Here is a 122,578-nt window from a genome sequence, read left to right as displayed (position 1 = left end):
TTGTTGAGCCTTCTGATGTTCTGGGTTATTATTATGATGTGAGCCATACTGGAAATAAATTTGATTCAGTAATCAGATACTGATTTAAGGGCACTCGTAAGGTGGAATGTGAACAACAAGTTTGTAAGTCAGGATTTGTAACTTAGCAGGGAACAGCATCCTATAGGTAATGACTTAGTTCTAGAGAGTAACCTTAATGTCATCGGAGGCCTTGCACCTCTATAATATTTCCGGGGAAGAGGCCGGTGAACACTGAAGTGTACCGATCATATAGGCAGTCAGTCATATATTAATTTCTTTCTTGGCTCTGGCTCCGGTTATGATGATTTCCTTGGATTGGAAGCTGCGTATTCACATTGCAAATATTCTGGGGTGTTCTGGATCAGAATGAATCTGCTAAGTCTCCTCCATGTGCTCTGTTAGGTCAGTTTTATTGATGAGGTCCTGCAGAGAATGTAGGATGTTCTGGATTAATGCAACAAGTCAACTTTTTTTCCAGGCCTTTGGGGATGCTAAAAATATGAATATTGTTGACATGACCTTGCTTTTCATGGCTGTCTCCCTCTTTGTTGCTAATTCCTGGTCTCTGACCTTGCGGTAGAACACTTTGGCTCTTAGCTCTACTAGAACATAAGAACATAAGAAATTGGAGCAGGAGTAGGCCAATCGGCCCCTCGAGCCTGCTCCGCCATTCAATAAGATCATGGCTGATCTGATCCCAACCACAAATCTAAAGAACACAAGAAGTCGGAGCAGGACCCGGCCACATAGCCCCTGGGCCCTCTCCGCCACCCACAGGGCATTGACCGATCCGAACTCAGCTTCATGTCCAATTTCCTGCCCGCTCCCCATAACCCCTAATTCCCTTTACTTCTAGGAAACTGTCTATTTCTGTTTTAAATTTATCTAATGATGTAGCTTCCACAGCTTCCTGGGGCAGCAAATTCCACAGACCTACCACCCTCTGAGTGAAGAAGTTTCTCCTCATCTCAGTTTTGAAAGAGCAGCCCCTTATTCTAAGATTATGCCCCCTAGTTCTAGTTTCACCCATCTTTGGGAACATCCTTACTGCATCCACCCGATCAAGACCCTTCACAATCTTATATGTTTCAATAAGATCGCCTCTCATTCTTCTGAACTCCAATGAGTAGAGTCCCAATCTACTCAACCTCTCCTCATATGTCTGCCCCCTCATCCCCGGGATTAACCGAGTGAACCTTCTTTGTACTGCCTCGAGAGCAAGTATGTCTTTTCTTAAGTATGGAGACCAAAACTGTATGCAGTATTCCAGGTGCGGTCTCACCAATACCTTATATAACTGCAGCAATACCTCCTTGTTTTTATATTCTATCCCCCTAGCAATAAAAGCCAACATTCCGTTGGCTTTCTTGATCACCTGCTGCACCTGCATACCAACTTTTTGATTTTCTTGCACTAGGACCCCCAGATCCCTTTGTACTGCAGTACTTTCCAGTCTCTCGCCATTAAGAAAATAACTTGCTCTCTGATTTTTCCTGCCAAAGTGCATAACCTCACATTTTCCAATATTATATTGCATCTGCCAAATCTCCGCCCACTCACCCAGCCTGTCTATATCCCCTTGCAGGTTTTTTATGTCCTCCTCACTCTCTACTTTCCCTCCCATCTTTGTATCATCTGCAAATTTTGATATGTTGCACTCGGTCCCCTCCTCCAAATCGTTAATATAGATTGTAAAGAGTTGGGGACCCAGCACCGACCCCTGTGGAACACCACTGGTTACTGGTTGCCAGTCCGAAAATGAACCATTTATCCCAACTCTCTGCTTCCTGTTCGATAACCAATCCTCCACCCATGCCAGAATATTACCCCCAATCCCGTGATTTTTTATCTTAAGTAATAATCTTTTATGTGGCACCTTGTCGAATGCCTTCTGGAAGTCTAAATACACTACGTCCACTGGTTCCCCTTTATCCACCCTATACGTTATATCCTCGAAGAACTCAAGCAAATTTGTCAGACATGACTTCCCCTTCATAAAGCCATGCTGACTTTGTCCTATTAAATTATGCTTATCTAAATGTTCCGTTACTGTCTCCTTAATAATAGACTCCAAAATTTTACCCACCACAGATGTTAAGCTAACTGGCCTATAATTTCCAGCCTTCTGCCTACTACCCTTTTTAAATAACGGTGTTACATTAGCAGTTTTCCAATCTGCCGGGACCTCTCCTGAGTCCAGGGAATTTTGGAAAACTATCACCAAAGCATCCACAATCCCTACTGCCACTTCCCTCAAGACCCTAGAATGGAAGCCATCAGGTCCAGGGGATTTATCCGCCTTGAGTCCCATTATTTTACTGAGTACCATCTCCTGAGTGATTTTAATCGTATTTAGCTCCTCCCCCCCGAGAGTCCCCTGTTTGTCCAGTGTTGGGATATTCTTAGTGTCCTCTACTGTAAAGACTGAAACAAAATATTTGTTCAGCATTTTTGCCATCTCCATGTTTCCCACCATTAATTTCCCGGTCTCATCCTCTAAGGGACCTATGTTTGCCTTAGCCACCCTTTTTCTTTTTATATAACTATAGAAACTCTTGCTATCTGTTTTTATATTTTTTGCTAATTTCTTTTCATAATCTAACTTCCCTTTCTTAATCAATCCTTTAGTTACTTTTTGCTGTCTTTTGAAGAATTCCCAATCTTCTATCCTCCCACTAAGTTTGGCTACCTTATATGTCCTTGTTTTTAGTCGGATACTATCCTTGATTTCTTTACTTAGCCACGGATGGCTGTCATTTCTTTTACACCCTTTTTTCCTCAGTGGAATATATTTATTTTGAAAGTTGTAAAATAACTCCCTAAATGAACACCACTGCTCATGTACCGTCTTACCCTTTAATCTATTTTCCCAGTCCACTTTAATCAATTCCGCTCTCATACCATCATAGTCTCCTTTATTCAAGCTCAGTACGCTTGTTTGAGAATCAAACTTCTCACCCTCTAATTGGATATGGAATTCAACCATGTTGTGGTCGCTCGTTCCAAGGGGATCCTTAACTAGGACATTATTAATTAATCCTGACTCATTACACAGGACCAGGTCCAAGGTTGCCTGCCCCCTTGTAGGATCAGTTACATACTGCTCAAGAAATCCATCCCTGATGCACTCAATGAACTCGTCCTCAAGGCTGCTCTGCCCAATTTGATTTGTCCAGTTAATATGATAATTAAAATCCCCCATAATTATGGCTGTTCCCTTATTACATGCCCCGACTATCTCCTGATTAATACTTCTTCCAGCAGAGTTGCAACTATTAGGAGGCCTATATACTACGCCCACTAATGTTTTTTTTCCCTTATTATTCCTTATCTCCACCCAAACTGTTTCATTATCTTGATGCTTTGTCCCAATATCATTTCTCTGTATTACAGTGATTCCTTCCTTTATTAACATAGCCACCCCACCTCCCCTTCCTTCCTGCCTGTCCTTCCTGATTGTTAAATACCCTGGCATATTTAATTCCCAGTCGTTGTCACCCTGCAGCCATGTTTCTGTAATGGCCACAAGATCATACCCATACGTAGTTATTTGTGCCGTTAACTCGTCCATTTTATTACGAATGCTACGTGCATTCAGATAAAGAACTTTCAAATCTGTTTTGTGACGCTTAGTTCCTGCTTTTTCCTTTTTTAACACTTTACCTATTACTCCATACCTTCTGTCCCTTCCTGTTACGCTTTCCTCTCTCTCCCTGCTCAGGTTCCCAACCCCCTGCCACTTTAGTTTAAACCCTCCCCAACAGCACTAGCAAACACTCCTCCTAGGACAGCGGTCCCGGCCCTGCCCAGGTGCAGACCGTCCGGTTTGTACTGGTCCCACCTCCCCCAGAACCGTTTCCAGTGTCCCAGGAATTTGAATCCCTCCCCCTTGCACCATTCCTCTAGCCACGTATTCATTTGAAATATCCTCCTATTTCTACTCTGACTAGCACGTGGCACTGGCAGCAATCCTGAGATTACTACCTTTGAGGTCCTATTTTTTAATTTACCTCCTAACTCCCTATATTCTGCTTTTAGGACCTCATCCCCTTTTTTACCTATATCGTTGGTGCCTATGTGCACCACGACAGCTGGCTGTTCGCCCTCCCCCTCCAAAATGTTCTGTAGCCGCTCCGAGACATCCTTGATCCTTGCATCAGGGAGGCAACACACCATCCTGGAGTCTCGGTTGCGGCCGCAGAAACGCCTGTCTATTCCCCTTACAATTGAGTCCCCTATCACTATAGCTCTGCCACTCTTTTTCCTCCCAGCCTGTGCAGCAGAGCTACCCGTGGTGCCAGGAAGTTGGCTGCTGCTGCCTTCCCCTGATAAGTCATCCCCCCCAACAGCATCCAAAGTGGCATATCTGTTTGAGAGGGGGATGGACACAGGGGACCCCTGCACTACCTGCCTGCATCTCTTACTCTTCCTGGTGGTCACCCATTCACTTCCTGCCTGTATACCCTTTACCTGCGGTGTGACCAACTCGCTAAACGTGCTATCCACGAGTTTCTCTGCATCGCGGATGCTCCACAGTGAGTCCACCCGCAGCTCCAGCTCCGAGATACGATCGGTCAGTAGCTGCAGGTGGACACACTTCCCGCACACATGGTCGGCAGGGACACTGGTAGTGTCCATGACTTCCCACATCTTGCAGGAGGAGCATATCACGGGTGCGAGGTCTGCTGCCATGACTTGCCTTAGCTGAGTTACCCCTTTTAAATTACGTTGAAATTAGAAAATGTTAACTATACTAGGGACCTAGGTTCACTAAAAAAAAACACTATCTGCTCTAAAACCTGCAGATCTTCCCTTTCTTATTACTTTACTTACAGTAAAATGGTAGAAATACTCACCTGAACCTACTCACCAATCAGCTGCCTCCCCTGTGCCGCGTCACTTTCTGACTGGTGACGTCACCCCGAACTGCCGCTGGTCTCAGAGTCTCGCTCTCAGAGTAAGCTCTGGTCTCGCTCTCTCCGCGCTGTTTATATCTCCGCTCTGGTCTCGCTCTCTCCCGCCGCTCACCGACTGAACTCTCGCTCTCTCCGCGCTGTTTTTATCCCCGCTCTGGTCTCGCTCTCTCCCGCCGCTCACCGCTCTCAGGTCCACTACCGCTCTGCAGGAAAAGCAAGGCAAAGCAGCACCTCCTTCCCCAACTTCACCAAACTCCCACACGTACCGAACTCTCAGCACACTGTGTTGTCCTCACACCGTGATCTGAAGCAAAGTGAGTCTCTAGCTCGTTCAGCAGTGCTCAGTCAAGTATTTGTGACAGAGTTCTGCATCTGTCATTTTGATGGCATTTCAAAAGATGTCATGGAGTCTGTTGATTTTGGCTTTTGGATGACCATGGGTTGCTGGATGCTGCTTTGGGTCCATCCTGAGTCGTTATCATTTTGGGGATGTGATTTGTGTTGGGCTTAGCCTCTGTTGGCGCGTGCTCTTGGGCACTCTCGTCTTCACTGCTTTTGGTCCTTGAGTTTCAAGTGTTAACACCAAGTCTTTCCACGTACTGCTCTGGCACCACCTTCTCCTTTGGGCACCTCACCCTGTTCCACACTCTTAACTCTTTTGAAGTCCTCATTGTCTATTGCATCCTCCTAAGTACCATTTTGAGTTTCTCTCTGAGATACCCTCTCTCAGTCCTGCACTGAGCATCTCCTTATCCTTACTGATTTCAATCAACTTCCCTGCTCTCCTTGCCTCCGCTCCCCCCCTGCCCCGCTAAATTTGCTAGCCTTCTATTCTCCCTTAAACTTTCCTACCCATATTTATGGCCATCCTCTCAACCTTTCCATCACCCCATAGTCTTGGTCACTGATGAGACCATCTCCAACCACTTCCTTGTATCTTCACCACCCACATTTCCCTACCCCTTCCAGCCCCTCTTCCTTCTGCATCTACCCTTGGAAAAAAACCTCTTCCCCAAAATCACTTCCAGCTGCATTATCAAACTTTCAACTGCCCTCATTCGTCATAATACCTCTACAGCTGTTGATTTGCTCAAACTCTCCCTCGTCTCCACCTTCAACGCCCCTTTCCACAGGAAAACTTTCATTGTCACCTATCCTAGTAATTACCAATGGGATGGCTGCCATCTTCACTCCAAGTCCAAAGGGTGCAGATTTGAGTATTTCTGGTGCAAAATTGTTTTAGCCATCCGTCGCCAGATCTGGCTAGACCACATCAAAGTCTGATATCTTCACTCTCTGTCAATACTCTCGGATCATCCTGGATGGCAAAGATAGTCCCCAGCCTCTTTTCTGCACTGCTAACTGTCTCCTTAAATGCCTCTTCCCTTCCCTGCTCCCACCACCCTCGCCTCTAACAACAAATGTGAAGAGCTCATGTACTTCTTTGTCACCATAATAGAGACCATCCCTTCAGTTGCCTCTGCTGATTCTCCCAAACCTTCTCCCCTACCCCGACCCTGTTCCCCTCACCCACCAAGCCAAGCCTTACCCAGGACCAGGACCCCCTCACCCTAGCCCTGAAATCCTGTCCCTAATTTCTTAATTATCTCTTCCCATGCCCTCTCCATCCCTTCCAGTGCTAATCAAATGTATCTTTGACAAAGCCAATGAGTGATGATGGATGATCTTGCCACACTTTTCTTGCCAGAGACTTGGGTTTACTAAGTCTCCCATCTACCCTGACATGAATGTTGGAGCTGGATAAAATTCAAGCTTCAGGCATGATTAGTTTCAGCTTTTTCATGAAGAACACATAAGGAACCAGCTCAAAAACCTTACATCATTTCGTGAAAACATTGTAAATGGTTTCATGTGAGTGTTGCAATATCCCACAATGTTGCTTAAAGCCACAAGCTATTCCGTCCATTCCTTACAAAAGCAAGATTTAGCCTGTTTTCTAATTCACAAGATCACAAAATACTTAGGGAGGAGGAAGATCATTCGCCCAGAGAGATGGTAACAATTCCCGCCTTCGCTTCATCCAATTATTTCTTAAATGCTTTCAGGATTTTTGCCTCCATCTGGAAATTTATTCTACATGTTGATCACTCTGTGTGATGAAGAATTTCCTGATATGTCCTAAAAATCTTCATTTCTAATTTTAAACCTGTGTCCCCTAATTCTACTCTAGTTTAATTTAAAGTAATATTCTAGGTTAACTTTTTCTATACCTTTTTGAATCTTATACACTTCTACAAGATCAGATGCCTCCTTTCCAGGCCAAGAAAACAAAATTTCTCCAGTTTTTTTTCCTCATAACCCAGACCCCTGACACTGGGGATGAGCCTTGTAGGTCTGCTCTGCATTGATGCAACAATTGACTGTCTGTCTTATTCTTTGATGACTAAAACTGGATGCAATTTTTAAATTGAGGTCTGATCATTACCTCCTTATTTTTCATCCTTAGCCATTCTAAAACTATTTATGGAGTATATGCATTGCCTATTTGTTGTTCCTATGAGTAGTGTAGGTTTTAGGGGGTAATAGTATTATAAAATGGCTAACATAGTATTGTAAGGCATAAGAATTATGTATTACGGTTAAGTGAAATTAGGTTGAGCTAGCAAATCTAAATAATGACGCACCACAGCAGACAGTGGTTATCCCTGGAGAGATAACAAACATGCCTTCAAGTAAGCCACCTAGAGAGGAGAGATTAAATGGATAGCAGTTAGTTAGGCAACCATGTCAATTTACAGCTAAGGGTTAAAGTCAGACAATTGAAGTGTTGTCCTAGACAGACAGTCTCCAGCTGGGGCCTAATAAAAGTAATAAGAAACCTTGAAGAGATAAGGGCTGAGGCTGTATTAGCAGAACTATATAAAACTAGTTTTTAGCATTTTTCATAGAAAGAGAATAGAAATGCTGCTGTGATTACACCATATCTGCTGACAACAGTAGGTGTGTTGGTGGGGATGGGGGGCACAAGTATAAAGGGTTGTGTACTCTAATGGCTGTGGATGCAGTTTGGACTGAAAACACTGGAGATCAACCGTGGGGCGTCCAAGGTTCTATCCAGCGAGCTGGTCTCATGAAATTAAATGGACATGTGGAACTTGTAAGCATATTATGATTGATATTAGACAGAAGCTAAATCTTGTATTTCTTAAAGTATTAATGTTGCTGACACTAAACGCCTGAACCTATTAATTAACAAGATACAACAGATGCCAAAATTCTTACATGTATCACTTTATATTTGTCGGCATTAAATTTCATCTGTCATGTTTTTGTCCACTTACATCTTTTGTTCATGATGTGGAGATGCCGGTGATGGACTGGGGTGGACAAATGTAAGGAATCTTACAACACCAGGTTATAGTCCAACAATTTTATTTTAAAATCACAAGCTTTCGGAGATTATCCCCTTCGTCAGGTGAATGAGTGAAAGATTCTCAAATCGCATATCTTATATTAGGCTGGGACAGCATCACACCAATCAAAAGGTGTCGTCGTTGTTCAAACAGGCCAGTCACGGAGAACAGCACGTCCCAGTACACTGGATATACATTGTGTCAATTACACAGACAGAAAGAAAGAGACCCAAATGGCAGAGAGAGAATATTAAAACACATAACTTTTTTTTTCCCTTTTTGCTGGTGGGGTTACATGTAGCGTGACATGAACCCAAGATCCCGGTTGAGGCCGTCCTCATGGGTGCGGAACTTGGCTATCGACTTCTGCTCGACGATTTTGCGTTGTCGTGTGTCTCGAAGGCCGCCTTGGAGAACGCTGACCCGAAGATCGGTGGCTGAATGTCCTTGACTGCTGAAGTGTTCCCCGACTGGGAGGGAACCCTCCTGTCTGGCGATTGTTGCGCGGTGTCCGTTCATCCGTTGTCGCAGTGTCTGCATGGTCTCGCCAATGTACCATGCTCCGGAGCATCCTTTCCTGCAACGTATGAGGTAGACAACGTTGGCCGAGTCACAGGAGTATGAACCATGTACCTGGTGGGTGGTGTCCTCTCGTGTGATGGTGGTATCCGTGTCGATGATCTGGCATGTCTTGCAGAGGTTGCCGTGGCAGGGTTGTGTGGTGTCGTGGACGCTGTTCTCCTGAAAGCTGGGTAATTTGCTGTGAACGATGGTCTGTTTGAGGTTGGGTGGCTGTTTGAAGAGTCAAACTGGACTCCTCCGGAGGGTCGCTGCCCTCAGCTTGACATGTATGCTCAAGCTGTCAGGAAATGCGTCAATGCCAGATTCATCAGCCGCACTCACAAGACAGTCCAGAATGTCACCCGAGCAAAACGCAATGCCATCAACGCTCTCAAGACCAACCGCAACATCGTCATCAAACCAGTGCAAAGAAGCATACCGACAACTGGACAACCAGGAACACTACAAACAGTTACCCGCAGATCCGACCAAAGAACACACCCACCAGCTCAACAAACTGATCAAGACCTTCGATCCAGACCTTCAAAGCATCCTACGTGCTCTCGTCCCACGTACTCCCCGCGTGGGAGACTTCTACTGCCTCCCAAAGATACACAAAGCCAAAACACCCGGACGTCCTATTGTATCAGGCAACGGAACCCTGTGTGAGAACCTCTCTGGATACGTCGAGGGCATCCTGAAACCCATCGTACAGGGAACCCCCAGCTTCTGTCGCGACACTACAGACTTCCTACAAAAACTCAGCACCCACGGACCAGTTGAACCAGGAACACTTCTCACCACGATGGACGTCTCGGCACTCTACACCAGTATCCCCCACGATGACGGCATCGCCGCAACAGCCTCAGTACTCAACACCAACAACAGCCAATCTCCAGACGCCATCCTACAACTCATCCGCTTCATCCTGGATCACAATGTCTTCACCTTCGATAACCAGTTCTTTACCCAAACACGGAACAGCCATGGGGACCAAATTCGCACCCCAATACGCCAACGTTTTCATGCACAAGTTCGAGCACGACTTCTTCACTGCACAGGATCTCCAACCAACGCTATACACCAGATACATCGACGACATTTTCTTCCTATGGACCCACGGCGAAGAATCACTGAAGAGACTACATGATAACATCAACAAGTTCCATCCCACCATCAAACTCACCATGGACTACTCCTCAGAATCAGTTTCTTTCTTGGACACACAAATCTCCATCAAAGACGGGCACCTCACTCTACCGCAAGCCCACGGACAACCTCACGATGCTCCACTTTTCCAGCTTCCACCCCAACCACGTCAAAGAGGCCATCCCCTATGGACAGGCCCTACGAATACACAGGATCTGCTCAGACAAGGAGGAACGCGATGGACACCTACAGATGCTGAAAGACGCCCTCGTAAGAACGGGATATGAAGCTCGACTTGTCGATCGACAGTTCTGATGGGCCACAGCGAAGAATCGCATAGACCTCCTCAGAAGACAAACACGGGACGCAACCAACAGAGTACCCTTCGTCGTCCAGTACTTCCCCGGAGCAGAGAAACTACACCATGTTCTCCGCAGCCTTCAACATGTCATCGATGACGACGAACACCTCGCTAAGGCCATCCCTACGCCTCCACTACTCGCCTTCAAACAGCCACCCAACCTCAAACAGACCATCGTTCGCAGCAAATTACCCAGCTTTCAGGAGAACAGCGTCCACGACACCACACAACCCTGCCACGGCAACCTCTGCAAGACATGCCAGATCATCGACACGGATACCACCATCACACGAGAGGACCCCACCCACCAGGTACATGGTTCATACTCCTGTGACTCGGCCAACGTTGTCTACCTCATACGTTGCAGGAAAGGATGCCCCGGAGCATGGTACATTGGCGAGACCATGCAGACACTGCGACAACGGATGAACGGACACCGCGCAACAATCGCCAGACAGGAGAGTTCCCTCCCAGTCGGGGAACACTTTAGCAGTCAAGGACATTCAGCCACCGATCTTCGGGTCAGCGTTCTCCAAGGCGGCCTTCGAGACACACGACAACACAAAATCGTTGAGCAGAAGTTGATAGCCAAGTTCCGCACCCATGAGGACGGCCTCAACCGGGATCTTGGGTTCATGTCACGCTACACGTAACCCCACCAGCAAAAAGGGGAAAAAAAAGTTGTGTTTTAATATTCTCTCTCTCTCTCTCTCTCTCTCTGCCATTTGGGTCTCTTTCTTTCTGTCTGTGTAATTGACACAATGTATATTGTCTCAAACTTAATTACCTATTATACACTATGCATTAACTCCAAACACTTATTTCAGACAAGAATTTATTACCAAGAAGCTTGTATATAAGGGAAGCGCACCTCAATCAAAGATTGAGGCTACGACTTCGAAAGACAAAGGATTTAGCTTTCTTTTTTATACACTTAATTCAGTAATGTCTGTCTATCATTGAATATAGGTGTACATGTACAATCTCATTGGTTCAAGTGTTTAGTCAATCAAAAACAGGGAACCCACCACCCCCCCCCCCCAGACCCCCATCCCCCTCGGTGGCCTCTCTCAGAATCTGGGAAAGGTACGTTGCTCTAGCAACACAGCTCCCTTATCAGTAGAGACTGTCCTAGTCTCAAGGTTATGTGGTCATTAATTTCTGTTAGTTAGACAGTTATCTCATAAGCAAAGACAATAGCCCTTCTGTGTGTCTTTGCTGGGAATGTGAACACTCCAAGCTTCTCATTATTTTCAGCTGGTTAGCTAACATGGTCAACTTATTCCATCATGCTTTGCTTCTTTTATGGTTCAATATTTCTACATTAATATGGTCAGCTTTATGGTTTAAGTGTATTAGAAAGTCAATTTAGTAAGGCAAAGCTTATAGTTTTCCACATCATCCAGTGTACTGGGACATGCTGTTCTCCGTGACTGGCCTGTTTGAACAACAACGACACCTTTTGATTGGTGTGATGCTGTCCCAGCCTAATATAAGATATGCGATTTGAGAATCTTTCACTCATTCACCTGACGAAGGGGATAATCTCCGAAAGCTTGTGATTTTAAAATAAAATTGTTGGACTATAACCTGGTGTTGTAAGATTCCTTATCTTTTGTTCAATTCGTTCAATTTCTGAACTGTCTCTTCCAATTCCACTGCCTCTATCATCTGCAAATTTGACCACTTTGTATTGAGTTTTTGAATCCAAGTTATTTATGTAAATTAGAAACAATAGTGGCCCTAGTACTGAGTGAGCCCTGAAGCTCTCACTCAGTACACCACTACTCTCCCAACCCCACATACACACAAATATTCTGCCATAACTCCTTCAACGCGTACTGGCTGTTTCCTACTCTTCACCAGTTTCTTATCCATTCCCAGTGTTTACCCATGATCTACACATCTTTGAGTTTAATAGCTTTTCATGGGGAACTTTGTCAAAAGCCTTTTGGAAGTCAAGCCCTATTATGTGGTGTACCTTAATGGATTCCATTGGGTTACCACTTCCACAAAGAAATCGAGCTCTGCGCAGGTTTCTAATACATCAGATGTACAAGCTTCAGTGACCTGAAGAACTATCATAAGAGCTACTGATATCATTAAGGTGGTTTTGACCTCACTAGGATCCTCCTTCTTGTAGATACCACATCTACAGTTTGAAACATTAAGAATGTGTGTGCCTCGAGACAGAATTCTGTTCCCCAGTTGCAGGATGGCAGCTTGAAAATGAATGGGCAGTTCTGGGAATTAATCTTTAAGATTATAAGTCCTGCAATCATTCCTGCTCTCTCATTATCCTTTTGAAGCAGAGGTGCCAGTAATTGCACAAAATATACCAAATGTGATCACCGAAGAAGCTTGAGGGGATGGGAAGATCCAGAACATTTTGCCATATTTTTGCCATAAATAATAATGCGTTTACGTGTAATTTGTGAACAAGACATTTTTCCTTAAGTTGGTGTCATTCTCTGCAATTGTAAACAATTTTACAACACCAAGTTATAGTCCAGCAATTTTATTTTAAATTCACAAGCTTTCGGAGGCTACCTCCTTCCTCAGGTGAACGATGTGAAAGGAGGTAGCCTCCGAAAGCTTGTGAATTTAAAATAAAATTGCTGGACTATAACTTGGTGTTGTAAAATTGTTTACAATTGTCAACCCCAGTCCATCACCGGCATCTCCACATCATTCTCTGCAGAACGATGCTCCATCCACCCTCCAAAAATCCTGGTTCTTTGCAGCTTAAGTAACCAATACGTGCGAGGACTATTTGCCTGGAATCTTGAACAAAACCTATCTCATAAGGGCTGTAGCTGAATGCGTGATCGTTCTGAATGTGGGGGAGGGCGATGTCAACACAAGCGCAACTCAATTCGCTGGTGGAGTGATTGAGGCGGAACCCCAGAGTGTGTGCAGGCCGGGGTTGCAGACACCGCCCCCTCCCCTCCCCCCCGATACCTGAGGCTGGAGAAGCTCGGGCCGACCCTAGGATGCTGCACGCGCCAAAGCTGCGGCTGTGCCTCCCCAGAGCGCGCGCCTGGGCTGCCCCCCGGCCCCGCGGCTATCACGGCGACAAAGTGGTGACTGTCGGCGCGGAGCCCGATACCAACTCGGCACTCTTCCAGGTAGGCCACGCCGGAAGCCCCGGACTCGCCTGGAGACGTCAATCCATGCAAAGGCACAGTACGGCAGCGGCTGGGTCAGTCGCTGCGAACAGGTTCCACCCGAAGAGCGGAGCGTTCTCCTGTTACTGAATTTTGCAAGAAAGGAACTGCACAGGTCGCAGTGACACCACTAATATGAGCACAAGCTGCATGATTGTTGTTTAAGAGTTTCAGAAGTGGGTGCATTGGTAAAACGCTTGACGTTTTGGAGAACTCTAGGTCATGTGTTTCTGTGACCCGTTCTAAAGTCCTTGAACATGTAGTTGCCACCTAGCTCCATGCTTACCTGTGCTAGAAGTACCAGTTCGAATCCTTCCCACCACAGTCATCACACATCCTTGGTGGCTGCCACTGTGCTGCCCCATCCCTCCTTAATCTCTCAGTGGTGTTTGACCCTGCCAATCAGTCCATGCTGCTCCACTGTATCTCCTCTATGGTCCAGCTCCCACTTGGTTTCATTCCAACTTGCTCCAACGTAGATACCACATCTCCAGCAACAGCTTCTGAGCCCAGTCCCACACAGTTGCCTCTCGAATACCCCAAGGCTTTATCCTGTTTCTCATGTACGAGTAGTCCCTTGGTGACGTCCTTGGGCGAGGGTTTGATTTCCTATGCAGAAGGTGCCCAGTTTTACCTATCTACCATCACCCGTTACATCACGACTACTTCTATGCTGTCAGAGTGACAACCTGATGTCCAGTCATGAATTAACCATAACTTCCTTAAGTTGAACGTTGGGTAGATCAAAACCATCTAATGTCTCCCTTGACTTCTTCAGATTCCAGGCCAGGTTTCATGGACCTGCCTTGTAAGGCTCCATTTTTTATGGTTGCCCAGCTCTAAAGTATTTGGTACAAGGCCTGTACATACCTCCACAAAATGGCTTTGATTTTTGTTAAAAGATTTCAAAAATTTTCACTACACTCTCGATTAGCAACCTTGATAAGTCAGGAATATTTGTTTCATCTTTTAGCTTGTTTGTGTATATATATGCCAGAAGGTAGAATGCTGAGGCTGCCTTCCTTGAAAATTAATGTGTTCTAAGAGCTCCCTGCCCTGATATCAGTCCTGCTTGGTTCATACACCCAGCAGCAGAGTATTTAATTACATACAATCATATAAAAGAAAAAGATATACATGCAGATGCCATTATAGCTATTTCACTTGCCCATTGTACTATGAGCAAGGGTACAATCTTACAGCATTCTACCGTACACAATCACCAACTTCTCAAACTCTGCAGCCCATCTTCTAACCCACACAAAGTCCCACTGTCTTATCTCTCCCATCCTTACTGACCTCCATTGGTTCCATTTCTCCCCAATTCATCAAATTCAAAATCTTTTTTACCAATCCTTTGTGACCTTGCCCTGTATCTCTGCAACCTCCCCCAGCCCTATACCCTCACCCACGCCCTTCAGCCACCCGACTCTGGCCATGTGTGTATTCCTCATACTGCTCTACCATTGGTGGCAGAGCTTTTAGCAGTCTTAGTCCCCTTCTCTGAAACTGTGTCCCACAATCCCTTCCTCTTGCTACTTCTCTTAAAAGTCTTCGTGAAGCTTATTTCAGTCATGCTTTTGGTTATCTCCTCTAACTCTTTCAATACTGCTTAGTATCCATTTCTTCTTTATGAAACACCTTGGGTCGTTCTATGTTAAAAGCACTACATAAATGCATGTTGTTGCTCTGCAGAGAGTAGGTGTGAATCGGTGTTCTGCACTTTGGGTATTTCATCCATGCTACAAAGTCAAGGGAAGTCTACCTGGTGTAATTAGCTGTTCTGCAAAGTGCTTTAGACATGAGTTTTCATGGATTTTGTTCCCAACTTTTGTGTCCTGATGAAAATGTTGCAATAAAAACATGTTCAATATTTCAAAGTGGCTTGGTTGGATGGAGAAGTGCCTTGTAAGACCCTTCACTGGGATTGAAGAAAAAAAAGTGTTCAATGATAATGTTGCTAATCAAGATTGTAGTGAAAATTTTTGAAATCTTTTAACAAAAATCAAAGCCATTTTATGGAGGTATGTACACGCCTTGTACCAAATACTTTGAACACTTCCCACTGTTCATCAGTATTGTTATCCATTTCTTTCTTATGTTCTTATCCGTTAACAATTCCACCCAGTTTACTGTGGTCAATTTCTGCCTCATCCCTTCAAAGCCAGCCATACCTAAATTTAAAGCCTTGGTTCGTGACTCACCTTCTCAAACCTAATATCAAATTCAGTAATGTTATGGTCACTGTTGGCTGGGTGTTCCTTTTCTGTTAGATTGTTGACTAATTCTGGCTCATTACTCATCACTAAATCTAGTATGGCCTGTCCTCTTGTTGGTTCAAGAACATTTGTTCCAGAAAATTGTCTCTGATACACTCAAGAAATTCGCTGCCTTTGGGACTCGAGCTGTTCTGCTTCTCCCAGTCTGTGTGAAAATTAAAGTCTCCCGTTATAACCACTCTGCTTTTGCAACAAGCTTCTCTGATCTCTGTATGTATGCATCCTGATACTTCATCACTGCTATCAGGAGGTCTGTAGACAACTCCCACCAAATTCTTGCATCTTTTTCTATTCCACAATTCTACCCAGAGAGCTCCGAATGCCTGCTTACTCTTACTGAAAGCCCCCTTTTTCAGTAATAGTGTCTTTTATCAATATTGCTACTCCTCCTCCTTTGTCAATTTTCCTATCCTTTCTAAAGACCTTATAATCTGTGTACACTCTGACCAGTTCCATGGGCGATGGAACCGAAGAGGCCCGCCAAAGGTAAATGTTGAATTATTCCGCCGCCCCCCCCGGACTTACCTTGCTGGCAGCTGCCCTGGCCCAATCTTGGGGCCTCAATCTGTGCTGTGCCAGTTGGTTGACCAACAGTCAAAATCGACCCCATGGCATCAAATCCATTTTACAGAATCTTTTCCCCCTTGATCGGTTTTGGCTATGTAGTTCAACATTCTATTGGCTTTTCTGATTGCTGCTGTGTGTTGGATGGACATGTTGATCATCAAATCAACTAAGGCTCCTAAATCACATTCAACGTCACCTGTAGCTAATTCAACACCATTCCTGGAGTGTTTGGCTTATTTTTCTTCCTATGTGCAGTGCTTTACATTTTTATGCATAAAATTTCATCTACCATGGCTGTGCACACTTATATTTAGTTTAGCTAAAAGGCTTTTGTGTGGAACTTTTGTCAAGTGCCTTTTAGAAGTCTAGACATACTATATCTTAGGGCTTTCTTTAGTCCATTTGGGATGTCACGTCATCAAAAATTGAAGAGGCTGGTCAGGAAGGACTTTCTTCTGATCCATGTTGACTGCTGTTTACTAAGTTATTATTGTGCTGATGATCCTCGAGTTTACTCCTGTTTAATTTCACTCTTTTACATGGAATGGAAGTAAGACTAATAGGCCTGTAGTTGACTGTGCCTATTTTGCCCCTTTGGCAAAAAAAGCAGAATCCTGTAGATGCTGGAAATCTGAAACAAAAACCGAAAAAAAATCTGGAAACACACAGCAGGTCAATCAGCAACTGTGGGGAGAAGTCTACCTCTTGGGTCGCATAGCTTTCTTCAGAACTGAAATGTCGACCATCTGTTCTCTCCACAGATGCTGAAAGACCTGCTGTGTTTCCAGCGCTCTGTGTTTTTGTTTCGTAAATCCATTTGTTTTGGCCTCGGATACTGTGGAATAATCTTTTGCCTGTTTACCTTATCCTGTGACTAAAGATGGATGTTGCAGATGTGAATGATTGAAAGGAGTAGAGGAAAAATAACAAATCCTAATCTCACAAAATTTTTGTTTATCTTAAAGGAAAATCATGAACGAATGAAGATACTAGTAACAGAATTGAACGAACGAGCAGAGAAAATTAGATTGGGTAAGTGCTGAGAAAAACATTAATGGTAAACCCACACTCATTATGCATTGTTTTCCCACTTTTTTTGTCAAAATCAACAATTTTCACCAAAATAAGTAATGCAATCACAGAGCATTATTTTTTTAATATCCAAATTATTTTTGGCTCAGTCATTAGCAACTTGTCTCCGAGTTAGAAGGTTGTGAGTCCAAGCTACACTCCACCACATTATGTGGGTTGACACTTCAGTGCAGTCCTGAGGGAGTACTGCATTGTCAGAGGTCCTGTCTTTCAGATGAGGCATTAAGCTGAGGTCCTGTCTGCCAGTTTAGGCACATGTAAAATATCCTATGGCACTCTTAGAAGATCCCTGGCCAATGCTTCTCCCTTGAGCAATACCACCAAGAACATATTAATTGGTTAGTCATCTCATTTGCTGTTTGTGGGACCTTTCATGTATTCAAATTGGTTACCCCAATCACCTACGTAACAACAGCGACTGGACTTGAAAACTAATTAATTGTGAATCATGTTGACGTGTCCTGAAGGTGTGAAAGGCACATTATAATTGTCAATTCATTCTTTTTGAATTGCTGAATTTCTCTTTTTAATCACCAACCAGTCAACTATGACGCCCTGACGGCAACCGAAGTACTAGTAACGAGTTGCATTGAATTGCAGTAATGGGACTAATATACCAGGTAAACTGCAGATTGCTCCAAATTAGAACTGTTCTAGTTCAGTTAAAATTCCATCTTCAACTGACCAAGACTGTTACAAACAAAATCAGCACAACTTTCTGGCTTTGAGGACATCTAGCTGGAATATAACAAAGCTAGTTTGGGTTCTAGATATCATATATATATGCATCATGTGGTGATAGAGATTATGTTCAGTTTGGCTCAGTTGGCAGCACGCTCACCTCTGAGTCAGAAGATTTAGGCCCCACTCCAGGACTTGAGCATATTATCTAGGCTGAGACTCAAGTGTAGGACTGTGGGAGTGCTGTATTGTCAGAGGTGCCATTCTTTGGTTGATATTTTTTATTACTGATTCAAAAAATTCTTCCATGCATTTTGTGACGTTACTGCACAGTTTTGTTACAGGATACATTCAGTCAATGACACAATTGAGCTTGTTGGTACAATTCAGAGTAAGCTGAGAACTGCCTCCTTTGCAGGGTGGGGTGTTCAGGGTAACTTAATGGCATCCCTAAGATTCAACTGAGTCAGGATGACTTCCAGAGTCCTGCCTGCACTAGGGATGTCGCAAGACTGGGTCAGCGCATTTAGTTTTTGCAACCTAATTGATAGAGAATCCTTGGCAGCTTGGGACTGCATTCCCAGTTAATCCATTCTTACTCTCTTGTGGGGCAAGATCCACCTTATGGATAGGTGGCTGGGTGGAGTAGGTGTTAATAATTTAATTTCTGCCTTAGATATACTCTTGGATACAGCGGTGATGGTGATTCCCGTGAGCAGTTAGAGCATCTTTTATTTAGGGGGTGTGTCTGTACTGCCCAATATCTAACCATTCGATCGCGTGACTAATAGGATCTGAACTGGATATCGTGTCTTTTGAATGTGTTGTCAGGTGCACTTCGTCAATCTTTTTGAAGGCGGCTAAGAAACACTGGGTAAGATGAGGGCAGATACGAATCATTTAAGCTGCTTTATTTCACAGACAGCAACCGAACAAACACAGCAACAGTCAAAAAAAATTCAACTTAGGTCAACCTTGCTTCTCTTCTCGAAAACATGGGACAGAATAATAAACTACACACCCTGTCCCATTTATGGATAGGCTGATTTGTTTTTGGCATTATCTTTCTTTCATTGAAATGCAGGCTCTTTTTCAGACTAACGGCATTGTTAACTCTGGGTTTCTGTTGGCCTTCTCAGGGATCTATAAGGGGTAGTGTGTGTAATGGGGCTCTTCTAGGGGCTCTGGTCTCCATGTCCAGATTGAGTGAATTGGTTAGATTCAGGCTATAATTTGCTGGAATTGGCCTGCCCAGTAATGATACTCGAGATTGGTAAAGCTGAGCCTGCCGCCATGCTTGGGGAATTGGTGGCATTTGAGGCACATTCGCAGTTTCTTTCCTGCCCAGAGGAACCTGGAAAAGCGCTTGTCAAACACTTGGAATTGTTGGACTGGCCCCCTTACCGGCAGCCTCTGAAAAAGGCAGATGAAGTGCGGAGTACATTAATTTTCATTATGCTTGCTGTCCCCAGAAGGAGATGGGCAAGTTAATTCTGTCCAGGTTGGTATATATGCTGGCCAGGGTAGGGGCGGTTTTATTTGTATAGTCTAGTGAGTTTGGACTTTACTGTTAGCTCTAGATATTTGAGGCCAGATCCTGACCATTCAAAGGAGTATGGTTCTTGAATAGGCTGGGGGGGGTTCCCTGGGTGAAGAACATGCCCTTGATTTTGGAATAGTTGACCTTGTATCTTGATAGTTGATTTTTGGAAATGTTGGGGAGTGAAGTAGAGGGGTTAGTTATGTAAATTAGCATGACAGCAGCCTACAATGATATTTTATGTTTAGCCCCTCTAGCCTCTACTCCATGAATGTCTACGCTGTCCCTGATGTATGCCGCCAGGGCAAAGAGAAGAGGGGATAAGGGACATCCTTGTCTGGTGCCTCACTCAAGGGGTTGAGGCCATTGGCCCACATGATGGAGTGTAGGATTAAAATCCACTTCCTTGAATGTGTTGCCAAAGTCCATCAGTCCAAGTACAGCGAGGAGGAATTCCCACGCCACAGAGTGAAAAATCTTCACCGTGTCCAGGGAGGACCAGGGCAGGGGAGTTGTTGCAGGAAAAAAACACATTGAGCAGGCGTTTCCTGGAATGATGGCCCATGTGGATTAAGCCGGTCATGACTGTCCCGTTTAGTGGCTAGGATCTTGGCTAGTAAGTTGTAGTTGGTGTTAAGTGGAAATATGGATCTATAGGATGAACACAGGATGGGGTCTTTATTCTTTTTATAAATTAGTGTAATTGTAGCTGCCTTGAAAGTGTCTGGAAGGGGTCCTGCCTCTGCAGTTGGGCAGGAAGGGTGTCAGTTTGGGAAGTAGGACTTTTTAGAACTCTGCTGCCTAGCTGTCAGTTCCGGAGTCCCTGACTCTAGATCTTGTATTGCTGTGTGGATTTTCTTGCCTGATTTTGGGGAGTCTAGTGATAATGTCTAATGGGAAGGGGAGGTTGACAAGATGGTGGGATGTTGCCTGAGGAGTGACCTTGGACTCTGAAGTGTATGGTGAGATATAGAAGTCTGCAAACTCCTTTTTGTTCTCAATTGGGTATGAAGTTCTCTCTCTGCATTCTTAATTGAGGTTTGTTGTCACAAACTGTATGCTAGGAGCTTGTTTATAATATTTTGTATCAAAAGAGCTTTTCTGCACCCACTGATAGGCTGTTTAGTTCACCTCTGGTCTGAACTAGGGCTCACTCATTGCTCTCCAGCTTTTTGTGTCGGGCTTGTAACTCCACTATTCTTTGCTCCAGCTCTTTCTAGTGCCCAGTGTTTCTTGGTGGAGACGAGTGTGATAATATATCACCTAGGGACAGATTTGATGGTTTCTCAGAAGATCTGTTTGGAGGAGGGTGGGGGGTGGTGGAGTTTCAGGTTCCCTATTTTTGCCTTTACAGTGAGCAAGTTGGGTCCACAGGGAAGCCGTAAATTCAGGGCTTCCAAAAAGTGCAGGATTTAAGTGCCAGGGTTGGGGGTGTGGTGGTGGTTTATTGATCAAGGTGAGCCAGAGATAAATGGGGTGTGGTCGGAGATGGCTCAGGGCCTGATAGGATAGTTCTTGACTAGGGACAGGTGCAATTCCTTCGGGAAAAAATGGTTGATTCTAGGATTGATTTTGTGCGGGTTTGAATAGCAGGTGTATTCCTTACATCGACTAATCCACGGTCGTTGCATTGATTTCTGGTTGTCTGGCTGCCGGCCCCGGGTCCCCGGCTGTCTGTCTAGCTGGGTTGGATGATACAGTTTAGATCTCCTCCTACAATCACTGAGCCTTACATTGGGATCCATATGAGTGTGATTTTCATACTTGAACTTCAGAAAATACTCAGCAGTATGATTATGGATTTAGTCCTCCCAAACTTGGAGTGAGCATTTTATTTTATTTGTGGGCCTTGCTGGCAAGGCCAGCATTTATTGCCCATCCCTAATTGCCCTTGAGAAGGTGGTGGTGAGCCGCCTTCTTGAACCGCTGCAGTCTGTGTGGTGAAGGTTCTCCCACAGTGCTGTTAGGAAGGGAGTTCCAGGATTTTGACCCAGCGACGATGAAGGAACGGCGATATATTTCCAAGTCGGGATGGTGTGTGACTTGGAGGGGAACGTGCAGGTGGTGTTGTTCCCATGTACCTGCTGCTCTTGTCCTTCTAGGTGGTAGAGGTTGCGGGTTTGGGAGGTGCTAACGGAGAAGCCTTGGTGAGTTGCTGCAGTGCATCCTGTGGATGGTACACACTGCAGCCGGTGGTGAAGGGAGTGAATGTTTAGGGTGGTGGATGGGGTGCCAATCAAGCGGGCTGCTTTGTCCTGGATGGTGTCGAGCTTCTTGAGTGTTGTTGGAGCTGCACTCATCCAGGCAAGTGGAGAGTATTCCATCACACTCCTGACTTGTGCCTTGTAGATGGTGGAAAGGCTTTGGGGAGTCAGGAGGTGAGTCACTCGCCGCAGAATACCCAGCCTCTGACCTGCTCTTGTAGCCACAGTATTTATGTGGCTGGTCCAGTTAAGTTTCTGGTCAATGGTGACACCCAGGATGTTGATGATGGGGGATTCGGTGATGGTAATGCCGTTGAATGTCAAGGGGAGGTGATTGGACTCTTGTTGGAGATGGTCATTGCCTGGCACTTGTCTGGTGTGAATGTTACTTGCCACTTATGAGCCCAAGCCTGGATGTTGTCCAGGTCTTGCTGCATGCGGGCTCGGACTGCTTCATTATCTGAGGGGTTGCGATGCAACTGAACACTGTGCAGTCATCAGCGAACATCCCCCTTTCTGACCTTATGATGGACGGAAGGTCTTTGATGAAGCAGCTGAAGATGGTTGGGCCTAGGACACTGCCCTGAGGAACTCCTGCAGCAATGTCCTGGGGCTGAGATGATTGGCCTCCAACAACCGCTACCATCTTCCTTTGTGCTAGGTATGACTCCAGCCACTGGAGAGTTTTCCCCCTGATTCCCATTGACTTCAATTTCACTAGGGCTCCTTGGTGCCACACTCGGTCAAATGCTGCCTTGATGTCAAGGGCAGTCACTCTCACCTCACCTCTGGAATTCAGCTCTTTTGTCCATGTTTGGACCAAGCCTGCAATGAGGTCTGGAGCCGAGTGGTCCTGGCGGAACCCAAAATGAGCATCGGTGAGCATGTTATTGGTGAGTAAGTGCCGCTTGATAGCACTGTCGACGACACCTTCCCTCACTTTGCTGATGATTGAGAGTAGACTGATGGGGCGGTAATTGGCCGGATTGGATTTGTCCTGCTTTTTGTGGACAGGACATACCTGGGCAATTTTCCACATTGTCGGGTAGATGCCAGTGTTGTAGCTGTACTGGAACAGCTTGGCTAGAGGCGCGACTAGTTCTGGAGCATAAGACTTCAGCACTACAGCCGGGATGTTGTCAGGGCCCATAGCCTTTGCTGTATCCAGTGCACTCAGCCGTTTCTTGATTTGAGATATTTAACACTGGAGTGAGCTACTGCTGTCACTGGTTATATTGGTGGTGGTGAGCACAACTTGATGAATTAATATCTCACAGCAATGAAAGTGTCTTGGCTTTACATAATGTGCTAAATTTGCCTAGCGGCATGACCGACTGATTTATATAGCATCTTTTAGTTTTTATTTCATGAGGGCTTGGGGCTTTAGAGTTGAATAGAAGCTTCCATTCTTAATCTGCCAGGTCCTGTATTTTTAAGTATAAAAGATATTTGTGGTCAGCAGCAAGATGAGAATAACTGAATAAGTCATGAGATGCAAGTTCACAACTACATCATTTCAGGCCTTGCATATGGAAATGTTTATGATAATCTTGTTACTGGCCGTGACTTTTTAAAAATATAACTTTAATACATTGGTAGCCAAGTGTTTACAACCTTTTGTTTTTAATTTAGGGGGAGGAGAAAAGGCTCGGCAGCGGCACACATCCAGAGGAAAGTTGCTCCCTAGAGAACGTATCGACCGACTGCTGGATCCGGGGTAAGTAAACTAGCACTGCTCGGCTAGGTATGTGGAAACTTAAAAATTAAAAATGGCTAACCAAGGGACCCTAGATTTTCTTTGGATCTGTCAGCAATTTAAGAGTTAATGGAATTAACAACATTAACTACTTCATAGTTCAAGGCTGATGTATTGAGATCTGTAAGAAAACAACCTCCATAGAGAAAACAACCTGTAGGAATAACAGTCCTTTTGTGCCCTTTACAAAAAAAACCTCAAAAGTACCTTGTTTATTTACAGATTCTGACAACACCCAAGTCAGTAATCTGACTGTCTCTCTTATTGATTTAGGCAAACTAAGTAGGAGCAGCCTTCTTACAAGTTTCCATTGACTGAATTGAATTGCATTGTAGTGTTCTAGAATTAATTTAACATTGGCCGTAAAGCACTTTGGGACGTTCTGAGGTCAAGAAAGACACTACGTAAATGCAAATCTTTTTCTTCTAAAGCCAGCTCTAATTTTCTAGAGGTTAATAAATATCTCACTGATGATGCGGCGAGGATTTTCTGCTCCCTTTCCACATGTTTTGGTGGACTTTAAAGTACGGCTGCCCAGATACAGATAGGTGTATTCAAAGTGGGGGGTTACTGCCTTACGAATTCTGGATGCATGGAATGTCAGCATGTGACCAGCATTCAGGTTACTATGGTGGGTGGGAGTGCATTTATAACTTAAAAGGCCCCCTAGAGGAGTGCAGTTGTTCTCAGGGTGTGGAGATGCCGGTGATGGACTGGGGTTGACAATTGTAAACAATTTTACAACACCAAGTTATAGTCCAACAAATTTATTTTAAATTTCACAAGCTTTCGGAGGCTTCCTCCTTCCTCAGGTGAATGTTGTGGAGCCACAACATTCACCTGAGGAAGGAGGAAGCCTCCGAAAGCTTGTGAAATTTAAAATAAATTTGTTGGACTATAACTTGGTGTTGTAAAATTGTTTACAGTTCTCAGGGTGATCAGTTGCATTCCTGCATTGCGCAATTGTTAAATTCTTTTTACAAGTTGGTCCTTCTCTTCAGATAGCCAACCCTGCTCTACAGCTACAGCACATCCCCCCCCCCCCTCACCTGGCCTGTAGCAGCCACTTTCCTGGTCCCCCTATCCAGGCAGGGTTCCCGATACAGGCAGGAATCCTACCATGAACCTGCCATAAGTATGGATATGAGGTTAACCCCAAAAACTGGGGTCAGCCACGGGAGAGGTGGGTGGGCACAAAGCCTGTCTTGATATTGGACTAGCGACCCAGAAGTTGTGAGTTCAAATTCCACCATGACAAGTTGTCAAATTGAATTCAATAAATCAGGTGATCGTGGGTTAGCGCCATAAAAATAACTATGAAAGCTTCCGGATTATCATAAAAACCCAACTGGTTCAGTAATGTCCTTCAGGTCAGGCCTACAACAACAGCAACAACTACTTGCATTTGTATAGAGCCTTTAATGTGGTAAAACGTCTCAAGACGCTTCACAGGAGCGTTATCAAACAGAATTTGACACTGAGCCACATAAGGAGGTATTAGGACTGGTGACCAAAAGCTTTGTCAAAGAGGTAGATTTTAAGGAGCGTCTTAAAGGAGGAGAGAGAGTTAGAGAGGTATAGGGAGGGAATTCCAGAGCTTAGGGCCTAGGCAGCTGAAGGCACGGCCGCCAATGGTGGAGTGATTAAAATCGGGGATGCACAAGAGGCAAGAATTGGAGGAGCGCAGAGATCTCAGAGGGTAGTAGGGCTGGAGGAGGTTAGAGAGATAGGGAGGGGTGAGGCCATGGAGGGATTTGAAAACAAGGATGAGAATTTTAAAATCGAGGCGTACCTGGACCGGGAGCCAATGTAGGTCAGCCAGCACAAGGGTGATGGGAGAACGGGATGGTGTGAGTTGGGATACGGACAGCAGAGTTTTGGATGAGCTCAAGTTTTTGGAGGGTGGAAGATGGGAGGCCAGCCAGGAGAGCATTGGAATAGTCGAGTCTCGAGGTAACGTAGGCATGGATGAGGGTTTCAGCAGCAGATGAGCTGAGGCGGGGCGGAGACGGGCAATGTTATGGAGGTGAAAGTCGGCGATCTTGGTGATAGAGCGGATATGTGGTTGGAAGCTCATCTTGGGGTCACATAGGACGCCACGGTTACGAACAGCCAAGGAGACAATGGCCAAGGAGAGGGATGGAGTCGGTGGCTAGGGAACGGAGTTTGTGTTGTGATGTGATGTGATTCCAGTCCTACACTATGTAATAGATTAATATCCTAGTGTTAGCATTGGCCTAGCAAACTACCCAATTGTAAACAATTGCTACAATAAGAAGAAAATTGGATGAATCTATTGACAACAATCCAACAATCATATCAAGATATTATCGCTGGATCACTATTCTGGAATTCCCTATTATGGTAGGAGCACCTTCACCACAAAGACTGCAGGAGTTCAAAGAGAAGGCCCATCATCACCTCCTCAGGGATGTGCAATAAATGCGGCCTTACCAGTGTCACCCACATCCCGAGAAATTTAACATTTCTGCCAAGTTACTCCAAAGTAGTATTTAACATAATTTCATCTGGTTTTCTGGAACGTTTTATTTGGATTTATGTTCACTATTAATTACTATATGCTAGACACTGAGCCACCCTTTCATGACAATGATTCAAATAAGAGGAGTGGTGTACAGGTAATAATTTTTGTGGTACACTTCAGCCAGGGCAAGAGTTAGCAGTTTGTTTTCATCTTTAAAATTTCAAGGACTTGACTCAACACACATGTTGTACTACTAAACTAAGCTAAACTAATTTTTAAAAATCTTAACATTTGTAGTCAAAACATACAACTGTTAGTCTTTAGGAGGTAAAAGATGTAAAGAAATAGCTCAAGTAAAGTTCTGGCTGCTTCTGATAATTCAATAATAACATCAAAATAATACGGCTGCCCAGGTGTAGACAGGTGTGTTCAAAGTGGGGATTAACGACAGAGTCATGTGATATGTTTAATTTTCCATCATTACTACCATAACAGTTTGAATAATACTTGTATTTATGTAATGCCTTCGCACTGAAACATTTTTAAAGTGTTTTACACAATGAATTACTCGTTGAAGTGTAGTGACGGTTATTCAGGCAAACACAGCAAGCATTCTGTGACAGCAGTGCCCACAAACAACCACTATATGGGTGACCCGTTAATCTGTTTTTAAGTGGTCTTGAGCGAGGGAGGAATATTGCTCCTTGCTCTTCTTCGAATAGCGTTATGGGATCTGTAACATCCACCCAAACCACTGGATCAGGCATATGGGACCTTGGTTTCATATCCCAAGTACAGCATCTCCAACAATGTAGCGATTCTTCAGCACTGCACTAGAATGTTAGCTGACATTATGCACTCCAGTTCTAGCGTAGGGCTTGAAGCCACATCCTTCTGACCTGAGAAGTGAGGGTGCGACCAGTAATGTAACAATACAAGTGTCTTTTGGGAATAAAGAATAGTATTTTTGCCTATCTGATGAGTAGTTCTTTTGTAGCTGACAATCCTGATTGAAGAGTTAAACTCTTCTTTTGGAGTATATTGTCTTCGCTGCTTGTGAGGGAGAGGTAGAATCTTGTTGAAAAATGCGGTATTAGATTTTGTCTTAAAAGAACCTCTTCTTTTGAAAAAAAAACCTTTTTCTTGTAATTTATCTTATTGAAATCTATCCCCCAATTTTGATCTGCCTGGGCCATGACTTGTCTACTGCTTATATGCACCCTGCATTCAGAGCACTGCTGAGTCCTATAAGAAAAGAATTACCCTCTTAAATGTGTTTTTTTTAACCCTTATGCTGGCAATATAGATTATTTAAAATTTCCAAATGTTGTAATTCAGCATTAATATGGAAATAACTTCCACCATAATTTAAGTATTTCTCCTGTTAAGTTTTTTGTGTCATGGGTTTTTCCACCTTCATAAAGAACATCAGTATTTTGAATATGTTGAGTGAAGATAAGAATTTGGTGTATACCAGGCTTTGCACAGAAGCCAACCTGTGTAAATTCCAGTTGGATATTAACTATCACTCTTATTTTCAATTTATTGAGCTTTTATAATTTTTAAGAAAGTAGACAATGAGCTGTAATTTAACCTTTGGTTCTGATGATATCTGTAAGCTCTGATATTAACTCCTTAATTAGATTGCAGGTTCTAAATCTAAACCTAGCAATTATATGCCAGTCAGTTTAACCTCGGTGGTGGGGAAACTTTTGGAAACGATAATCCGGGACAGAATTAACAGTCACTTGGACGAGTGTGGATTGATTAGGGAAAGCCAGCACGGATTTGTTAAAGGCAAATCGTATTTAACCAGCTTGATAGAGTTTTTTGACTGGGTAACAGAGAGGGTAGATGAGGGCAATGCAGTTGATGTGGTGTATATGGATTTTCAAAAAGCGTTTGATAAAGTGCCACATAGTAGGCTTGCTATTAAGATTGCGGCCCATGGAATAAAGGAGGCAATAGCAACATGGATACAGAATTGTCTAAATGACAGGAAACAGAGTAGTGGTGAACGGTTGTTTTTCGGACTGGAGGGAGGTGTGCAGTGGTGTTCCCCAGGGGTTGGTGCTGGGACCACTGCTTTTCTTGATAAATAGTAATGACTTGGATTTGGGAGTAAAGGGTGCAATTTCAAAATTTGCAAATGACACAAAACTTGGAAGGGTAGTGAACAGTGAGGAGGATAGTGATAGACTTCAAGAGGATATAGACAGGCTGGTGGCAAGGGCGGACACATGGCAGATGAAGTTTAACACGGAAAAATGCGAGGTGATGCATTTCGGTAGGAAAAATGAGGAGAGGCAATATAAACCAGAGGGCACAATTCTAAAAGGGGTGGAGGAACAGAGGGATCTGGGGTGTATGTGCACAAATCGTTGAAGGTGGCAGGGCAGGTTGAGAAAGCTGTTGAAAAAGCATACGGGGTCCTGGGCTTTATAAATAGAGGCATAGAGTACAAAAGCAAGGAAGTCATGATGAACCTTTATGAAACACTGGTTCAGTCAGGTAATGAGGGAAGAAAATTAAATGAACAATTGTGAACGCTTGTCATCATGCAAGCTCCTCACTGTCACAGAAACAGTTCAGGTTGTATTCTGTTGAAAGTTACTTTCAGGTTGCTCTTTGCAGTGATTCACCACATGACAATATTGATAAGTATAAACCAGATATAAACAACTGGAGTATTGTGTCCAGTTCTGGGCATCGCCCTTTAGGAAGGATGTGAAGGCCTTAGAGAGGGTGCAGTGGAGATTTGCTAGAATGATTCCAGGAATGAGTGACTTAAATTACGTGGATAGATTGGAGAATCTGGGATTGTTCTCCTTGGAACAGAGAAGGTTGAGAGGAGATTTGATAGAGGTGTTTAAAATCATGAAGGGTCTAGACAGAGTAGATGGAGAGAAACTGTTCCCATTGGCGGAAGAACCAGAGGGCATAGATTTAAAGTGATTGGCAAAAGAACCAAAGGTGATATGAGGAAAAACTTTTTTACACAGTGAGTGGTTAGGATCTGGAATGCACTGCCCGAGGGAGTGATGGAGGTAGATTCAATCATGGCTTTCAAAAGGGAACTGGATAAGTACTTGAAACGAAAAAATGTGCAGGGCTACGGGGATAGGGCGAGGCAGTGGGACTATCTGGATTGCTAGTGCATAGAGCCTGCGCGGACTTGATGGGCTAAATGGCCTCCTTCCGTGCTGTGACCTTTCTATGATTCTATGATTTACACTGTGAATGAATTAAAAGCTGCTTAAGAATGAATACAGTGTTGTTTTGATCGACTCTTTGAGGTAATTGTTTCTGTATAGATTTCTGCTTTTGCTGCTGCTTGTGAAAATAAGTCACACTGTACAATTGTTGCTTTTTTTGCTGCTACGGAAAGTTTCAATTTCCACCGCTGGTAGTCTTTGAAAACCCAATGGTTGGTTACAAGCATCTGTCTTTAACAACAGTGTCCATTGCAGAGCATGTTTTAATCTCTGGGGGAAACTGATTACAGACTCTTTCCTGTAATACCACAGCAATGTCGGAAATGACAAAGGGAAAAGGCATTTGGTATACTTATCAATATTGTCATGTGGTGAATCACTGCAAAGAGCAACCTGAAAGTAACTTTCAACAGAATACAACCTGAACTGTTTCTGTGACAGTGAGGAGCTTGCATGATGACAAGCGTTCACAATTGTTCATTTAATTTTCTTCCCTCATTACCTGATTTTCTGTGGGTTTGCTTGTTGGTATTCTGGGGTCTGGAACATATTTGTGATGTTTAGCATGGGTCCTATTTCAAGCTGGGGAGTGGAGTACAGATTGACCTCTGGAGAAGTAGGCACTTACCCGTTTAGTAGCTATGGAGACTCAGTGAATTGTGATGGGAGTGAAGTGAGGGCATTCTTCTTTAAATCTTCTCTTATCAGTATCTTTTTGAAGTTGAGGTGTCCAATATTCTGCACAGGCATATAATTGTGGTGTTTTCAGTGAAATTTACAGGGCTTTACATATTTAAAAAAATAAGTTCTGAATTAGGTTCATGTGCTGTTACATTGATTGCAGTACATTTTCACCTTATTGATAATAGCCTCACACTAACTGGATCATTTAGTCAATAGTTAATTTCTAAAACAGCATCCAGTCACTGCATATTTTTCATGTACCAGTGTCAATTACTTTATATTTACCATACTAAATTTCATCTGGCTTTTCCTTAGTATATCCACTTAAGTTGTCTAGATCTCAATCTCCTTTTACTGTTTCCTGGCCCTATGGCTTGTTGTCATCAGGAAATTTCATAAGACTCAATGTCATATTCCCCATATCATTTCAGTAGGATAAATAAGAGTGGTCCCAGATCAAACCTCAATGGAATTTCAGTAGATACAGCCCCCTTTCTCGATTCCATCCCTTACAGAACCATGTCCATTTATGATTACTTTATTATTAATGCAATTTCAAATCCAGCATCTTGTGTTTTAAATTCAGATTTCCAGTGTGCCTGATTTTTCTTACTTTTTGCATGGTCACATTGCTTCAGTGTGGTGGACTACTTTGGCATTTCAAAAAAATGGGTTTGCCCTCTTTGCGATTCTTGTATATCCTACAGAGAACTAGTATGTATTGGGAAAAACTGGTTTATATGTATTTTACTTTTCCTCTTTAAGCAGTGGTTCTCTTTATATTTAATCTTGCAGTGGGTAATTTATCAGCGTGTTTTATTGTGTGTGAATTATTGTGGCGTTATGCCGTGAAATTTTGTTCTCAAAGTATCACTGTCAGTACAATTTTAACCAATCAATTAAGACTTACGATTAACATTCTTTGTACATATGTTTATATTTTAAAAAATATTTCTGTTTAAGTGACAAATATTGTTAGGATCATCAGGGAAACTAGCTTGGGGCGGAGGTGTGGGGTACCAGCTGGCAAAGTGAGCAAGTTAATGAGCTGAGCAAAGTGAGTGAGTTGAATTAACATTAATTATAGTCCGAGTGTTTCGACAATTATGTTGTTTTGACTGTTAATTCAGCTGGCTCTCACATTGTCAGGCTGTTCTTGGAGCCAGTCTATATTTATAGTTCGTTTTGTTGGTAACTTGTTCTTGGTATATTAGTAATTCCTATTCAGTACTGAAGGGCTCATATGCCTACTGCAATGGATGTTTACTCCTGGAACTCTGTTAATTCCCCTTTTGATCAGCCACTAGATGGTATAAATTACTGCTTAGTATCTACTACCTGGTCTGATTTTTTTCCTTACTTCTGGCAGAAACCACTGGTCTCTGCTTAATATTCTCCCATTGTTGGGCCTTGGATCAGGAATGGAGCAGACTGAAAGGAATGTAGCCAGTACTCCCTGACTCTAGTACTGAGTGTTAGTGTCCTAACACTTACTTGCATTATTTAGTGTGTTTAAAGAAAGAAAGACTTGCATTTATATAGCGATTTCATAACCTCAGGACATCCCAAGGTGCTTTACAACCAATGAAGGATTTTTGAAGTGTAGTCACTAATGTAGGAAACGCAGCAGCCAATTTGCACACAGCAAGGTCCCACAAACAGCAGTGATGATGACCAGATAATCTGCATTTTTTTTAGTGATGTTGGTTGATGGATAAATATTGGCCAAGACACCGGGGAGAAATCCCCTGCTCTTCTTCAAATAGTGCCATGGGATCATTTACGTCCATCTGGGAGGGCAGAAGGGACCTCGGATTAACCTCTAATCCGAAAGATGGCACCCCCGACAGTGCAACACTCCCTCAGTAGTGCACTGGAGTGTCAACTTGGATTATGTGCTCAAGTCTCTGGAGTGGGACTAGAACCTAAAACCTTCTGACTCGGAGGCGAGGATGCTACCAGCTGAGCCACAGCTGATACTAACAAAAATATTCCAACCCCCTTTCACAAAAACATAAATTAGATGAAAGAATATTAAAGTAGATTGTAATTTTTAAAAACTCCTGAATACTAATGATTTCCCATTTCATGGTAAAGCCTGGTAGGAAAAGAAAAAAAGAACTTGGATTGATAGAGCACCTTTCATGTTCTCAGGAAGCTCAAAAGAGCTTCACAGCTGATGAATTACTTTGACGTGTAGTCACTGTTATTCTGTAGACACACACAGCAGCCAATTTGTGCACAGTAAGGCCCTACAAACAGCAAATGATCAATTACCAGTTAATGTATTATCAGTAGCTAGAAGGGTGTTTTAAGCATGTTGAACATGTTTTTAATTTAAAGAAAAAAATTAATTTTATTTTGCAGATCTCCATTCTTGGAGTTTTCACAGTTTGCGGGTTATCAGCTGTATGGCAAGGAGGAGGTACCAGCAGGGGGCATCATCACCGGCATTGGCAGAGTATCAGGGTAAGTGTTATATTTCAATTAGCCATTTTCCCATTTTCCTCTTTAAAGAGGAGTTGTCAAAAGACGTTCAAGATATCCTACGTAAGAAAAGGGGGGTTTGATGTGACAATGAGCCACTATCCTTGTTGTTATTCATGACGACAGCGGATATTAAGCAATTCATTATCTCAAACAGCAGCAGGAGTGCTGTGATGTATGGAGCGCCAAAAGAGAAGGAGCTGGGACCTCAAAGAGGATAAGCAGGTTGTCAAGGAGACCAGGGAGCTTTTACACCCAGTGATGGAGTGAGAAAAAGAGCAGACTTTCATTCCATTATTCTGGGCTAGATTGAAATGCTCAATTCCTAGCCACTGATCTCTTTTTTAGGAAGTGAAAAAGACTAACATAATTCTGCGATAAGTAAAATCATTATTAATTGAAAAAGTAGAAATAAAGACCTGTTTTGACAATACCAGCCTGACCCTTTAAGATAGATAGCACCTAAACACAGCAGCTCTGGAAGCAGTAGCACCAGCTTGCTGCTGAATTGTAGCCGGTACTGTTACAGGATATCTGTCTTCAGGGACATTTGTATGTGATTTACGTTGCTGCGCCTTCTTCTGGTGTTGTCAGATGCAGCTCCCTGAAAAGTCATACAAGAAATTTGGGGCCCATGGTATTCAGATGCAGAATAGGCGAAAGTAATTAGCACCCAATTTTCCTCTGCACAGACTATAATTTTAGGGATCATTTCTATCATTAATAACTTGAGAAATGAGTTCAAAAGTCTCATTTTTCAGGCCCTATGCAGGTGCTAAACTCAACAAAATTGGCCCTCTATTCAAAAGCAAAATACTGCGGATGCTGGAAATCTAAAATAAAAACACAAAATGTTGGAAAAGCTCAGCAAGTGAGGCGGCATCTGTGGAGGAAGAAACAGAGTTAACGTTTCAGGTCGAAGACCTTTCGTCAGAATTGGAAGATGTTAAATAGTTCAAGTTTTTAAGCAAGTACAGAGCCAGGGAAAGGGGGCGGAGAGGGGCCCTCGTTAAAAGCCTTGTGAGCATGTGCTTAATTGAAATAAAAACAGAAAATGCTGGAAACACTTAGGTCAGGCAACATCTGTGGAGAGAGAAACAGAGTTAATGTTTCACATCGATGACCTTTCATCAGAACATGTGCTTAATTGAACCTGGCTGTCTTCAGTTAAGGTTCTGTATGCTTAATCCGTCAATTGAATTAAGCAGACGTCATTCCTATACAGTAATTGCAGCTTTTACGTTTCTGTTTGTCATAAACCAAGACTTGGTCTGTTCAGCAAGCTCTTAGCAAGCAACTGAGAACTGTTAAACTGGAATCCAAAGCTTATTATACAGCTTCAAACCTTTAATATATCCATTTGCTGCTGGTTTTGTACATCAGTCATGCTGTTTCTTGTACAAACAGAACCTTGATGTGGAGATGCCGGTGATGGACTGGGGTTGACAATTGTAAACAATTTTACAACACCTAGTTATAGTCCAACAATTTTATTTGAAAATCACAAGCTTTCGGTGGCTTCCTCCTTCCTCAGGTGAATGTCCTGAGGAAGGAGGAAGCCTCCGAAAGCTTGTGATTTTCAAATAAAGTTGTTGGACTATAACTTGGTGTTGTAAAATTGTTTAAAACAGAACCTTGACATTTAGGTTCCACCAGAGGGTGCCAGTGCAATACTCAACTGTAAGCAATACACTATGGAGATAAAATGAGAAAACGCTGGAAATGCTCAGACCTGCTGAGTACTTCCAGCATTTTTTCTTTATATTTCAATATTCAACTGTAATGTTAGTATATTTATGAATGAAGATAACAGAAACCCAGCATACACACCAGACCGCCTCGCAAGGTTAGAATGGGACTGAAAGCTTACCACCCCTCCCAACATTCCACACACACACAATCCTGAATGTTGCTTTTTAAAATATGGCCATTTGGTATGGTTATGCACATGTTGGGAACTACATGTTATTTGGGGATCTCGATACTTTGATGCGTCCATGGAGTTAGGTTGAATCATGAGGATATTCAGGGCACTGCCTACTTGTAAAATTGGGCATTGGGTGGAGGTTATATGTTTGTGGCACATTCTGAATTTGGGAGATGGTCTGCATGTTGCCTTTTGAGTTCCAGGCAGAATTCATACCTGCTCCGATTGGCAAATGTTTCACCCACATGTTTGTTGTGGGAGGTTTTGTGTTTTGTTACAGTGGGGAGTATATCTTGTAATGAGCAGTCACCGTTGCATTAGCCTGTGTGTTCCAGGAGGGGCTCAATCCTCAGTAGGCAGGCCCAGCAGACATAGGCCTTGGTCTGCAGACTGTGTGATGTCTTGTCATGCTCTCTGTGGCTTCTCGGAATGGCTGAAAGTGGGAGCGCGACCAGAATGGTTAGAGTCCCTCCAGCAGTCATGCCCCAGAGAGGGGTGGAATCTGCGAAGCAGTAGTGGGGTGCGGTGTGTTCGGTGTATTACCTTGAGCTGACCCTCGAGTATCTAGAATGTTAATCTCAGTAAAAATTGTTTTATTTTCTGTGCACTGCTTTCACTTAATTCTAAATATGTATTTGCCAGCAATTCAGTGTTTTTTTGATTCTGTTGCATTCATGGGTACGTTTTCAGTGCAATTCCTTATTGCTTGTGTTGAGTGGTGCTGTTTGGTGGAAATAATGGGAAGGAAAGCTTAAGATCTTCATTGGAATTTTGACAATGTCCAAATATTTTACGTTTACTCCCAATATTGGATGACCTTCCATGTTGGTAATGTTCTACGATGTCGAGCACGCTCTCAGCTGAGCTCTGCAAGTTTCCACTTTGCACTTTATCTAGTGCCACTCTTCAATCATTTACACAACATGGTTTAGCATTTTCAGTAGTTTGATTATTTCTGTTCTTCAAACTCCTTCACTGAATCTGTATAATTATATATTAGGCACTGCAGCACTAAAAGCGAGCAGCCACACAACCTGTTCTATTTAGCTTTAGCCTTTTAAGTAGTTAGCTATAATGACAATATACTATATATTTTTTCTCTCTTCTCATTTAAGTCCCTCGTGGATGATTTCTATTGTCAATCATTCCTCTCAGCTGGGCAGTGGGCTTCGCACTTCCCCATAGCGGTCTTTGGTCTGTGATCAGAAGATGCTCTTCTGTGGCAGATTGTTAAATTATGCCCGAGAGGAAGAGCATGTGTGAGGGCACGCTAACTTCAGTAACAGCTTATCCTGTCAGCAGGTGTATATAAGTCTGCAAATCTGACCTATCCAGCCAGACAACCACGATCGATCAGCCAGTCAGAACTAAAAATCTAGTTGTCTCGTTGGGCATTCTAATCCAAAAGGGCAGCCCTCCACTGCCGGGTTGCAGTTCTGACTGTTTTTAAATCCCTAAATTGAAGTGCACCTCTGCTGCACAGTACTCTGTCATCCTCTCTGACGACTGGCTAAACATGTGCCAGCAGGTGGATTTGAATGCTGGTCAAGACTAGAATTCAGACTGTTGTATTCTGAGTTGAGAGCCCACTACTATATGGGCCATCACTAGTTGTATTTTATCACTTGAAAAGAGTAGTACCATTCCTTTTTCTTTAATCCTGTGAAGGTTTTGTTATTTGTGATTTGGATTCTTGTTTTGTTAAATTTGTTCTTTTTTTATTCGTTCATGGGATGTGGGCGTCGCTGGTAAGGCCAGCATTTATTACCCATCCCTAATTGCCCTTGAGAAGGTGGTGGTGAGCTGCCTTCTTGAACCACTGCAGTCTGTGTGGTGAAGGTTCTCCCACAGTGCTGTTAGGTAGGGAGTTCCAGGATTTTGACCCAGTGACGATGAAGGAACGGCGATATATTTCCAAGTCGGGATGGTGTGTGACTTGGAGGGGAACGTGCAGGTGGCGGTGTTCCCATGTGCCTCCTGCCCTTGTCCTTCTAGGTGGTAGAGGTCGCGGGTTTGGGAGCTGCTGTCGAAGAAGCCTTGGCGAGTTGCTGCAGTGCATCCTGTGGATGGTACACACTGCGGCCACGGTGCGTCGGTGGTGAAGGGAGTGGATGTTTAGGGTGGTGGATGGGTGCCAATCAAGCGGGCTGCTTTGTCCTGGATGGTGTTGAGCTTCTTGAGTGTTGTTGGAGCTGCACTCATCCAGGCAAGTGGAGCGTATTCCATCATATTCCTGACTTGTGCCTTGTAGATGGTGGAAAGGCTTTGGGGAGTCAGGAGGTGAGTCACTTGCCGCAGAATACCCAGCCTCTGACCTGCTCTTGTAGCCACAGTATTTATGTGGCTGGTCCAGTTAAGTTTCTGATCAATGGTGACCCCCAGGATGTTGATGGTGGGGGATTTGGCGATGGTACTGCCGTTGAATGTCAAGGGGAGGTGGTTGGACCCTCCCTTGTTGGAGATGGTCATTGCCTGGCACTTGTCTGGCACAAATGTTACTTGCCACTTATCAGCCCAAGCCTGGATGTTGTCCAGGTCTTGCTGCTTGCAGGCACGGACTGCTTCATTATCTGAGGGGTTGCGAATGGAACTAAACACTGTGCAATCATCAGCGAACATCCCCATTTCTGACCTTATGATGGAGGGAAGGCCATTGATGAAGCAGCTGAAGATGGTTGGGCCTAGGACACTGCCCTGAGGAACTCCTGCAGCAATGTCCTGGAGCTGAGATGATTGGCCTCCAACAACCACTACCATCTTCCTTTGTGCTAGGTATGACTGCAACCACTGGAGAGTTTTCCCCCTACTTCCCATATGACTTCAATTTTACTAGGGCTCCTTGGTGCCACACTCGGTCAAATGCTGCCTTGATGTCAAGGGCGGTCACTCTCACCTCACCTCTGGAATTCAGCTCTTTTGTCCATGTTTGGACCAAGGCTGTAATGAGGTCTGAACCCAAACTGAGCATCGGTGAGCAGGTTATTGGTGACCTTGTTTTGGTATAAAATATAAATGTGTGCCCAGTTACTAAATCAGAGAAGGCTGAAAACAAGGAAATGGCAGAGGAATTGAACAGATATTTTGTATCTGTCTTCACAGTAGAAGACACTAATAACATACCAATAACAGCAGAAAATTAAGGGGCAAAGGGGAGGGAGGAACTAAAAACAATGACTATCACTAGAGAAAAAGTACTAGGTAGACTAAAGGGTCTAAAGGCTGACAAGTCCCCTGGACCTGATGGCTTGCATCCGAGGGTCTTAAAGGATGTGGCTACAGAGATAGTGGATGCATTGGTTGTAATCTTCCAGAATTCACTAGATTCTGGAAAGGTGCCAGCAGATTGGAAAACTGCAAATGTAACACCCCTATTCAAGAAGGGAGTGAGACAGAAAGCAGGTAACTATAGACCAGTTAGCCTAACATCTGTCATTGGGAAAATGCTAGAATCCATTATTAAGGAAGTAGTAGCAAGACATTTGGAGACTCATAATATAATCAAGGAGAGTCAACATGGTTTTATGAAGGGGAAATCATGTCTGACAAATTTATTAGAGTTCTTTGAGGAATTAACAGTCAGGGTGGATAAAGGGGAACCAATGAATGCAGTATATTTGGATTTCCAAAAGGCATTCGATAAGGTGCCACATAAAAGATTACTGCACAAGATAAGAGCTCATGGTGTTGGGGGTAATATACTGGCATGGATAGAGGATTGGCTAACTAACAGAAAACAAAGCGTCGGGATAAAAGGGTCATTTTCAAAACGGCAATCTGTAACTAGTGGGGTGCCGCAGGGATCAGTGCTGGGGCCTCAACTATTTACAATATATATTAATGACTTGGATGAAGGAACAGAGTGTCTTGTGGCCAAATTTGCTGATGATACAAAGATAGGTGGAAAAGCAAGTTGCGCTGAGGACACAAAGTGTCTGCAAGGGGATATTGACAGGTTAAGCGAAAGGGGAAAAATTTGGCAGATGGAATATAATGTGGGAAAATGTGAAGTCATCCACTTTGGGAGGAAAAATAAAAAAGCAAAATATTATTTCTATGGAGAAATAATACAAAATGCTGCGGTACAGAGGGATCTGAGATTGTAACAGTCTGGTTCAACCCGAGACATTGGCCAGGGAGTGGGTTAGAATCATTCATGGGGGTACGGAGTTTGTGGTGGCTAAAGACAATGGGGGTAATTTTGACTTTGAATGATGGTGTAAAACAGGTGCTATCGATTCAGCCGCCCGTTATACATCTCTCCCAATTTTCATTTCCACAGTGGATTGTGGGAGAATGGGGTGGTTGACCATGTCAAAGGCTGCAGAGAAGCTGAGAAGGACAAGGAGGGATAGTGCACCACAGTCATATTCACAGAGGATTTTATTTGTGACTTTGATTCGTCTCACTTCAGTGCTGTGGCAGGGGCAGAAAGCTGATTGGAGAGATTCAAACATGGAGCTATGGGAAAGCTGGGCACGGATTTCGGAGGTGACAGTGCGTTCAAGAATTTTAGAGGGGAAGGGAGGTTGGAGATGAGATGGTAGTTTTCAGGGGCAGAGGGATTGAGAGTGATTTTTTTTGTGAGTAGAGGGGTTATGCCAGTGGTTCTGAAAGGGAGGGGGACAGTACCTGAGGAGAGAGAACCTTTTACAATGTCAACTAGCATGGTAGCCCAGGAAGGGAAATTGGGGCCGAGCAGTTTAGTGGGAATGGGATCAAGGGAGTATGATGTGGGTCTCATGGACAAGATGAGCTTGGAGCGGGTATGGGGGAGATAGGAGAGAAACTAGAGACAAATGCAGGTTCAGGGCTAGTGTAGGTGGGGCCTGTAGGGAAGTTTGTCTTGGTGGGCAAGGGGAAAGGAGGATTGCGGCAGAAGCAACTGAACTAATGGCCACAATCCCAGGGACAAAGATGTCCATGAGCTCTTGGCATTTGTGGGAGTTGAGGGTGGAGGGAGTAGGGGAGAGGGGTTTACAGAGTCGGTTGGCAGTGGAGAAAAGAACCCTTTTGCTTTGCATTCTACAATGATCCTAGAGTAGTGAACGGTTTTGGCAGAGGAGAGCAAGGCCCAATGGTGCTTGATGTGGTCCAGCCAGATCTGGTGACGGATGGCTAATCCAGTTATAAGCCATATATGCTCCAGTCTGTGATCCTTGGGCTCGAGGGAGCACAGATGGGGGCCATACTGGGGGAGACGGGCATTTAAGGCAGAGGTGAGGTAGTGGTTGAGCAGTTCGACAGCTGCAGAAGTATCATGGCGAATGGAGGGCCAAAGTATACAGAGTTGGGAATTTGAAAGTGCAGTTGTAAGTGACATGAGGAGAGTTTATTCCAGGGGCTGACACAGAAGGAAGTGGGGTTGGAAGAGGGTAAGGGGATGTGGTGGTGAAGGATTCAAGGAAATGGTTGGAGATGACCTGAAGCAAATAGGAGTAGAGAGGTCGCTTGAGCTGGCAAGGTCGAGGGGGTTTCCATGAATGTGGGTCAGTGAGTTTATATAGAGGGAAAGATTTAGGAAGGACAGGAGGGCAGTGAAATCAGGGAAGAGAGGGCAAAGGGAGTCAAGATGAAGATTGAAATCATCGAGGATGAGGAGTCACTCAGTGCAGAGGCTGAGAGAGGATATTTCAGCGAGAAACTCGGGGTGTGGCTTGCAGGGGCAGTAGAGAACAAAGATTTTAAAGAAGATGCAAGGGAGATGGAACAAGATGAAGTGCTTGAAGGAGGAGAAGGTGCCAGAGAAGTCGGGGTGATTTGGAGAGAAGGGCCACATCACCAGCACCATGGCGGTTTGGGCGGGGCAAATGGTGGAAAGTATAACCAGGTGGGAAGGCTTCATTAAGGAGCAAAGTGTCACCACCCATGAGTCAAGTCCCTGTCAAAGCCACAATGTCAGTGCAATCATCCATAACAAGGTTGTGGGTGGATGACAGACAGCCCTTTACCCAGCAGACCATGGGGGAGCTCATAGTCAAATTTTCATGGAAATACAAAAATTGGAAGATACTTAAGTTTTTTAGCATTTAAGTACTGGAAGAAAACTAGATTTTTCGACAAAACAGACCTTTTATCTCAGTGTTGCTTTTTTAACTCATCCTTGCTCAGTTTCTCCAAAGAAAAAATACAGTCTGTTTTGCTTGCCGAATGAATGGAGTCGACTTGTCTAATTTGTGTGTTTGTTTCATTGTTAAATCTGAGCCATATTCATATTGTTTTCAGGGTTGAATGTTTGATTGTTGCCAACGACGCAACAGTGAAAGGGGGATCGTACTACCCAGTCACAGTGAAGAAACACGTACGAGCGCAGGAGATTGCATATCAGAACCACCTGCCCTGTGTTTACTTGGGTAAGACTTTAATTTTTTGTTGCATTTATTTAGTCTTTCTTTTGAACTACATTTTACAAAGTTGATGTACGTTTTGAATACATTGCATTTTCCAATGAGCTAATGATGCACATCTAAAGTTTGTACATTTGCTGTTACTTATTTTTCCCAGATTATGGCCCAATTTATGGATTGTTGCTTCTGCCAAATGACAATAGCAGTGCCTTTCCTTAAGCAGCTAAGATGTTGAGAATTGTCAGAATGATCCTTTCAGTACAACTTATCAATTGATGCACTTGCTATAAAATGAGTCCATAGCCAGTGAGCAGACCTGTGCCCCACCCCACCCTAATAGTGCAAGATCACAGATTAAAGGAGAGACCCAATTCTTGTCTGAATACTACATAAAAAATAGTGGCGACTACATCCCAGGAAGAGAGAAAAGGCAATCAACAACGATTCGTCCATAGAGAGACAACCCTTAAATATGCATTGCTCCCAGCTCAAACACAACTATGTCAAGATACTTTAATGTATCAATTTACTTCTCCCACAGCTCTGAATCATCAAAAAGTACAATGGCTTCATAAAATATATATTGAAAATATTATAAGAAATTTTAGGTCATTTTTATAGGACCAATTAAACATTCTGTGTTTTTGAATACTAAAACTCTTACATGTTTCAGTAAATGGTCATATGGTTTTTCAATGCCTGTGGTCACTGATGAATTAATTATGTGTATAATTATACACAGAACATTAAACCTGATAATGCTCCTCCCCATAACAAACATTATTACTGTTGGGTGGGTTGATTTGTAAAACCAATACTTATTTTAGCACTTTTGAATTTCCTTATGAAAATTCTAAATGGCCCTTTCTACATATCAGTACTTAATACAATGGAAACCTTGTCTTTCCCCTTCCCCCCACTCCCCCAAACCCCCAGGTCGGAATGGTGGTAGGAGTATGGTACATCTGGTCAGCTGTAGTTCTCACTGCTGTTATGAGTGAACAGGGGCTCTGCACAGTTATTTCAGAGCCAGCTGTTACATGAAACTGGGACAGAAGGGTAGGAAACAATCATATCGCAAAAAATTCCCAGTATTGCCATTTCCCAAATAGAAGAGATAAAGTTGTAAGTCTGCAGTAGAGAACAGAATACTACTAATGCTAGGCTAACTACACTAGATTGTATACTAGATCGTATTGTGTTTGATGAGGATTTACTAGCGTTCAGTCATACGAGCATCATAAGCACACTCATAGCCACATGGAATAATAAAATCGTGGACCAGCCTTACGTTATATAATTTATGCCTCATTTATTTTGCTGAAAGAGAATTTCTATAGAACATCCTACCAAATTTAGGGATATAGTTAATTAAAATGTCCAATACCTGCAGTGAATGAGTTTGTAATAGAACAGTTAGTAAGTACAAAATTTATACATTAATGCATATAAAAAAAGTAGAAAAATATCACATTCATTAGCTTTTTGTTGACATTTTGGCTAGTAAGATCACAAGATTGATACAATTGAAGCTCATCCATCCAGAACAAGCTTACAAGCTCTTTCCATCACACCATCTAACTATTTCTTAAATTATTCCAGGACTTTCCCTTCTACTACCCTACCCGAGAGCCCAGCCCATGTGTTGAGGACTCTTTTGTGTGAAGAAAAGCTCCTTGACATCAGTCCTAAATTTATATTTCACTAGTTTGAATTTGTGCCCCTTTGTCAACTGTCATGGTTTAACTTGTAGTGTTCCGGATTTATATTTTTATACCATTTACATTCATATATCTCTTCTGTTACCTCATTTCAAAGCTGAAAATATTACAAAGGTGTAAAATTCTTCAGAATGAAATCTATAAAATGTTAGTCATAATTAAGTTGATTGTCACAATGCTTGTTTCTTTTACATCTAAATGCTCATATTCCTAATTTGCACAGCAATAAAAATTGTGTTCACACTAGAATACTGTAGGACGGGAAATGAGTGGACGTTGGGATTGTTTTAAAACTTGTATCTATTTATATGGCTTCATTTCAGTTGACTCTGGTGGTGCAAACCTACCTCGGCAAGCAGACGTGTTTCCAGATCGAGACCATTTTGGGCGCATCTTTTATAACCAGGCCAATATGTCTGCAATGGGAATTGCGCAGGTGAATGAATAATTTAAAATGTATATGCAGTTGTTGTTCCCTTTTAGTTAGTAGTTTAAACTACATGAACATTAGCATTTTGAAATAAGATAAGTTCAGCCTGACAGCTGGATCTACCAGTTAGATCCTCTATTTGAGACTAGCAATGCTCCTGGGATCAATTATCCTTTGTCTGTGCCCGTTGGTTTATAGGCCCCTAATTAAAACTTGACAGTATAACAATAAATAGATTTTAAAGTATAGCCAACTATTGTATAAGAAACTAAAAGTTGGAATCTTGTTAGCCATCTTGAATCTAATCTTTTTTTAAAAAAAGATGGGAATATGACAGGCTTTCACTCTAAGGAGAAACAGTGCTCAGCTCCCTACAGGATGGTTGTGAGTTTGAATCCCTGGGTTATCTGTCACTTTAGCTGGTATTCTTGCATTGAGCAAGAAGTGGAGATAATGCACTTTCTCTTGGATGAGGAAAATCGGAAATAGAAGAATGCATTGTTTGGCCAACTGAAAACACTATAGTCATACGGTTTTGGGGGAGGAGCCAAAAGAGAATGCAAAAGTGGTGGTAAGTGGTACTGTATGAATGAAAATAATTGCATTTACAATTGTTTTCATATCATAAAACAGTTCTCGTATATAAAGTCATAAATTCTGTGATTGTCTCTCTTGGTTCTAGGTAGCTGTGGTCATGGGCTCATGTACGGCAGGAGGAGCATATGTACCTGCCATGGCTGACGAAAGTATTATTGTGAAGAATCAAGGGACAATTTTCTTAGGAGGCCCACCCCTGGTACGTATAACATATACATACAATTACATCAATATTTTTTAGGGTGGGGGGGAAATATATGGGTAAGCTCCCGCACTCCACTAAAAATCAGTTGGGTCTTTCTGTGTCCTTGTCAGCCACCAGGTTCAGTCTTGTGCAATGTCTACTCCTGTTTATAGCTGTTTCTGGCAGGACTTTGTTGTTACTGCCACAAAATGCACAAAACAGAAGCCGTGCAGAGATTATATTTACCAACACACTGACATTGCTGTTGAAGTATTTACCTTTGTATTGCATTTAACTTCACTTTGGAAAATAACAAAGATACTAATTCTGAGCCCTCTAACTGTAAACTTTAGAGATTAATTGTCTTAAGTAGCTCCATTTAATCATAATTCCTGATTGTAAATACTTTTACTGCATTATGCTTCAAAGTTTATTCATCACTGAAGCACAGTACGGCACATACAGTTGTCAGTCTTGTCTCTGATTTGTGGAATTTGTATTTGAGACATGACTTGAGGAACTGGTTAGAAAGGCAGTCTTTTAAACACCTAGGAACATAAGTAGGCCATTCAGCTCCTCAAGCCTGTTCCGCCATTCAATTAGATCATGGATGAAATGTATCTGAACTCCATCTACCCACCTTGGTTCCGTAACCCTTAATACCCTTGCCTGACAAAAATCTTATCAATCTTGGTTTTGAAGTTTTTAATTGACCTAGCCTCAACAGCTTTTTGGAGGAAGTGTGTTCCAGACTTCCACTGCCCTTTGTGTGAAGAAGTGCTTCCTGACATCAGCCCTGATCAGCCTAGTGCTAATTTTAAGGTTATGCCCCCTTGATTTGGACTCCCCCACCTGAGGGAATAGTGTCTCTCTATCTACCCTATCAACTTCTTTAATCATCTTAAACACCTCAATTAGATCTCCCCTTAATCTTTTATACTCAAGGGAATACAAACCTGTTGTCATATTGCAGTTGTGAAGCATGCTAAAACACAGGACGAATGCAGCTGTGCTTTTTTTTAAGCAGCTGTACAATATAATAAGGTTTACATAATTACTTTGTGAAGTAGGAGATCAGCTATTGCCACCTCATATCTTACAGTTGAAATAGACAGATGGATCTCTGATTTATTGCCAAGGCATTCCCTCATAGGAATTTGCCATTTTATCAAGTCACAAAACTTTGAGAGAGAAATTGATGAGTTCTGGGCTGCCTCAAAGAATGAAACTAATCAGTAAACATAAGGGCCCAGCGTGCTGCAGCAGAGGATTGTCAATCAATACTGGTGCCTGACAGGTAAAATTGTGTTGTTTAGACGCTATTGATTGGTTGCTGCTCACAGTCATTGATATTTGCTATGTACTAATTGAGTCTTTCAGCGGTTGTTATTTTGTCCCGTTCTTTACTGTTGGCCCTCAGTGGGGGGGAGATGGACAATGACAACTGCAAGTAGATTGACTGTATAATGAGGCTGTATGTGTCTTATTTGCAAAAACATTTTACTTGTGTATAGGGCAGATTTTAACCCAGCCTGCTCGACAGGAACAGGGTGGGCGGGGAGGGTGAAGGTAGTTTCTGGGCCTCCCCGCACCCTTCCCATCCCACCCCCCCACCATTTGAACTGATCTGTTTGTGGCTGCGTGTCAGGCGCCTGCCTCAGGCAAGCGGGGGTCCTAATTGAAAGGTCAAAGTCGCGTTCCGATGACATCATACCCGCCCCACTGCATTTTATCGCCAAATTGCAGATGCCCTGCCCAGTCTCGGACGCACCTGCACAACTTAGTGGGATTGGTGTCGGAGAGTTCCTGATGCTGTACAAAAAGGGGCTCTTGGCTGCAGCTCACAAGATCACAGGATCTTTCGCTGTCTGGATTGTCAGGAGTGTTTCCAGCTTCCAGATCGCAACCTCTACATTTCAGTTGCCGCACAAACCTTTAGTCAGGTGTCTTTTGTTATGGGTGCCGGTCTTGCTTCTTTATTCTGAATTTGGAGGAGGTGGAGCAGCAGTAGCCTCAGCAACCCCCACCGCAACCAGCACCTGTGTCTCTCAGAAGACAACAGGTGGAGGGGGGCTGCCGACAGGAGGCCATACCCAGCATGCAGGGCTACAGGCCAAGGCTCACCACCTTGGGACATATCTGAGGAGCAGTGCAGGAGGAGGCTGCGCTTCTCGAGGTAGGCCGTCGCAGACCTCTGTAACCTCCTTCAACAGGACCAGCTGGACCAGAGGAGCGTGCTGTGTCACTGGCCCTCAAAGTCACCATCCCCCTGAATTTTTATGCCATTGTCTCCTTTCAGGCTGCAACAGGAACATCAGCCGCATCTCCCATGCTGCAGTTCAAAGCTGCATTAAGCATTTGTACAGTTTTCTTGATGTAATTTTGAGTGGGTAGTCATTTCTGTAGAGATGAAACAGTACCTAGCATAACCCCATGATTCATTCCCATGGATTATGTTGCTATGTTACATTGTTTAGTTTCTTTGTGGCCCCGTGAGGCATGGTAAGGACATTTTCATTTATAGCAAGACTGAAAATAGTTATTGCAGTTATCTTATAAAGATCGAGATCTCAAAAATTAACCTGTCTCATCTCTTCACAGATGCTGTGTATTTGCAGCATTTTCTGTTTTAACTACTGTAACATTATCTTTACCATGGAGGTTTCTCTCCCATATGTTCAAAAAACACCAGTAACTGTGATGTGTAATCTTACCTACTGTTCTAGGTATGATCAGTTTGAATGAAGTCTAATAGTGATTAATTGATTAATTGTACCTGCAAGTTATCCCATCAATACAAAATAGCTAAAAATTTAAGGCAACATAACCAAACTTATAGTTGTAGAGGTAGAAAGAAAATACAGAATACTGGAAATCTGGAATAAAAATGCTGGAAATGCACTGTAGGCTGATCAGCATTTGAAAGAGAAAAGTCGGTTAAGGTTTAAGGGAATAACCCTTCATCGGAACCCTATTGAAACTTCTAATTCTGTTGTCTTCCATGGTGGCAACATTGTTGACTGTTGTGTTTGTACAGGTGAAGGCTGCTACTGGTGAGGAGGTTTCGGCTGAAGACCTTGGAGGTGCTGATCTCCACTGCAGGTAAACCATTTGATGTAGTATCTGTTGGAGATTTTATTGTCCATACATTTAGTGCAAACAAATGTGCCTGTCATTCTAACAGGCTTCGAACTGTACTTTTGCAAGGTCTGTCAATAAAAAGCATAATCTGTCCTGTTCCTTAAGGCAGTTGTTACAGTTATGGATTTAAGATCCACAGTACATTTTCTCACATAGTGTCATGTGCTATCTAGATGTTACCACTAGGATTAGAGTGTGGTGCCACATTTATGTAATGAATGAACCTGACTCTGTAACACATGAGCAACGCAGATTGCTGAATAATGTCAGAGGTTTTATTGTCTCAATTTCTTTGTAACTTTACTGCAGATACATGTTTCCATGGAGATGGATCTAATTTGGGGGGAGGGAGGGGAGGAGAGGAGACAGGGGGTCTGGATGTAAACTATTGCTGATTGATTGCACTGTTGTGTGATTTGGTGATGTGCTACTCACAGGGCTACTTTCCTTGTATAGAAAAGATAGCTCTCTTGGTCATGGATTTTATGTGAGTATGATATAGAGTACAATGACCTGGAATAGTAATATGAGGAGAAAATATGGCAAGTATAAATACAGGAGCATTGAGCTCATCACATTGGCCTGTGTTCAAATCACAGCTGCTGTGAAATCAACTCTGATGTTGGTTAGTTTCACAATGGTCCTTTTTTCATCCACAACTTTGTAGTGTTTTGTTGAAGATCAGATAGTGACCAATTTGATAACTGATGCAACCACCACACACCAATAACACCAAAGTGAAATGTAGTGAGAAAGTTCCAGCTACGCAGCAGGAATCTCGTTTAATCCATGTTTGTCAATTGTTCGAGGGGGGGAAGTGCTAATTTCTAGGGAAAGAATTAGATTGTGATATGTGCCAAAGAAACCGAAGCAAATAGGTTTTTTTTGACATTATCAACAACTAATAGCACAGAGATGAATTTGCAAAAACATTTTTTAAATATATTGTAATCTGGTTTTACTGCAAGGTGAATTTTAGCAATAATTTACCTGTGAACTCTGCAGGAAGTCTGGTGTAACCGATCACTATGCTTTGGATGACACTCACGCACTTCATTTGGCACGAAAGGTTGTACGAAATCTCAACTATCAAAAGAAAGTGGATGTAAGTACATAGCCACTGAATAACAAACCTGCAGAATTTGTAGCCTGGGCTCATGCCCTTATTATGCCATATTTTGTACACAAAATTTATACTTGCAGAGGTGTGAATTCATTGTAAAAATATTAATACAGAGCAGCTGAATCTCTAATTTGACTCCATTGGCCCCACTTAGACCTGCTAGAAAGGTTGCTAAATTCTAACAACAGCTAATAAAATGGCCCAGAATCTAATGCGTGTCACAATATCATAACATGACACACATTGAAGTTTCCCTGTGACCTGCTCATCAGCATGACTGTGACTTCTTGACTCTTGCTGGTAGATTTAATTAGTTTGCATTCAAATGACCTTTGGATTTATTCTAAAGCTTAGAATACCATATTGCGTGGTAAGGTTCTCTGGATAAGGTATGTGCATGTGCTGTAATTTTTGAGAGGAAATGGTCCATTGTGTGCTGTAGGAGTAGCCTGGCTAGCATATAATGAGGTGGTATCTTTTAATCTACATTTTCTCACTAACTTGCTGGATATAACGTGGGTGTCGCCATCCAATTTGGGCAAGAAGCCTTATCAATAAACGAACCCAAAACAATTATAACCCCCATCTCTCACCAGATTCACGTCTTCCATGCCCCCATCCGAACTCAGCTTTTCATCACTCATCTATTCGCGCTCAGCCCAATGCTTATCAACATCATCAATTGTTCGCTCTGCTAGGCATTGTTTTCCCACTTTTGGAAACAAAAATGCAAAATGCTGCCGATGCTGGAAATCTGAAATTAAAACACATAATTGAAACTGTTTTCCATCGCCCCACCATTGGCGGCCATGCTTTCAGCTGTCTGGGTCCTAAGTTCTGGAATTCCCTCCTGAACATTTCTGCCTCTCTACCTCTCCCCCTTTAAGACACTCCTTAGAACCTACCTCTTTGACCAAGCCTTTGATCACCTGTCCTAATATCTCTTTATGTGGCTTGGTGTCCAATTTTGATTGATATTGCTGCTGTGAAAGGCCTTGGGATGTTTTGCTACGTTAAAGACGCTGTATAAATGCAAGTTGTTGTTATTCGTCAGGCAGCATCGGTGGAGAAAGTAAAAAGGTTAGGTTAACATTTCACGTCAGGGAAGGTTCATATCCGCAGGTTCCTTTACTCACAGATGTTGCTTGACCTGCTGAGTGTTTCCACAATTTTCTGTTTTTAGTTCCCACATGTTGAAAAGTTCTTTGAACTCTCTGTCTTCTCTGAGCTCTTGAATGCATTGTTATCAGTAAGCTCCATGCCCACTCTCTGTTCAAATCTCTTCAATCTGGCTTTCACCTGACCCATACTCTGAAACCACATGGTCACCTTCACTGTGTTGTCTCCTATTCCCAGGATTCTTAAGTGTGGGGTCAGCTTTCATATTTAAGGCAGTGATACTGAGCCTTTTTTATTTTTATGGGTGACACTGGCAAGGCAATATTTATTGCCTGTGCCCTGTTAGGATGAGGGCATTAAGAGTCAGCTGCATAGGAACTGGAATCATATTTACTCTTTGTCAGATATGTGTCTGTGCCGCAAGTTGGCATTCTGATTTTGGGAGGAAATGGTCCGTTGTGTGTGGCAGGGGCAGGAGTGGCAGAATGCTTCCTTGAAGGACATTAATGAACCAGTTGGGTTTTTATGACGGCTTTCTTGTTGATTCTTTTCTGATGCCAGCTATAAATTGCCATATTTATTGAATTCAGTTTCACGACTTGCTATGGCAGGATTTGAACTCAACCTCTGGGTTGCTCGTCCAGTACCTTAACCATTAGGTCACTGTACCCATGTACTTTTATAATACTGCATTTAATATTACTATTATAATACTGCATTCAGTATTATGATAACCCTGTGTGTCAAGGAATAGGAGTATACATTTAATGGAATGACACTGAAGATTGTGAATGAACAACAACACCTAGGGGTTCAAATACATACTTCTGTGAAAATGCAAGTGTTGGTAGATAAAGCCGTAAAAAGGTGCATAGATTTTGGATTTTATAAATAGGGGCATAGAGTACAAGAGTGAAGAAGTAATGAAAAATTTATACAACACCTGGTTTATGCCATAGTTAAAGTACTGTGTGCTGTTTTAATAGCCCCAATATAGAAAGGATATTAAAGCTGTAGGGAGCATACAGTGTAGATGATTCCAAGGATGGGGATCTGTAGTTATAAGGAGAGATTTGAGATTTCTAATGAAGCAGAGAAGGCTAAGAGGAGATTTAATGGAAGTTTTTAAAGTTATGAAGAGTTTAAATAGAGTGAATAGGGAGAGCCTATTTAATAGTGGTTGGGGAGTCAGTGACGAAGTCATCGATTTAAAACAATCACAAAGAGAGTAAGAAGAGAAGTTAGGAGAAATCTCTTACACAGAAGGCTGTTGGAGCATGGAATTCTTTGCTTCAGGGAATGGCTGAGGCATTGTTTCTTTTAAGGGTAAATTGGACAAATATTTGAAATACAGAAAGTAAGGGCAGAGAGTGGGGCGATTGATATTAGTTTTGGACTGCTCTAATGAAGGGCAGGCACAGATATAATTGTCTGAATGACCTTCTCCTTTGCTGCAAACTTCTATGGTTCTAATATTTAAAATCTCACTAATTTGAGTAATAGGTATTTGAATCTATAAACTCATAATTCAAGTTTTATATCCTGCTGCCTGAAACCTGTTTGTTTCCAGTATTATATAATTATAATACTGGTTGAATTTGATACTGCTCTTGGCCCTGTTGGTTGGTCCCATATGCAGTTTGTTACTTCATTGATCAACAGGCTTGTCACTGTAATATATCGGACTATTTGAGAAAGCTCAGATATTAGTTGGGGTTCTGCTCGTTTTCCACCTCATTGATTGATACCCCTGTAAATGAAGAACTGTGAACCAATGAGAAAGGTGAACCAATCAATCAGAAAGCTGAGACATGATACTGAAGATAGATAGACAAATATAAAAATTGTTATTATATAGGTAGACGTATGGAACTTCCATTCATATATCTACTTTACTGAAATGGTTTGGAAATTGCGAACAGCAGTCTTACTGATGGTGGACCCTGCCTCATTGTTTTCCATATAGTGTCCATTAGGTCCTCAATAATAATCTAGCCATGTTTTACTCATGAACAGGGCATGTTTCTATAGAAAGTGAAAATATGTTTTCTAAATCAGTTGAAATTATTTTTAATCATATAATTAGCAGCCTGGATCCAAGGAGATTATTTACAATTCACACGGCTGCAGTTTGATCTCTCTTGCATGGGTTTGTCCACTGTAATTTGTTGCATTAAGGACTCTTCATCATGCTTTACCCACACCACCTAAGTATCTTTCCCTTCGCAGACCCTGTGGTAATAAAGCATGTTCAGAATTGTTGGTTTACCAGTGAATCAAACTTTATGAGTATCTTCCTTGCAATAAACATTGGGCCATAATTTGCTGTGGCAGGGCATCTAACGGCATCTGCCGTTAGTTAGACTTGCCCTTGCATGTTTAAGTTTTAAATTTTTTTTGCGTGGCAAGTAGCTGAAAGTGCGAGCTGATAATGTCGCAGTGAGGGAAACGGGGCATCTGGGACCTGAGTGAACAGGGCAAGCAACTGTTCATCTCCTTAACCAATCAAATTGAAGGATTGTGAAATTAACAGCACAAGGACTGAGAATTAAGTGTAACTTAGAGTGGGTGAATTCTATGTCAAATCAGGTACAGAAAAAGAAATAGGGAAAGAAAGATTGGATTAAGAGAGAGAGGAAAAAAAGAAAGAAAGGAAAAGTAAAAAAAATTAAATTTAAAAAGATTCATTTTTTAAATCTCCAAACAACAGTTAATAGCTGAAGGAATGAGATTCCACGTTTGTTATAGTTAATTTTAAGTGCCAGAGAGGTTGACTGCCAGTAATTAACATACCACATTGGTAAAAGTGTACTTAGGCCGAAATGGACAAGACTTAACTTTCTGTGGCGAGTTTAGCTCATATCTGCTGCTCAAATATAGCAACTTCACGCTGTTCAATGCATTTCAATGGTGAGGCAGACAGTGAGATGCCGTTTTCGGAAAGTTAACGGCGGAGCGGCACACCTCGGACAGCAACTTTTGGTTATCCATGTTTAACCGATGATCTGCCCCTCACCTGAAGTTGCTGTTCTACTTGCACATAAATAACGGTGAGCGCTATTAGCCTCACCGTTATTTTGACAGTAAATTCTGGCCCACTATTTTGCTTCAGAAGTGGCCAAAATTGTTCACATACCCAATTTGCACATCTGTAAGTAGTAATGATTGACTGTTATATTTCCATTTGAGATTTTATCCAAACCTGACCAGCATTGTAACTTGTTAAAGATGAATAATGCAGATTATAATGTTAAATTCATATCTCGGAGGTTTTGATTTTCTTATAGACTATCTTATTTATTAACTTTAGCAGATTAAGTGAATTTAGAGAGTTTATGCTAGTACAGTACATGACTTGATGGAAGGAATGGTCTTAATGGACTAAGTAGTTTTCTTTCATTCCATATTAAAGCTCTTTCCACAATTCTTTGAACTGTCATTGGGCACGTTGTGTGCCAGATTGTATTTAAACAAGAACTTGTCACTTCAATCAATAATTTTCATTATTAAAAACAATTGTAACCAAATTTAATAAGTTTAGCTTTTTAGATATCCTGGAGTTGCAAGATGTATTTTCATGTGTTCATGGTTAATAATTTACTCCTGTTAAATAAAATGCACATTTAAAAATAGTTCTAAATTTTACTTTGTCTTTGTAGGCAGTTAATAATACTACACTTTGTCTTCCTAGGTGACGGTTGAAGTCCCAGAAGAACCACTGTTCCCTGCTGAAGAGTTATATGGAGTGGTTGGTGATAATCTGAAAAAAAGTGTAGACGTCAAAGAGGTATAGGTTTTCCAGTTAGCACGAAACCATGGTTCGCTCATCTGGGTTTGAAGTGACATGCCTAACCTGTTAATAATGTATCTTATAGGATTGCTGCTTTTTGGGTAGTTATTGGTATCTGGCAGGTATTTTTTAAAAAAAACCAAAAGGTTAAAACACAGTTTCTGGTCAATAGATGCTGGTCCCACATATGTGTCTGTGGCCAGGCTGCATTGTAATGGAAGAGCTCTGCTTGCAAGTTCTATTCACCCATCACCCCTGTGCTCACTGACCTATATTGGCTCCCGGTCCAGCAATGCTGCAAATTTAAAATTCTTATCCTCGTGTTCAAATCTCTCCATGGCCTCATGCCTCCCTATCTCTGTAACCTCGTCCAGCCCTACAACCTTCTGAGAACTCTGCATTCCTCCAGCTCTGGCCACTCCCTTCGTCCCACCATTTGCATCTGTGCCTTCAGGCATCTAGGTCCTAAGCTCTGAAATTTCCTCCCCAAACCTCTCCACTTCTCTCTCTCTCTCCCTTTTAATAGGCTGCTTAAAACCTACCTCTTTAACCAAATGTTTGGTCACTTGCAGCAGTTTAAGAAGAAGGCTCACCACCACCTTCTCAAGGGCAACTCGGAATGGGCAATAAATTCTGGCCTTGCCAGCGATGCCCACATCCTGAAAATTTAAAAAAAAAATCCTGTCCTAATGTCATCTCCTTTGGCTTGATGTCAATTTTTGTCTGATTACGCACCTGTGAAGCACCTTAGGACATTTTACTATGTTAAAGGCGCTTTATAAATGCAAGTTGTTGTTGTTGCTGATTTGAGTGTGTTTGCTGAACGAAAGTATTTCCAGAGAGCATTATTGAACATCTTGACTGTTGAAAAGTTATCATTGAACAATGACTTCAACAACTTTAGACCTTAGCTGTCTTGCCTGTTTTCGGGTTGAATTCTCCTACTAGATATCACTCATGGTTTCCTTTCATATTGGAACCATGTCTTCCCCTTTTTGTATTTCAAATGCCTTTGCCATTCAAATTCCTGAATATCTAACCATTGTGTAATAGGACCTTAGTAAAATGTACAGCACTTTACATCTCTTTCCACTACTTCAGAATTTGTTCATTGGCTACCTCTTTGTGAAAGTAGTTAGCATTCTTGAAGTCTTCACCTCTACCTATTGTTTCCCTTCCCCACTGTTATAAATCTTTGGCCTACTCTAGATACTCACTTAGGTTCAGCGTCAACCATCTTTCCCGTATGTGGACCTTGTGTTCCCTACAGTCAGGAGTTTACTTTTACCTCCCAAGACCTAGTCATATAATAGTGTGACCCTGGAGTTGTAACAATGAATACTGGATATTGTAATCTCGTATTGGCACTCACATACATTTCTCCTATCTTTTAGAAAGCATACTGATAAACACTAATCAAATGAGGCCAATGATAAAACAACAGGCTGGTTTATTTTACATATATATGAACGAACAGAACACTGTTTTCAGTGAAATTTAATCTAATCTCTATCGCTCTTTGTAACACCAAAAATAACAAACTACACAAACTTAACTCCTGATGCAGACCTAGCTTCAGTTATACAAATCAATATTCATGGAACTGTCTTTAAAGTTAGGAAGGGAGATCTCTCCCTCTGTGACCGTTTGAATTCCAAGTTTCTGCAAACTATCTTTGTATTCTAGCTTGACGGGAAGCTAAAGCCATGACTTTTGACCTTCCCCCACCTCACCTTGTCAGGGATTGATCAGTTGAGCTGCCAATCAATCCTGCTACTGCCCTCCTTGGTGCGGGTCCCCTGGTAACCTACTAACCTACTTCCCCCCCCCCCCAATTGGGCTCAAACGAATGAAGTAATTCCAACGTATTTGGTGTGAATATCACTAGAATATCTTAGCGAACCTCATTGTCTCGAACAATGTGGTATGCAAGAAACACTACTTTGGATAGACACTTTGGAGTAAATTTTAACCCCCAAAAACATGTGGGTTGGGGAAGGGTACGGAGTAAAAGTACTCCGTTTTCACAGTGGGACCGCATCCTGGCTCCCAACACACCTACTTCTAGGTTTAACCCAGGCAGATTTGTCTGCGTGTGGAGAGCAGAAACCAGGAAGTCCTGCCCCCAATTAAATCCGCCGGGCCAGTACTTAAAAGGGTAATGTACCTCATTGAGTTGCTTGAGGTTCTTAATATTTTGTCTATTGGAATAATAAAACAAATTTAACTGTACCTGTTTGGGTTTTCTATCGCTTCCGAATCACGTCAGGTGAAAGCAGACGGGAAGGTCCAGATCCATGAGATGAGTGCCTTTATTGCACTGCTTGTGGGCCCAGAGGAGCAGGAGTGCTTCATCCAGGCCCAACAAGTTCACTGGCCGACAGGACCCCCGCGATTGGCCTGCTCCCCTCCCTCCCTCCCCCCCCCCCCCCAAAATGGTGGACCCCCACCTACTTCCAACTCTTCACCTGACCTCCAGCATCCCCCGATTGTCTTCTCAGCCCGCCCCCCTCCCGATCTCTTCCTCAGCCCTCTCCGGCCTATGATCCCTGCCTCCCTCCTTTTGATCCCCGGTTCCTGCCCGTCAGCCAGCCTGTCAGTCAGGCTGGCTGCCAGGCACGAAACCCGAAAGTGCAATTGATGGGCCTCATTAAGGTTGCGGTGTCCGCCCACTTATCTTCCAGGTTTCGCACTCGTAAATCTTCCTCCCCCCACTCCCTTCTGGGCTGGAGGTTAAAATTTACCCCTTTGAATCTGATCCACGTTCACAGAAGCATGTGTAGTGTTTGAGTGTTTGGATTTAGCTCCTTGTAAGCTGAATTTAACTTAATAGCATCGTCTTAATGTAAATCAACTCAAAATGTCTCCTAGGGTGAATAGGCAAAAATTTCAAAATGACAGCCTCTTTAGCTGCTTTTAAATATTGTGAGACCCAAGCTTATTCTGCTGGTTCCTGAAGCATGGTTCTAGCGCAGCCAACTGCAAACTGAATGTAAAATTGTCAGGACTCACTAAGACTGTTGGCCTTCAAGACCCACTAAAAACGGGTCTTTCTTGCAGCAATTTTACATCTGGTATGGAACTGGCTGCGTGAGACAGTCTTTAGGAACTGGTGGGACCTGCATCGGTCTTGCACAAATTAAATACAGCTTTAGTCTTCTTGGGCATATTGTAACATGTCCTTGACAGTCCTTTCAAAAATGTTTCTCCAGCCTGATTACACCAGTTCTGATGAAGGGTCACACCCAAAATGTTCACCTATTTTTCTCTTTCAAGTGGGTTTCCATGTTGTATCCTGTATACAGACTAAGGGGTAAATGAGGAAAATTGCAGTCAGCTGATTATTTTCCCAGAAGTGATTAAATATTTGAATTAGTTTGTGACCAATAATGCTAACTTTTGGGGTTGTGAAATATATGGTTCTGTAGCAAAAATCTGAAAATAGGATTGAGTTTGGTGGTTGATGATGCTGATAGATTATTATCTTTCCAGGTTATTGCCAGAATAGTGGATGGAAGCAGATTTAATGAATTCAAAGCCTTTTATGGAGACACATTGGTTACAGGTACAGTTTCTGATAGGTAATATAGAACTGATTGTTAAAGGCACCCTTTTTCAATACTTCAGCTTTAAGAAATCTATGTAAAGTATTTTATTAAAGTGTAACTTGCACTTCTGTTCTGCATAGATAACAAAGTATATATTTGTGGTCATAAACTACCAGACCTTTACTTTGTTGGTCAGTAATGTGGTCAGTTCCAGACAAAGCAGCAACATTTTCCACATTGTTTTAGAAAGATAGAATGACAGTTATAATAAGAACAGTTACAGAAGAAGGTTATGATATATATTGTTGAAAAAATATACTCAGTTAAAAAAGATCTTGTATGAACAAAAATGGAAAATGGGTGCACATCACAGAAGATGACAGGGATTTCAGAAACTCTAAGGCAAATTAGCTACTACCAATTTGATCATATTTATGGCTAAAAGCAGCGTCCCACTGGTGTAAGCAGTAGAATGATTGCTTCTGAACCAGATGATTACTTGGAGAAGAATTAGCAGTTACAATAGAAAAGGAAAATAGAGGAGGTGGTTTATAAAATTGTAGTTTATCAAAAGGCCTCATTTGATAAGATCTCTGAGAACTTTGTCGAAAACAATATAGAAATAGTTTCTTTCTCATATGTCCAATAATAATTGGGATGATCAAAATGGTCAGGCTAATGTGTTGGATGAGGGTCTCTCTTCATTGCTCTGACATTAATAGTACAGAGGAATTATTCAAGCCTGTTATTCATTTAATTGAAACCTTTCAAATGTTGGACATTATTAATGTGATATTGAAACCTTTTTTTGTTTACTAAGAAAAAGGGCTCTTTGCCTCCCCAGTTCAAACACATCGAGACATATTTTTGGTTTAGCTATTTGTGAACAGTTTGTACTTTCAACAATCCTTCAACAATGGCTCTTTCAAATTTGATTGAACTTACAGTAATAATTGATTAACTATAACCTGTGTGACTTTAAGATTTAAACAATTATTGTCGTTAAAGCACTATTTTCAACTTTCAGAGGACAAGCACATCTTTTTATAATCTAAGTCTCTGTCCACCTCCTGATTTTTCTTCCATTGTCATTGACTTTTTAAAAAAAAACATTGCTGCAACTTAATTGGCAAATCGATTTTAAATGTCAGTTAATTTTGAATTTGAGTCACCTTTTTACATGTAAATTGAACCATATAAAGCAATCTCACCATCGGTGAGTATGCAGGTAGATCACTGGGAAGCATTTGAGCCTAACACAGCAGGCATAAGGGTATAATGAAGCCACATTATGAGTTGGTGTATTTTTCTACACACCTCAATATCAAGTTTGTATTCTATATTTGTTTTTAACTATTTAATTCATATTCATTTGCAAATTACATTTCTTCGCTTCTCACAATAACTGTTGCAGAGGACAGCACTGTAAATGATTGTGTATTTGCAAGATATCTATTTCGTAAATAGTGTCTGTTGGAAAGACATAAGTAGATAGTCTCCTCATACTTGTGCTATAAATCTAAATAAGGATCTGAATATGACTATGATTTGTAATGCTACAATGTACAGAAATAATTCTGTCTTTATACTGCTCAAAATGTCCGTTTTTTTTTCCTCCTCCGGGATACGTTCAGGGTTTGCAAGGATCTTTGGGTACCCAGTAGGCATTATCGGAAACAATGGAGTCCTATTCTCAGAATCTGCAAAGAAGGTTTGTACACAGCGCCTGTGATACTGCAATATGACTAAACAGACTCCATGTGAGAGAAATAGGATGCAAATAATATGGGCTTTAAATTAAAGTGTGTCTCTCGCTCTGTAATAGTAATGTTTTAAAACCAGTTGTCTTAGCCAGCTGGGTTAAAAACAGAAAGTGATAGTAACTGAAAAAATGGGCTGAGGGGGAAATAGTCAGTGCCGAACATTGTTGCAGGGGGGTATGTTCTGGGTCCCTTGCAGTTCACACTACAATATTCATAAATGATTTGAAGGAGGGTACTTCTAGTAATAGAAAATTTACTGATAACGTCAAGCTGATTACCCAGGTGACTAATCTTAGAGAAATTGCTAGTGTTCATAGGAACCCGAATAATTTGAGCAAATGGGCAAATGAAGGAGAGATTCATTGCAAGGTGCACAAATGTAAACTAAATCTCATTGGAACAAAAAGAAGTGAAATCTATATACACAGAAGATGGCTGGTCATTAGAAAATGTGAAGGTGTTATCATCGAGGCTGAACAACAATTGACAAATCAAACAGATTATTTTAACCTTGCATAACTCATTGGTACTGTTACATTCTGAATATTGTATGAAATGGGGGAATTTACCTTCAAAAAGGCACTACAGAGAGTTTAAAGAGCAAAATGGATGATTCCACGGGGGCAAGATTTTCATCATCATCAACTGGGTGGTGATCTGGCAGACAGATGGCTCACACTTTATAGAACTTGCCTGATTGTCATTCCATCGCCACAAGAAAACTAGTCATATATTACTGTTTTCCCCAATCATGCCACCTCTGCCCTAACCAGCTTGCTAGCCACATAATTTATAAAAGCATAGCATACATTAAAATAGACTATTTAATACAAAAGTATAATTACCTGTCTGTAAGTTTAAGTAAAAAATTCTGTCTTGAGTGTAGCCGGCATACATAAACTACTCAAGTTTTGCTTTAGGATTGAGACCTTCAAAATCATTCAGTGGAATTTCTGCCTTGCAATTCAGTCACTTGTTACCCGATACAAGTATTCTGATTCCTGTCACGGTTATTTTATTTTTTTTCACTCCAATGTCTCCTGGAGTATGGTTCCACAGGCAACAGCAAACCTCTCCGCTTTCTGAGTGGCTATTATTCCCAAAGGACAGTGAATGTTGACAGGTTATTTAACCTTTGGGAGTGGCATCATAGCTCAGGCTGATGCTGTCCTCGTGCACACTTCCTTTGCAATAAGAGTCACTGAATAGCAAATCAGGCGTTGGCACCCTGGTTGATTTCTTTCTTTTCCTTCCCCCTCCCTAGCCTGGACCTTTAAGGTCATTTATAGTTACCCAGCATTGCTGCAGTTAAAATCAGTTAACTCAGCACAGCCCATTGATTTAGCCAGTTCTGGTAATGATTAATTGAATACTATGGTGTATTAAATCATTGTAATGGTGGCACTGCATGCTAGTTCATGTGGTCTCAACATCTTCCACAGTACTGATTTGGCATCACTCCCGATAAGCTCTAGCATATCCCAGTTACCTTTTCCTCCAGTCACTCAGCTAAGTCGACGAAGAACCAGAGCTAAATTTCTGCAAGATTAATTGCAGGGATGAGAGAAACTTCCTGTAGAATATGATCATAACTTTCTGATGAGATCTGTTCACAGCTGCCTGAAATTTCTCAATGAAGTTAATTTTCTCCATTTCTGCTGAATTTAAATTTTAATCAAGGACTTTGTATTCTATTGACTAGCCAAATAATTGAAAGTATCGTAAATAATGAGCTATACCTGTACATTTACTTGGGCCTCACAATACTCCCTTGTGTCATATGCTTTAAAATTGCTAGTTTTATGCAGCCTGAGGGCAGATGTTTTGTGTAGGCCCCTTTTCAATGACATCATCAAGTTGTTCTTCAATGATACAGGAGTGGGGTATCCACAGTCCTGTATCAGTATAGTTATAGTCAGTTTTATTGACACTTTCATACATGTCAACATGGAAAACTCAAGAAAAGCTGACGAACAGCTTCAGAAAGCTGACACGTCCCAAAAAGGCTGACAACTAAACAAAAACAACATGCAACTGAGAAGCAGCCCTGAATAAAGGCCTATGACAAAGGTGACTGAATAAGTTAAATTCCTCTTCATTACATTGAGGTTTTTTTTAAGGCTGTTTGGGTATCAGTTATCACAGAAAAACATTCACCTCAAGGATGACATATCACATTTATCACTAGAATCCTCATAAAACTTTGTGAGCTGATAGTCAACTTTTGGTACTTCACTGTTCTACGTGGCTAGCCAGGTTCAAATCCCAGTCCCTGACAGGATCCGAATCGTACCACTTCTGTCCCAATTGCATAGTTAAGGATTATACCCTGTCAGTGACTGACTCGCAGTGTTACTCGCAATGCTGGTTAAAAATATACTGCTCCTTCAAAGATTGGGCATCATGTTTTTAAAAGTTTCAAAAGGAATTGGTCTGGAATGTCCGCAGTTTGCAGAACTCTGCCAGGGAGCCTGCCAAAGTTCACGAGTCGAAGCTCGGAGCCTGCCCACTACCTTTGGTGGTGTATGGGCATATCTGTGACATAGCTGTAATTGGAACATGGTTCTTCATAAACTAAAAGGTAGATAGGAAATATATCTGAAGCAGCTTAGTCCAGAGAAGAGATATAACTTTACCCAAATGTTTTGCAGTAGAGAAATGTCTACTTCTAGACTGCAGGGCGAAATAGTACTTGTGTGGGCCACTCCAGCCAACAAACCAGAGAAACTGTGTGGTCAGAATAAAATGTCAGTTCCAGAATCTGTACCTGTGAGGTGAAAAGCTGAAGTTATCAGTCATGTACCATTACTTTTACCACATTCTCTCTCCAGAGGCAGTGGTCCAGTAACATACGTGCCTTATTGACCTGCAATTGATTGCAATTTACCAAGCAGATTTAAAAAAGGCTATTGAGACCCAAGAATTACATATTGGAGTATCATCCTTTTATATTGGCAAGTTAGCTACCATATGCTTAAAGAACTTACCTCAAGCTACCTCCCTAACAGATCAAATAAAGAATTTAAAAGGAATAACTTTGCACAGAGAGTGGTGAGAATGTGAACTCGCAGCCACATGGGAGTGGTTGAAGTAGACAGCATTGATGCATTCGAGGGGAGGCTTGATGCATACATAAGGAAGAAGGTAATAGAGGGATACAGGGGCCAGGGTGGGAAGAGGTGATTAGGGCGGGGGGTGGCTCCTTTGGGGTATAAACGCCGGCATAGTCCAGTTGGGCCAAATGGCTGGTTTCTGTGATGTAATTTGACTCTGAAAATCGGGTCTCTAAATGTGTGCGCATTGAATTAGTGACATCATCACACACTGATGAGGTCACAAAACTGACATACATATCTCAGAACCTGATTAAGGCCAGGGAGAATTCCTCCTTTTGCAGGTCAGAATCTGGAATAAACATAGCCACAAACACATAGAAATATGGGAAATCAGTTTTTAAAAAAAAATAACTTTAAAGATTTCTGAGCATGGAGGATCTTGAGATCAACATAGAATGGTTACAGCACAGAAGGAGGCCATTAGGTCCATCGAGCCTGTGCCGGCTCTTTGTAAGAGCAATCCAGTTAGTCCCATTCCCCCGCTCTTTCCCTGTAGCCCTGCAGTTTTTTCCCCTTCAAGTATTCCTTTTACAAAGCCACGATTGAATCTGCTTCCATCACCCTTTCAGGCAGCGCATTTCAGATCATAACTACTCACTGTGTAAAAAAAAAAAAGTTTTTCCTCATGTCGCCTTTGGTTCTTTTGCCAATCACCTTAAATCTGTATTTTCTGGTTTTTGATCCTTCTGCCAATGGGAACAGTTACTCTTTATTTACTTTATCTAAACCCTTCATGATTTTGAACACTTCGATCAAATCTCCTCTTAACCTTCTCTGTTCCAAGGAGAACAATCCCATCTTCTCCAGTCTATACACGTAACTGAAATCCCTTATCCATGGAACCATTCTAGTAAATCTTTTCTGCACCCTGTCTAAGGCCTTCACATCCTTCCTAAAGTGCGGAGCCCAGAATTGGACACAATACTCCCAGTTGCGGCAGAGCCAGTGTTTCAACATAACATAGGAAACATAGGAACAGGAGTAGGCCATTCAGCCCCTCGTGCCTGCTCCGCCATTTGATAAGATCATGGCTGATCTGTGAACTAGCTCCATATACCTGCCTTTGGCCCATATCCCTTAATACCTTTGGTTGCCAAAAAGCTATCTATCTCAGATTTAAATTTAGCAATTGAGCTAGTTTCAATTGCCATTTGCGGAAGAGAGTTCCAAACTTCTACCACCCTTTGTGTGTAGAAATGTTTTCTAATCTCACTCCTGAAAGGTCTGGCTCTAATTTTTAGACTGTGCCCCCTACTCCTAGAATCCCCAACCATTGGAAATAGTTTCTCTCTATCCACCCTATCCGTTCCCCTTAATATCTTATAAACTTTGATCAGATCACCCCTTAACCTTCGAAACTCCAGAGAATACAACCCCAATTTGTGTAATCTCTCCTCGTAACTTAATCCTTGAAGTCCGGGTATCATTCTAGTAAACCTACGCTGCACTCCCTCCAAGGCCAATATGTCCTTCCGAAGGTGCGGTGCCCAGAACTGCTCACAGTACTCCAGGTGTGGTCTAACCAGGGTTTTGTATAGCTGCAGCATAATTTCTGCCCCCTTGTACTCCAGTCCTCTAGATATAAAGGCCAGCATTCCATTAGCCTTATTGATTATTTTCTGCACCTGTTCATGACACTTCAATGATCTATGTACCTGAGCCCCTAAGTCCCTTTGGACATCCACTGTTTTAACTTTTTACCATTTAGAAAGTACCCTGTTCTATCCTTTTTTGATCCAAAGTGGATGACCTCACATTTGTCTATGTTGAATTCCATTTGCCACAGTTTTGCCCATTCACCTAATCTATCAATATCGCTTTGTAATTTTATGTTTTCATCTACACTGCTTACAATGCCACCAATCTTTGTGTCATCGGCAAACTTAGATATGAGACTTTCTATGCCTTCATCTAAGTTATTAATAAATAGTGAATAATTGAGGCCCCAAGACAGATCCCTGCGGGACTCCACCAGTCACATCCTGCCAATGTAAATACTTACCCGTTATCCCTACTCTCTCGCCTTTCGCTCAGCCAATTTCCTAACCAAGTCCATACTTTTCCCTCGATTCCATGGGCTTCTAACTTAGCTAACGGTCTCTTATGTGGGACCTTATCAGATGCCTTCTGGAAGTCCATATAAATAACATCCATTGACATTCCCCTGTCCACTACTTTAGTCATCTCTTCAAAAAATTCAATCAGGTTTGTCAGGCACGACCTACCTTTCACAAATCCATGCTGGCTCTCTCTGATTAACTGAAAATTCTCGAGGTGTTCAGTCACCCTATCCTTAATTATAGACTCCAGCAATTTCCCCACAACAGATGTTAGGCTAACTGGTCTATAATTCCCCGGTTTCCCTCTCTCTCCTAGAGGAACAGTTCCTGAATCTAGAGAACTTTGAAAGATTATAGTTTGGGCATCTGCAATGTGCTCACCTACTTCCTTTAAAACCCAGGGATGGAAGCCATCTGGTCCTGGGGATTTGTCACTCTTTAGTGCTATTATTTTCTTCATTACTGTTGCTTTACTTATGTTAATTTTATCGAGTCCCTGTCCCCGATTCAATATTAGTTTTCTTGGGATTTCCGGCATGCTATCCTCTTTTTCTACTGTAAATACTGACGCAGTCAGGAGGGAGTGGCCTGGGAGTCCTCAACATTGACTCCGGACCCCATGAAATCTCGGCATCAGGTCAAACATGGGCAAGGAAACCTCCTGCTGATTACCACCTACCGCCCTCCATCAGCTGATGAATCAGTCCTCCTCCATGTTGAGCATCACTTGGAGGAAGCACTGAGGGTAGCAACGGCACAGAATGTACTCTGGGTGGGGGACTTCAATGTCCGTCACCAAGAGTGGCTTGGTAGCACCACTACTGACCGAGCTGTCCTGAAGGACATAGCTGCCAGACTAGGCGAGTGGCAGGTGGTGAGCAAACCAACACGAGGGAAAAACCGACTTGTCCTCACCAATCTACCTGTCGCAGATGCATCTGTCCATCACAGTATTGTTAGGAGTGACCACCGCACAGTCCTCGTGGAGATGAAGTCCCATTTGCGCACCGAGGACACCATCCAACGTGTTGTGTGGCTTCCTTGCTTTTGTAGTCTATGCCTCTATTTATAAAGCCCAGGATACCATATGCTTTTTTAACCGCTTTCTCAACCTATCCTGCCACCTTCAAAGATTTGTGCACACTTACCCCCAGGTCCTTCTGTTCCTGCACCCCCTTTAGAATTGTACCATTTAGTTTATATTGCCTCTCCTCGTTCTTCCTGCCAAAATGCATCACTTTGCACTTCTCTGCGTTAGATTTCATCTGCTATGTGTCTGCCCATTCCAACAGCCGGTCTATGTCTTCTTGAAGTCTAGTACTATCCTTCTCACTGTTCACTACCCTTCCAAGTTTTGTGTCATCTGCAAATTTTGAAATTGTGCCCTGTACACCCAAGTCTAAGTCATTAATGTATATAAAAAAAAGGAAAATCTGCACAAACATCCCCAGGCTACCTCTGAGCATGCATTATAGCAACAGAAAGAACTGAAAGCCGCCATTCAACTTGCATTACTACCCGTTCCTTTATAATATTTGAGGTTTTGTGTTTAACAGATGATTATATTTCTCCTTTAATGAAATTGATGAATCACCACAGCCATGCTATCATGTATTTGAGCACTACACATTATTGGATTGAAGATTAAAAAAAATGTACAAACCTTTGATTATATTGATCTTTAGTTCTTTCATTGCCCTTTTTAAACCCACTGAACAATTGTGAAATTACTAAAGGCAAGTTTTAATTGCACAAACAGAGTGCACTTTTAAGACATGACATTATTAATAGAGGCAATTTGTGAATTAACAGAATTCTGAAATGTTTGCTTGCACTAGTCAACTGAGTGCAAGTGTCACAACTGATTGAATCCAGGTGACATCAGCAGGCTTTAACTGGAGGCTCAGACAAGTCAGAAAGTCGATACATTTCATCTTGTGAAAAATTACCTTGCTTTAAGGTTGAGGACTGATATTGACCTTTGGTTGCTGCTGATGGATGTCTTCATTAAATTTGTCATTATCGTGCGTCAGTCAGTCACTTTTTTTGAAAAGGAATTATTATTTGATGAACTTTTAAGAGATCCTGGTTATTAATGAGTTCCCCCAATTTCCCTCTCCTCCCTACCCCAGTTTTCTTCCCTCCTCTGCTGAAGTGCTGACTTTTACCAGGGTGCAGTTCAACAGGTGCCATAACCCCGCCCTCCCTCCCTACCCCCATGCCTTTTCAAAGGTGAGCCTCAACAGTGAATGTCAGCAGATTATTCGATTATGGGTGTGTGGGGGAAGAACATGACAACTAAGCTCAATACTGATGTCTACATTTGGGTATTTTCCAAGAGGGTTTCTAGAAAGTAATTGGGAGTGGGCATCTTGGTGATCCTTCCTCCTTCAACCCCTTACGACTCCCCACCCCCACCAGAAACACTGAGGAAAATTATTGTGTCCCCACCATTGCTTCGGCCAAAATCAAGCGTGGCTCTTTCCTGACCTTAGTACATACTGAGAGGTGTTACTAATGCACTTTTGAGATATGTCGTTGTTTACAGATTTGATTTGTAAGCTTGTTTCTGTTCAGTTGAACTCAATGGATTTGAAATGCACCAGTGTGAATTTCTGCTGAATAGACCATTCATTGAACAGGACATTTAAATAAGAAGCCCAGAAAGAATTTGTCCTTCTGTTGAACAGTTCTCGTGTTATGGTACTTGACATATCTATTTTCATTATATGGCCAAAAAGTTGGGTTAGTAGGTAGCTCAGTTACGATTCATTTACTGGTATAAATATTTTTGCATTTACCATTGACTATTTCAGTCAATTGGTGTTAAAAATAGCAGATAGAGAAATGTGATGTAGTGCATGTTGAGAACAAGAATAATGAATGGAAATATACCTTAAATGTTAAATTTCTTAATGCAGTGGAGGAGAAAAGGGATCTAAGCGTGCGCATAAATCCTTAAAAATGAGTGAACAGGTTTAAAGAAAGCCATTAAGAAAGTAAATGGGAAGGAAAACTGCAAATGATGGAAATCTGAAATAAAAGCAGAAAATGCTAGAAGTACACAGTAGGTCAGTTAGGATTTCAGGTGTTTGCCCTTTGTCAGAACTGAAGACCAAAAGTTAAGCAAGCATAAGGGGCATGATTTTAGCTGGATGTCAGGAACCCAGCCCGTCTTTAGATATTCGCAATCTGTGATCACAACCTAATTGAAGGTAAGTATTTGTATTTCTGGGTTTCCCGTGTGCCAGACAGCCAAATGGACAGGCTCACTGCCTGTTAGGAGGGAAAGGAGCCGCAAATCGGAGAGGGTGTAGGGAGGAAGAGAGAGATCGTGGGCCCTGGAAAAAATCGGGTGGGTGAGGGGACGTGGATGACATCGGATGGGCCTGGGAGAAGATCATGGGGTCCAGCATCGGTGGCGGGGGGGAGAATCCAGCATTGGGCAGGTCCAAATCGGGGTGGGCTCCAGCATGAAGTATTAAGTATCAGCCCATCGGCTTTAAGTGGGGGCAGGACTTCCGGGTGCCTATTGCGCGCATGCATCCAAACGCACCTGGGCCAAATCCAGAAGTGGACACGTTGGAGTCAGGATGCGGTCCCGCTCCAAAGATCTACTATTTTTACTGCCCAACCCACCTGTTCTTGGGGGTTAAAATTACCCCCAAGGTTTAGCAAGGGGTGGAGGAGTGGAGAGAATCAACAGGTAATTCAATCAGGGAGAGGGATTTTATGGGTATGATATCCTGTTAACTGCTGAATGGAAAACTGCCAGATGATATAAAAGGACATCAGTGAGGTTATGCGAAGACATAAAAAGGAGAAAGTTTAAAAATGCATGAGAGAAGCCCACATTAACAAAAAGGCTGGGAAATGTGAGAATGAGAGGAAAATAACCTGCAAATGCAACAGTTATGAGATAAAACAGAAAATTCAGGCAAAACACAACGGGGGTGAAATTGGATAGGAACAGCGACACAGGCAGGATCACATTTGCCGACCATTATACTACACACCCGACATTCGGCTGTAGTGAAGTCATTGGGACTGAATATCAAGTGGAGTGTATAACAGGCAACCAATGCGATACTGCCTGCTTTGCGTCCCTGTTCACGTCCAATTTCACCCCAATGGGTTTGCCAGTCTGAAAAGAGAAAAGTAGGATAATGCCAGTGGTGCCAACACCCTCCCCTACCAGAACTGTGTTCTGATGATCAATCGACACTTAAAATGTCGACCTTGCCCCTCAGACGCCAACAGACACATTGCATGTAATCAGCACCCCTTGCTGTCAAGCAAATGGAAAATGTAGCTTCCTGTTTAAAAATTCTAGGTTTTGCTTTTCTTTTATCATACCTGCAAGACATCTTTACCTTTTTTTTCTAAACACGCTCACCAGATCCTATCTTGCATTACTTGCCCACAGAATTGGAATCATAACCTTTCAAGTACATATTCAGTACCATAGAATCATAGGCTACAGCACGGAAGGATGCCATTCGGCCCATCGAGTCCGTGACAGCTCTATTCAAGAGCAATCCAGCTGGTCCCATTCCCCCACCCTCTCCCCATGGCCCTACAAATTTTTTCCTTTCAACCTAATAAATGCAAACTATATTTTTGTACCTGGAATATTATTGAATTGGTATTTATGGGAGGACATTTAATTGAAAGTTGCCTGATCTTTCATGTGAGTGATGCATTTGTTCCAGTATCAGATTTTTTTTCTCATTGTTTTAATAAAGGATATATCTGTAGTCTGATATATGCTTTGTATGGACCTCATGGTATCTACAACTGTTAACTGATTACAAATCATTTTTAAATTCTCATGTTTCTAAATTCAGCATTGGGCTACAGTTTGGGACTTGTAGAGTGATGCATCAAGTCACCACTGGGTCTTGGCTATTTAATATCACTCAGTATTGTACTTGCTCCACCAGAGCAATAAGTTTTGTCTTGTTATCCATAACGTGCATTGCAATCCCGAATCCAGAGAGCAAAAAGTAATGGTAAGCCTTTCTGTTTCAGTTCTGCTGCACGATGTGTATGTTTCAAGATTTTGTAGCTAAATACTATTGAAATTCCAAAACAAGGCCTGAGACTGTGATGCGTGTACGAAGGAAGGTTTCGTGCACCTCATGCTGTAGAATCCATTTTTACTGTTCAACTGATGAACACTGACATTGTTGGAGACAGTCAAAAATTTCATCATAGAATGATACAGCACAGAAGGAGACCATTTGGCCCATCATGCCTGTGCCGGCTCTTTGAAAGAGCCAATTGGTCCCACTCCCCTGCTCTTTCCCCATAGCCCTGCAAATTTTTCCCCTCCAAGTATTTATCCAATTCCCTTTTGAAAGTTACTATTGAATCTGCTTCCACCACCCATTCAGGCAATTTGAAAGACTTTATTCTCCTGTAATGCAGCAATAGCCAGTGATTTAAATCTCTATTCTGCCATTCCCCCTGACAATGTAGAGGAGATTAGGATGTGTAAAATTCTTAAGCCAGCACAGGCTTTCAATCTAAACTCAGTATGTTACAGATTAGGTAACATCACTTATTGAAAAATTACAAATAACTGACATCCTTTTATTTATTTTCCTGTTGACGTTTTGGGGAAAATTTTTGTTGACGCGGAGGGTTGTTGATAGCATCATGGGAATTGACTGGAAGGAGATTCGGAGCCGATCGTATGATGCAGTTCAATTTAAGCTAAATTTGATCATACTTTTTCAAAAAAGGATATTACTGCTGATGCTTTTAAGTGTCTGAGTTTTGTCCGTAAATAAAGATAAAATTGTTTAACAGCTACCACAGTTTGTCTATTGCAGGTTCTACAGTATTGGTCACCAGCAGTCATTTATACAGAAATTGCCACTTTTGCCTGAGTAAATGTGGGCGATTCATTGAAAAGGAAGATTGCAGCTCCATTAAATTTGAACAAAGATGGAAGGATCAGCTGTCCTCAGCAATAATAATAATAATAAAAAGCGCACAGTGTAGAATGAACAGTTTAGAGCTTTTATGCAATTCAGAGTGAGAAAGCATGTCTTTGTTCCATTAAATCTTGAAATTGTTTCCTCCACAAACAGTCCTCTGAGGACTGTACATCTTGCTTGGCTTTCAGCCAGTGCTTTGGCCTTTTTACAGCAGTTCTCCAAAACGCATCTTACAAAGACGTGCCTCTAGTGTGAATAAAAACCAAAAACATAGGGTAATGCTGTAGTAGAGTAAGATGTGAAAAAAGTGCTAAAGATAGGTCAAAAATAAACATAGCAACTTAGCAGAAAGAACTAGTGCAAAAGCAAAATACTGCGGGTGCTGGAAACTTGAAATAAAAACAGAAAATGCTGGATATATTCAACAAGTCAGGCAGCATCTGTAGAGAAAGAAACAGAGTTAACATTTCAGGTTGATGACCCTTTGCCAGAACTGGTGAAGGATCATCGACCTGAAACATTAACTCTGTTTCTTTCTCTATAGACGCTGACTGATTTGCTGAGTAGTTCCAGAAAAAAATAGTGGATTTGTTGCTTTTTTTTTAAGCATGTTTTCAACATACTACAGAGCGGTGGGAGGCCCAGTGGCTAGAACGCTGGAGACTCACAATTGGTAGGCCAAGGGCTGAATTTCAGTTGTGATTGATGCTTGCGCTCTATTTTCCCATGTTAGTAATAAAATGAAGTTTGAACTTGTCTGAAAACAGGATTCCGTTTTTATATTGTAAGATTTTTTTTTATGATTAGGAGTATGTAGAAACTCATTATCTTGCTTGAGAGTCTCCAAACCAAAATACTTCATTATTTAATTACAGGGAACCCATTTTATCGAGCTGTGCTGTCAACGGAACATCCCCCTCATTTTTCTACAGAACATCACAGGTGAAAAAGAAAAGGAGCAATTCTAGCCCATATTTTAGATGCGGTATCTCAGAATAAGAGCAGCATCTGTTAATTCAGTTGAGGCCACCGTGACTTCTCTGCCTATCCATACCTGATGGACATGGTGTCATGGTATCACCAAACGTGCAGACACAAAGCTAAAAAGAATCTAAAAGGATGTATACCATAGACTACAAAACTTCCTACGTCTTTGCAGTTTTATCCTTTTTTTAAAATCAATTTCTTTTATAATTTTATAAATATAAGGAGTTCATTTTTTTTAAAGTGTATTTCTCAGCATCCCTTGCACCTCCCCTTAAACGTTTAAAATGGTAACATGCTACCTGTATATATACCTCAAAATTGGTACTTTTTTAACTAATTTGTCTAATGGGTCAATGAGAATAACTTTTGAGGTAGGAATGTTTAGTTTATCCCCAAGCAAAATCACCCTTTTGCCGTCACTGTGAACCTTTTTTATTTGTGCTTGCGTGTGAAGGTTTAAAAATGAGATGAACTAGCTCTTGTCCCCAGAGAGAGTTTTCTGTCAGTTCCTTTCTTACATTGTGTGTGTTTGTTTCTCAATATAACTCCAGACTACAGCAGTCTCTGCTGTTGCCCATGTGACTTCAGTAATGCCCCAAACCATTGCCTTGATATATACTGAAAACTGTCTGTCTTCTGCATATCCAGATCCATTCATGTTAGGTGCCACCCCTCTTGTATTGTTATATTGACAGCTGCTGATGCACCCAATACTGTTGCAGTACAGCGCAGCCCTAAATAATAATCTGAAATAATTTTCACTTTCAGCAGTGTTATTTTTTGAGCACTTAATGTGTGTTAAATTCCCTTTCCTGCCATTTTAACAGAGGCATTAACTTGATTGGTGTCACTACATCTTATCCACTCTATAGCTACTATGCAAAATGCATGTTGACTGAACCCTAATGAAGGAACCTTATAAATGAAGATAATTACAAAAGACAGACTGCAAAATAAAAAAATCAGTTGCCAGCAAGGAATTGTATTGGCAGACATCTCAGTATCTGTCCTTTATCCAGAGTCATGATCTCCTTCAGTTACTTCAGAATGTTTTTTAGATTTATAGTTTGAATCTTGCAGACTTAATAAACATGGTCTAATTAATTATTGTTTTCTAACTTCTAAGGTTTCATGGTTGGAAGAGAATATGAAGCAGGCGGAATAGCTAAAGATGGAGCCAAAATGGTGACTGCAGTTGCATGTGCAAATGTTCCCAAAATTACTGTAATTGTTGGTGGTTCCTATGGTGCTGGAAACTATGGAATGTGTGGAAGAGCATATAGGCAAGTAGCTGGACTACTTGTCTGTCTATATTACGTCCAACCCAGATAGAATTTTGTTCCCTTAAAGTTGAGGATCAGGATGGACTATATTGTACAAAAAAAAGGACATGACCTTTCAGAGGAGATATTCTCGGTACCTAGTTGAACAGTATATCACTGAATTAGAGGACCAGTGTTAACTAAAATGATTATTAAAAGATTTACTCACTCCCCCATTTAGAACCTCCAAAGTTGGAAAAATATGATCTCTTTGTCAATTAATTTAATTGCAAAAAATAAATCTGTGCAAAGGGGCTGACAGAGTGAACAAGAGAGAAGACAAGAACTGTGGAAAAAAGATTGGGTATGTGAGAGAGAGAAACTGAGGGTGACCTTAAAAAAAAATCAAGTGATAGAGACAGAGAGCAAGTGAGGGAAAGCAGGCAGCAGTGAGAGTGGACAACATTCAGATGAGCCCTTATAGATAAGATAATGCATGTTATAAGCATGTGATGCTGTTCATAGGATGTCTGTTTCAGTGAGGAGCTGCACGTGTATTAAATCATTTGTCGTCAAGAACTTCATGGTAATATCATTAATTTTGTACAGAATCCTGTAACCATTAGGATTAATTATAATGAACGATCGAAGTCATGGATGTGAATAATTGTAATAATTGATGCAGAGGTATAACATTTTTATCTGCAGAAGATCCTAAAAGATGAGAGAGAAAAATAGTATTGAAAGGCTTACAGGCTCTGTAAAAACTACACAACTAGTCAATCTATTTTATTTGATTTTACCAAATAACTAAATTAGTCCAACCTCCAATTAGTATTGGCTAACATTCAATGGACGCTTGAAAGGGGAAAAAAAATGATATATAAAACTTAGCTGTGATTGGTCTCTGCAAGACCACCAAAGAGTGATTTTTATTTTATGGAACAGACACTTAAGTTGCATCTGCTGCACACTGGCTGCTGGAAACAGATGTGTACAAGGCTGTATAGTGTTGTGCCAATTAAGATAATTACAAAAGCATTGTTAAATTGTTACTGTAATGTGAGGTTAGTGTAGTACAGTAGCAAACTGCATTCATGCAGAATACAGTAGCACTGCATCTCCGTGTCTGATATTAAATACACAACAAACCTCAAAGCGTCTGGAAGAAAAAAGACAGGCTAACGAAAGTGGAGACTTTTCAGCCAATTTGTTAATCTGTCTTAACTCATTCAGGTTCAAAATTTACTGTTTTATTTCAGATTTCCACCATTCATAGTTTTTCTTTTTTTAAAATCTCAAATGCAACCTAATAACATTTTCATTTATTTTAAAAATTTCTTCAGATAATTATAAAACTGTTTCATGTGATGAAATAAAATTCTAAGAAAATGTTGCAGGATACTATTATGTTAAACTGAGTTTCAGACTACATAGAAGTGAAAAGGAAAAATGTATGGCATGAGCAAAAAAACAAAGTCCAGTACATGAAATCTAGCTAGAATTAGAACCTTGACCATCATAGTCAATGGGTCCACAGCATCATTGAATTGGAGCTGTCAAATGTTTTTTTTTTCATTTCTATGTCTTAAACATTTACATTTCTATGATAAAATTAAACCAACTCATTACTGATGTTTCTGGCAACTGATTTCTGCCAGCTCAGGTTTGTTACTGTATGTTTTATGATTACTACATTTATACTCAGCGCACAGTGGAATATCTTTGATCTTATTTGTTTTTAGAAAGAGGCGCCCTAACTTGGTGAAATTTGCAGTATAGTAATTTGAAGAATTCTACCTTTTGGAAATCTAAGATTGCTTTTTTGGGAGAGGGTGTTGCTTCTTTGCTGCATTTATTAACGAGTGTTATTAAACTTGATTTTCTGTTTTTCCTATCAGTCCAAGGTTCCTCTACATGTGGCCCAATGCACGTATCTCTGTGATGGGGGGTGAACAAGCTGCTACTGTTTTAGCTACAATCACAAAGGACCAAAGGGCAAGGGAAGGAAAAGAGGTGGGTATAAATGTAATTGGTGCCCCTTCAGGTAATATAATTTAATATAATAGTGCAGGACAGGTGAGGTTGAGGTTCAAGTAATGAAGACATAAATGGCAGTTATGACCGTATGCAGTTTGTTTTACGCACAGTGAATCCACCCTCCCCTAAAAAGCCTACTGCGCTTGGGATAAGCGTGCCATCCCATTCGGGAAGTAAACCTAATACATGCAGAAACATCTTGTTTTCTGGATCTATGTGCTGCAACTGCCCCAATTTTCTGTGTGTACTTTGCAAAAATTATTGATTCTAATCAGGTTTTAATATAGTTCATAACCAATCTCCTCTGACCTGACGGTCGTATTATTGGAAATGCACCTGGTACTATCACAGTATTTATCTTCTTGTTTCCTGCCCTGTATCCTTGCAACCTGTCTGAATAAGATTTCTGAATTGGTGTTAAGGGAGTTGTGTGTACTCAAACTGTTTTGAAAAATGTAACGCGGGTAGACCAGTTGGGGTAAATTTTAACGATGGACTGGGAAAAGAGCGGGGGTTGGGGGGGGATTTTCTGACAGGAAACTCAGAAGTATGGGTTTCCCGGACGTCCTTACGGTTTTGAGGTAAGGACGCCTTTCAACTTTTTTTCAGTAGGTTTCCCGCCCAACAGCCAGCCAGAGTGACAGGCTGGCTGTCGGTCGGACGGGAGAGCAGCCAGCGAGGATGCCAGCAGGGAATCCCGGCCCCCAGGAGTTAAAAATAAAAAACCTATTAAAATGTTGGCCGCAGCCTCCTTAAAAGATTTTACTGACCCACCTGCCTCCCGAGAGGAGGTTGGTTGCCCGCCCCTCGACCTGTCTCTATTAAAACTGGAAATAGGCAGGTTGGGTTTTACATTTCTACAATTACACCCGCCCCCTAACCCACCCGTTCGTGGGGTTAAAATTTACCCCGTTATCTTTACCCTAGAAACGAATGAAACACAATTTTCATGTGCTTGGGTTGGGGAATTAAATAGCGCCCAGGCACCACTTGAGAGAGACAAAAACTCTCTTGGCAAAAGGGAAAAGTTAGGAAGTTTATAAGTAACTCCATCACTTCCAATGGTGCTCATTAAAACTGAATGAAAATGCACATTAGTTTTGAAATTAGAGTGATTAACCAATCAATTCAATTCACAATCACAAGAAACAATATAATAGAAAGAATTGCCTGCATTTATATAGCACCTCTCACATTCTCAGACATCCCAAAGCACATCACAGTCAATGAATTACTTCTGAAGTCATTTATTTGAAGACAAATATGGCAGCCAATTTATGCACAACACGACCCTAGTAGCAACAGTAAGATGAATGACCAGATAATCTGGTTTTTGATGGTGTTGGTTGAGGAATGAATGTCGGCTAGGACACCAGGTTAGCTCTTTGCTCTTCTTTGAAAGAGTGCCGTGCGATCTTTACATCCACCTGCACAGACATGTGGGGCCTCAGTTTAAAACCTCACCCAAAAGACAATGGGAGTAATTCTAACCTAGAACGGGTGGGTTGGGGGTGGATGGGCAGTAGAAATCGTTGATTTTTGGAGCAGGACTGCATCCCGGCTCCAGTGCCCCCACTTCCGGGTTTAACCCAGGCACGTTGAGATGCACGTGCACGCAACTGAAACCCAGAAGTCCCGCCCCCCACTTGAAGTCGGTGGGCCGATTATTTAAAGAGGTAATGTACCTCATTGCGATATATGAGGCACTTAATTTTTTGTGTTAGAGATGTCAAACAAATTTAACCTTACCTGTTCGGGTTTCCCATCGATTTCGATTCATGTCAGGTGAAAGCAGGTGGGAAAGGCCGGATCCATGAGATGAATGCCTTTACTGCACTGCTTGTGGGCCATGAGCAGCAGGTATGCTTCATCCAGGCCCAACAAGCTCAACAGACGTGATTGGCCGACCACCCCCACCCCCCCCCCCCCACTCTTCTCCAAGGCCCACCCAATGTCGTCCACGACCCTCACTCCAATTTCTTCCATGCCCCATGATCGATCCCTCTCCCCTCTTCGATTTGCGGCTCCTTTCCCTTCCGATAAGCAGCTAGCCTGTCACTGCCTGGCGCATGGGAAACCCGGATGCACAAGTACTTATCTTCAATTGAGTTGCGATTTGGCTTCCGGGTTCCCCACACGATTATCTACAGACGCGCTGGGTTCTCAGCTCCGAGCTAAAATCATGCCCAATGTCTCTGACAATGCAGCACTGAGGGTCAGTCTAGATTATGTTATCTGTAAGAGTGTAGCTTGAATTCACAGACCTCTGACTCAGAAGTCAGAGTACTACCAGCTGAGCCAAGCTGATAGTAGTCAAAGTACTGGATACAAAATTGAGATACTGAATGGGCTAAAAATTGACAAAGAGGTACTGGAAAGGCTAGCTGTACTTAAAGTAGATAAGTCACCTGGTCCGGATGGGATGCAACCTAGATTGCTGAGGGACGTAAAGGTGGAAATTGCGGAGGTACTGGCCATAATCTTCCAAACATCTGTAGATTCGGGGGTGGTGCCAGAGGACTGGAGAATTGCAAATGTTACACCCTTGTTCAAAAAAGGGTGTAAGGATAAACCCAGCAACTATAGGCCAGTCAGTTTAACTTCAGTGGTGGGGAAACTTTTGGAAATGATAATCCGGGACAGAATTAACAGTTACTTGGATGAGTGTTGATTGATTAGGGAAAGCCAGTATGGATTTGTTAAAGGCAAATCGTGTTTAACTAACCTGATAGAGTTTTTTGATGAGGTAACAGAGAGGGTTGATGTGGTGTATGTGGATTTTCAAAAGGCGTTTGATAAAGTGCCACATGGTAGGCTTATCATCAAGATTGCGGCCCATGGATTAAAGGGGGCAGTAGCAACATGGATACAGTCTTGGCTAAGTGACAGAGAGTAGTGGTGAACGGTTGTTTTTTGGACTGGGGGGAGGTGTACAGTGGTGTTCCCCAGGGGTCAGTGCTGGGACCATTACTTTTCTTGATATATATTAATGACTTGGACTTAGGTGTACAGGGCACAATTTCAAAATTTGCAGATGACACAAAACTTGGAAGGGTAGTAAACAGTGAGGAGAATAGTGATAGACTTCAAGAGGATACAGACAGGCTGGTGGCATGGGAGGACACGTGGCAGATGAAATTTAACGCAGAAAAATGGGAAGTGATACATTTTGGTAGGAAGAATGAGGAGAGGCAATATAAACTAGAGGGCACAACTCTAAAATTGTTGAAGGTGGCAGGGCAGGTTGAGAAAGTAGTTAAAAAAGCATACGGGATCCTGGGCTTTACAAATAGAGGCGTAGAGTACAAAAGCGAGGAAGTTATGTTGAACCTTTATAAAACACTGGTTTGGCCACAATTGGAGTATTATGTCCAGTTCTGGGCACCGCACTTTAGGAAAGATGTGAAGGCCTTAGAGAGGGTGCAGAAGAGATTTACTAGAATGATTCCAAGGATGAGGGACTTCAGTTACGTGGATAGACTGGAGAAGCTGAGGTTGTTCTCCTTGGATCAGAGACGGTTGCGAGGAGATTTGATAGAGATATTCAAAATCATGAATGGACCTCCTTTCATCCATGTATTATCTATAAACCTTTAAAAGGTAAAATTGGGGGTCATGTAACTTGTCTAGACAGAGTAGATAGAGAGAAACTGTTCCCATTGGCGGAAGGATCAAGAACCAGAGGACATAGATTTAAGGTGATTGGCAAAAGAACCAAAAGTGACCTGAGGAAAAACTTTTTCACACATTGAGTGGTTAGAATCTGAAATGCACTACCCAAGAGGGTGGTGGAGACGGATTCAATCATGGCTTTCAAAAGGGAACTGGATAAGTACTTGAAAGAAAAAAATTTGCAGGGCTATGGGGATAGGGCAGGGGAGTGAGACTATCTGGATTGCTCTTGCATAGAGCTTGTGCGGACTCGATGGGCCATATGGCCTCCTTCTGTGCTGTATCCTTTCTCTGATTCTATTGATGGCATTTATGAATCAGGTGCAAAAATATACTTTGTGTTGTACGTGTCTTTCCATTCAGATGAAGTGAAATCAAGATTAATTGAGCAGTCTGTTATTGTAGCTCATCCAGGACCTCAAAAATGCAAAACTCCATAACTTGTATGGACCTCCTTTCATCCATGTATCTATAAACCTTTTAAAAGGTAAAATTGGGGGTCATGTAACTTGTTTCTTACTACTTTCAAGGCTAAGGGAGTCTCACAGTTTTGAATGATTTCTAATAGGCGATAGTGTGATGAGTTTTGATTTCACTTCACTTCATTTCATTTTAACAAGAGGAGGATGCGGAGACGAGGAGCAAGGATGTGAAGAATGATTTATTTGCAGCTTAGGAGGAACAAGAAAGGAAACTTCAGGAGCAATGGCTATAGCATCAATGCAATAGAGCAGGACGAGAAGAGTTGTGATGGAGATTGGTTTAGAGGTTTGTGGACTGGATAGTGATTTTCCAGTACTCAGTCACATATGTAAACTTGAAGTCAGGAATTGCTGTTTACTTGGATTTAACTGGAACATTATGTAATTAAAAGAAATAAGAAATCAGACAACCACAGCTATTAATATTTCACTCTGTTGCATCACCCCATATTATGCAGTTTGGTTCAGTGTTTCTATTTTTTCTGTAGTTCTCTGCGGCAGATGAAGCAGCTCTTAAGGAACCAATCATCAGGAGGTTTGAAGAAGAAGGCAGCCCTTACTACTCTAGTGCCAGGTACAAAAATATCTAGTACCAATACTGTGCGCTTTAAATGGACCAGATAAAGTAAGATTGCGCATAAGATGTCTTTGGTTGTAACTTACTTTACTTTAGAATATTCACTGATACAGTACTTATTTTCATTTTCTGTATAAGACAGATATTGATTAACCAACTGCAATTCTTTATTTTAACTTCACTTTTATTGTGCCTGGTGTGTTGCTTTATCAGAGGAAACCAGTTAAATTGAAAGTTTCATGCTCATTTGAAAAGCATAAAAAAACAATAAAATACAGGAAGCCTTTAGACAAGTGTGAAGTTTCAGCTTGTTTCGACCTGTCTGACAAGCTAGCAGTTACCCTGCATAATAGATTAATCACTTTTATAGCTTGATCTCAGTTATGTCCACTAATGAGCTAGGGACTCCACTAATGAGCTAGGGACTCCACTAATGTGTGGTCATCCTCTCAACGGTGGCTCCATGTAGCTGATGACAGAGCAAACAAAGATGCTTTGTCATCTTCTGTCAGCACCTGAAATGAAAGTAGTTTGCTATTACCAAAGGTTTTTGGCTGATTTAGATCAGCTACTGTATCCTGTCAAAAGTTATTGCTAAAGGTTTGTTTGTTTTGGAGAAGGTGGCGTTTGATTCAAGCAGTATGTTCGGTACCTGTTATCTGTGAATAGTTGTCCCTGAGTGGTTAACTCAGTGCACTTAATATTGCATTTTATGAGTTTTGTTGTGGGATGGGTCAGCTTGAAAACAAAAGTGAAATCTGCCTTAGAGCAATCATTATTCCCTTCACCAATTCCTTTGTAGACTGTAATGAAAGAGTGATTATCTCAAAATTACAAAACAAGGACCTTTCTGCTAAATCTTGTAAATTCCATTTGTTGCTATTACTAGGCTGTTTGCTCATTCGTACTCTGGAAGACAGGTGGATAGATTAATTACATTTCTTCTCCCTCCCCCTCTCCCCCACCCATGTGTGTAGACATAAGATGACAAGGGTAGACTCGATCGGGGAAAAATTCAAAAAGGGTCCGTTTTGGGCGCTACCACCACGCACCTGACGGACTCTGCGCAGGCAGGACGCAAGTTGGGACCCACGGGAGCACTTACCTGCAATCAGTGTTCCTTTCTAGGCCTTGCATGTGGAATCAATGCAATTCGCACTTTCCAGGGTGGGAGCTCAATCTCTTAAAGGGAGGATGTTTTAGAAATCTCTTAAAGGTAGCTGGTAACTGTTATTTGCTGAAAATAATAGTCTACTGTCTGCATGGAGTCTGAACAGAGATCAGACATCACACATGTAAAACACAGATTCAGGTCCCATCCCTATGTTTACACACTGATGAGTTATGTTAAAACATTGAATAAAGGTTGCGCACTACTAAATCCCATGTCCTCCAATCTGCACACCAGACTTCACCAGTCTGCCGATCTGAGTTGGTACCAGGCCTGCGAGAGTGCATGCATCAAGTTTCTCTGCTGATGCACTAGAGACCTTGGGTGCTAGAGGTGGACAGAAGGAGGGATATCCTATATCTGCAGTGGGGGGCAAGAGGCCCTCCAGATGTATACTCAAAAGGTAGTGGGAGGCAGCGGAGGACGAAGTCAACGCCAGGCGCACAGCATCATGAACATGGATACAGTGCAGGGAGAAGTTCAGTGCTTTGACATGAGTGGTGAAGGTGAGTGAGGTCAACTGTCAAGTGGGTCTCCTACCAACTGCACCACGCATTACACCCCCCATCACCCACATACCAATAAACTCTTTCCACCAGTACTCAACTCTTCCAATCAGATGCATCCTCTCACCCTTACACATTACCACTGTTTCAAGCCGCCCACCCACAACTCACAGGCCACACACACTGGCAGCTATTCAACCATGATAGGCACATCACCCAGACACACGTCCTGCTTTCTTGCAGGAGAAGGTGGCGCATATCAAGAGGCAGTGGCATTTAGCCCCTCGAGCCTGTTCCGCCATTCAATGAGATCATGGTGGACCTGTGACCTAATTCCATATACCCGTCTTAGCCCCATATCCATTAATACCCTTGGTTCACAGAAATCTATCAATCTCAGATTTAACATTCGCAAGTAAGCTAGCATCAACTGCCGTCTGCAGAAAAGCATTCCAAACATCTCCCACCCTTTGCGTGTAGAAGCATTTCCTAACTTCACTGCTGCATGTCCTGGCTCTAAATGTTAGGCTATGTCCCCGCGTCCTAGTATTGAAGTCTAGAAGACCTCCAAAAACAGTTACAAATGTCTCGGCAGCCAGAAGCAGTAATCCAGCCACTAACCTGTAAATCCTGCATTGTCTCTTTAAACCATGTGGGGGGTCCTCCAGGCACTCTAAGACACGTTCAGATGATCGGGGTTAAGACTGTGCGTTGAGTTGAGCATTAAGTCCCAAAATGGTGTCTATCAAATGTAACACCCTTATTTAAAAAGGGTAGTAGGCAGAAGGCTGGAAATTATAGACCAGTTAGCCTAACATCTGTGGTGGGTAAAATTTTGGAGTCTATTATTAAGGAGACAGTAGCGGAACATTTGGATAAACATAATTTAATAGGACAAAGTCAGCATGGCTTTACGAAGGGGAAGTCATGTCTGACAAATTTGCTTGAATTCTTTGAGGACATAACGTACAGGGTGGATAAAAGGGAACCAGTGGATGTAGTGTATTTAGACTTCCAGAAGGCATTCAACAAGGTGCCATATAAAAGATTATTGCTCAAGATAAAGAATCACTGGATTGGGGGTAATATTCTGGCATGGGTGGAGGATTGGTTATCTAACAGGAAGCAGAGAGTTGGGATAAATGGTTCATTCTCGGACTGGCAACCAGTAGCCAGTGGTGTTCCGCAGGGGTCGGTGCTGGGTCCCCAACTCTTTACAATCTATATTAACGATTTGGAGGAGGGGACTGAGTGTAACGTATCAAAGTTTGCAGATGATACAAAGATGGGAGGGAAAGTGGAGAGTGAGGAGGACATAAAAAACCTACAAGGGGATATAGACAGGCTGGGTGAGTGGGCGGAGATTTGGCAGATGCACTACAATATTGGAAAATGTGAGGTTATGCACTTTGGCAGGAAAAATCAGAGAGCAAGTTATTATCTTAATGGCGAGAAACTGGAAAGTACTGCAGTACAAAGGGATCTGGGGGTTCTAGTGCAAGAAAATCAAAAAGTTAGTATGCAGGTGCAGCAGGTGATCAAGAAGGCCAACGGAATGTTGGCTTTTATTGCTCGGGGGATAGAATATAAAAACAGGGAGGTATTGCTGCAGTTATATAAGGTATTGGTGAGACTGCACCTGGAATACTGCATACAGTTTTGGTGTCCATACTTAAGAAAAGACATACTTGCTCTCGAGGTAGTACAAAGAAGGTTCACTCGGTTAATCCCGGGGATGAGGGGGCGGACATATGAGGAGAGGTTGAGTAGATTGGGACTCTACTCATTGGAGTTCAGAAGAATGAGAGGCGATCTTATTGAAACATATAAGATTGTGAAGGGGCTTGATCGGGTGGATGCGGTAAGGATGTTCCCAAGGATGGGTGAAACTAGAATGAGGTGGCATAATCTTAGAATAAGGGGCTGCTCTTTCAAAACTGAGATGAGGAGAACCTTCTTCACTCAGAGGGTAGTAGGTCTGTGGAATTTGCTGCCCCAGGAAGCTGTGGAAGCTACATCATTAAATAAATTTAAAACAGAAATAGACAGTTTCCTAGAAGTAAAGGGAATTAGGGGTTACGGGGAGCGGGCAGGAAATTGGACATGAATTTAGATTTGAGGTTAGGATCAGATCAGCCATGATCTTATTGAATGGCGGAGCAGGTTCGAGGGGCCGATTGGCCTACTCCTGCTCCTATTTCTTATGTTCTTATGTTCTATCACTTTAAATCAGCATTGCACACTGAAGCCATTTTCTCCCTACTCTACAGCGTTCGTTATCTGCGCCTGCGCTAACTCCTATATCAGGAAACGTGCGTGCGCATCCAAGATGCCATCTTGGATATCGGAGATGTCATGTAGCGCTGAAACAACAGGCGCTACACGGCCCAATTTAGCGCCCCGTGTCTGTCCAGTTTGATGTGCTCATTGGTGGCTTACATTCTTATTTCCTAGCTGGAATACCATTTAAGATTGCGAGATAAAGTTAGAGAAATTGACATTTTTCAGTTTGGTTTGGCTGCATTACATTTCGGTTTTCCATTTTCACTGGAATAATTTGTTTTCTAGCACATGCATGTAACTTTTTGAACTCTCCAGCTAATAAAAGTAAGATCCCTAATGCATATAAGTGTTTCGTCACAGCATTGTCATCAGTCCTTTGTAGAACAGAACTTAGATAATCAAATGTATATATCCAGGCCTATGTTGTCCAACTTGAAGTTGATTTGTCTATTAAACCTCCTGTTAAGTATAATTCTAAATTTGGGTGCGTGCAGTGTTTACAAGTAGGAAATCTAATTGAGAGATTCAAATGTCATAAACTGCAACGATTAAGTTGAAGTGGCTTATAACCGCCCATTGAACACCAAGGTGAAATTGTAGCCTTGAAATCAATTCTTTGTACTTGTTAAATTTTGTAGCATGTATGTGAGGTTCATGCAAATGGTTTTATTTTATTTTTGGTGACTGATTTTGCAGAGACATTGAAAGAAGCCTGTAAAATACAGATGGCACGTGCCACAGAGAGAGCAGGAAAAATGAGGGAAGATTCTTTTTAAAAACGCAATCCAAAGTGGATAATATTTTCAATTAGAGAGTTTCAAATTATACTGGTTGACAATGTCAAAATCCTACCCAGTAATTGACTTAATCCTATTCTAACTCATACTTTCCTAAGACCTCAAAACTGTGCAACTCCCTACCTCCGTCAGTCTTCCCTTCCTTCTACAATGTTCAGACTTTTAAAACCCAAAGTTGGTTGAAGGTGGATTTTGGCCCTTCACCTTGGTTTCTCAAAAGAAAAACATTGCCTTCTGCAACCCATCCTTCCATTTTGTGGCTAATTTTTCTTTGAATTAATTATTAGTGGCATTGATTCTTCAGGAACTGGGTGATCAAGGGTCACTGATGCATTTCCTTCTTTCATCCAACTATTGACCTCCAATGTTTATCCTAAAAATTTCTATGAAGGTACTGAGTCGGATTGGAAACACTTTCTGATTAATATCCTATTACACTGGAACCCGCTGGCCTTTTAAATATTTACTTTGCTGACTCTCCTGTTGTGAACTTAAGTAACTACTTTTTCTTGGCAATGCTAAAGTTTTTTAAAATAAAAAAAATCTGTTTTCTTCACTTTGTAGTCTGTGAAAGTTGAACATTTTGATTAAATTTTAAAATGTTGCATATTCTATTATAAAGAAAATACATGGTCTTGTTTTATTTTAAATATTTTGTGGTTTAGGGATTACAATAGAAAATGGGGACTGTTGGAGTAGATTAGATGGTACAGTGGGTTGGCTGTCCTTTCACCTCTGGACTTGAATCATGTTGCCTGTAGGTGTCTTATGTCTTAATTTGACACTCAATCTTGTTCTCGATAGGTATGGGCCCAATCTCAGTTTTGAAATTTTCAATTGACCTAGCCTCAACAGCTTTTTAGGGGAGAGCGTTCCAGATTTCCACTACCCTTTATGTGAAGAAGTGCTTCTCTGACATCACCCCTGAAGGGCCTAGCTCTAATTTTAGCTCTTGTTCTGGACTCCCCCACTAGAGGAAATGGTTTCTCTCTCTCTACCATATCAATTCCTTTAGTCATCTTAAACACCTCAATCAGATCACTTCTTAACCTTCTGTACTCAAGGGAATGCAAGCCTCGTCTATGCAACCTGTCCTCATAATTTAACCTTATTAGCCCCTGTATCATTCTGGTGAATCTGCTCTGCACCCACTCCGTGGCCAATATATCTTTCCTGAGGTGCGGTGCCTAGAACTGAATGCAGTACTCTAAATGGGGTCTAACCGGAACTTTATTTAACTAACATAACTTCCACCCCTTTGCATTCCATCCCTCTTGAGATAAAGGCCAACATTCCATTCGCCTTTCTAATTATTTTTGTACCTGTCCCCTAGCTTTTAGTGATTTCTGTACTTGGACCACTAAATCTTTCTGCTCCTCTACAGTTCTTAGCTTCTTGTCATTTAGAAGATGCTCTGATCTATCTTTTTTAGGCCCAAAGTGGATGACCTCATATTTCCCCACATTAGCAACAGGAGTAGGCCATTCAGCCCCTCGTGCCTGCTCCGCCATTTGATAAGATCATGGCTGATCTGTGATCTAACTCCATATACCTGCCTTTGGCCCATATCCCTTAATACCTTTGATTGCCAAAAAGCTATCTATCTCACATTTAAATTTAGCAATTGAGCTAGTATCTCTTGCCGTTTGCGGAAGAGAGTTCCAAACTTCTACCACCCTTTGTGTGTAGAAATGTTTTCTAATCTCACTCCTGAAAGGTCTGGCTCTAATTTTTAGACTGTACCCTCTACTCCTAAAATCCCCAACCAGCGGAAATAGTTTCTCTCTATCCACCCTATCTGTTCCCCTTATTATCTTATAAACTTCGATCAGATCACCCCTTAACCTTCTAAACTCTAGAGAATAGAACCCCAATTTGTGTAATCTCTCCTCGTAACTTAACCCTTGAATTCCGGGTATCGTTCGAGTAAACCTACATTGCACTCCCTCCAAGGCCAATATGTCCTTCCGAAGGTGCGGTGCCCAGAACTGCTCACAGTACTCCAAGTGCGGTCTGACCAGGGTTTTGTATTGAACTACAACTGCCACAGTTTTGCCCGCTCACTTAATCTATCAATGTCCTTTTGCAACTTTCTGCTCCCATCTACACTGTTTACTGTGCAACCTAACTTGAGGAGGGATTTTAAACCCCAAGAATGGGTTGGTGGTGTGTGGGAGTTGAAAATAGTTGTTTTTTGGGTCGTGACTGCAACCCGGTTTTATTTCCAGGTTTAACGTCGGCACGTAAAAGTACAAGCTTCCCACTGGGAATGCAAAGTCCGAAAATGTTGTGGTTGCGACCCAAAAAAACAACAATTTTCAACTCCCAACCGCCCCCAACCCACCCGTTCTTTAAAACCACCCCCATGATGTCATCAGCAAACTTAGATATATAGCTATTCTTTCATCTAAGTCATTTATAAATATAGTGAAATATCACACTGGTGGGGTAGAAAGTGTTCCATTGTGGTTAAAGCATGTTGTTGGGGTAGAGTGGAGAGTACTCCACAGCTCACTGTGGTGGGAGTGCTTCTTGCTGACACTGGGTGCACAAAATGGAAATGTATTCCATTTCTCAGTGCTGGTATCTTGAATCTTGTGCACAAAAGTTTGTCTGAATAATTAAAACAAGTATAGCATTGTGAGAAAGTAAATCTCTTGATTATTGATCTTTTGATCGGAAAAGCTATGGACGTACATCTAGGTGAAAATAATAGCGATTTTTGTAATGGGGCTCCTCCTGTTACTGGATCTCTTTTAAAAGAAACCCACATCTGTTACTGGATTTCAGGCTGATGAGACCTGTCTGAAGACTTCTTTATAGGTCTTAATTTGCATATAGTCATACAGAAGGATTTACATCCACATTTTTAATATTGCCAGATTTCTACGAACAAAAATCCAAGAGCCCAGGTACATATCTTAATTGCTCCTGGAGAAAATTGTACAAAATGCAGTCTCCAGTGTGTTTTAATTAATATTGATGTGCAGAAAATCATGTGCAAAAATATGTTACAAAAAGTCTCTTTGGGAGACGTAGGTGACGAGTGCCGATTAATCACCATCTACTTTAAATCAAGAAAAATAACAATTCCAAGTCAAAATCAATCACACCAATGATGTTAACTCAGGTAATTTCACTCATTTTTATTTTCCTCTTTTTTTTCCCTGGTCAGAACTCCTGCAATGCATAATTAATGAGTAGAGATGTGATTAATTCTACTCAGAAGCTGTTTAATACATTTAAGAATTAATGTAATTTTAGGGAATACAAACGTTGTAGAAAGCCTAAAATAAATTCAGTATTGTTCTAGCTTTATAATAACCATTTATTTTTCAAACTAGACTTAAACCTCAGTGGTTATGAGAAGTAATTTGAAACCAAAAAAGTTTTTAACATTTAACAGAAAGTAATGTATAAAGGATGTGTTAGTGGATTAATCAAAACATAATTGATGGTGTGTCAAAGGACAGTGCTTTATCTAAAAGATCAATAAGGCCTCATCTTCAATTGGAGTTTTTAAAATTAGGCATTTGTGATAAACCTGATCCAATCATGCACATCTGCTCCGTTAAGCATAACATTGTGCTGTATCTCACAATTGGGAAGCACGCAGTGTTCTGTTTATAGCACCTGATGGGGACATTAATTTTTCTTTTCTTGGAAATGATTTGACCCAACAGTTCAGAAGAGGAACATTGTAATTCCAATGTTAATTGCAAGAAGCTTCTTAGCACAGCTTCATTTTATAGAAACAAATATTAGCCGCAGGATAATTTTGATTAACTCTTTTTTTAGAAAGCCATTTCAGTTTTATTCCCAGCATGAAAACCCTCCAATTGTGTTTGCATCTCTGCTTGGCTGCCATATGGTCACACCACTGGGTTGCATTTCTGAGGGAAGTGACTTCATACTGGTTTTGGAGCGTCTCTGGAACTGCCCAACTGCAGAAAACCATACTAAAGGATGCAGATTTCCCAGTTGTTTCCGTGTCAAGCCCCGGGGCATGTTCAGGCTGGTTTGATGTTGTGGCCCCTGGTGTGCGTTGTGCAGCCACACCAGGACACTCCCCTACATTAACACTGTTCTCCCTAAGTCAGTGGCTATGCTCCTGTTTGAGTTTGCACATAGAGTTTGTAGTCAGTTTTCCCTAAGCAATGCTGTTACAATAGCTAGATTTTCTCATGCTTCTCTGAGAAATATGAAATATTTAAAAAAAGTTGAAATGTCTGGGTATAAGAACAAAAGAAATAGGAGCGGGAGTAAGCCATACTGCCCCCTCAATCCTGCTTCGCAATTCAATCAGATAATAGCTGATCTTCGACCTCAACTCCACTTTCCCGCCCAGTCCCCATATCCCTTGATTCCCCCAGAGTCCAAAAATCTATCCATCTCAGCCTTGAATATATTCAATGACTCAGCATCCATAGCCCTCTGGTGTGGAGATGCCGGTGATGGACTGAGGTTGACAATTGTAAACAATTTTACAACACCAAGTTATAGTCCAACAAATTTATTTTAAATTTCACAAGCTTTCGGAGGCTTCCTCTTTCCTCAGGTGAATGTTCACCTGAGGAAGGAGGAAGCCTCCGAAAGCTTGTGAAATTTAAAATAAATTTGTTGGACTATAACTTGGTGTTGTAAAATTGTTTACAATAGCCCTCTGGGGTAGAGAATTCCAAAGATTCACAACCCTCTGCGTGAAGAAATTCCTCCTCATCTCAGTCTTGAATGGCTGACCCTGTATCCTGCAATTATGTCCCCTAGTCCTAGACTCTCCAGCCAGGGGAAACAATCTCTCAGTATCTACCCTGTCAAGCCCCCTCATAATCTTATATGTTTCAATGAGATCAATTCTCATTCTTCTAAACTCCAGAGAGTATAGGCCCATTCTACTCAACCTCTCTTCATATGACAACCCTCTCATCCCAGGAATCAATCTAGTGAACCTTCGTTGCACCGCTTCTAAGGCAAGTATATCCTTCCTTAGATAAGGAGCCCAAAACTGTACTCAGCACTCCTGGTGGGGTGTCACCAATGCCCTGTACAACTGAAGTAAGACATCCTTACTCTTGTATTCCAACCCGTTTGCAATAAAGGCTAACATGCCATTTGCCTTCCTAATTGCGTGCTGTACCTGCATACTAACTTTTTGTGTTTCTTTACGAGGACACCCAAGTCTCTCTGAACACCAACATTTAATAGTTTCTTACCATTTAAAAAATATTCTGTTTTTCTATTCTTCCTACCAAAGTGAATAACCTCACATTTCCCCACATTATACTCCATTTGCCACCTTCTTGCCTATATCCCTTTGCAGACTCTTTGTGTCTTCCTCACAGCTTACCTTCCCACCTAGCTTTGTATCGTCAGCAAACTTGGATACGTTACACTCGGTCCCTTCATCTAAGTCATTAATATAGATTGTAAATAGCTGAGGCCCAAGCACCAATCCATGCGGCACCCCGCTATTTACGGTCTGCCAACCTGAGAATGACCCGTCTATCCCTACTCTGTTTTCTGACCTTTAACCAATTCTCTATCCAAGCTAATATATTGCCCCCAACCCCATGAGCCCTTACCTTGTGTAACAACCTTATATGTGGCACCTTATCGAATGCCTTTTGAAAATCCAAATATATTACATCCACTGGTTCTCCTTTATCTACCTTGCTAGTTACATCCTCAAAAAACTCGAATAAATTTGTCAAAGACAATTTTCCTTTCATAAAACCATGTTGACTCTGCCTAACCATATTATGATTTTCTAAGTGCCCTGTTGCCACTTCCTTAATAATGGATTCCAGCATTTTTCTGACGACCGATGTCAGGCTAACTGGTCTGTAATTCCCTGTTTTCTCTCTCCTTCCCTTTTTGAATAGCGTATAGGGGTGTTTGCTGGAAAATAGAGTTTGAAGTCTTTTTAATTGAGAGGCAGAAAGTTTCACTGAAATGTACTGCATTTTTAAGGCTAGACTGTGTATGTGCATATATAGGTAGTCAGTGCATGCACTACATGCAATTGATAGTCATTACTAGAGGTTTATTGAAGAATAAACTAAATCTGAGTTGAGAAATTCCATGTCCAATTTATGTTATGACCTGATAATGAGCTTCAGAAATCTCTCAAAATACACTGATCAATGCATGATAATGTAGTGTCCAGCATTTATTTATTACACAAAGATTAGTAGTAATCTTTTATTGATGTAATATAATGTGCCTGGCAAGGAATAAACTGATGATGTGACATTAATTTTAGGGGCCATTAAATTTCCACAGTTTTATGACAAATTTTATATTATTGTGTAAAAACAGTACTTGAAGGGGGAGGTGAAAGTGCTAGCATAGTTTCAGGATCCAGGTGCTTTGCTTTGCTTTCATAGTATATGATATATTTTGAACCACTCTTTTTTAACCCTTTATAAATATGACTTTGTAGATGTTGAGTAATTATTCCCCTTTCATTCATTATGAAATGCCAGACTAAATTTATTTCCTTCTACCGCCTTCAGAGGTCTGTCTGGATCATTACCATTGGGAATAGATTTTCGGAACATTTGTGTGAGTCAGTACCTGAGTTATAGTGGTATTAGCTCTATTCATGATGGGCTGTTTTTATGTTGTGAAAGATCTTAGATATTCAAGCAGCTATAAAAGCTGTATGGAGTGTTTAATGGAATCTATGCACAATACATCTGAAAAAGTAAAGAAGCAGACTACATATGGATTAGTTCATGCTCAATGCCAGTTCTATAAATTAAACAAAACCCCGTGAGAGCCTAATTTCACAGCACATACTTCTTTCTATCAAATCTGGATAATTGATTTCATTGTTCTCTTTTTGTCCCAGAATAGTATTTCCTTCTCGCCAAATTACATTGGAGTTTAGGTATGTGTGATGACAACATACCGTCTTAGAACTGTAGAAGTTTACTGCTCAGAAGGAGGCCATATGGCCCATTGTGCCTGTACAACAGCAACTTGCATTGCCTTTAAGATCCCAAGATGCTTCTGAAAAAAATCAACCCTGAGCTAAAGAAGGAGAGAGTAAGTGGTGTGACTAAAAGCTTGGTCAAAGAGATGGGCTTTAGCGAGGATCTTTAAGAGGAGGGGGAGGTGGAGAGGTTTAGGGAGGGAATTCCAAAATGTAGGACCTAGACTGCTAAAGGTACGGCCACAACGGTGGAACAATGGGAGTGGGGGGATGTACAAGAGGCCAAAGTTGGGGGAACACAGTTGTTGGAATGCTGTAGGGCTGGAGAAAGTTACAGAGATAGGGAGAGGTGAGACCATAAAGGGATGTAAATGTGAGGATGAGAATTTTAAATATGAGGTGTTAGGCATCCAGAAGCCAACGTAAGTCAGTGAGCACAAGGGTGATGGGTGAGTGGAACTTGGTGCGGGATAGGAGATGGGCAGCAGAATTTTGGATGAGCTGAAGTTTATGGAGATTGGAGGATGGGAACCCGGCCAGGAGAGCACTGAAATAGTCTAGTCTGGAGATGACAAAAGCATGGATGAGAGTTTCATCAGCAGAATGGTTGAGGCAGTGGCGGAGATGGGCGATGTTACAGAGGTGGAAGTTGGCAGTCTTTGTAATGGAGCAGATATGGAATCAGTAGCTCAGCTAAGGGCCAAGTAGGATGCCCAGGTTGCAAACAGTCTAGTTCAACCTGAGGCTGTGACCGAGGAGGGGGATGCAATCGGGAGCTAGGTTACAGATTTTGTGGCAGGGATCAATGATGATGGTTTCGGTCTTCCCAGTGTTTAACTGGCAGGAATTACGACTTTTCCATGATTGGATATCAGACAAACAGTCTGAAACACAGAGGCAGTGGTAGGGTTGAGAGAGGTGGTGGAGGGGTAGAGCTGGGTGTCAACACTGTACATGTGGAACTAGACCCCATGTCTTCAGATGATGTCACCAAGGAGCATGTAAATGAGGAAGAGGATGGGGCCAAGGATACATCCTTGGGGAAACACCAGAGATAACAGTGCGGGGGCGGGAAGAGAAGCCATTGTTGGAGATGTTCTGGCTACGATTGGATAGGCAAGAGATGAGCCAAGAGACGGCAGTTCCACTGAGCTGGACAACATTGGAGAGACTTTGGGAGTAGGATGGTGTGGTCGATCATGTCAAAGGCTGCGAGAAGGACGAAGAGGGATAGTGCACAATGGTCATAGTCACAGAGGATGTCTTTGTGACTTTGATTAAAGCCGTTTCAGTGCTGTGGCAGTGATGGAAACCTGATTCTAGATGTTCAAACATAGAGTTATGGGAAAGATGGCACAGATTTGGGAGGTGACAACATATTCAAGGACTTTGGGGAGGAAAGGGAGGTTGGCGATTAGGCGGCAGTCTGCCAGGAAAGAGCAGTCAAGGGTGGGTTTTGAAAGGGCGGTGAACGGTACCTGAGGAGAGGGAACAATTTACATTGTCAGCTGGAATGGGGGCCAGGAAGGGAAGTTGGGTGGTCAGCAGTTTAGTAGGAATGGAATCAAGGGAGCAGGGGATGGGTCTCATGGACAAGATGAGCTCGGAGAGGGCATGAGGGCTCTTTGCTAGAGCAATCCAAATCTAATTCCACTGCCCTGCTCTCTTCTGTTAACCTTGTATCATCATCTCCTTTAAATGTTTCTCTGTTCTTTCCTTAAAGGATGCTGTGGTCTCGATTTCAGTTACTTCCTGTGGCAAAGCATTCCTTCTTACATGTTCTCTGCATACAGAAATTTCTCCTAACCTCTCTCCTCTCTGAGATATTTAAATTTATAACCCCTCAAAACTGGCTCCCCAAACAGAAATAGTCTTTCCCCATTCACTGTACAAAACCCTTCAGAATTTAAAAAAACTAATTAAATTTCCTCTTATCCTTCTCTATGCTTGTGAAAATAGTTCCAGTTCTTATGTCTTTCTTCATAACTGTATTTTCTCAATCGTGGTACTTCCTCGTGAATCTGCACTGCACATCTTTTCTATAGTTTTAATGTCCTTTCTATCATGGGACATCCAAAACTGCAAAACATTAACTGTGGCCTGACCATTGCCGTGTACAAATGTATCATTGCTTCTTTTGTCATGTACTCTATGCTTCTATTTATAAAACCCAAAATGCTGTTTGCTCTTTTTTATTATTTTTTTGTATCTACTAACCTATCTATCTTCCTGAATCTTTTACAGTTCTGCTCGCTGTTTACCAAACTCCCTACTTTTGTGTCATCAGCAAATTGTGATGATATGCCACATCCAAATCATCTCTTTTTAGAGAACAAAAGTAACCCAGCATTGACCCCTGGGGTACACCACTTCCATGCTGCTACAATTCAAAAAACAATTATTCTCATAATTGTTTTTTGAGGTAATAGCGCACCACTGGAGGAAATAAGAAGAGCAGTTACAGCATCACCTATTGATTTCAACGTACCAAGTGTCACAATCATGACAGTCAAAAATAGCTCGAGTATTTTGACTTAGATGTATTAGCAAGTCTCCTGTGATGCTAAAGTGGCATGACTGAATGTGAGAAATAGTAAGTGTGATGCCTCTAAGAAGCTCCTGACAAGACTTTTAATTTAAATAAATATATTATCTATATCCATTACTAAAACTCTTATGTCTGTTTGTACACACTCCTGTCTACAAACCTTACCTAGTCTTGTCACGGTTTTTGGTAAGGCTTTTATGTCAACATTGAAAAACTGCCTTTGTAAATATTTTATAATAGCATTCGTGTTTGCATAAAGTTCCCCTGTCACGGTTAGTGAATGATGAATCACTGAAAATACATTCTGGAAAAAATTGTGTTCTTTTTTTCTCAGTAATTGAAATTTCTAATGTGCAAAATAAAAGATTTTAAAGAAAAGAAAATAACTACATATTTCACAGTAACATAGCTAAATTCACCCATTGAATTATTTTGCGTCTTTTAATGCCTTCCTTAAAGTTTTTACTGCAAGGCCTCCGCCTGTGTCAAAAACCCGGGCTCTGACTGAATATTTTTACTTCGGAATAGTTGGAGAGAGCTTCAATTCATTAAGTGTGCATTCTGAGCATGTGCACTTTACAGAATTTCCCTGTAAGCAGTCTGCATCATCCTGATGAGGGTCTGTCCTCTTTTGCTTTGTGTATTTGAGTTGCTTTGTTTTTTTCTAAAAGACTTGCAAATTGAAGATTGAATTCTCAAAGCTTCTGTTTAAGGAAAGTAATGTCTAATATTTGCAGCTTTTCTGTTCTGAACCATTCAGAGATAGGCAGAACCTGTGACGGCAGCAGATTTGATTGTGGTTTCTTTCTTGAAAGCAAAAAAGATTGTTTACATTCTGGGAAGTTGCACAGTCCCAGACCATGCACAGCAATGGAGTGGGGGCATTCAATTTCCTGATATATGTTCCTAGGAGTGCAGGAGAAGGAAGATGTATCCATTAAATGCTTTATGGCAGGAATGTAAGGACAGGATCTGCTGACTACAGGGAAAGTGATTAAGGTGGGGTACCTGAGAGTGGAAAAGGGACTGCAGACAGGTTGGAGAAGAGGCTGATGGACAGGAATGCACTGGGCCATGGGCAATATGAGTCCAATCCTCCTGGACCTCCTCTCCCACAAGGATGCTAAACCCCACTTCTCCCAATACTGCCAGATCTCAGCACCCCTAAATGCTGCCAGATTCTGCCCCCCCTCTCCCCACATTGCTTTAAAGCCTTTCCCCAGTTTGCTCGATCCCCAGACTACCCCCTCCTCACTCGTCAGACTCCCTTGCCACTATTTGGTGGCATGTGTCACATGCTGAGATTTGTACCATTTTACTTCCTATCCATATGGATTCTGCCTTTATCAAATTAATTTATGTTGTACAGTATTGCATGTCTTGAAGCACTGTTATTGACAGTGAGCGGGCAGGATTTATATTTGCAAGTAAATTTATACGCAGTGAACATTTTTGTCCCTCTGCCAGTATTGCAAAAACAAAATGTGTAGCAGTCTTTATTGTCTGATCTGCTTTCCTTGTTATCTGTTGTAACTTTTATATACATTATTTTCTGATCATGGTGTGCCAATACGTTTAGTAGCATCTAATTTGATTATTGTGTAGATTGTCGAGGTTTTCAGAGTGGTTTTTGAGGTTGTCTTCTGACATTTCCAGAGATTGAATCTCATTCGTGTTTAATTTCCATTTATTACTGCTTACTATTTGTAATTTTTTTTCTTGTCATTGCAGACTGTGGGATGATGGCATCATTGACCCTGCTGACACAAGGCTGGTGTTGGGTCTAAGTCTTAGTGCTGCACTGAATGCACCCACAAAGAAGACAAACTTTGGAATCTTCAGGATGTGACCTAGGCATTTATTTATTAGACACAATATTATCCGGATTTCAGCTGTGACAGGAGAACTGACTTAAACAAAATACCATAAATCTTTGTGAAATAAAATTTAAATTTCCAATACCATTTGTTTGGCTTTTTAAAAAAATAAAATTATTTAATAGCTACAAAATGTGACGTGTAACTCGGGTCAATAACTGTGACAAACCATGATAGTGCAGATTGGAATATGGGTGCAGCCGCCAGTGGCAGACTTAGACTCATCAGCCTCAATCTGGATGGAGACGGATTATACTATTGTGGTTTATGTGCCGCTTTCAATAGTTTATACTTAGAACCTCAACACTTTCTTCTTCTGGTTGCTTTTTGAGCTCTTACTACTTCTCCTGTCAATAGCCTGGCGCTAACGGTGAGAAAGAAAGTACGTATGAGTTCTTAACTGTTCAATTTATCTGTCTTCATGATTTGTGAGATAGATATGACCAGTAGTTAGAGTGGAATTTATTAAGACTGGTCTCCCATCCCCACCCTACGCCTGTAACCTTTCTGCTGTCAACTTGTGTGATTTTGGTCTTTGGTGGTTTTGTAGTGTAGCAGCAATCTGATTATAAGAGGATTTTTTAATGACTTAGTTGTATCCACATCAAAAAAGGTCAGTAGAGGTAGCATTAATACGAGCTGGTGATTATTGGTCTGCTAGATTAAATTACAGGCTGCTCCCCTGCAAACAAACCACCTCCTTGGCACCGTACTGTTATTAGGAAGAGCCTGGGTTGAATCTGATGAATGTTTTTTATGCAGTTTTGTTAATATTATCGCAATATCTTTTAGGCAGAGAGGTAAAACAAACCACCTTTTCCTATAAAACTCTGAACTGTTGCTTATTTCATACAAAGATAACAATTAAAATGACAATAATGGGGCTAAGGGACAGAGAGTAGTGGTGAACAGTTGTTTTTCAGACTGGAGGGAAGTATACAGTGGTGTCCTCCTGGGGTCTGTGTTAGGACCACTGCTCTTTTTGATATATATTAATAACCTGGACTTGGGTGTACAGGGCATAATTTCAAAGTTTGCGGATGACACAAAACTTGGGAATGTAGTAAACTGTGAGGAGGATAGTAGCAGACTTGAGGCTTTAGACAGACTTGGTGACAAGGGCAGACACAAGACAAATGAAATTTAATGCAGAGAAATGTAAAGTGATGCATTTTGGTAGGAAGAATGAGAGGCAAAATAGATTAAATGGTACAATTTTAAAGGAGGTGCAGGAACAGAGACCTGACGGTTTACATACATAAGTCCTTGAAGGTGGCAGGACCAGTTGATAAGGCTGTTAAAAAAGCATATGGGATCCTTAGCTTAATAAATAGAGGCATAGAGTACAAAAGCAAAGAAGTTATGAGAGGAGCACTATAAAGTGTGGGAGAAGTGGCTGAGCAGAGCACTATAAAGTGCAGGAGAAGTGGCTGAGTGGAGCGGCAGTGAAACAAATGCAGGGAAAAATCTGAAGCTGAAAAAGTGCCGTCGGAGCAGAGGGAGGAGCAGTGGAACCCGAGGAATTATAGCTAAGTGTTTAATTTATTATATAATTAAGTCGTGTTTAATCAGATTTAAGGGGATAAAATTAAAATTAACTAAATAGAGAATACTAACATTAAAGGGATGTGAATTTCATTAAATTAAAATCTGGTATACACAAATAATAAATAGGAGTTGAGATAATAAAATAAAGAAGTTAATAAACAAAAAACAAGGCTAATTAGTTACAAATTAATCTGAAATTAAGCTAAATCCATTTACTTAATATAATCTAGATCTCAAGTAATTATATCTAGAACTAAATTAATACAAATAAATTAAAAACTAGAAATGCCAGTGCAGGCTATGTGTTGGGACTGTGATATGTGGAAGTTTGTGAACAGTGAGACTGTCCTGGATTGCCACATCTGCAGGAAATGTCTCTGCCTTGAGACACTCTGGCTCAGAGTCTTTGAGCTAGAGTGCAAGTTAAAGACACTCCGACACATAAGGGAGAGGGAGGAATTTTTGGATAGTTTTCTCCAGAGTATAGTCACACCTCAGAGGAAAGCACAGGGACAGGAAGGGGAGAGTGTGACTGTTAGTCAGCAGGGTATGGGGAACTGAGGGGAGATAGAGGAGGAGGTCCCACAGACATTGGTCCTATCCAACAGGTACAATGTACTTGCTACCTGTGAGGATAAGGATGTAGGCTGTGGGATGGACAGCCAGAATATTAACCATGGCACCAGGAAGCAGGAGGCAGACCAAGGAGGGGAAGAGCAGAATAGAAAGGTTGTAATCATTGGGAATTCGATAATTAGGGGGATAGATATCATCCTCTGCAGTCGCGACCGATAGTCCAGAAGGATGTGTTGCGTACCTGGCGCAAAGGTAAAGGATATCTTGTAGCAATGGAGAAGAACTTAGAAAGGGAGGGGGAAGATCCAGGTGTCGTGGTCCATGTTGGGACCAATGACATAGGGAAGGAAAGAGAGGAGGTCCTAAGAGAATATCAGAAGTTAGGAACTAAATTAAAAAAGAGGACCTCACGGGTGGTAATCTCGGGATTGCTACCCGAACCACGTGCTAATTAGCACAGGGATAAACAGATCAGGAAGGTGAATACATGACTGCAAGATTGCTGTGGGAAGGAGGGGTGCCATTTCATGGGGCACTGGCACTGTACTGGGACAGGAAGAAGCTGTACTGGTGGGATGGGCTCCACCTGAACCAGAATGAGACCAGTGACCGAGCAGAAAGGATAAATAGAGCTGTGGTTAGGACTTTAAACTAGTAAGATGGGGGGAGGGACCTGGTGAAAATAACACAAGTCTGAAGATAAAAGAAGTAAGATGAGAGTAAAGGTCAGACCAAGGTAAGGAATAAGGGTAACACAAACAGTCAGGGAACAAATACAGTTACAAAACGTAAGTACAAAATGACTTAAAAACAAAGTGAGGGGAACAATTATTAAAAACAAATTAAATTGCCTGTACAGCAATGTACACAGCATCCGAAACAAAACAGGGGAACTGGAAGCAATAATTCATAGCGAGGAGCCAGATGTAGTGGGGATAGCTGAAACATGGCTTAATAAAGAACAGTACTGGCAGTTAAATAATGCAGGATATAACATTTTTAGAAAGGATAGAGTAGGAAGAAGGTTGCGGAAGGGGGGGGGGAAGAGATGGAGTAGCTGTACTAATTAGTGACAACTTAATGATAATAGAAAAAAGGGATGTAAATAATATTAAGATACAAAAGAAACCCTATGGGTTGAGACAAAGGATAAAAAAGAATCAAACACGTTAATAGGTATTTTCGACAGACCACTTAATAGTGGAAGGGAAGTGGAGGAAGAAATATGTAGGCAAACCTATGAAATGAGTAAAAAAGCATCAACTAACAATCATGGGAGATTTCAACTACCCCCAAATAAATTGGCAAGAGGTAGGGAAAGGGAAATAGAGATTTTACAGTGTGTACAGGACTCCTTTCTTACCCAGTATGTTTTTTTTATTTGTTCATGGGATGTGGGTGTCGCTGGCAAGGCCAGCATTTATTGCCCATCCCAAATTGTCCTCGAGAAGGTGGTGGTGAGCCGCCATTAAACCACTGCAGTCCGTGTGGTGAAGGTTCTCCCACAGTGCTGTTAGGTAGGGAATTCCAGGATTTTGACCCAGCGACGATGAAGGAGCGGCGATATATTTGCAAGTTGGGATGGTGTGTGAATTGGAGAGGAACGTGCAGGTGGTGTTGTTCCCATGTGCCTGCTGCCCATCTCCTTCTAGGTGGTAGAGGTCGCGGGTTTGGGAGGTGCTGTCGAAGAAGCCTTGACGAGTTGCTGCAGTGCATCCTGTGGATGGTACACACTGCAGCCACAGTGTGCCGGTGGTGAAGGGAGTGAATGTTTAGGGTAGTGGATTGTTTTTTTTAAAAATTCGTTCACGGGATGTGGGCGTCGCTGGCAAGGCCGGCATTTATTGCCCATCCCTAATTGCCCTCGAGAAGGTGGTGGTGAGCCGCCTTCTTGAACCGCTGCAGTCCGTGTGGTGACGGTTCTCCCACAGTGCTGTCTTTTCGTAGCGAGATTTTACAACTGAGTGGCTTGCTGGGCCATTTCAGAGGGCAATTAAGAATCAACCACATTGCTGTGGGTCTGGAGTCACATATAGGCCAGACCGGGTAAGGGCGGCAGGCTTCCTTCCCTAAAGGACATTAGTGAACCAGATGGGTTTTTACGACAATCCGGTAGTTTCATGGCCATCATTACTGATACTAGTATTTTAATTCCATATTTTTATTTAATTAATTGAATTTAAATTCGCCAGCTGCCGTGGCGGGATTTGAACTCATGACTCTGGATTTTAGTCCAGGCCTCTGGATTACTAGCCCAGTAACATAACCACTATGCTACCGTACCCGTAATAGGGTGCCTATCAAACAGGCTGCTTAGTCCTGGATGGTGTTGAGCTTCTTGAGTGTTGTTCGAGCTGCACTCATCCAGGCAAGTGGAGAGTATTCCATCACACTCCTGACTTGTGCCTTGTGGATTGTGGAAAGGCTTTGGGGAGTCAGAAGGTGAGTCACTCGACGCAGAATACCCAGCCTCTGACCTGCTCTTGTAGCCACAGTATTTATATGGCTGGTCCAGTTAAGTTTCTGATCAATGGTAACCCCCATGATGTTGATGGTGGGGGATTCGGCAATGGTAATGCCGTTGAATGTCAAGGGGAGGTGATTAGACTCTCTCTTGTTGGAGATGGTCATTGGCTGGCACTTGTCTGGCGTGAATGTTACTTGCCACTTATCAGCCCAAGCCTGGATGTTGTCCAGGTCTTGCTGCATGCGGGCTCGGACTGCTTCATTATCTGAGGGGTTGTGAATGGAACTGAACATTGTGTAATCATCAGCGAACATCCCCATTTCTGACCTTATGATGGAGGGAAGGTCATTGATGAAGCCCATAGGATTTGTTGTATCCAGTGCAGTCAGCCGTTTTTTGATATCGCTTGGAGTGAATCGAATTGGCTGAAGACTGGCTTCTGTGATGGTGGGGATAGCGGGAGGAGGCCGAGATGGATCATCCACTCGGCACTTTTGGCTGAAGATGGATGCAAACGCTTCAGCCTTATCTTTTGCACTCGTGCTGGACCCTGCTATCATTGAGGATGGGGATGTTAACGGAGCCTCCTCCTCCCGTAGTTGTTTAATTGTCCTCCACCATTCATGACTGGATGTGGCAAGACTGCAGAGCTTTGATCTGATCTGTTGGTTGTGGAATCACTTAGCTCTGTCTATAGCATGTTGCTTCCGCTGTTTAGCATGCATGTAGTCCTGTGTTGTAGCTTCACCAGGTTGGCACCTCATCTTTAGATACGCCTGGTGCTGCTTCTGGCATGCCCTTCTACATTCCTCATTGAACCAGGGTTGATCCCTGGTTTGTTGGTAATGGTAGAGTGAGGAAAATGCCGGGCCATGAGGTTACAGATTGTGCTGGAATACAATTCTGCTGCTGCTGATGGCCCACAGTGCCTCATAGATGCCCAGTTTTGAGCTGCTCGATCTGTTCTGAATCTATCCCATTTAGCACGGTGGTAGTGCCACACAACATGTTGGATGGTGTTTCCAGTGTGAAGACGGGACTTCATCTCCACAAGGATTGTGCGGTGATCATTCCTACCAATACTCTCATGGACAGATGCATCTGCGACAGGTAGATTGGTGAGGACGAGGTCAAGTAGGTTTTTCCCTCGTGTTGGTTCACTCACCACCTGCCGCAGGTCCAGTCTGGCAGCTATGTCCTTCAGGACTCGGCCAGTTCGGTCAGTAGTGTCGCTACCGAGCCACTCTTGGTGATGGACTTTGAAGTCCCCCACCCAGAGTACATTCTGTGCCCTTGCTACCCACAGTGCTTCCTCCAAGTGGTGCTCAACATGGAGGAGGACTGATTCATCAGCTGAGGGAGGGCGGTAGGTGGTAATCAGCATGTTTGACCTGATGCCATGAGATTTCATGGGGTCTGGAGTCAATGTTGAGGGCTCCCAGGGCCACTCCCTCCTGACTGTATATCACTGTACTGCCACCTCTGGTGATGGTGATGGAAGAGTCTGGGACGTTGGCTGAAAGGTATGATTCTGTGAGTATGGCTATGTTAGGCTGTTGCTTGACTAGTCTGTGGGACAGCTCTCCCAATTTTGGCACAAGTCCCCAGATGTTAGTGAGAGGACTTTGCAGGGTCAACTGGGCTTGGGTTGCCTTGGTTGTGTCCGGTCCATCCGATTTTATTCTTATTGTGACTTTCCGTTGCGAGATTGTGCAACTGAGTGGCTTGCTAGGCCATTTCAGAGGGAGATTAAGAATCAACCACATTGCTGGAGTCACATATAGGCCAGACCGGGTAAGGATGGCAGGTTTCCTTCCCTCAAGGGGCATTAGTGAACCAGATGGGTTTTTTACAACAATCCGGTAGTTTCATGGCCACCATTACTGATACTAGTTTTTTTTAAATTCCAGATTTTATTTAATTAATTGAATTTAAATTCCCCAGCTGCCGTGGCGAGATTTGAACTCATGACTCTGGATTATTAGTCCAGTAACATAACCACTATGCTACCGTACCCGGAAGCCTTACAAGAGAGGAATCACTGCTGGATCTAGTAATGGGAAATGAGCTAGAGCAGATAAGAGAAGTAAGTGATGGAGAGCATCTCGGCAAGAACGATCATAACATAATAAGGTTTAAAATAATGATTGAGAAAGACATAAGTAAGACAAAGGCCAAAGTAATAGATTGGAAAAAAGCTAATTTTGAAGAGATGGGAATGAAACTATGGAAGGTAAACTGGAAAAAAATGTTGATAGACAAAGAGATTGAACAGCAGTGGGAAATATTTAAAACAGTGTTCAAAGGAATTCAGGAGAAATATTTTCCTCGAAAGAACAAGAACAAACTAGCCAATAATGAAACACCATGGATGAATAAAGAGATAAGGGTAAAATTGAAACTAAAGAAAAAGGCATACAATAAGTACATAGACAATAAAGGAGAGGATGACAAAAGGAAATACAATGAGGTTAAGAAAGAAGTCGAAAAAACAATTAGGAAAGCAAAGAGGAACTATGAAATTAAATTATCAAGGAATATAATAAGAAATAGACAAGTACTCTACAGACACATAAATAACAAAAGAAAAATCAGGATAAGGATAGGAGCACTCAGGCTTACACACGATAAACTTACAGGTAATGACAGTGAAATGGCAGAAATATGAAATAATTACTTTGCCTCAGTATTTACCAGGGAGACTAACATGGTGGGCATAACATTAGACGAAGAGATCAAAAAAGATATAAAGACATTTAAGATAGAAAGAGGGGAGATAATTGATAAACTAATCAAACTTAGAGAAAAAAAAACTCTGATCTAGATGCATTGCATCTGCGCATATTAAAAGAAGTTAGGGAGGAGATGGCAGAGGCACTATTACATATATATAAAAATTCACTAGAAAAGGGAATAGTGCCAGAGGACTGGTGGACAGCTAATGTTATTCCTTTATTTAAAAAGGGAGATAGAACATGTCCATGGAACTATAGACCAATTAGCTCAACATCGGTGGTAGGAAAGAAAATGGAATCTTTTTACTCAAAGATGTAATAGAAAAACACCTAGAAAACTAAAATACAATAAAAACTAGTCAGCACGGATTTCAGAAGGGAAAGTCATGCTTGACCAACCTTATTGATTTCTTTGAAGAAGTAACAGAAAGAATAGTCAAGGATAAGGGAGTAGATGTAATATATTTGGATTTTCAAGAGGCCTTCGATAAGGTACCACATTGTAGACTCATGACTAAGGTCAGAGCATGTGGAGTCAGCGGACAGGTTGCAGTATGGATAGCAAGCTGGCTACAAAACAGAAAACAGCAGGGGTTAAGGGTGGCTACAAAGACTGGCAAAAGGTGGGAAGTGGTTTTAACCAAGGACTGGTGCTGGGACCAATGTTGTTCACAATTTGCATTAACAATTTTGGGAATTGGAAGTACAACTTCAAAATTTGCGGACGACACCAAATTGTGGGGGTTTAATACAAAAGAAGAATGTGTTAAAATGCAAGAAGACATTAATAAACTTGCAGAATGGGCATGTAATTGGCAAATGAATTTCGATATAGATAAGTGTGAGGTGATGCATTTTGATAAGCAGAATAAGAAATATTGCTTGGATAATAAGAGTCTAAATGGGGTAGAGGAGTAAAGAGATCTCTGGGTACAGATAGACAAATCACTAGAAGTAGCGACGCAGGTTAATAAGGCCATAAAAAAGGCAAACCGAGCACTGGGGTTTATTTCTAGAGGGATAGAATTAAAAAGCAGAGAAGTTATGTTAAACTTGTATATAACATTGGTTATACCACACTTGGAGTATTGTGCACAGTTCTGGTCTCCACAAGTAGGGAGGAAGCAGGCTCATGTGCAGCATAAATGCCGACATAGACCAGTTGGGCTGAATGGCCTGTTTCTGTGCTGTCGACTCAATGTACACCTTCATAAATCACTGGTTAGGCCTCAGCTGGAGTATTGTGTCCAATTCTGGGCTCCACACTTTAGGAAGGATGTCATGGCCTTGGAGAGGGCGCAGAGGAGATTTAGCAGAAAATAAATAATTACAGCTGTAAGAAGGGATGATATGTTAGAAGTTATCATAGAATCATAGAAGTTACAACATGGAAACAGGCCCTTCGGCCCAACATGTCCATGTCGCCCAGTTTATACCACTAAGCTAGTCCCAATTGCCTGCACTTGGCCCATATCCCTCTATACCCATCTTACCCATGTAACTGTCCAAATGCTTTTTAAAAGACAAAATTGTACCCGCCTCTACTACTGCCTCTGGCAGCTCGTTCCAGACACTCACCACCCTTTGAGTGAAAAAATTGCCCCTCTGGACCCTTTTGTATCTCTCCCCTCTCACCTTAAATCTATGCCCCCTCGTTATAGACTCCCCTACCTTTGGGAAAAGATTTTGACTATCGACCTTATCTATGCCCCTCATTATTTTATAGACTTCTATAAAATCACCCCTTAACCTCCTACTCTCCAGGGAAAAAAGTCCCAGTTTGTCTAACCTCTCCCTGTAAGTCAAACCATCAAGTCCCGGTAGCATCCTAGTAAATCTTTTCTGCACTCTTTCTAGTTTAATAATATCCTTTCTATAATAGGGTGACCAGAACTGTACACAGTACTCCAAGTGTGGCCTCACCAATGCCCTGTACAACTTCAACAAGACATCCCAACTCCTGCATTCAATGTTCTGACCAATGAAACCAAGCATGCCGAATGCCTTCTTCACCACCCTATCCACCTGTGACTCCACTTTCAAGGAGCTATGAATCTGTACTCCCAGATCTCTTTGTTCTATAACTCTCCCCAACGCCCTACCATTAACGGAGTAGGTCCTGGCCCGATTCGATCTACCAAAATGCATCACCTCACATTTATCTAAATTAAACTCCATCTGCCATTCATCGGCCCACTGGCCCAATTTATCAAGATCCCGTTGCAATCCTAGATAACCTTCTTCACTGTCCACAATGCCACCAATCTTGGTGTCATCTGCAAACTTACTAACCATGCCTCCTAAATTCTCATCCAAATCATTAATATAAATAACAAATAACAGCGGACCCAGCACCGATCCCTGAGGCACACCGCTGGACACAGGCATCCAGTTTGAAAAACAACCCTCTACAACCACCCTCTGTCTTCTGTCGTCAAGCCAATTTTGTATCCAATTGGCTACCTCACCTTGGATCCCATGAGATTTAACCTTATGTAACAACCTACCATGCGGTACCTTGTCAAATGCTTTGCTGAAGTCCATGTAGACCACGTCTACTGCACAGCCCTCATCTATCTTCTTGGTTACCCCTTCAAAAAACTCAATCAAATTCGTGAGACATGATTTTCCTCTCACAAAACCATGCTGACTGTTCCTAATTATTCCCTGCCTCTCCAAATGCCTGTAGATCCTGTCCCTCAGAATACCCTCTAACAACTTACCCACTACAGATGTCAGGCTCATTGGTCTGTAGTTCCCAGGCTTTTCCCTGCCGCCCTTCTTAAACAAAGGCACAACATTTGCTACCCTCCAATCTTCAGGCACCTCACCTGTAGCGGTGGATGATTCAAATATCTCTGCTAGGGGACCCGCAATTTCCTCCCTAACCTCCCATAACGTCCTGGGATACATTTCATCAGGTCCCAGAGATTTATCTACCTTGATGCGCGTTAAGACTTCCAGCACCTCCCTCTCTGTAATATGTACACTCCTCAAGACATCACTATTTATTTCCCCAAGTTCCCTAACATCCATGCCTTTCTCAACCGTAAATACCGATGTGAAATATTCATTCAGGATCTCACCCATCTCTTGTGGTTCCGCACATAGATGACCTTGTTGATCCTTAAGAGGCCCTACTCTCTTCCTAGTTACCCTTTTGCCCTTTATGTATTTGTAGAAGCTCTTTGGATTCACCTTTGCCTGATCTGCCAAAGCAATCTCATATCCCCTTTTTGCCCTCCTGATTTCTCTCTTAACTCTCCTCCGGCAATCTCTATACTCTTCAAGGGATCCACTTGATCCCAGCTGCCTATGCAGGTCATATGCCTCCTTCTTCTTTTTGACTAGTGCCTCAATCTCCCGAGTCATCCAAGGTTCCCTACTTCTACCAGCCTTGCCCTTCACTTTATAAGGAATGTGCTTACCCTGAACCCTGGTTAACACACTTTTGAAAGCCTCCCACTTACCAGACGTCCCTTTGCCTGCCAACAGACTCTCCCAATCAACTTCTGAAAGTTCCTGTCTAATACCATCAAAATTGGCCTTTCCCCAATTTAGAATTTTAACTTTTGGGCCAGACCTATCCTTCTCCATAGCTATCTTAAAACTAATGGAATTATGATCACTGGTCCCAAAGTGATCCCTCACTAACACTTCTGTCACCTGCCCTTCCTTATTTCCCAAGAGGAGGTCAAGTTTTGCCCCCTCTCTAGTCGGGCCATCCACATACTGAATGAGAAATTCCTCCTGAATACACTCAACAAATTTCTCTCCATCCAAGCCCCTAATGCTATGGCTGTCCCAGTCAATGTTGGGAAAGTTAAAGTCCCCTACTATTACCACCCTATTTTTCTTGCAGCTGTCTGTAATCTCCTTACATATTTGCTCCTCAATTTCCCGTTGACTATTTGGGGGTCTGTAGTACAATCCTATCAAAGTGATCTCTCCCTTCTTATTTTTCAGTTCTACCCATATAGACTCAGTGGGCGAACCCTCGGATATATCCCCTCTCACTACTGCCGTGATGTTCTCCCTAATCAAGAACGCAACTCCCCCTCCTCTCTTACCTCCTGCTCTATCTTTCCTATAGCATCTGTACCCTGGAACATTGAGCTGCCAGTCCTGCCCCTCCCTTAGCCATGTTTCAGTAATAGCTATAACATCCCAGTCCCATGTACCCATCCATGCCCTGAGTTCATCTGCCTTGCCCATCAGACTTCTTGCATTGAAATAAATGCAGTTTAATCTAGACTTCCCTTGGTCTTTGCCCTGCTTTCTCAGACCATCTGTCCGGTCATGTTCTGTACACTCTCCCTTACTGCCTTTTGTTTCTGTCACCACTTTATTTCCCACTGACTTCCTGCATCGGTTCCCATCCCCCTGCCACATTAGTTTAAACCCTCCCCAACAGCACTGGCAAACACTCCCCCTAGGACATTGGTTCCAGTCCTGCCCAGATGCAGACCGTCCAATTTGTACTGGTCCCACCTCCCCCAGAACCGGTTCCAATGGCCCAGGAATTTGAATCCCTCCCTCTTGCACCATCTCTCAAGCCACGTATTCATCTTAGCTATCCTGTCATTCCTACTCTGACTAACCCGTGGCACTGGTAGCAATCCTGAGATTGCTACCTTTGAGGTCCTACTCTTTAGTTTAACTCCTAACTCCCTAAATTCAGCTTGTAGGACCTCATCCTGTTTTTTACCTATATCGTTGGTGCCTATATGCACCACGACAACTGGCTGTTCACCCTCCCCCTCCAGAATGTCCTGCAGCCGCTCCGAGACATCCTTGACCCTTGCACCAGGGAGGCAACATACCATCCTGGAGTCTCGGTTGCGTCCGCAGAAACGCCTGTCTATTCCCCTTACAATCGAGTCCCCTATCACTATAGCTCTGCCACTCTTTTTCCTGCCCTCCTGTGCAGCAGAGCCAGCCATGGTGCCATGAACCTGGCCACTGCCACCTTCCCCTGGTGAGCCATCTCCCCCAACAGTATCCAAAACGGTATACCTGTTTTGGAGGGAGATGACCGCAGGGGACCCCTGCACTGCCTTCCTACTCTTCCTCTGTCTGTTGGTCACCCATTCACTATCTCCCTCAGTAATTTTTATCTGCGGTGTGACCAACTCACTGAACGTGCTATCCACGACTTTCTCAGCATCGCGGATGCTCCAAAGTGAGTCCATCCGCAGCTCCAGAGCCGTCAAGCGGTCAAACAATAGCTGCAGCTGGACACACTTCCCGCAGGTGAAGGAATCAGGGATACAGGAAGGAGCCCTGAATTCCCACATCCCACAAGAGGAACATGACACGGCCCTGGGATCTCCTGCCATGACTTAACCCTTAAATTAGCTTAAGAACAACTACAATGTCAAGAGGAAAAAAAAGGAAAGAAAAACTACTTACCACTCCCTTTAAGGAGTTTACTCCTTTAAATTGTTCTCAATTTAGAGAATGTTAACTACACTAGGGACCTTGATTCACTAAAAAATAAACGCTACTTCCTATAAGACCTGCAGACCTTCCCTTTCCTTTTACTTTAGTTACTGTAGATAAGTAGAAATACTCACCTGAACCTACTCACCAATCAGGTGCCTCCCCTGTGTCGCGTCCCGATCTGATTCCTGACGTCACTTCGAACTCGGTCGCAGCTCCGCTCGGCTCGGCTCCTCTCAGGCCATATGGGTTGAGCTAAGGAACAAAAAAGGGGTCTATAGTACACTCCCAAAATATTGGGAGTGTACTATAGACCCCCAAACAGTCAGAGGGAGATAGAAGAGTAAATATGTAGGCAAATTTCTGAGAAGTGCAAAAACAGTAGGGCAGGAATAGTAGGAGATTTCAACTACCTTAACATTAACTGGAACACAAACAGTGTGAAGGGTACAGAGGGTGCAAAATTCTTAAATTGCATTCAGGGGAACTTTTTTAGCCAATACGTAGCAAGTCCAACAAGAGGGGGCAGTTTTGGATTTAGTTTTAGGAAATAAGGCTGGGCAGGTGGAAGGAGTATCAGTGGGAGAGCATTTTGGTGGTCGTGATCATAATTCAGTTAGATTTAGCATAGTTATGGAAAAGGACAAATATAGAACAGGAGTTAAAGTTCTCAATTGGAGAAAGGCCAATTTTACTAAGCTAAGAAGTGATTTAGCAAAAGTGGACTGGAAACAGCTACTTGAAGGTAAATCAGAGCAGTGGGAGGCATTCAAGGGGAAGATTCAAGGAGTGCAGAGTAAACATGTTCCCACAAAGAAAAAGGGTGGGACTGCCAAATCTAGCGCGTCCTGGATGACAAAGAGCATACAGGGTAAGATAAGGCAGAAAAGGAAAGCTTATGTCAGACACCGAGAACTCAATACTACAGAAAGCCGAGAGGAATATAGAAAGTGCAGGGGTGAAATTAAAAAGATTAGGAAAGCAAACAGAGGGCATGAAAAAATATTGGCAAGTAAAATCAACGAAAACCCAAAGATGTTTTGTAAATGCATTAAGAGCAAAAGGATAACTAAGGAAAATGTAGGGCCTATTAGAGACCAAAAAGGTAACCTGTATGTGGAGGCGGAAGGTTCTTAATGAATACTTTGCATCTGTCTTCACAAAAGAGGGGGACGATGCAGACATTGTAATTAAGGAGGAGGAGTGTGAAATATTGGATGGGATAAACTTAGTGAGAGAGGAAGTATTAAGGGGATTAGCATCTTTGAAAGTAAATAAATCACCAGGCCCGGATGAAATGTATCCCAGGCTGTTAAAAGAGGCAAGGGAGGAAATAGCGGAGGCTCTGACCATCATTTTCCAATCCACACTGGATACAGGCGTGGTGATGGAGGATTGGAGGTCTGCTAACGTTGTACCGTTGTTTAAAAAGGGAGTGAGGCATAGACCCAGTAATTACAGGCCAGTCAGTCTAACCTCGGTGGTGGGCAAATTATTGGAATCAATTCTGAGGGACAGGATAAACCGTCACTTACAAAGGCACGGAGTAATCAAGGACAGTCAGCATGGATTTGTTAAGGGACGGTCGTGTCTGACTAACTTGATTGAATTTTTTGAGGAGGTAGCAAGGAGGGTTGATGAGGGTGGTGCATTTGATGTAGTCTACATGGATTTTAGCAAGGCTTTTGACAAGGCCCCACATGGCAGACTGGTCAGAAAAGTATAAGCCCTGTGATCCAAGGGAGAGTGGCAAATTGTATCCAAAATTGGCTCAATGGCAGGAAGCAAAGGGTAATGGTCGATGGGTGTTTTTGTGAGTGGAAGGCGGTTTCCAGTGGGGTTCCGCAGGGCTCAGTACTAGGCCCCTTGCTTTTTGTGATATATATTAATCATTTGGACTTAATTGTAGGGGGCATGATTAAGAAGTTTGCTGATGATACAAAAATTGGCCGTGTCATTGATAGTGAGCAAGAAAGCTGTAGACTGCAGGAAGATGTCAATGGACTGGACAGGAGGGCAGAAAAGTGGCAAATGGAATTCAATCCGGAGAAGTGTGAGGTAATGCATTTGGGGACGGCAAACAAGGCAAGGGAATACACAATAAATGGGAGGATACTGAAAAGTTTAGAGGAAGTGAGAGACCTTGGAGTGCATGTCCACTGACCCTGAATGTAGCAGGACAGGTAGATAATGTGGTTAAGAAGGCATATGGAATACTTTCCTTGATTAGCCAAGGCATTGAATATAAGAGCAGGGAGGTTATGCTGGAACTGTATAAAACACTGGTTAGGCCACAGCTTGAGTACTGAGTACAGTTCTGGTCACCACATTACAGGAAGGATGTAATTGCACTAGAGAGGGTACAGAGGAGATTTATGAGGATGTTGCCAGGACTGGAGAATTTTAGTTATGAGGAAAGATTACTGGGTGAGTGGGCGGAGATTTGGCAGATGCAATACAATATTGGAAAATGTGAGGTTATGCACTTTGGCAGGAAAAATCAGAGAGCAAGTTATTATCTTAATGGCGAGAAACTGGAAAGTACTGCAGTACAAAGAGATCTGGGGGTCCTAGTGCAAGAAAATCAAAAAGTTAGTATGCAGGTGCAGCAGGTGATCAAGAAGGCCAACGGAATGTTGGCTTTTATTGCTCGGGGGATAGAATATAAAAACAGGGAGGTATTGCTGCAGTTATATAAGGTATTGGTGAGACCACACCTGGAATACTGCATACAGTTTTGGTGTCCATACTTAAGAAAAGACATACTTGTTCTCGAGGCAGTACAAAGAAGGTTCACTCGGTTAATCCCGGGGATGAGGGGGTGGACATATGAGGAGAGGTTGAGTAGATTGGGACTCTACTCATTGGAGTTCAGAAGAATGAGAGGCGATCTTATTGAAACACTTAAGATTGTGAAGGGGCTTGATCGGGTGGATGCGGTAAGGATGTTCCCAAGGATGGGTGAAACTAGAACTAGGGGGCATAATCTTAGAATAAGGGGCTGCTCTTTCAAAACTGAGATGAGGAGAAACTTCTTCACTCAGAGGGTAGTAGGTCTGTGGAATTTGCTGCCCCAGGAAGCTGTGGAAGCTACATCATTAAATAAATTTAAAACAGAAATTGACAGTTTCCTAGAAGTAAAGGGAATTAGGGGTTACGGGGAGCGGGCAGGAAATTGGACATGAATTTAGATTTGAGGTTAGGATCAGATCAGCCATGATCTTATTGAATGGCGGAGCAGGCTCGAGGGGCTGATTGGCCTACTCCTGCTCCTATTTCTTATGTTCTTATGATTAGATAGGGTAGGGTTGTTCTCTTTGGAACAGAGGAGGCTGAGGGGTGATTTAATTGAGGTGTAAAAAATTATGAGGGTCCTAGGTAGAGTGGATAGGAAGGACCTATTTCCCTTAGCAGAGAGGTCAATAACCAGGGGGCATAGATTTAAAGTAATTAGTAGAAGGATTAGAGGGGAGCTGAGGAAAATAATTTTCACCCAGAGGGTGGTCGGGGTCTGGAACTCACTGCCTGAAAGGGTGGTAGAGGCAGAAACCCTCAACTCATTTAAAAAGTACCTGGATGTGCACCTGAAGTGCCGTCACCTACAAGGCTACGGACCAAGTGCAGGAAAGTGGGATTAGGCTGGGTGGCTCATTTTCAGCCGGCGCAGACATGATGGGCCGAATGGCCTCCTTCTGTGCCATAATTTTTCAATGATTCTATGATTCTAGTGGATTGGTACCAGGGATGAGGGAGTTCAATTATGTGGAGAGACTGGAGAAGCTGGGATTGTTCTCCTTAGAGCAGAGAAAGTGAAGGGGAGATTTAATAGAGGTGTTCAAAATCATGAAGGATTTTGATAGAGTAAATTGGGAGAAACTGTTCCCACTGGCAGAAGGGTCAGTAACCAGAGCGCACAGATTTAAGGTAATTGGCAAAAGAACCAGAAGGGAGATGAGGATAATTTTTTTTATGCAGCGAGTTGTCATGATCTGGAATTCACTGCCTGAAGGGGTGGTGGAAGCAGGTTCAATAGTAACGTTCAAAAGGAATTGGATAAATAGTTTAAAAGGAAAAATTTGCAGGGTTATGGGGAAAGAGCAGGGGAGTAGAACTAATTGGATCGCTCTTTCAAAGAGCTGGCACATGCACAATGGGCCAAATGGCCTCCTGTGCTGTACAATGATTCTTAAAGCCCAAAAGTTAATAAGTCATTTTAATTATGTCTATACTGATCCTCCTTAATTTGATTTTAAAGAAAAAAGATTTAAAATGCTCAAACATGTAAGAAGTTTTCATTAACACATGAATCACATATGACTTCAAAAATGTTATGAGGTGGATAGTGTTATTGTTTTTGAACGTATTGAATGTCTTTCCAAATTCTTTTACAATGGTCTCACTTTTTATCCTATAGCTAAAAGGCCATTACATCATACCTGCTTCATGACCTTCACTCTTGGTTTACACTAACTTATATCAGCTCAGCATTCCAGAGAGTGGGTCTCAAAACAATGCTGTACTAACATGTACAGAATAGCCGTCAAACAGATATGTGTATTTATTAAATGGTTACAAGGACATGAGGCTATCTTATGTGATGTCAGTCAGTACAGCCTTGCAAAGAGGCCTTGGTGATGTGAGCCGTCTTGTGACATTCCACAGATATTGCCTGTTTCAACATATTTTGCAAAAACTGTCTTTTAATCACAAAATGGATTCTGTAATAAAACCTTTTCTGCTAGCATTCCTGATAGAACGTTCGTTTTTCAAATATTTTATTTGCTTGTTTATTAAGCTTTTTATTTAGAACAGGTTACGACAACAACAACTTGCATTTATATAGCGCCTTTAACGTAGTAAAATGTCCCAAGGCGCTTCACAAGAGTGATTTTCAAACAAAATTTGACACCGAATCACATAAAGAAATATTAGGACAGGTGACCAAAAGCTTGGTCAAAGAGGTAGGTTTTTAGAAGCGTCTTAAAGGAGAGGTAGAGAGGTTTAAGGAGGGAATTCCAGAGCTTAGGGCCTAGGCAGCTGAAGGCGTGGTGGAGCGATTAAAATCAGAGATGCGCAAGAGGCAAGAATTGGAGGAGCGCAGAGGTCTCAGAGGGTTGTAGGGCTGGAGGAGGTCACAGAGATAGGGAGGCACAAGGCCATTGGATGGATTTGAAAACAAGGATGAGAATTTTAAAATCAATGCGTTCCTGGACTGGGAGCCAATGTAGGTCAGTGAGCATAGGGGTGACGGGTGAACAGAACTTGGTGTGATTTGGATACAGGCAGCAGAGTTTTGGAAGAGCTCAAGTTTATGGAGGGTGGAAGATGGGAAGCCACCCAGGAGAGCATTGGAATAGTCAAGTCTAGAGGTAACAAAGGCCTGGATGATGGTTTCAACAGCAGATGAGCTGAGGCGGGGTGGATACGGGCGATGTTATGGAGGTGGAAGTAGGCGGTCTTGGTGTTGGAGCAGATTTGTGGTTCGAAGCTCATCTCGGGGTCAAATAGGACGCAAATTACAAGAAATGTTTTCAAATTTGAATTCAACGATTTTCAGTGCGAGTATGAAACCTATTAAGTTATGTAACCCATGAAATTTTAGATTTTAATCATCTAACCGCTGGTGTCAAATATTTGTTATAGTCATTTTTTACCTTTTAAAACTTTCATTAACATTACCAAGTATTTCTCTCAATAGAAAGATTGATCTGTGAGCCGGCACTGGTAGAACATTGGCCATTCATTATGTCTTCTAACCTAATCCCAAGATATATACGGCATATTATTCCAGATGTTTGCTTCACAATTTATTGTAATTTCCAGGTCCCGGAAGGTATTTCACTATATAGTGCAGCCTAATCTTTGCTGCTGGTTGCCTGGATTGAGGTTATGGAAAATGGTCCATTAGGGAGGTGGGAAATATGTTTTGATCTTTTCCAGAACCATCAAATTGAGTCTCTTAAGGAACTGAAAAATAAATCCCAACTCTGTAATTCAAACAAGGTTTGCTTTCTGCAAACCAAGAACTTCTCGATTTGTGAAACTGTTTAGTTAACTAATTAGATCACAGGCCCTGAATGTATTCAGATCAATGCAAGTGATTTTGCTCGGCTGATTTTAAAGAACTGATTGAATGTAGATTGTGTTAGACTCTGCACAAAACAACTCTACTTGCAACAAATTTGGAAGAATTTGGTTTAAAAACATTGTTTGTGAGAGTTTTCATGAGGTTTAATCCTACAGCAGGCATGCTGATAGTGGTCAGCTGGTCAAAGTTCAATTTTGCACTTATTTATAACTTGCTCAACAATTAAAATATTCTGGACTCTTTCTAGTCATTTTATATGCATTGAAAAGGTCCAGTCCACAGCAGTATACATTTGGTCTCCCCTTTTGATATAGTATTAGTTTTTATTCTTTTTTTCTTTCTATGTGTGTTTTTTTCTCCCCCTCCCCGCTTCTCCCCCCTTGCAATGTTTTTTACGTTGAAAGCCCTATATAAAGGCATGTTGTTACTGTTGCGATTCTAGCTGGATTCCTGCATAGCACTCTTCAGACCAGGTGCATCCTGTTTAACTGGAGCGAGCTGGAGTTTTTGAAAATTTTACTATGTTGATTGTATTCCGAGATCATGCATTCTTTACAGCTAAACCGAACCAAAGATGAAGCCTCTTTTTTTTAAATTGGGCTACCTGCTTTGTGGAGCCATCCACTTATCCCTTTCTTCTCTTCTGTCCTCTCCTGTTCACCTAAAATGATTTGTTTACTGGAGTTTCTATGACGATGGTATTCTCTGCCTCACTCTGAATAGTTTCTTGTGCCTTTTTATAAGTAGGTCCTAAGGAACAATTCAGAAAAAAACTTCCAAAAAGATTGTGTGTGTGTGTGGTGGGTGATGGGCAATAGTTTTTCCCAATTTTGAAATACTTGACAGGGCTAGGTAACACCAGTAGAGATAAACAATGAGGTGTACATCTTGGGTGTTGTGCATTGACCAACAGTATTATTACTTCTACAGCATGCTTGCACATTTCTTGAAGTAAATCGTTAGTACCGTTCACATAGTGTTCAAGGTTATGACATTTTTAAGTTGCATTTATAAAAGCTGCTAATTCTACAAACTGCCATGTCATAGAATATAAAAATTAGAATTTGATTAGTTGATATTCTCTTCTGACATTACTGGGCACAAAAGAGTGAAATATTAACTATCTGTGGAACAGATATAAAAATACTGGAAGAAAACTGGTGTTACTTAATTTGAGGACGGTTAAGATTGTGGTTTTCTCTCGCCGTAAATTCTCAGATTTCTTTTCCGATGATGAATCAGCGAAATCCTATTTCGTAATTATTTTTTAAAAAACAAAATTCTTCCTTGTTTCCTCATCAAAAACTGGGGTTAAGACATGCACACATCACATGCTTGGTGTCAGAACGCACATTTGGTGCTGTGTACATCTCTGGAGCTAATTTTGTGACATCCTTATGGTGAAACTCTTGTCAGTATCTGGTTTCCAATGAAATACAAATAGTATTGATTACTTAAATCGTTGTAATGATGGGTTACAAACACACTGTAATGGGGCAGATTGGACTATCTTGGGTTGAAAACACTGTGCAATTAATGAGAAACGAACTCTAATAAATATGCTGGGATCTTATTTGTGAAGCAGCTTTCCTTAAGAAAGATGTTTTCCTGACAATGTCCTCTCTTCGATGAAGCTATGGGTAATTCAAGTTTATTGTGACCTCCGCATTCATAACTATCAGTTTAATATATATTCAAAAATGAACAACTGCATAGAAAGAAAATCACAGTGAATGTTTATTTATGTTTTTGATAACTGAATCAAAGAATGCGCATCCTAATATTAAAAGTACTTGTCACCAAAAATGTTGCATCAGGATCATACCCACTGCAGCCAGTGTAATCTTGCATTCCTTGTTAGAAACTTACAGTAGGTTGTCACTTAGCTTTACTGTACCTTTTTTTAGCCCTTTACTTGTTTTCTTTAACATTTGATTTTCCGTAAAAAGCATCAGAACACAAACATAACAGAGTTTAACAGGCTTGTGCTTTGCAGTGTAAAAAACGACACATGACCAGTAACAAAAGCGATAGTTCTTACAAATTTACTTCGCAGAAGCTTACATTTCTGACAAAGTACAAAAGCAAACTGAACTCTGCAATGTTTTCCACAGCGTTTTTTTCTGGGAACTAAAGTGCTGAAATGAGAAGCAGGAGCTGACTTATTTTACCGATTTTCTCCAAATTTACCCATTTTTTCAGGTAAAGATCCCCCTTGATTTTTCTCCTGTTTTTCGATGCTAAAAATAGAAATTGAAAAACACTCAAAATAACCAGCTTTTTAAGTCAGTTAAAAAAAATCTTTAATGATCCTTAACTTTAGTTTATTTTTTGACTTTTAATTCTCTCTTCAATCCAGAATATTTGCAACTGCATCTTCAAATTTGAATTACGATTCCATGAATTAGTGCAGCGTAATTCATTCTGTGAAAATGGGTCCTATACAGAACTTAGGAAGTGATGTTCTTACCACTTCAGCTACTGTGTGCCTACCTTTACTTTTAGTGAAATGTTTACTTTCTAATTTTTATTTATAATTTTCTTACAGTCTGAAATGGGAGAATTTAAAATGGGGAACAAGGAAAAGGCAGAGCAATTAAACAAATACTTTGGTTCTGTCTTCACAGAAGAGGACACACATAACTTCCCAGAAATGCTAGGGAACCAAGGGACTAGTGAGAAGGAGGAATTAAAGGAAATTAGTAGCAGTAAAAAAAATAGTGCTGGAGAAATTAATGGGGCTGAAAGCCGATAAATCTTCAGGGCCTGATAATCTGCATCCCAGAGTACGAAAAGAGGTAGCGATGGAAATAGTGGATGCATTAGTTATCATCTTCCAAAATTCTATAGATTATGGAACAGTTCCTGCAGATTGGAGGGTGGCAAATGTAACTCCACTATTTAAAAAAGGATGGAGAGAGAAAACAGGGAACTACAGACCGGTTAGCCTAACATCAGTAGTAGGGAAAATGCAAGAGTCTCTTATAAAGGATGTGATAACAGGACACTTAGAAAATATCAACGGGATTAGACAAAATCAACATGGATTTATGAAAGGGAAATCATGTTTGACAAACCTACTGGAGTTTTTTGAGAATGTAACTGGTGGAATAGATAAGGGAGAACCAGTGGATGTGGTTTATTTGGATTTTCAGAAGGCCTTTGATAAAGTCCCACATAAGAGGTTAGTGTGCAAAATTAAAGCACATGGAATTGGTGGTAATATACTGGCATGGATTGAAAATTGGTTAACAGACAGGAAACAGAGAGTAGGAATAAATGGGTCTGTTTTGGGGTGGCAGGCAGTGAACAGTGGGGTACCACAGGGATCAGTGCTTGGGCCCCAGCTATTCACAATATATATCAATGATTTGGATGAGGGAACCAAATGTAATATTTCCAAGTTTGCTGATGACACAAAACTAGGTGGGATCGTGAGTTGTGAGGAGGATGCAAAGAGGCTTCGAGGCGATTTAGACAAGTTGAGCGAGTGGGCAAATACATGGCAGATGCAGTATAATGTGGATAAATGTAGAAGGAAAAACAGAAAGGCAGAGTATTATTTAAATGGTCATAGACTGGGAAATGTTGACGTACAATGGGAACTGGGTGTCCTTGTACACCAATCACTGAAAGCAAACGTACAGCTGCAGCAAACAGTTAAGAAGGCAAATGGTATGTTGGCCTTCATTGCAAAAGGATTTGAGTTCAGGAGCAAGGATGTCTTGCTGCAGTTATACAGGGCCTTGTTGAGACCACACCTGGAGTATTGTGTGCAGTTTTGCTGTTCTTACCTAAGAAAGGATATACTTGCCATAGAGGGAGTGCAGCGAAGGTTCACCAGACTGATTCCTGGGATGGCAGGACTGTCGTATGAGGAGAGATTGGGTTGACTCGGCCTGTATTCACTTGAGTTTAGAAGAATGAGAAGGGATCTCATTGAAACATAAAATTCTGACAGGGCTAGACAGACTGGATGCAAGGAGGATGTTCCCCTGGTGGGGTGGGGGGGGGGTCCAGAATGAGGGGTCACAGTCTCAGGATACAAGGTAGGACATTTAGGACTGAGACGAGGATAAATTTCTTCACTCAGAGGGTGGTGAACCTGTGGAATTCTCTACCACAGAAGGCTGTGGAGGCCAAGTCACTAAATATATTTAAGAAGGAGCTAGATAGATTTCTAGACACAGAAGACATCAAGGAGTATGGGGAGAGAGCAGGAATATGGTATTGATATAGAGGATCAGCCATGATCATATTGAATGGCGGATCAGGCTTGAAGGGCCAAGTGGCCTATTCCTGCTCCTATTTTCTATGTTTCTATGAAATATACTTGAAGTTGTTTAGAGTGACAATTAAACTTCAACCATGTGTTTAGTAAGGTGTGTGATGAACCAGGACCATATTCTTTTTGCTCTGCATGACATACTGACAGCAGTTAACAGCTGCCTCAATATTAAAGTTGTCGACTTTCTGAGCGGTCCATTTAGTGACTGTAAATATGACAAGAAGTTGCCTTTTTCTGACACATCCAACATTCCTCATCTGATCGTGCAAGAATACTGATTCCTTGAGGGCTAGGTATCCTACAGAAAATGGTGCTAGTGTTGCAGACATTAACTTCTTCCTTGAAAAGGTGCTTTGTTCTCACCAGTGCATTCCTTCACCCATTTATGGCAGATGGTATAGACCCCTGGAAGTTTCATTTTGAATCCCTGATATTATATACATCGTTCCAATGAGTGATTATGTGAAAATTTTGTGTGAATAAATATTTGTCGATTATGATTATTATATTTACATTTGTATTGTAATGATTGGTGTGAAAACTAATCCTTAGTTAATCTTATTTATCCTGCATGTTAAATTCCTAATAAAATGAATATGTTCAGTCTTTCATTTTGTGGAACTAAACTTGAAGCTACTGGATGTTTTCTGGAGATTCTTTGCCAGCTGTTTAGAATGGTTGTATTTTGATCTATTTATTGTCAAAGATCATTTGTTTAAGATAAGTCTAGAACATATATATAAAAGCTGAATTGGAACAAAGAACAAGTAGTTAAAAGTTGTAACCTTTTGGTGGTGGAATGAAGGTCATTAGTAAACAAAGGGGGTTTATAATATAGTAGTTAAGTTTAATTTATTAGAAATAAAGAAAGACTTGCATTTATATAGTGCCTTTCATGACCTCAGGACATCCCAAAGTGCTTCACAGCCAGTGACGCACTTTTGAAGTGTAGTCACTGTTGTAATGTAGGAAATGCAGCCAATTTGCGCACAGTAAGGTGCCACAAACAGCAATGTGATAATGACAAGATCATTTTTTTTTGTGATTTTGGTTGAAAGATAAATGTTGGCCGGGAAACCGTGAGAAGTCCCCTGCACTTCTTCAAATAGTACCATGGGATCTTTTACATCCACCTAAGAGGGCAGATGGGGTTTCGGTTTAATGTCTTATCTGAAAGATGGCATCTCCAACAGTGCAGCACTTCCCCAGTACTGCACAGATGTGTCAGCCTTGATTATGTGCTCAAATTTCTGGAGCGGGGCTTGAACCCACAACCTGATTCAGAGGCGAGAGTGGTACCACTGAGCCGCAGTTGGCAAATTACATGTTCAATAATATTGATGTAATGGTTCTATCACATGTGTGTCATGAAGCATCAGATTTTTAAAACGTTATTTGCAAAAAGTACATATTTGGCTGGTCTTGTGTTGTACAATTGTGCTTTCTGTTGAAGGCTGTGTTGCAATTCCACGTTTGGTCAGTTCCCAATCTGAATCAAGCCACTTGGAGACAGCATGATAATTTTAAGTGAAAGGAAGAGAAAATGTGATGTTTAACTTATGTTGCTATCAGGTACCTGCTAATAACTGGATACAGAATGACACACCACATGTCTGGATTCTATTAGTGAGACAGTCTGGCAATTTAATTAACAATGCCCTGGAGTATTGTGGACGTGCCTGGGTCAGGCATTAGAGTCTGTCACAGAGTGTTGCCTTGGTTCCTGACGTTATTGCCAGGTGTGTGACTTTGAAGCCACCTTGATCTAAAAGTGCCTGTGCTTACCTCTCTCCTCTCTCGAGGAGGATAGTTACTAGTCACCAATTATGTGTAATGCTATTTCCACAATCTCATTATATACAACACTTGTCCCTTCCTGCAAACTTTTCTATTGATCAAGGTGCTCCTAACTTTAATCCACAGTGATCTGTTTGTTTTTCTGAGGGGTGTGTACACCAGGGATAATATTAAGAGAGTACTCAGCAATATGGATGAGAGTTTAAGCAGTAGATGGGCTGAGACGGGCAGAGATGGGCAATGTTAGGGAGGTGGAAGTAGGCAATCTTTGTGATGGCGAGGATATGGGGTCAGAAGTTCTTGACTGGTCAAATAGGATGCCAAAATTGCAAACAATCTAGCTCAACCTGAGACAATGAAGGTGGGGATGGGGGATGGAATCGGTAATAAGGGTACGGAGTTTATGGTGGGGGCCAAAGACGATGGATTCGGTCTTCCCAATGTTTAACTGGAGTAAATTGTGGCTCATCAAGCCTGAATGTTGGACAAGAAGTCTGACAACAGAGAGGCAGCGAAAGGGTCGAGAGAGGTGGTGGAGAGATAGAGCTTGGTGTCATCAGCGTACATGTGGAACCTAATGCAATGTCTTCTGATGCTATTGCCAAGCGGCAGCAGGTAGATGAAGAACAGGACCGACCAAGGATAGAACCTAGGGGCGACACTAGCAATAATGGTGTGGGTAGGAGAAGAAGCCATTACTGGAGATGCTCTGACTACAATTGGATAGGTAAGAATGGAATCAAGCAAGGGCAGTCCCACTGAGCTAGACAATGGAGGAGAGGTGGCGGAGGATGGTGTGGTGGACCTCATTACAGGTTGCGGAGAGGTAGAGAAGGATGTGGCGGGATAATGTAACATGGTAACAGTCACATATGATGTAATTTGTGACTTTGATTAGAACCAATTTAGTACTGTGGCAGGAATGGAAACATGATTGGTGGGATTGAAACATTGAGTTGCGGGAAATAGATTTGGGAGGCAACAACGCGTTCAAAGATTTTGAAGAGGAAAGGAAGGTTGGAAATGTGGTATTTTTGCAAGGACAGAAGGGTTGAGGATGGATTTTCTGAGGAGGGGGGTGTTACCGGTAGTTTTGAAATGGAGGGGGACAGTACCTGAGGAAGGGGCACCGTTTATAATGTTAGCGCAGAGACTGGGGAAGGAAGTTGGGGTCAGCAGTTTTGTGGGAATAAGAGAGCAGGGGGTGGGTCTCATGGACACGATGAGCTCAGAGAGGGCATGAGGGGCGATAACAGAGAAACTCGAGAAGGACATGCGTTCAGGTTTAGGGCAGGGAGAAGCCTAGGGGGAGGTTTGGCTTGTTGGGCAATGGGTAGGGGGGATGTGGGAGAGGCAACTGAACGGATAATCTCAATCTTAGTGATAAAGAAGTCCAAGAGCTCCTCACACTTGTTATTGGAAGTGAGGGTCAAGGGGCGAGGGGCTTAAAGAGATAGTGGAGATGAGAAGCTCTCCCGGATGACCCTGGATTGGAAGCAGTTTTGGCAGAGGAGTTTGAGGCCTGATACTGCATGATGTGATCCAGATCTGGTGATGGCTGTCTAAACCAGTTGTGCGCCATATACACTCAAGGCTGTGCTCTTTGGATTTAAGGGAGCAAAGATGGGTACGATAGCAGGGGGAATGACCAGGGTGGGAGAGAATAAGGGTTTTACTAAGGACAATGGTTTAAAAAGTGGAGGAGAGGGAGTGATGGAGCAGAATTACAATCTACGCAAAGATGTATTTCTTCTGCTTGTCAATACATAGCAATCCAGCCCCTTTCCTCCTTAACTTGGCCCAGATTTTGCTGTCAAAATAACGGTGAGGCTAATGGCACTTGCCGTTATTTATACGCAAATGGTACAGCAACTTCAGGCGAGGGGCAGAGGCACGGTTAAACTCAAATATCCAAAGTTGTTGTCTGAGTTGCGCCACTCCACAGTTAGCCTCGCAAAAAAAGCATATTGTCTGCCTCACCATTGAATGGCGTGAGGTTGCTGTATTTGCATGGTAGATACGAACTAAACTCACCTCAGAAAGTTAAGTCTTGTCTAAGTACCTTTTTAATGACGTGATAAGTGTTAATTACTGTCAATCAATCTTTCTGGCACTGAAAATTACCTATTACAAGTATGGAATCTCATTCCTTTAGGTTTTAATTGTTGTTGGAGATTTAAAAATTTTTTAATTAAATTTTTTTTTACTTTTCCTTTCTGTCTCTTTTCTCTCTCTTAATCCAATCTTTCTTCCTCTTTCTTTCTCTTTCTGTACCTGATTTGACATAGAATTCACCCACTCTAATTTACACTTCCTTCTCAATCCTTGTGCTGTTAATTGCACAGTCCTTCAATCTGATTGGTTAAGGAGATACACAGTTGCTTGCCCTGTTCACTCAGGTCCCAGATGCCCTGTTTCCCTTACTGTGATGTTATCAACTCGCACTTTCAACTACTTGCCACGTAAAAAATTGAAAACCTAAACATGCAAGGGCAAGTCTAACTAAAGGCCCAGCTATAGCAAAATCTGGGCCAATTTATGGATCAATAAGAGGATTAACATAAACTGGATAAAACTAAGATACTTCCCCCTATCATGATACACTTTGCAGTTTAAATTCATCTCGTAACTCTCGTAAAGAACATCTGCTTCCAACAAATTCCATCTGATGTATTGCCCCAAATTCACCTCCCCCTGAAAATCAGATAGCTAAATTACAATATATTATGGTCAAAAGCTGATATATATCCAAGTTATGTTCCAACTGGATCTCCTTACAATGCCCAACCATTATTCTCAAGGACAAGAACATTAAAAAAATTATTTAAAATTGTTACTTCCAGAATTTTATAAACATTGAATCCAATTGTACAGCCTCCCCCCTTATAAACTCTGATATGTTTTATTCTGTTGATATCTCATCCATCTAAGGTCTGTATCCTCACAAATTTCACGTTTATTTAACATATTTGATATAATTACCAGCCCAATTTAATGCAACATCCTTTGGCTCGGATTCCTTTAGTTGAAATTTTGTAGCTAAAACACCCTAAATGGATAAAACTCATACTGTACCCCATGTGCAAGAGTTGTTCAATTTGTTGCAGGCAGCAATCTAAGAGGGTGCTTTTGTGTTTTTACTGTAGACATT

General features: G+C 41.9%; 1 protein-coding gene across 1 annotated transcript; it reads left to right on the top strand.

Annotated features, from left to right (window-relative positions):
• Positions 1 to 13,310: 13,310 nt before the first annotated feature.
• On the top strand, positions 13,311 to 94,570 carry mccc2 (methylcrotonyl-CoA carboxylase subunit 2). The gene is made up of 17 exons (XM_067982756.1): positions 13,311 to 13,510; positions 17,361 to 17,427; positions 23,545 to 23,629; positions 32,420 to 32,521; positions 40,689 to 40,816; positions 42,855 to 42,967; positions 43,644 to 43,757; positions 46,780 to 46,844; positions 47,889 to 47,988; positions 52,817 to 52,912; positions 56,408 to 56,480; positions 58,098 to 58,174; positions 70,223 to 70,289; positions 71,461 to 71,617; positions 73,498 to 73,612; positions 78,279 to 78,364; positions 94,341 to 94,570. The coding sequence occupies exons 1-17, from the start codon at positions 13,376 to 13,378 to the stop codon at positions 94,456 to 94,458; spliced, it is 1,698 nt and encodes a 565-aa protein (XP_067838857.1). The 5' UTR covers positions 13,311 to 13,375; the 3' UTR covers positions 94,459 to 94,570.
• Positions 94,571 to 122,578: the final 28,008 nt, after the last annotated feature.

The sequence above is a fragment of the Heptranchias perlo genome, chromosome 4 (genome assembly GCF_035084215.1).
Source record: "Heptranchias perlo isolate sHepPer1 chromosome 4, sHepPer1.hap1, whole genome shotgun sequence".
Taxonomy (NCBI): Eukaryota; Metazoa; Chordata; class Chondrichthyes; order Hexanchiformes; family Hexanchidae; genus Heptranchias; species Heptranchias perlo.
Note: the sequence above shows the minus strand (reverse complement) of the source record. Positions and strands in the feature narration are given on the sequence as shown.

Excerpts from the sequence above, each read along its gene's own strand:
- mccc2 (XM_067982756.1), top strand. The coding sequence starts at position 13,376 with ATGCTGCACGCGCCAAAGCTGCGGCTGTGCCTCCCCAGAGCGCGCGCC. Across the intron at positions 43,758-46,779 it reads TCTTAGGAGGCCCACCCCTG|GTGAAGGCTGCTACTGGTGA; the intron begins GTACGTATAACA and ends GTGTTTGTACAG. Across the intron at positions 70,290-71,460 it reads TTTTCTACAGAACATCACAG|GTTTCATGGTTGGAAGAGAA; the intron begins GTGAAAAAGAAA and ends CTAACTTCTAAG.